The 144179-nt window shown below is 46.1% G+C and overlaps 2 protein-coding genes and 1 long non-coding RNA gene across 4 annotated transcripts in view; all 3 read right to left on the bottom strand.

Annotated features, from left to right (window-relative positions):
• Positions 1-7316: 7316 nt before the first annotated feature.
• On the bottom strand, positions 7317-21579 carry LOC121063023. Its single transcript, XR_005815788.1, has 5 exons — positions 21435-21579; positions 19921-20008; positions 11592-11713; positions 10129-10260; positions 7317-7514 (listed from the first exon to the last, which is right to left on the bottom strand). It is a non-coding gene; the product is annotated as an uncharacterized LOC121063023 (long non-coding RNA).
• Positions 21580-46895: 25316 nt separating this feature from the next.
• LOC121063015 (ubiquitin-associated protein 1-like) lies at positions 46896-117102 on the bottom strand. 2 transcript variants are annotated; one of them, XM_040543322.1, is made up of 9 exons: positions 117011-117102; positions 116939-116960; positions 77179-77219; positions 72936-73060; positions 70103-71032; positions 57342-57377; positions 56672-56869; positions 54623-54724; positions 46896-47643 (listed from the first exon to the last, which is right to left on the bottom strand). In XM_040543322.1, the coding sequence occupies exons 3-9, from the start codon at positions 77210-77212 to the stop codon at positions 47503-47505; spliced, it is 1566 nt and encodes a 521-aa protein (XP_040399256.1). In that variant the 5' UTR covers positions 77213-77219; positions 116939-116960; positions 117011-117102; the 3' UTR covers positions 46896-47502. The 2 variants fall into 2 exon arrangements, with proteins under 2 accessions (XP_040399256.1, XP_040399257.1); XM_040543323.1 differs by lacking the exons at positions 116939-116960; positions 117011-117102 and adding an exon at positions 78334-78352.
• Positions 117103-125287: 8185 nt separating this feature from the next.
• Positions 125288-144179, bottom strand: part of LOC121063021 (CUGBP Elav-like family member 4) — a 1483068-nt gene continuing 1464176 nt past the window's right edge. Inside the window, exon 13 of the mRNA XM_040543331.1 lies at positions 125288-125471. The gene's annotated coding sequence lies outside the window, so the exon portion shown is untranslated. The remainder of the gene's footprint in view (positions 125472-144179) is intronic.

Here is a 144179-nt window from a genome sequence, read left to right as displayed (position 1 = left end):
CCAGCGGAACCCTTTTGGGTCCTTGAAATATCCTCTTCTAAGATAGTCTATGCCAAGGATGCACGGAGCGTCCGGGCCAGTCACAATACGGTGCTTTTGCCACTCATTTCCGGTTAGACTCACTTCAGCTTCCAATACAGTTAACTGCTGGGATCCCCCTGTCACGCCATAAATACAGATGGGCTCTGGCCCTTTACAGCTTGATGGCATTAGAGTACATTGTGCACCGGTGTCTACTAGAGCCTTATACTTCTGTGCGTCAGACGTGCCAGGCCATCGAATCCACACAGTCCAATAAACTCGATTGTCCCTTTCCTCCCCCTGGCTGGAGGCAGGGCCCCTCTAGTCCTGGTCAGAATCTTCGTTTCTGTGTTTAAAGGACTGCCTGCTGGAAGTTGGAGCAGCAAACTTTTCAGAGAACCCCTTTCTCCCGATTGTTTTCTTTTGCAACTCACGTACCCGTGCCTCTAGGGTCTCAGTAGATTTTCCGTCCCATTTTCTTATGTCCTCTCCATGGTCACGTAGGTAAAACCACAGGGTGGCGCGGGGTGTGTACCCACCATATTGTCTTCTTTGCACGGATGCATGTTTACCCCTAATAGCCGAGACACTGGTTTGTACAGGTGGGGAAGAAAATACACTCTCTTTAAGTTGGTGGACCTCTTCAAAAAGTTTCTCCAAAGTATTCTCTTTTAGTTGGTGGCCACTGGTTCGTTCAGGTGGGGGGGAACATAAATTCTCTTTAAGTTGGTGGACCTCTTCAGAGAGTTTCTCCACAGCCGAGACGCAGGCCTGTAGGGAAGAGGAGAGATTTCCTTCGTACTCCCGGAGTTGTTTAGCCATGTCACCCACTGTGGGATCTTCACCGTCTTTCCAGGTTATTATTGTCAATGTGCTGGCCCATGTTGATGGTGCATTCCGTACAAACTTCCGCCACATGGGTCGAGTACACTGGACTTCATCTGGATCTGTGGATGTTTGTGCGTCGTCTAGGTCCTTATAAATTAGTTCCCGTACGGCTAATTCCCTCAGGTACTGAATTCTCTTCTCCATGGTGGTCCACTTGACTGGTAGACATACAAGTTCTTCCTTGTAGGGATACCTACGGCTGCGGGAGCTGGAGCCGGGACGGCTGCGGGAGCTGGAGCTGGAACGGCTGCGGGAGCTGGAACGGCTGCGGGAGCTGGAGCTGGAACGGCTGCAGGAGCTGGAGCTGGAACGGCTGCAGGAGCTGGAGCCGGGACGGCTGTGGGAGCTGGAGCTGGAACGGCTGCGGGAGCTGGAGCTGGAACGGCTGCGGGAGCTGGAACGGCTGCGGGAGCTGGAGCTGGAATGGCTGCAGGAGCCGGGACTGGAACGGCCGCAGGGTCTGTCACTAGGTTGATAGTAGCATCAATTGCAGCTCGATAGGCACAAGCCAGACCCCAGCACGCCACAGTGATTTGTGTCTCTTTGGAACTGCCAGAGTCATGACACCTTTTTTTCAAGCATTCTACCAGTTTTTTAGGATTTTGCAGTTGTTCAGGGGTGAATGTCCAAAACACTGGAGGTGCCCACTGCCCTAGAAACCTGCCCATATCCTCCCACACTCCCTGCCACTCGCAAATATCCCGCCTCAAGACAGATCTCCAGATGAGATTCCTAAGTAGTTGTTTAACCTTAAACAAAACCTGAAGCGCATTCAGGAGACATAACAACAAGAACATGCTGGTCTGAGTATCCCAAGGATATTCAACATCTTGGAGAGCTACCGTAACTAGCTCGGGGGATAAGAGGGTGGTGAAGGAGGAAGGGAGAGTGAACAGGTAGGAAAAAATATCTTCCCCTGTCCCCTCCACAGATTGACTCCCTGATGAAAAAAGGCAATAGGTGTAATTGCTAATAGTTTCTGAGATATGGTTTCCGAAGTATGGAGTTGACGACAGTGCTGAGTAGAAATACCAGGTTAGAGTCATGACCAGAAATCTCATCATTTCATAAGCCATCGTTACACCACACAGTACCATAACAATCTTAAACCAGGGCCCGGAAAGGATAAACAGCACGACAGGGAGCACATACAGAAAGTAACGTGCTATAAAACTCAATTTGGGAAACAGGCACAGCAGACTTGAGATTAAGGCAATCAACATTGTGACTAGCAACTATTAAGCAGGTCGAATACTTATACCAATTTTAGTTTAACACACTCTGGTCAAATCTGTCGATATCTCAACCCTTCGAGCCCCACGTTGGGCGCCAAAATGGACTGTTGTGGTTTAGCCCGGCTGGCAGTCAAACACCACACAGCCGTTCGCTCACCCTCCCCCCTCCCTCTCCGGGATGGGGGAGAGAAACGGGAAAGTGAAGTCTGTGAGTTGAGATAAAGACAGTTTATTAAGACAGGGAAAAGAATAACAACAATAATAATAATAATAATAGTATTAATAGTAATAATGTGTACGAAATAAGTGATGCACAATGCAATTGCTCACCACCCGTTGACCGATGCCCAGCCTATCCCCGAGCAGCCGGCCCCCCCTCCACCCCGGCTAGCCACCCCTATATATTGTTCAGCATGACGTCAGATGGTATGGAATACCCCTTTGGCTAGTTTGGGTCAGCTGTCCTGGGTCTGTCCCCTCCCAGCTCCTGCTGCATCCCTAGCCTGCTCGCTAGCAGGACAGAGAGAGGCTGAAAAGTCCTTGGCTTGGTGTAAGCACTGCTCTACAACAATTAAAACATCAGCATGTTATCAGCGCTCTTCTCATTCTAATCCAAAACATAGCACCCTGCCAGCTACTAGGAGGAAAATTAACTCTGTCCTAACTGAAACCAGGACACCCCTGGTGGGGAAGGATGACCCCCTCCCACAGCCCATGGTGTACCACAGCGGAGCACATCTCCACGCTGCAGCCCGCGGAGAGGAGCCCATTCAGGAGCAGGTGATCGGGGCGGGGGGGTGGACCCCGGGGGTTCCCAAGCCGGACCAACCCACTCCTGACAAATAGACCCCACGGCACAGACCCACACCTGGAGCAGCTCCCAAAGAGCCCGTTTCCCACTGCCCATGGATAAACTCACACAGGACCAGCCCAGGAAGGTCGGCACCCCACAAGAGGGACCCCACACCAGAGCAGGCGGGAGAGCGACCGTGACGGAGCAGTGGAAACGAAGCACCATGGGCCGACTGCAGCCCCCACTCCCGGCCCCCTGCGCCACTCAGGGCAGGGAAGAGGTGGAAGAGAGTGGATGGGGGAAGGTGCCCCCAGCTTGTTTCTCTGTTTCTCACCGCTCCAGCCTGTCAGCAATAGGTAAGAAATTTTATTAATCTTCCTATGCTAAGTCTATTTTGCCCACAATGATAATTGTAGAGTAATCCCCATTAACATGCTTAATACCAGAGCTAACCTGGTTTATCGTTTTAGATCTGAAGGATCTAAAAATTATTAGAAAATTATTAGAACTAAAAACCAGAAAATACTTAAGAAATATTGAGCTGAACGAGGATTTAGACAATGCTTAGAAAAATAAGGGTAATAGCAGACCTCGAAAGATCATCAGGTCCAACCCCCCTGCCAAAGCAGGTTCCTTAGAGCAGGCTGCCCAGGTAGGCGTCCAGACGGGCCTTGAATATCTCCAAAGAAGGAGACTCCACAACCTCCCTGGGCAGCCTGTTCCAGTGCTCCGTCACCCTCGCCATGAAGAAGTTCTTTCGCATGTTGGTGCGGAACTTCCTGTGCTCCATCTTGTGGCCATTACCCCTTGTCCTGTCCCCACAAACCACTGAAAAGAGGTTGGCCAAATCCCTCTGTCTCCCACACCTCAGGTATTTATACACATTGATGAGATCCCCTCTCAGTCTTCTTTTCTCCAGGCTGAACAGACCCAGGTCTCTCAGCCTTTCCTCATAGGGAAGATGCTCCAGGCCCCGTATCATCTTTGTGGCCCTCCGCTGGACTCTTTCCAGGAGATCCCTGTCTTTTTTGTACCGGGGAGCCCAGAACTGGACACAGTACTCCAGGTGAGGCCTGACCAGGGCAGAGTAGAGGGGGAGGATCACCTCCCTTGACCTGCTGGCCACGCTCCTTTTAATGCATGCCAGGATCCCATTGGCCCGCTTGGCCACCAGGGCACACTGCTGGCTCATGGTCAACCTGTCGTCCACCAGGACCCCCAGGTCCTTCTCCTCAGAGCTCCTCTCCAGCAGGTCATCCCCCAGCCTGTACTGATATGTCCGGTCGTTCCTTCCCAGGTGCAGGACTCTACACTTGCTCTTATTAAACCTCATTTGGTTTCTTCCTGCCCATCTCTCCAGACGGTCCAGGTCTCGCTGAATGGCAGCACAGCCTTCTGGCATGTCGGCCACTCCTCCCAGCTTTGTGTCATCGGCGTACTTGCTGAGGGCAGACACTATTCCCTCGTCAAGGTCGTCGATGAAGATGTTGAACAAGACCGGACCCAGCACCGACCCCTGGGGAACACCGCTAGTCACAGGCCTCCAGCCGGACTCTGCGCCGCCGATCACCACCCTCTGAGCTCGGCCAGTCAGCCAGTTCTCAACCCACCTTACTGTCCACTCCTCTATCCCACACTTTCTCAGCTTTGCTAGCAGGATGTCGTGGGAGACAGTATCGAAAGCCTTGCTAAAGTCAAGGTAGATGACATCCACTGCTCTCCCCCCATCTACCCAGCTGGTGATGCCATCATAGAAGGCAACGAAGTTGGTCGAGCACGACTGCCCCTTGGTGAATCCATGCTGACTATTCCTCATAACCTTCTTCTCTTCCAATTGCTTGGAGATGGCATCCAGAACAAGCTGTTCCAACACCTTTCCAGGGACAGAGGTGAGACTGACTGACCTGTAGTTTCCCGGATCCTCCTTCTTGCCCTTCTTGAAGACCGGAGTGACATTGGCTATCCTCCAGTCTTCAGGCACCTCTCCTGTTCTCCAGGACCTTTCAAAGATGATAAAGAGCGGTTTGGCGATCACCTCTGCCAACTCCCTTAGCACGCGTGGATGCATCCCATTGGGACCCATGGATTTGTGTGCGTTGAGCCCACTCAGACGCTCCCAAACCACTCTCTCGTCAAACAGGGGAGAGCCCTCCATTTCCCAGACCCTTTCTCCTCCCTCCAGGGTCGAGGAGTCCCAGGGGGGGGGTCCTTGAAGCAAAGACTGAAGCAAAGAAAGCATTCAGTATCTCCGCCTTCTCAGCGTCTCCTGTTACCAGGACACCCCCCTCGTTCAGCAAGGGACCCACATTATCCCTAGTCTTCCTTTTACTGTTTACATACTTAAAAAAACCCTTCTTATTATCCTTTATCTCTTTTGCAAGCCTCATCTCTAGGTGGGCTTTAGCCTTCCTCGTCGCGTCCCTGCAGGCCCTGACAACACTCCTATACTCCTCCCAAGAGGACAGGCCCTTTTCCCACATTTCATAGACCTTTCTCTTCCTTTTGATCTTGTCGATGAGCTCCTTGCTCATCCATGCAGGTTTCCTGCCCCCCTTCCCCGATTTCCTATTCTTGGGGATGCACCGATACTGAGCTTGGAAGAAGTGCTGTTCAAATGTTGCCCAGCTCTCACAAGCACTCTTGCCTTCTAGCAACCTAGCCCACGAGATACCCTCAAGCAGGTCCCGGAAGAGGTCGAAGTTGGCTCTCCGAAAGTCCAGGGTAGCAATCCTGCTTTTAGCCTTACTTCTTCCACCAAGTTCCATCTTGAACTCCACCATCTCATGGTCGCTGCATCCCAAGCTGCCCCCAACCTTCACATCCCTAACAAGCCCATCCCTGTTGGTAAGGACAAGGTCCAGAAGCACCCCCTGCCTCGTCAGCTCCTCCACCACCTGCGTCAGAAAATTATCTTCAACGCATTGTAGGAACCGTTTGGACTGCGTGTGCCTGGCCGAGTTGCTTACCCAACAGATGTCTGGATTATTGAAGTCCCCCATGAGAACCAGCGCCCAGGATCATGAGGCTACTACCAGCTGCTTGTAGAAGGCCTCATTGACCTCCTCCTCCTGATCTGGTGACCTGTAGTACACCCCCACAACAGTGTCCCCCATACCAGCCCACCCCTTAATTCTCACCCACAAGCTCTCCACTTGTCCTTCACCTTCCCCCAGGTGGAGCTGGGTACACTCTAATTGTGATATGTTTACTATAATGCGCTCCTAATTGGCAGGACGCCTGCCATTGCAATCGCAAATAAAATAACTTCACAGAAGATCCTGTCTGAAGGAAACTGAGATTTTTCTCACAAATTTAAAATCACTATGAGTGTTAATCAGCACTCTGAACAAGACAGGCATCACAAGGGTGCCCATATGCTTTACTCCTCAAAACATATGTTACAACTGCAGCGAAGAAATGTTTATCAAAACTCCCGTGACCATTACTGCACATAAGATGGAAGACTGGTTACAGAGTGGGTGGAAATGGATGTAACTCTGAAAGAGTCTGTTTCTGGAGTTATACACAATATGAATATCCAATTATGACTAGTTCATTGGGCTCTTCATATAAAAATTCACACAGAACAACGAAGATTCAATCCCAGAATTTGAAAGTTAGGGCACTTTTGGGGAAGCCAGGTTTCTGTTTGTTTGCTTGCTTGTTTGTTTTAAACTACTGTGCTAGTCCCCAGGATAGACTGGGTGAGCTGGCAGTTGGCCTCAACCCTGTGATTAACATTATTTTCTGGAAGGGTGTTGTGGTTTAGCCCGGCTGGCAGCCAAACACCACACAGCCGTTCGCCCACCCTCCCCCCTCCCTCTCCGGGATGGGGGAGAGAAACGGGAAAGTGAAGCCTGTGAGTTGAGATAAAGACAGTTTATTAAGACAGGAAAATAATAATAATAATAATAATGATAATAATGATGATGATAATAATAATAATAATAGTATTAATAGTATTAATAGTAATAATGTGTACGAAATAAGTGATGCACAATGCAATTGCTCACCACCCGTTGACCGATGCCCAGCCTATCCCCGAGCAGCCGGGCCCCCCTCCACCCCGGCTAGCCACCCCTATATATTGTTCAGCATGACGTCAGATGGTATGGAATACCCTTTTGGCCAGTTTGGGTCAGCTGTCCTGGGTCTGTCCCCTCCCAGCTCCTGCTGCATCCCTAGCCTGCTCGCTAGCAGGACAGAGCGAGAAGCTGAAAAGTCCTTGGCTTGGTGTAAGCACTGCTCTACAACAATTAAAACATCAGCATGTTATCAGCGCTCTTCTCATTCTAATCCAAAACATAGCACCCTGCCAGCTACTAGGAGGAAAATGAACTCTGTCCTAACTGAAACCAGGACAAAGACTTATGCATTTCTCTCTCCTTTTTTTTTTTTTTTTCCCCAAGGGTTTAATAATAGTTACTGAATCATGAGGTTTTTTAATTTTCATTTTGTCCTCACCAGTGGAGTATCTACTACCGTTGCCTTTCTGCTCCTTTTACCTGAGTTAATTTGCTTTGCCGGAAAGGTGTATGCGCGTGATCCTGATCCAAGGCCCAAATGCATTCCTTTAGCTATAAAAGAAAAGAAAAAACAGAGGGGGGGAAATATTTCAGTGAAACACTGACAATAACACTTAAATGAATTGCATCAAATCTAACCTATGAATTTACTATTTCCCTCATGCACTTTAATTCCTACAGTGTCCCTCGCAAGCGGAGTCCGTTGCTGCCACAGCAATGAATGGCCAACTTCAGCTAGTTCAGGCATCGGCAGCAGTTTAGCTGCATTCAGAGAGCAAAACTGCAGCACAGAGCATCCCTAGCCCAGCCTGCCGGTTCTGTGGGCTATATAAAACATGTCCAAAAGTCTGGGTAAATACACTAATGTTCAGCACACACAGAGCTCCACGCTACTGTGGACCTGCTGCTGCCTGCACCATAGCTACCTAGTTTTTAGTCAGATCAGGTGTACAACAGACTATTCTGCAGCTTGCATGGCAGGTGTACACTGGATTCATAGCCCTGTAACATCCTAAGAACAGAGCTTTCTGAGCTTTATCTCTTATAAATTCCTTTCTTCTAAAAGAAATTCTCTCCCTTCTGAAAATGTAACAAAATACTGCTGTTTAGATAACAGCAGTGCAAATTTCTTATGCCACTGACAATATTTAATATTTTCATACCAGAGCTTTTTCATATGAGCTAAACAAAGGCATATTCCTCCCCATACTCATTCTAATCTGCAGTCTAGATATTCCACCCATGCACACTGTAAGTGTGGGTACGCTGGACTCTGTTAGAAGGCAGATGATCTCTTTCCTCCTCACACCGGTGCAAAGCCCCACACCCCACCAGCGGGGAGAGCACGAACCAGCACCAGTTAGCTGTGGGGGGAGCTGGGTTCAAGCCCAGTTTAAGGCCATGCTCAGAAGGCAGTACAGATGCAGCCTGTCTGTCTGCATAAATGCTTCAACGTGGCCTTTGAGAGGCTAATAAATAAGAACTATACACAGAACTTTTAAAACCAGCAGAACATGTGCAGCTAGCTACACCTATGCCTTTCACAAAACACATCAGATGTTCTCCTTGCTAGCAACCATCAACAGAGGTAGCCAGTAGTCCTGAAGAAACATCTCTTGATTTATTACCAGCCTTGGATAAGATGTCATTTTCAAACAGAGGTTTACACTTTTTTCCCCACGTTTCCACTGGAATAAGCAGAATAGCATCACACTGCATATCAAGCCTGGATGCTCTCTAAAACCAGCAGAAGTGGACTGTATAGCCACGAGACAAGTCATTTATAAGATTTATCACAGGAAAAATAAGCAGATGACAGTATTGTCATGGTGATACTGATACTAGCATGAAGCAGCCTTCCTACATTTAAAGGAACAACACCCACTTGAAATTACACCTATTTCTTTCTTTTACCACATTTTATTAAAAAATCACACCTCTAGCAAGATCGAACTATACTGCTTCTCATAATTGCAGTATCTGAGTATCCTACCTGAAATCACCACAAATATTTAAACTAGTAGCAAACTACAAACTTTATGTATTTTAAGGCTAGAAGAGAACAGTATGATCATGAAAGACAGGGCCAGGTTTTACAGGCTGCAGGCTTACCAACAATGCCTTTTATAGTTAATTCAATCACTACTTCTAGACTGCCTAGGTACTTACTCTGTAAAAATGCACACACTGATTTTAAAGTTCCTTTTAAAACAGTCTCACAAACCTACATTAAACCTCAGTCCTCAGGAATCACTTCTGTTCAAGTCCCGATTCCCCACGACTCTGTTATTCGTCGGCAAGTACTCAAGAAATCACGAAGTATGCAAACATTCACTTTACAAGCTATCTCCCAGTATGAGTGCTAATATTCCGCAGCAGGAAAGTCTTTGTGCAAGAAAAGCATTCTCCATTCTCAAAACAGAGGGAGCCACCTATTTACTGCATGCTAAGAGCGTCTACAAGGTATGGCTGTGTACAGCAACTTCTGCACTGCTGACTCATACTCACTGATTGCAAATCACCTTCATCTCACTTAGAGAAGCCCTCAGTCATCAGTGAGCTTTGTTCCTTTTAATTCGAAGGAGGTGCAAAGTCTTCTGCACAATTTCTACTTAGAGGTGCTTCTGCGGTATATTAAATAGCATTTTTCTGCTCCTTGTCCCTCTTAACATAACTGCGTACATTTATATGAGAAGATGGTTTGCGTTAAGAATGCATTTCTTCCTGTTCCTTTTTCTCCCACATGTGCATGCTAGTTCCTGGTCTCTTGAGTATTTAAGCCCTTTGCTCCTGATTTGACAGAGAAGTCTGAGTTCAAGTGGTGAAATACGCAAAAGGAACAGATGTGCTTTTATGAAACATATATGTTAATCCCAAGCCAATATTCTCTGAAAGTAAAAGGGACAAACTTTCTACATAAAATATGAGACACTTGGCATGCTATAAGTAACATTTTCTATACTGTGTTTACCCAACTGGCTGTAAGAATCGATCAAAAAGACTTTATTTTCATCACAAAATCTTTCCCCTCTTAAATTGTCTTTCAGGCATGAGACAAATTAAACTGAAAAAACTTAGTACTCTGGATATTTTTTGCCCTCCATTGAATCCATATACATATTATTCCATAGTTCATTTTTATCCAAAAATCAATTAATTACAAAACCTTCCTCAGACATGCTAGTAGCTTACTGCTAAAAGACCTTGGTTTATTTCTGCTCTTTCCATTTTTGTTTGTCGATCTGAGTATCTGGCATCAGCTGCCCTTTTACTGCCAGCCAAGTCAATGAATGATATCCTAGAAAAAAAAAACAAAGTTGCATTTATCTTAGGGGCTTCTTTTTTTTCTATTTCCTTTTTTTTTTTTCCTTTTTTTTTCTTTTCCCTTTTTTAAACCACAGAGAAGCAACACTTGAAATCAGAAGAATGATTAGCAATAACTACCTTTGAACAAAGAGAAACACCTGATGGAAATATCTGAAGCATCAAAATAAGCGTAGCAGCAGAGCAGCGTCAGAGCATTCTGGCACTAGCACAATCATAACAGAAAGTACAATTGCATGTGATGAACTGACTGTTGCACCATATCTTCATCTTTGTCCAGCTATTTCTGGAAGAGCTCTGACTTCTCTTATGGACATATTTTGAGATCCTTTCCCCACTCCAGTTCCACCTCATTTTCAGTACCAGAAGAAAAAAAAAAAAAAAAAGCACACATGCCACACCTACATAACCACATACACTTCTATTTCTAAACTGCCTGTTATGCCTTTTCCTCTCTTCACTATTTGTGGCTCTTCCATTTTGCCTTGTATTTAAAATAAGATCCTGGGAAGCTAGACTGCATTGTAGTTGCTGTAGGGGTGTGCCAACACATTTTTTGACACTCAGCAGTAACGTTGATACTTAGACCTCTATCCTCAGACCTATTTCTTGGGGATGTTTAGTCTGGAAAAAAGATGACTGAGACACAATTGCAGTCTTAATGGCTGCTACAAAAGGAAGTAAGCTGCTCTTTTTGTCCGGTGCAAATGGCATCAGAGTCACATTCTCAAATTATCAGAGGGTTAGATGAGGTACTAGTATTCCTCTGACCAAAGGTAAACATCTGTAATGGAATCATCTCCACCTGGGCTAGTCACCCCAGGCTCCCTTTGTAGTCAATTACAGGAGAGAAGTGCTTTTATGTCAGATGGATTTGCCTCTGTTTTTGGTGACTATGCAGAATGGGATGAACTGGATCCCAGAAATGACTTTCTTTACACTGACTTCAAAGGTGATGAGCTCACATGTGGATGTGTCCATTGCAGACATCTACCTTTGGGCAGATTAACGCCCCAGACAGGAAAAGCTTTTTAACACTGAAGATGAAGGGATAGATTTGATTGACAAATTTCTTCACTGGAAATTTTTACAAGCAAGTTTGACAATCCTCTCACAGATGTGAATTAAGCACGACCCCTTGGAGCAGAGAAAGGACTATGAAACTTCTTAAATTCCCTTTGAATTGTATCTTCCGATTTAACTCACAGATGCCCACAAACTCAATACCTCCTCTTAGGCTGCCTCCCTGATGTCCCTGAGGTCAATCTCCTCATCAGTCCTGAACAGTCCCAGTTCTAGTCTTACCTTCCAAATGTCCTGTTGGTTGTATCTTTAATTTGGATTTGGATGATAGCATGAGATCGAGAGGAATCCGAATTGACTCCAGTAGCTCCTGTGCTACGTTCTTTCCCCCCCTTCAAAATCACCTGCAAAATAAGGGGGACAAAATCCAATAAAAACACAGTCTCTCAGAGATTTTGCCCTCATAAAATGAAGTTATATCAGGAGCAATGCTTCATTACAGCCTTGAAATTCTGGTGCAAGACAGATGTTAAGTTAGACTGGATCCCTTCCAATGTTTCTGTCAGAACTTTGGATATGGATTTGTTTGCAGTGACACTACGGAGCTTAGAGAGTATAATGCAGACAAGAAGTTGCTGCATTGCACATTTACCCCGGTTTGCAAAATATCTGGACTATAAAATCAAAAACAAACGTATGGAAAAAAAGAAAAAGATTGCAGAGAGAATCTAAGAGATTTGTGGGATTGACAAGTTTTTTCACCCCATTTTCTCATATAACAGATTGTGGTGGTTTTACCGTGCTAGGCGGCTGAACTCCACCACAACCACTCTCTCACTCCCCCCCTCCTCAGAAGAGGAGGGGAAGAAGTAAAGGAAAGAACAACTCACGGGTTGAGATAAGGATAATTTAATTAAAGGGAAAAAATAATTATTAAGGAAAGATTATTATTAATTAAACAATTTAACTAAAGGGAAAAAAGGGAAAGGGGAAAGGGAGGCGGAAAGGGAAAAAACAAAACAAAACAAGTAAAGGCTGTGTGGAAGTGCAGAGGAAAGAAATTACTCTCTACTTCCCACAAATGAGCGATGCTTGACCACGTCCTTGAAGCAGGGCCTCAACACATGTAGCCTGAGCACCAGCTTAGCTCACGTCACTGTTGCACTTGCCTGGTTCCTTGCAAAGTTGACCTGTCGTTGATCGTGCAGTGTCTTCCTACAACATATAACTTAGATTACAGATTAGTTTTCTCCCAAGGTTAAATCTCCTTGAGGCACTCACCTGATATCCTCATCCTTTTGCATGACCCACCAGGTATACCCTGGTCCTTGGGCGAAGACAATCCCACGAGTGGGTTTGCCTTTTCCCATGGCAGGAGCAACCCACACCGCCTTCCCCATCCACTTCCCTACATGCACTACAGGGACTTTAGATTCTCCCACAGTGTGTAGGGGTTTTGTTTCAGCAGGACCAGGACGGCTGTCAGACCCCCTGTTGTTAACTAGCCAAGTGGCTTCTGGTAGATTTATGTCCCATTGTTTCCACGTCCCAGCACCCAATGCTCGTAACATAGTCTTTAACAGTCCATTGTACCTCTCGACCTTCCCAGAGGCTTGTGGGTGATAAGGGATGTGATACACCCACTCAATGCCATGCCTCTTGGCCCAGGAGGTGACAAGATTGTTTCCAATGACTCCCACTGTCAGACTCAATTCTCTCTGGCATACCATGACGCCACAGCACTTGTCTTTCCAGGCCCAAGATAGTGTTTTGGGCCATGGCATGGTTTACGGGGTATGTTTCCAGCCACCCAGTAGTTGCTTCTACCATGGTGAGTATGTACCGTTTGCCTTGGCGGGTTTGTGGGAGTGGTCCGATGTAGTCAATCTGCCAGGCCTCACCATATTGAAACCCTAGACACCTTCCCCTATTCCAGGGAGATTTTACTTTCATGGCTCTCTTGATTGCAGCACAGGTCTCACACTCATGGGTGACCTGTGTGATGGCCTCAATGGTCAGGTCCACCCCTCGATCACGAGCCCATCTGTATGTGGCATCCCTCCCCAGATGTCCTGATGTTTCATGGGCCCATCGAGCTACAGACAGCTCACCCTTACGTCCCCAGTCCAGGTCCACCTGAGCCACTTCAATTTTTGAAGCTCGATCCACCTCTTCGTTGTTCTGATGTTCTTCAATAGCACGACTCTTGGGCATGTGGGCATCTACATGATGTACTTTTACAGCCAGGTTTTCTACCCGGGCAGCAACATCTTGCCACAGGGTAGCAGCCCAGACAGGTTTACCTCTACGCTGCCAGTTGCTCTGTTTCCATTGCTGCAGCCACCCCCCACAGAGCATTTGCCACCATCCATGAGTCAGTGTAGAGATACAGTACTGGCCATTTTTCTCTTTCGGCAATCTCTAGGGCTAGTTGTATGGCTTTCACTTCTGCATACTGACTCGACTCGCCTTCCCCTTCCATGGCCTCCACAACTCGTCGTGTGGGACTCCACACAGCAGCTTTCCATTTCCGATGGCCCCCTACCACACGGCAGGATCCGTCAGTGAACAACACATACTGCTTTCTGTCTTCTGGCAACTCATTGTATGGTGGTGCCTCTTCAGCACGGGTTACCTCTTCTGTCGGTACTCTGAAATCTGCCCTCTGGCCAGTCCATGATCTCTTCCAGGATTCCTGGGCGGTTGGGTTTCCCCATTCGAGCCCGCTGTGTAATTAACGCTATCCACTTACTCCACGTAGCGTCGGTTGCATGGTGTGTAGTGGGGATTTTCCCTTTGAACATCCAATGTAACACAGGTAGCCGTGGGGCCAAGAGGAGCTGTGCTTCTGTACCAACAACTTCTGAAGCAGCTCGAACACCCTCACATGCCGTGAGTATCTCTTTTTCAGTTGGGGTGTAATTGTCTTCTGGTCCTCGATAGTCCCGGCTCCAGAACCCCAGAGGTCAACCTCAAGTTTCTCCTGGGGTCTTCTGCCAGAGGCTCCAGGTGAGCCCATGCTCCCCAGCTTCAGTGTAAAGTACATTTTGCACAGCTGGTCCGGTACAGACAGGCCCAAGGGCTACGTCACGAGCTATTTCTTGTTTGATTTGTTCAAAGGTCTATTGTTGCTCGGGGCCCCACTCGAAATAGTTTCTCTTTCGAGTCATTAGATATAGAGGACTCACAAGCTGACTATAGCCTGGAACATGCATTCTCCAGAATCCCACAAGGCCTAGGAAAGCTTGCGTTTCTTTTTTGCTAGTTGGCGGAGACATTGCCGTTATTTTGTTGATCACATCCATCGGAATATGGCGACGTCCATCCTGCCATTTTACCCCCAAGAACTGGATTTCCTGTGCGGGTCCCTTGACCTTACTCTGTTTAATGGCAAAACCAGCTTTCAGGAGACTTTGGATTACTTTCTTCCCTTTCTCAAAAACTTCCTCTGCTGTGTCACCCCACACGAGGATGTCATCAATGTACTGCAGGTGTTCAGGAGCTCCCTCTTGTTCCAGTGCAGACTGGATCAGTCCATGGCAAATGGTAGGGCTGTGTTTCCACCCCTGGGGCAGTCGATTCCAGGTGTATTGGACACCCCTCCAAGTGAAAGCAAACTGCGGTCTGCATGCTGCTGCCAAAGGGATGGAGAAAAATGCATTAGCGATATCAATTGTGGTGTACCACTTGGCTGCCTTTGATTCCAGTTCGTACTGGAGTTCTAGCATGTCCGGCACTGCAGCACTCAGCAGTGGTGTGACTTCGTTCAGGCTGCGATAGTCCACCGTTAGCCTCCACTCTCCATTAGACTTTCGCACTGGCCATACGGGACTATTAAAGGGTGAGCGAGTCTTGCTGATCACTCCTTGGCTCTCCAGATGATGAACCAACTCATGGATGGGGATCAGGGAGTCTCGGTTGGTGCGATATTGCCGTCGGTGCACTGTTGTGGTAGCGATTGGTACTTGCTGTTCTTCAACCTTCAGCAATCCTACAACGGAAGGGTCTTCTGAAAGGCCAGGCAGGGTAGACAGCTGCCTAATCTTCTCTGTGCTCAAAGCAGCTATGCCAAAAGCCCACCGGTACCCTTTTGGATCCTTGAAGTACCCTCTCTTGAGGTAGTCTATGCCAAGGATGCATGGAGCCTCGGGGCCAGTCATGATGGGATGCTTTTGCCACTCATTCCCAGTTAGACTCACTTCAGCTTCCAATACAGTTAGCTGTTGGGATCCCCCCTGCCACTCCAGAGATACAGATGAGTTCTGTCCCTTGGTAACCTGATGGCATTAAGGTACATTGTGCGCCAGTGTCCACTAGAGCTTTGTATTCCTGTGGTTCCAATGTGCCAGGCCATCGGATCCACACAGTCCAATAAATCCGGTTATCCCTTTCCTCTACCTGGCCAGAGGCAGGGCCCCTCTAGTCCTGGTTGGAGTGTCTGCCACTTAATTCTTGCAAATGAGAAGCAGAGGTCCCTTCATCAGGGTCAAGAATAACATCAGCCCTTCTACTGCCTCTGGGGAACTGCCCAACAGAAACCAGAGCAGCATTTTTCTTAGGAGCCCCTCTTCTTGCTGCTGTATTTCCTTGCAGTTCACGTACCCGGGCAGCTAGGGTTAAAGTAGGTTCACCATCCCACTTCCTCATATCTTCCCGTGGTCACGCAGATAAAACCACAAGGTGCCACGTGGTGTGCGTCTTGGGTACTCTCTCCCTCGAGCAAGAAAATACTGATTCTTAGTGGCTGAAATATCACTCCGTCTGGATGAGGAGGGATATGCTCGTTCTACGAGGTGGTCAAGCCTTTGGGACAGTTTCTCCACAGCCGAGACGCTGGCCCGTAGCGGAACAGAGAGGTTGTCTTCATATTTTTGAAGCTGGCAGGACAGAGTATACACTGTTGGTCCCATCCCCTCATCCCAATTAAATACTGCCAGCGTACTGGCATGTGATGATGGTGCACTCCGCACCAATTTACGCCACATGGATGCTGTGCACTGGACTTCATTGGGATCTTTAGGTGTCTGAGTGTTGTCCAAATCACTATAAACCATCTCCAGCACAGCTAATTCCCGCAGATGCTGGAGACCTTTATCCATAGTGGCCCACTTGCCTATTTGATATACGATATCTTCCTTGTGGGGATACCTTTCTTTCACAGCTGCCAGGAATCGCCTCCAGAGGCTGAGATCCTGTGCCTCTCTCCCAATTCCTTTGTCAGTTACCATTTTTCTAGAGAGGGATCCCAGCTGCTTGGCTTCATTGCCTTCTAATCGTTGGCTATTGGCCCCAGTGTCCCAGCATCGAAGCAGCCAGGTGAGGATGTGTTCACCTGGGTGTCAACCATAATCCTTTCATATTTCTCGCAACTCACTCAGGGATAGGGATCGGGTGGTTTCTGATTCATTTATGATTGCCGTCTCTTCTTCCTGCTGTTTTTGTGATGGCTCTGCTTTAGAGCTGCCTGCCTTTTCCCCTTCTCCCTCCTTCTTAGGAGGAGCTTCTTCCCTTACTAAATGAGCTGACTTCTGTTTCCATTGTTTCGACTTGACTATGGGGGCGACTGATACCATAGTCGGTTGGTCCTCTGGGTCAGCCACAGCGTGTGTTATCTGGTCATCAGATTCAGAGACCTCCTCCCTCCCTTGAGGGTGCTGGACGGCATTAAATAGTGTTTGATAGGCATAAGCCAGGACCCAGCACAGTGCTGAAAGCTGTCGTTCTCCAGCACTGTCAGGGTCAGGGCATATGACTCTCAAACATTCTATCAGGTTTTTAGGATTTTGCACTTGTTCAGGGGTGAAGGTCAAAACTATTGGAGGAGACACCCGTGACAGGTACCTGCCTATATCCTCCCACACACCTTGCCACCCACCACCAGACTGTTTCGGGACAAATTCCCGGGTAAGCTTTCTAAACAATCGATTAACCTTAGAGAGAAGAGGAAACCCATTATTCAGAATTAGAAATAGCAATATATGGGTTATACATGGATATTCAAAATACTCAAAAACTGTTGTAATTAGCCCACTGATTGGAGGGGGTACCATTCATAAACTGACTTCCAGATGAAGAAAGGAAGGCAGTGTAATTCTGAATATTCTCTAAAAGATAGTTTCCATGAGACCCAAATGATAACAGTGCAGAGCCTGAATGCCAGATTAAATTCAAGGCCAGTGCTTGGCAGCACAGCGAATTTAAAAAAAAACACGAACACAGATTGTAGCACACTCTCGGATCGGATATAGAGGAGAAAGGAGAACATGACACGGATTACATGACACATGATCAAACAAGCAAATATTAACAGGACATTGAACATGGTGACTAGCAAGTAAGTGTGTTAGTTGTAAGAGTTTTAATCAATTCTATTGTTATCTCAACCCTTCGAGCCCCACACTGGGCGCCAAAAAGGACTGTGGTGGTTTTACCGTGCTAGGCAGCTGAACTCCACCACAACCGCTCTCTCACTCCCCCCCTCCTTAGAAGAGGAGGGGAAGAAGTAAAGGAAAGAACAACTCACGGGCTGAGATAAGGATAATTTAACTAAAGGGAAAAAATAATTATTAAGGAAAGATCATTATTAATTAAACAATTTAACTAAAGGGAAAAAAGGGAAAGGGGAAAAGGGAGGGGGAAAGGGAAAAAACAAAACAAAACAAGTAAAGGCTGTGTGGAAGTGCAGAGGAAAGAAATTACTGTCTACTTCCCACAGATGAGCGATGCTTGACCCCGTCCTTGAAGCAGGGCCTCAACACATGTAGCCGGTGTTCGGGAGGACAGACGTTTTCGCAACGAGAGCCCACCCCTCCCCTCTTCCTCCTTTTTCCACCTTTTATTGCTGAGTGTGACATCATATGGTATGGAATATCCCTTTGGTTGGTTTAGGTCAGCTGCCCTGGTGATGTTCCTTTCTCACTTTTTTGCCCACCCCCTAGGAGGGTTAGAGAGAGTCCTGATGCTGTGCCAGCACTGCTCAGCAGCAGACATAACACTGGTGTGATACCAGTGCTGTTCTAGCTACAAGTGCAGAGCACAGCACTGTATGGGCTGCTGCAGGGAAAGTTAACATCCCAGCCAGACCCAGTATACAGATGGGTACTGTTATCCAGAAAATTATACACAAAACACCAAAACCTTTCTCCATCTCAATAACTAAAAGAAATTATACCAGAGGAGTAAGGAACAAAGTTAAAAGATCAAAAGCAAAAGAGCAAAGGCTCCTTCAAGACATAACTCTGGATAATCCACTTCTGCAAACTTTTAAGGACTATTGCTAGAAGTCTATCAGCAACTGCAGGAGGACATTCATAAAACAGAGTCATTAATTTTGATTCTGGTTTTAAGAACAAATTTAAATATTATCTACCAAAATCAATACGTTCTCATTTGACAGATGTGCATTATTCATGCCTTTCAGTGGCCAGTTCTCAACCAGTAACCTAACCAACTGCTGCAGCTCCCAAGCATTACGTTAGTGCTAAATGCAGCTAATTTCTGAACCAAGGCCAAAATCAATGAATGTTTAATAACTTGGGATGTATTCAAGACTCTTCCCATATATCTGTTGCAGACTATTCAGAAGCTCTGAGTCAAGCTAGTGACATTTCTGTGTTCAAAAGGGCCTGTGGACAATATAAAATTAGTTTTTTGCCGAGATACCTGTGAGAATAAAGTCATTTAATAGCTCTTCTCTGTGTGCAATGTGATAATACAGAGGAATGTGTTAATCAACCTCATAGCAGATTTACACTCTAATTTACAGAAACATCACCAGCATGTCCCGAAGCTTGGAGTTAATGAGGATAAAGAACAAAGTTAAATGGAATATAAGTGAGAACGCCAATTTTAATGAGTCAATTACACTATCAGGTGCTTGTAATTTACAGTTCCTTTCTGAGAAAGGAGTTAAGCTATTCAAAGTTAAGCTAAACAGAAGACAGATTTAAACAGCTTTCTTGCTGCAGGACAGTGCAGGAAATTTCCCATCGCTCTTGCTGGGCTCAGCCAGGCAGGGAAGGAAAACCGAAGCTTTGCTCGTGCTGAATGTCAGCTACTGTTTAAAGATCCTAATTTCACACGGCTGCTATTACCCATAATTTTCTAAGCAATGTCTAAATCCTCGTTCAGCTCAATATTTCTTAAGTATTTTCTGGTTTTTAGTTCTAATAATTTTCAAATTTATATCTTTTGTCCCACTCCCATTTATTTTTTATACAGAAATGTTCATAGAAGCCAAAGAAGTCACACTAGGAGAAATACACAGATCCACCTTCCCTTGCTGGAACGCTATTTAATTTCTGGAATAGTGACAGCAGTCTGTTTCTTGGCAAAGATCTTTCCATAAGGAGTGGCAGCAGAAGCAACAGCTGCAGATCAACAGCTTGTGTGTCTCTAATACAAGCCACACTGACCCACCACGCTTACTTATTAAGGAACTATTAACAGTGCTCCTCCGTGTTCTGCTTGAGGTTACTAACTTCAGAACCTTAAAAAGAAGCATCCACATGTATGACACAACAATGTTAATTGTCTTCTCTGCAAATGACTTATCTCACAAATCCATAAATCAGGCTGTAGAAGACAAAATAATGACAAATATTGAGGTTACCTCCAACAGTAGGTCTACAGAGTCCACCTGGACCTCCCGGAGTCCAACTATTTGAACAACATGTTTGCTATCTTCTCTTGCAAAAAGTCTGAAAATGAAACATCACAGAAACAAGATTTCTGAACTCTCAAATAGCAGCAATGAAAACACCCTTCAGTGCTATGACACTATGTGAACAAGCAATCAAGACTACCGATTAGAGGAGAGGTACCACAGTCATTCATTTAATTTCAGACCTAAAGAGCTATTTCATTTTTAATATGTACCACTGAAACTTCACTGTTAAACAGACACTAGCACTGCATTTCTGCTAGTTCAGGAATATAAAAAAGCAGAGGAGTAAATTACCATGTCTACATTTTAGAGTTCCTGTCTCTCATTGAACTGCATCTCAGACCTTCTGTAGGAAGTTCAGACTGTATAAGTTATGCTCTGTTCAAGTTCTCAAGATTTTTGCACAGGAATTTGAAGCAGCTCCCATAGCCATAGAGTCAGAGTCCAGAGCAACTCTGCTGTGAATCACACAGAAGTGGTACAGTATACTGGAAGGATACAGGCACGAGGCTCATGGAAGGAAGCTTAATCTCCTCTTTCAATGACATGTAGTATAGCTAGCTTACTCTGACTCTGTGGAGCTGCTTTAAAATCCTGTGCAAAAATCTTGAGAACTTGAACAGATGCTCACTCCCTGAGGCAGAAAGCCTCCCTCTTGAGCCTGCCAGTGTGCTCTGAAGATAGCGCTTTCAAGGATGCTAAAGGCCTTCAGCTGACAGGGAATGTTCCTTCAAGACCACTCTGAAAAGATTTCACTGCAAAAACCTTAATTGACTGTTGTTGTATTTAGAGATTTCAGCCCACAGTGCTTTTTTTATACTGAGCATGTAGTGAGTTATCCTGGTTTCCATTCCAGATGAAGCTCCTCTAAGGGAGTACACATCTATCCGAACAAGTCTAGGGCTGAGGTGCTACTGCTGAGGGTGGTGGCAGCATCACCTGCAAAGGTGCACTCAGTAAAGGAGCTCAGTAAAGGACTCTGCAGTGTCAAGCACAAGTGGGACATCAACAGCATCTTCCGAGACGGCAGTGGCTGGAACTGCAGCCCCACTGGCACAGCAGGAGGGACAGGCCGAGGTTATGTTTGAACAGGGAGAGACAGGGACTCTACAATGGTTGGCATCAGAACTTCTGGTCACAAGAAGGCTCTTTCTCTGCCTACGGGATGTTCAGCTATTATATTACTGTAGTGTAAGCAAAACCATATGAGCTCATACCTCAGTCATAGGTCCTTATTCTTACTTATTTTTGCCCCAAAGCAATATAAACCAGGCGTCCTGTCAATGCAACAGTATTTAGTGCCAGATTCTGCCTTCCTGTAAGTATTTCCTAAGAACAACCCTAATTAAATACATAACAATTTATTATACATGGTAATATGCTAAAGATAATTGCATGAAACAGTAACAAACTGATTCATAACCCTAGGTTTATAGCAATACATCTTTTTATTTCAATACCTCTTCCTTCCATTTAGCAGGTCATAAAGCTGTCCAGGCTAGGTTTCATAAAAGCTGATCAAAACAAGTAGATCCTTCCTTGACTGTGATGCTTCCTGGTGTCTGAAGATGGCCTTGGCAGCCAAGGCATAGAGTCCCGGGTTCCGGTGAGTACCTATCATAGTGGAAGTCTTGCCAGCACCAGTCTGCCCATATGCAAAGCAGGTTGCGTTGCCTCTGTAAAGATAACCTACATTTTTAGTGCCACATCTGATTTATTCATGTCTATTAAAAGAAATTCTGCAAAGTCAATCTCTCTATATAGCTAGCTCTTATCAAGGAGGTTTGGTTTGCTTCCCCACCTGGGAAACTGCAAAAACACTCAACAGCGATTCCCAAGCATGTCCTATGGAGAGCTGGCATGTCACAGAGTGCTGGCTCTCTTCCTTTTTTTCCCGATGCCAAAATACATTTAAGGAAGCCAAGAATTCAATATTATTCTTCCAGCTGTTTAGATGCTGCAGAAATATTGTAGGATTATGAATGGGAATCCTACTGCTTATGAATCACAGAGAAAAAGGGCTGTGACATGAGGTGCAAATCAGCCACAAGTCAGGTTTTGTGTCAACACACATTGTACTTGATGAAGATTAGATCTCATCAATGTGTATAAATACCTGAGGTGTGGGAGACAGAGGGATTTGGCCAACCTCTTTTCAGTGGTTTGTGGGGACAGGACAAGGGGTAATGGCCACAAGATGGAGCACAGGAAGTTCCGCACCAACATGCGAAAGAACTTCTTCATGGCGAGGGTGACGGAGCACTGGAACAGGCTGCCCAGGGAGGTTGTGGAGTCTCCTTCTTTGGAGATATTCAAGGCCCGTCTGGACGCCTACCTGGGCAGCCTGCTCTAAGGAACCTGCTTTGGCAGGGGGGTTGGACCCGATGATCTTTCGAGGTCTGCTATTACCCTTATTTTTCTAAGCATTGTCTAAATCCTCGTTCAGCTCAATATTTCTTAAGTATTTTCTGGTTTTTAGTTCTAATAATTTTCTAATAATTTTTAGATCCTTCAGATCTAAAACGATAAACCAGGTTAGCTCTGGTGTTAAGCATGTTAATAAAGTATATGGGTTTGCCACCACAGGGTAATCGGGGGCGATCGGCTCCAGGGCAGACGCGTTCTGCAGCGGAGCGGGGGATCGGGACAGGCAGGGCTTTTTTTTCCGGCATCGAGGCCACTCGAGGGAGCCGCCAGGACCCGGCAGCCCTCGCGAGGGAGGCTGACGAGGCGTAGGCGGAGCCAGCAGCGCCCCCTCCCCGGCCGTTCAAAAGCAGCCCCTAGGGAGCGCGAGGAACAGGGCAGGCGAACACGGCGTGGCGCGTCAGAAGGGTGGGGCGCGGCAGTTTGCGCAGGCAGGGCGGAGAGGGCAGAACGGTACCCCCCCGCCCATAGGGACAACTCCTCTAACGGCACTCTCCCGTCAGCTGGGCTGCAATGGTCTACACCAGGCAGAGTGCTCTCTCTAGAAAGTCTGTAACCACCCAGACTGACTGCCTGATCAAAAATGCGACAGTTCAGGTCTCTGGATGCAGGGAGTGTCTGAGCCTGTTGCTGCCATCTGAGGGAGGCAGAGGGACTGTGTGTGTGAGGTGCGAGGTGGATGACCTGGTCCGCCTGGTGTCAGAGCTCAGGGAGGAGGTGGAGAGGTTGAGGGCTATCAGGGAGTGTGAGCGGGAGATAGACTGGTGGAGCAACTCCCTGCAGGGCCTGAAGGAGAGGTACCGGGGTGAGGCACCCCAAAAGGGGGTGGACCCCCTGCCCTGTTGGGCAGAGGGTAGGGGACCTAGGAGTTGAGGAGGAATGGAGGCAGGTCCCTGCTTGACCTCGCAGGTGATGCCCCCCCCCCCCCCCCCCCCCACACACACACACACACCGGCCCCACCTTCCCAGGTGCCCTTACATAACAGATTTGAGGCCCTGGAGCTTGAGAGACTGGTGGGTGAAGATGAGGTAGAAAGTCTACCCAGGAGGATACCTAGGGCGAGGAGGTCGACTCCATGCCTCAAGACTGCCTCCACCAAGAAAGATAGAAGGGTAATTGTTGTAGGCGACTCCCTTCTCAGGGGGACAGAGGGCCCTATTTGTCAGCCTGACCCTACCCATAGGGAAGTCTGCTGCCTCCCTGGGGCCAGGGTCAGGGATGTTGCCAGAAAGCTTCCCAACCTGCTTCGCCCCTCTGACTACTATCTGCTTTTGATAGTCCAGGCTGGCAGTGATAATATTGAAGAGAAAAGCCTGGAGGCTATCAAAAGGGACTTTAGGGGACTGGGATGGTTAGTGGATGGAGCGGGGAGTACAGGTGGTGTTTTCATCCATCCCTACAGTAGCAGGGAGGGGTACAGGGTGGACACGGAAAGCCCACCTGATTAACACGTGGCTCAGAGGCTGGTGCCAACACAGAAATTTTGGTTTTTTTGACCATGGGGCGCTTTACTTGGCGCCCGGCCTGATGGCCGCCGACGGGTCCCTATCTCTAAGGGGAAAATGGATCCTAGCCCAGGAGCTGGCAGGGCTCATTGAGAGGGCTTTAAACTAGGTAAGAAGGGGGACGGGGCTGAAATAAGGCCTGTTGGAGCTGTGCCAGGGGGAACAATGGCAAGGCTGGGGGAGAAGGCAATTGCCCAGATGAAGGGCATCTACACTAATGCATGCAGCATGGGTAACAAACAAGAGGAACTGGAAGCCATTGTGCAGCAGGCAGGCTATGACTTGGTTGCCATCACGGAAACGTGGTGGGACCACTCTCATGACTGGAGTGCTGCAATGCCTGGCTATAGGCTCTTCAGAAGGGACAGGCAGCACAGAAGGGGTGGTGGTGTGGCTGTCTACATTAGAGAGTGTTTTGATGTTGAGGAACTTGAGGCTGGGACTGATAAGGTTGAGTCTCTGTGGGTTAGGATCAGCGGGAAGGCCAACAAGGCAAGCATCCTGGTGGGGGTCTGTTATAGACTGCCGAACCAGGATGAGGAGACGGATGAGGAGTTCTACAGGCAGCTGGCAGAAGTTGCGAAATCGTCAGCGCTTGTTCTCGTGGGGGACTTCAACTTCCCAGACATATCCTGGAAGCACAACACAGCACAGAGACAGCAGTCTAGGAGGTTTCTGGAGAGCGTGGAAGATAGCTTCCTGACGCAGCTGGTTGGAGAGCCTACCAGGGGAGGTGCCCTGCTAGACCTTCTGTTCACAAACAGTGACGGACTGGTGGGAGATGTGGTGGTTGGGAGCTGTCTTGGGCAGAGTGACCACGAAATGGTAGAGTTCTCTATTCTTGGCGAAGCCAGGAAGGGGACCAGTAAAACCGCTGTCTTGGACTTCCGGAGGGCTGACTTTGAGCTGTTCAGGACACTGGTTGGCAGAGTCCCTTGGGAGGAGGTTCTGGAGGGCAGAGGAGTCCAGGAAGGCTGGGCACTCTTCAAGAAGGAAATCTTAATGGCTCAGGAGCAGTCTGTACCCACGTGCCCCAAGACAAGTTGGCATGGAAGAAGACCGGCCTGGCTGAACAGAGAGTTGTGGTTCGAGCTTAGGAGAAAAAAGAGGGTTTACAATCTTTGGAAAAGAGGGCGGGCCACTCAGGAGGACTATAAGGCTGTTGCGAGGCTGTGCAGGGACAAAATTAGAAGGGCCAAAGCTCATCTGGAGCTCAATCTGGCTACTGCGGTTAAAGATAACAGAAAATGTTTTTACAAATACATCAACACCAAAAGGAGGACTAAGGAGAATCTCCATCCTTTACTGGATGCGGGGGGAAACTTAGTTACACGGGATGAGGAAAAGGCTGAGGTACTCAATGCCTTCTTTGCCTCAGTCTTTAGCGGCAAAACCAGTTGTTCTCTGGATACCCAGTACCCTGAGCTGGTGGAAGGGGATGGGGAGCAGGATGTGGCCCTCACTATCCACGAGGAAATGGTTGGCAACCTGCTACAGCACTTGGATGTATGCAAGTCGATGGGGCCGGATGGGATCCACCCGAGGGTACTGAGAGAACTGGCGGAGGAGCTGGCCAAGCCGCTTTCCATCATTTATCGGCAGCCCTGGCTATCGGGGGAGGTCCCAGTTGACTGGCGGCTAGCAAATGTGACGCCCATCTACAAGAAGGGCCGGAGGGTAGACCCGGGGAACTATAGGCCTGTTAGTTTGACCTCAGTGCCAGGGAAGCTCATGGAGCAGATTATCTTGAGTGTCATCACGCGGCACTTGCAGGGCAACCAGGCGATCAGGCCCAGTCAGCATGGGTTTATGAAAGGCAGGTCCCGCTTGACGAACCTGATCTCCTTCTATGACAAAGTGACGCGCTTAGTGGATGAGGGGAAGGCTGTGGATGTGGTCTACCTTGACTTCAGTAAGGCTTTTGACACCATTTCCCACAACATTCTCCTCAAAAAAAATGGCTGCTCGTGGCTTGGACTGGCGTACGCTTCGTTGGGTTAAAAACTGGCTGGATAGCCGGGCCCAAAGAGTTGTGGTGAATGGAGTCAAATCTGGTTGGAGGCCGGTCACTAGTGGAGTCCCCCAGGGCTCAGTACTGGGGCCAGTTCTCTTTAACATCTTTATCGATGATCTGGATGAGGGGATCGAGTGCACCCTCAGTAAGTTTGCAGACGACACCAAGTTAGGTGCGTGTGTTGATCTGCTCGAGGGTAGGAAGGCTCTGCAGGAGGATCTGGATAGGCTGGACCGATGGGCTGAGGCCAACTGCATGAAGTTCAACAAGGCCAAGTGCCGGGTCCTGCACCTGGGGCGTAAGAACCCCAAGCAGCGCTACAGGCTGGGAGATGAGTGGCTGGAAAGCTGCCTGGCAGAGAATGACCTGGGAGTACTGGTTGATAGTCGGCTGAATATGAGCCAGTCGTGTGCTCAGGTGGCCAAGAAGGCCAACAGCATCCTGGCTTGTATCAGAAGCAGCGTGGCCAGCAGGACTAGGGAAGTGATTGTCCCCCTGTACTCGGCTCTGGTGAGGCCGCACCTCGAGTACTGTGTTCAGTTTTGGGCCCCTCGCTACAAGAAGGACGTCGAGGTGCTCGAGAGAGTCCAGAGAAGGGCGACCAAGCTGGTGAGGGGTCTGGAGAACAAGTCTTACGAGGAGCGGCTGAGGGAGCTGGGCTTGTTCAGCCTGGAGAAGAGGAGGCTCAGGGGCGACCTTATTGCTCTCTACAGGTACCTTAAAGGAGGCTGTAGCGAGGTGGGGGTTGGTCTGTTCTCCCACATGCCTGGTGACAGGACGAGGGGGAATGGGCTAAAGTTGCGCCAGGGGAGGTTTAGGTTGGATATTAGGAAGAACTTCTTTACTGAAAGGGTTGTTAGGCATTGGAATGGGCTGCCCAGGGAAGTGGTTGAGTCACCATCCCTGGAGGTCTTTAAGAGACGTTTAGATGTTGAGCTTAGTGATATGGTTTAGTGGAGGACTTGTTAGTATTAGGTAAGAGGTTGGACTGGGTGATCTTGGAGTTCTCTTCCAACCTAGACGATTCTGTGATTCTGGGTAAGATTAACAGCTCATAGATCCTGTACGACCCGATATGATCCATCAGGTTTTCGAACAGGTAAAATGAGAGTGTTGAAGTCAGACTGGCACTCTTTTAGCAACCCTAATTGTAAGAAATTTTCAAGTATCGGGCTAATTCCTTCTTCACTAATTTCCGTTTTAGTTTCAGTAGCCGTCATCATCAAACTCAACACTTCCACATACCTTTGATCATTTAGCTCCAGAATAATCTCCCCATTTTTAAATGAAATGGTTGCTTGTAATTTTTCCAATAAATCTTTCTCTAGGAGTGACTCCGGAGAGCTGGGCATGTATAGGAACTTATGAATGCCCCACTGTTTCCCATATTTATATTTCAATGGTTTGCAGAAATATGCTATTTCAGATTGGCCAGTTGCCCCCTTCATTACAATGTAATCATTCCCCACTGGTACTAATGCTTTATTTAAAACTGAATATGTTGCCCCCGTATCCACCATAAGCTCCACCTCTTTTCCCTCCTTCCCCAGCTTCATTTTTTATAACCAGCGGATCTGCTGGGGTAGATTTCTCCGGTCTTCCCCAGTCATCTTTTGCATGCGCGACCACCACCTCCCTTCCCCGGTTCCCTTTTCCATTTCTTTTCTGTTCGTCTGGGCATTCATTTTTCCAATGCCCAAATTTCTTACATAAGGCACATTGATCCTTGCCTAGCTGGGGCTGTTCCTGTCTAGGCCTCCTTTTTCCTTCTTCCCTAATAACGGCTATCAGCCTCTTCTGCATGTTTAATTGAGGAAGATAAAAGTCCTCTCTCCTTCCAAATTGCCCCGTATGCACGCACCACACCAAAGGCATATTTCAAATCTGTCCAAATGTTTGCCAGCTCAAAAGCTCTTATGCCTGTGTGGGTTTCTCCATGGGCAGTGAAAAACAGGCTCTTTGGGAGCTGTTCCAGGCGTGGGTCTGAGCTACAGGGTCTATTCGTCAGGAGCGGGTTCGTCCGGCTTGGGACCCCCTGCCCCCCCCCCCCCGAAATCAGCTGCTCCTGCATGGGCTCCTCTCCACGGGCTGCAGCATGGACATCTGCTTTGCCGTGGTACACCATGGGCTGCGGGGGGGGGGGGGCAGCCTGCTCCACCAGGGGCCTCTCTGTGGGCCGCAGGGGGGCTTCGGCTCTGGCACCTGGAGCACCTCTGCACTGCACTCCCCCTCCTCTGCACTGACCTTGGTGTCTGCAGGGAGGTTTCTCACTCCTCACTCTCCCAGCTGCTGTTGTGCAGCATTTTTTTTCCTTTTCTTGGATGTGCTCTCAGAGGCACAAACTGCATTGCTCATGGCTCGGCTCTGGGCAGCGGTGGGCCCCTTTGGAGCCGGCTGAAACTGGCCCTTATCTAACATGGGGCAGCTGCTGGATTCTTCTCACAGGGGCTACCACTGCAGCCCCTCCCCACTACCAGAACCTTGCCATGTGAACCCAATACACTGAGGCAGCTAGGCCATTACTGGCCTGTAAAGTATCAGGGATTAAATTAACTAATGAAACCCTAAAAGTGATGGGGGTAGAAGGGGCTGGGATAACAGTGCCACCTTTGGGGGATACCAAGCTGAGACTAGGGATAAAATGATCTCTGGGCAATTACTGTATGTACCCAAGGCAGGGACTAACTTGTTGGGAAGGGATTTGATGATGAAATTGGGCATTCAAATAGTAAATTGTTAGACTGGAATAACAGTGTTATTAATGGGGTGCTCTCAGGCCCTGAGAGCAAAGATATATTTGCCTTTGAGTGGAAAGACCCTGAAATGGGGCGGAAGCAGCAACACAGATGGACAGTTTTACCTCAGGGGTTTACAGGGCCACCAATTTATTTGGGCAAGTTCTAGAAGAAATTTTGGAGCAATTCCAACCTCCAAAGGAGGTGTTACTGTTACAATATGTGGATGATCTTTTATTGTCAGGACAGGAGAAAACAGTTGTGAAGGAAGCCACTAACAAGCTATTCAACTTTCTGGGAAAACAGGGCTTGGGAGTATTGGAAAATAAATTAAAATTCGTAGAAAGAGAAGTCAAGTATTTAGGGCATCTAGTGTCTGAGGGGGAATGAAGAATAAATCCAGAGAGGATTCAGGGAACTGTTGAGCTACCTCTACCCAAAACTAAATAGAACTAAAAAGTCTTAAGAGAAAGAGGTTTTTAAGGAATTAGGAGTCACAAAGTCCAAAGGAAAACAGATACTCCCTGATGGGAGAGAAATGCTGAATAAAGTGCTAATGAGGCAAATATTAACTGTTTTACATCAAGAGGGTCATTGGGGAATTCGAGCAACGTGTGACACTGTGCTATGGAAATATGTATGTGTAGGAATATATATACTCTGGCTGAACAAGTACGCAGGAGTTGTGTAGCATGTCAAAAGGTAAATAGGAAAATTATCCGCAGTCAGCCCAAAGGGGAGCGAGAACCAGGAATTCAACGCTTCCACAATGTACAGGTAGATTTTACAGAACTCCTTACAGTAGGTAGATTTAAATACTTGTTAGTCTTGGTCGATCAATTGTCAGGGTGGGTGGAAGCTTTCCCTTCAGTATCTGCTACTGTGAACATAGTAACTAAAGTAATTACAAATAATTCCCAGGTATGGAATTGTTGAAAATATTGACTAAGTTCTGGAAACTCAGCTTCCCCAAACAAAGTGCTTACCTTTGTCACTTCTCCGAATTCAAACTGCACCAAGAAAAGATGTGGGAGTTTCACCACATGAAATATTATTTGGATTGCTGTACATGGACAAAGGGAATGAATTACCTCAATTTGAGACAAAAGATGCTTTTCTTAAGAACTATATACTGGGGCTGTCGTCCTCTTTGTCATCTCTCAGGACCTGTGGATCATTAGCTCAAACCCCAGTCTTGGAAGCCCTGATCCATCCATTCCGAGAAGGAGATTGTGTTTTGATGCGAACATGGAGGCAATTGAAACTGCAACCTGAGTGGGACGGACTGTTCCAAGTGCTCCTGACTACTGAGACGACAGTAAGAACGGCTGAGAAAGGGTGGACTCATACCTGGGTAAAAGCATCAGTTAACCCTGATACCTGAGAGACTGCATTAACAAAGACTTCTAAGGTTAAAACTGTTGAAATTATCTATTGTAAGCCTTTAACTTCTCCTTAGAAGAATTCTTAATGAAATAATGAGTAAAAGGGATTGAATTATACGAAATTGGGGTGTTTCCAGGGAACACTCCCTGGAAGTGGGAGAAGGGGGGGTATTTAATCCCCACCAGAGGAATCCTTATTAGTTTGTGATTTTTATTGTTTTTCTTAATTATTATTTCTTAATTATTATAGGGGTGTATATATATATAGAAATGATGTATTTTAAGTTTATCTTGGTAATACCTATTCTCAATGGTTTAGTGATAGGATGGAGGGAAAAATCAGCATTTCCAATTAATCCAGAACATCTCTCGAGTTCTGTCTCGAAATAATTGTTGGATTTGCACCCAGATGCCTAGAAAGACTGAAAAGGCCTTGCCCCTGATTGCTATTTCCAGCAGCAACTGTGTCTGGATTCTCTAGATTTCTAAAAACGACAGATCATAGTCCCGGGAAGGACTAGATTTTGAAGTTGAGCTCCCTACACATAATCCTGGCTACGATATACTGTGTTATCAAAAGTGCCTTTTAAACAACATTGATAGAAACTCAGGGGGCAATAGTACTGCCCCTGGGTGTATTAATATTATCCATGAAGTAGGGAATGATCCATACTGTACCGAATATGGTAGCCACGGGAATGCTAATATACATAATGCACACCAGGTACAACATGAGAATCCTGTAACCGGATGGCCTGTCCCAAATGGCAAGGGGTGGTACTGGCTATTTGGGTTGCCCCTAGGATGGAAGGGAGCTTGCACCCTGGGGGCAATAATTCCAAATGTAACTATTATTGAAGACCCACAAAGCCAAAGCTCCCTTGAGACCACACGCAGAATTAAGCAGACTCTAGATAATCCTCTAGTAAAATCCTCTGGCATTTCATAGTTTTGCAAGGTGTTTTTTACCTTGGTTAGGGGTGAGTGAATTAGAAAACGCCATTGTAAATATCTCAGCTATAATTGAAGAACTAGAAAATAACAGTCTGGATGCAAGAAAAAGGCGATAACAAGTTTGTCAAAAATAGTACTCTGGAATTGAATGGTATTAGATTTATTAATAACCTCACAAGGAGGAGCGTGCACTGTCATTAATGCTAGTTGCTGTATATATGTAGATCAAATGGGACAAATTTGACTGATCTCAAAAATATTTGGGGGGAAAAAAAAAACGAAAAAAAAAGATCCTACGTAGAGTGGCTCAAGATGACACTTCCTGGGGATTTAGAAACATTTGGGAGAAACTAACTTTGTGGTTACCTGAATAGAATTGGCTCAAACAACTATTTGTTGGTATTGTAATAATAATGGCATTGTATATCTATCATCCCCCGTGACATCCAAAGAAAAATATTGCACCTTAATGTTGGAAAAACTCAAGAGTGCGGTATGTGAAGAGGTACAAAAACAACAATAGGAGTAAGAAAAGAAGAGGGGGGAATTGTGAGAAACTAAGTTGTGGTTTTGCAGTAGAATATGTTTTTGAAGTAGAGTGTGTTTTTGCAGTAGAAAACTAACCTTCTGTATTCAAAGGTAGTTGCGTAGTCATAACAAGGAGAAATGCTAAGTAGATAAGTGGACAGTAGAAGGCCTCACTGTTCCAAAATAAGGTAGAAGCTTGAGAAAAACAGGATGAGCAGTGTGAGAACAGTAAAACAAAGGTCACAAGTTCTCAAAACATAAGAAAGGAGAAAAAAAAAAAAGGGAAAAAGGAGAAATTAAAGGGTTGATCAAAAATATTGTACATATATAGTATAGAGGGGCGTCGAGTAGCTTGTGAACCTGTAGTACTCAGCCAATGAGGAAATAGGGGAGGTGATCAGGTGTCGGGTAATAGGGAATAAAAGGTTATGATATGTTTACTATAATGCGCTCCTAATTGGCAGGATGCCCGCCATTGCAATCGCGAATAAAATAGCTTCACAGAAGATCCTGTCTGAAGAAAATTATTGAGATTTTTTTTTTTCTAACACAGCTGCACACGCTGTATTGCCAGATAACACACAAGTTCATAAAGCAGCATAAGAGCCATAAGCTGTAGTAGTTTTGTGGCAGAGAATGCAATTATACAAAGCAACCTTTATTATTATTATTATTATTATTTTATTGTATTTGAGAATTTTTTCTTGCTAATTGTTGGTCACACCCTTCCATTATTTGCCCCTTGTAGCAGGCAATCATTTTCTGGCTAGCAGAATTCTGACAATCATGCCAGGCCTCCCAGCAGTGGGTGAATAACTTAAGACTACTGGGTATATTTCACAGCATGACCTTGCTTTGAGCAATGCAATTAGCTTGGACTTCCCATATCAGTTTCTCTCCTCCTGCTTTCAGATGGTTGCAACTTCTCCAGCCATGAAACTGTAGCTGCAGGAGAGATTCCTGCCAAGACCAGCCACACGCTGAACCGCACAGTGTTTAAAGCGCTTAAGAAACATAAGCTAGGGCAGCTGAGCTAGTCTTCATTAGTGCTGATGTCTGTGCAGGACAAAGATACAATGCACAAGATAGCTGGAGTTCTGCCAAATGAGCTTGTGAATGATTCATTTTTCTGTGGTAGCAGTTGCAGCCCCTAGCCCCAAGGATACTGACACTTCCCAACTTCTTAGATACTGACTTGGGAATAAATGCAGCAAGCTCTGCTCTCAGCTGGAGAACAATTATTAATACAAGATCTACTTAAAAATAACTGCATCCATTTCAGTTTTAATCAGAGTTTCAGGTCACATTTTATCCAACAGCATCCCACATCATGATGGAAGGTGAGGTTCCACTTGGCCTGGGCTACACACTGCTGCTGTTTCTCATGTGCAACCTGGCAGACCTGTAGCCAGGCAGCAGTTGGACAAGCCCTATGACCTGATGCAAAATAATCCCTTCCCTCTCGTTTCTCTGTAAAATGGGCTATTATGTCTGATCAATGAGGTGCCCAGCTCACCATTTATTTTCATGACTGTTAAATGCAACACAAGAAGTGTCTGGAACACAGCTCAGTACATTGTAAAACTGTACATCAGATCACCAGTCTCTATACCTAACCCTTAAAAAGCTAACCTGTGTAGAAAGGTGATAGCAGGAACCTTATACATTTTTATTTTCTGAAAGCAGTATATTAGCTGTAATTTCACCAACAGAAGAAAAAAAGAAAAAAAAAAAAAAGGAGAGGACTAAGTTAACCTCAGTATTTAGAGGTATTGAGCTTTGCTGTCTATAAGGGTCAGAGCTTCAAGAAGGAAACACTGATTAAATGTACTGTAGCTTGGAAAACATGTTTTTTTTGCACTGCTGCAGTATATAAAACATGCTGAACGTCTCCAACCTGCTGCTCCTGTTGTTCCCTAAACTTTCCTTTTGCCTTCCTTCCCAGGATTTTCAGAATTTCGTCACCAAGCTAGATGAAATCCTGGTACTGAAGTCGAAATGTATCCAAACCATGCGAGCCCAGCTTCAGCTCTATTTAGCCTCTCCTAGTGCTGACACATCCCTGCAAACACCTCCACCAGTTTAGACCTGCTGTGCTTAAACATGCACAAGAACAGTTTTGGAAACCGCCAGCTAGCGTTTCACCACACTTGGTGCTGCAGAGCGTGGGTGGGAAGGGGCTAGCTTTTGGTTTGATGGTTTGTGATTAGTGCATATTTTAGCTAATGATGGAGAGAATTCTGAGTAAATAAGAGATGATTACTTGGCAACATGAGCTTTGTATTACCTTAATACCAATAAGCCACGTTCTTAAGAATAACAGCTCAGAAGTGCTTAAATATCTCACCAAGCGGCAGGCAGTCCTGTCCACAGTATTCACAGCAGCTTCTCACATGTTAGAGGCACTTCTGTGCTGCTAAGAAAATGAGGGGGAAAGAAAAAAAAAAAAACAACACTTTGAAGTCAGACTCAGGTCTGAACAGAAATGTTCAAAAGCTATCCAGAAAAGCGTTTGCAAACAGAAGTGAAGAAACAGCTTAAGTACACTAACTAGACCAAAAGTAAATGAAAATCAAGGCAGGATAAGATGTTCTGGTGCTTTCAGAAGGATGGCTACTGGAGCATTTGTTCTTTGTGTGGGGCTAACGCTCCAGACCTTCCGAAAAAGATCACTGAAGTCACAAGTAACGAGCGGCTGACTAGGAGGCTTATGTACAAGGGACTTTGTACCACAGGTTCATCTAGCGTGTTAATAAGCATATTGTTTTCACGCCGGTGCCAAGAGTAAGAAGACAAAAGCTCACCTTCTACAAGCCATGTCTGAGCTCTGCTCAGCTGCAGAGTGCTTGTGGTCTGGGTTGACAATTGATTTATCACATCAGAAGAGTGCAGTTATAGGCAGTGGGATTTAAGAAGCTGACAGTGCCGTTACACCAAGCTGGTAGTTGAGTCGAGAACTACAGAATGATCAGCTGGAACCCTGCAAAATCTCTGCTGCTGCATGTACCACAGATGAACCACAAAATAAGGCCACTTGCTGAAGTCACAAGTGACCTTGAAACATGCTTGCCTAAAACAACACTCTGCAAGTGTTTCCACTCCAAAATTAGGGCTGCCACAACATATTCGGCCATCACAGTGTTTCCTCAGTAATGGCTGTAGTAGCTCAATAGCCACAAATGCTAAGGGTAAGGGAACGCTGCTGTCTGACCAGCTGCAAATTTCACCACCTGCTTCTACAGCTACCCCCAGGAGCCAGGTTTGGCAGCAGCAGCACAGCGGTCGCAGTTACACAGCTCTCTTGGTTGTGTATTTGATGCAAGGAACATCACACAGCATAGCCCTGGGGAACAGGAGTGTAAGGGAAGGAGTGACAATTGTACCTGAGGAAGAAAGTCCTACATCAGGGCCCTGATCTTTGAGGGGGGGTATTTAGTTCTTCTTGCTCCTGAGATGTAACCAGGCTCTGCGTTTAGAGACCTCAAGATGGTTCCTGTGTCCCGGCTCCAGGCCACCAGCAAGTCACAGCTGAAGCAAGGCCTCCCAGTAACATTTTAAGAAGCCTCCCTTGCTTAGAGAAATGAGGCATTCAGGAGCAAGACTCCTCAGCCTCAGTGCCCCTTCTCCTGGAGACGGGGACAGCTTTCCCATGCATAAGGTGAGGAGAACACATGGCAGCTGGTTAGTCCTCATACCTTCTGAAAGCACAAATAGATGTGAGCACTTGCAGTAGTTCCAACAGCCCTTGCTCAGTGAGCACACAGAAGTGAGGCAATCACAGAGCTGCTGAGCACTTTCAAAAATTAGCTTGGAGCTGAGGAAAAGGTGGGACTGCAGGATGTATGCACAGGTCACGAGAAAGTGAGAGGTCCTGCCAGCAACGCAGTGCTAGTTGGGTGGAAGGAGATTAATTTTAGCATGGCTTTCCTATGCAGACCAGGATCAGTCCCTGTACTTAGATGGAAAATTCTTTCCCCTCAAAAGAAAGGCCATGATATTTGAAATAAGATGCTTCATAATTTAGCGTGATATCAGTGGGCATCAGATGTTGTCCATCAAAGGATCAGAGGCTCTGAAGTTTAATTCTCATGTCACCAGAGGCTGGACTTGGTGATCTCCAGAAAGAGCTGTGTTGTTTTTCTTTTCCTAAGAGCATGAAGGAGAACAGACTGATTGCAGGATTTGGAGAAAAGAAACCATGAAGGCTTGGAGGTTCTGTTTATGAGAGGAGAGGCATAGATTCTTTCTATGAGGCACCTTTAATTGACTATATTTTGTATGGGAACAGAATGCATTTTAATTTTATATGATGAACCTGAAGTTTAGATTTGCTATTAACCTTTCTTAATAACATTGTTATAAAATACAATTTCTTCTTTATTATTATTAGAAAAAACAATCTCAAAACAGATCATTAGAAACCAGATTAAACAATAGGTCAGAAGAACCACTGTGTCCTGTCTGCTACTGTCAAAATCGAGTCATTTGTTGTGGGCAAGTGGAAAATATATTTAAACATATTATAAGAGCTCTTAATCTTTCTGTAATCTAACATCATGCCACTGTTTTCCAGTGTTTCTTATAGATGAGACTAGACTAGCCTTCACAGTGGGCAAATCACAAGGTGACATGGGAATGGATTCAGTGAAGGAGTTGGGCACTTGCAAAACAGGAATCAGAAACCCAGATGTCAGCAGAGTGGCCCCAGGCCTGGAATGCAGAACATGCAGTCTGTGGTCAAAAGAGGAGAAGGAACTCAGGCGTGTCAGGAGCAGGATGCAGAAAGCCCATGAGATGAGCCATAACACTGGGCAGAGAAGAATGTGCTTAGGAAAAAAGAGAACAAGGGAAGAAAGTGAGAACAATGGAGAACATGGCTCTATCACAGGATTCAAGATCTTGAACTCCTCTAGCTGAACCATGAGGTTATATTTCATCACTTTTTACTTTCCAGCACCATGAATCCTGCCTTCTTTGTTCACCTTGGCTCAGCTTCCAGAGGAGACAGAGAACGCACTAAGATGCCAATACATTTAGGAGGTTAGCACCCTCCTCTGGAAGGTGGGAATGGTAGGAATTCTTTCCAGCAAAGGGGAGTTATAACCTGTGAGATGAAAAATCTGGGTTTAAGCATTCTCTCTAACCATTGTGCCACCTCAGTACTTTTCTGCTGTGGTGACAGCATCTCTCTCTCTGCACAAACCGCTGCACAAAGTTATCATTTCAAACCATGCCACAACAGCATGGCAATAAGCTAGATTCTGGTGGTATGGCTGCAGGGAGCTATGTGCTTCTGCCTGCTGAACCAGGATCTTCAGGAGGCTCACTGCAGAAACAGCTAGTGCCTGGATCCCAGCCAACTTCCAAACAGAAGCCTGATGGTGCTCTGACATAGTGGTATATCCCTAGACGTCTAAATAACCAATCCTGGGAGACGCCTACTGAGTTTGGATGTTTTTGGATGTAGTGATAGCTGATTTGAGCCTTTTTAGGTGGCAGTTTTTCACTCAGGCAATCAGTTTACACAGTGCTTATCTGCACTCTGCCTAGTACAAGCCAATAAAAGTTACTCTGTGCTTTAGATTTACCAGGGGTTCAGACAACTGTAGCCCCTCCGTTACCAAACACTGGAAAATGCATGAATGCTACCAATCCTGTGCTCATGGAGCAGCTGCAAGGCATCCCTCTCCCCATGTCTGTATCTCATCCCAGTTATACTCGTTGGTTCTTTTTAAAACTCCAGTTCAGAAATTTCTTTATAAACAATGATAGTTCACAGCATGCATCATTTTTACTGGAAAAAACTTGACGAACTTACCAAGAAGCAACACATTATTTTGAAAAAATAATGTTTTGCAAAATAGTCTTAAGGAAAGAAAAAGAGAGAAAGACTGGCCAAAGCACCAAGAAAACAAAGCCTTATATCCTGAAAGAAAAGACTATTCTTAGACAATCTTGGTGAGTAGCAGCTGGTGAATTCAACTGATTCCTTCTACCAGACTTGGAGAGTTGCAAGCGCTTATTAATATCTCTCTATAAGATTTTGTATTGCTCTGTACAGCTTTTGTAGTGGTAGTATTGCTTGTTTGGAAGCCATGAAGACAGATTCTCATCCTCAGAAAAGAAAGAATTAATTCTGACTAGCTTGAAATATAGTAAAATAAAGGTAACTGATTATTACCTGATACAGGCATGAGGTATTCCGTAATTCTACCCTGAAATATGAGTTACTGTCTGGATGATGGGAGTTTCAGAATCCCCCAGGAGAGGAGCAATATCATCAGAAACTGTTGTACACTTCAGTTCGCTTTTTTGTGCACGTTCCAGGAGTATTTACATCTCTTCTGGTTAATCTGATCAGCTCTGAATCATATGGCTGAGCGTGTCCCAACAGCTCCACAAGACTGTTCTCCTCACTGGCACTGAAATCAGATGGACCATATGATTCTGGCTCAGAGTCTTTAACTGTTCCATTATTTTCCTCAAAGAAGGACTCAAAACACAGCTGTCTACAGGGACCCGATCTGGTCACCTGAGGCTGAATGAAAAGGCTACTTGGTTGGAAATCTTGCTTGCTCAAGTCTCTTAAGGTTTCCTCTTCTTGCATAATTTTGATTATTCTGATGAGCTGAAAGAGTCGTTTGCGGTCATTCATGTCGTGTACCCCCAGTTTGGTATAATCTTTCATGGAAACCTTGGCAAGCTCATCAGTCTTCTGAAGGCCAAAGGCAGCAAAATGGGGATAAATTTTCAAGAACTTTTTCAAGTTCTGTCTCACAAATGCATTCCTAAAGGCATGATGCCATCTGCAAGCTAAAGTCTACAAGAAATCAAACAAGACAAATATTTGAGTTATATGAAACACCTTGAGGGACCAAGATACTAATGAAGAAACTACATGTTTCCCCAGATGCCATCACCTGCAGTTAGAAGATTGTTATACTCCAAGTTACAATACACTGGAATGCCAAACACTGTAGAATATAGCAATAATAAACTAAATATGAAGCAAATATTTTATCTATGAAACTATTTTAAAATCATACACAATAGACAATAACGGGTAAGAAATGCACGCTGCAGTGTTACTTACTGCTGCAGAGCTCCTACACGCCTGATGTCTACTCGATGAATGCCGCAGCTACTGAAACCCTGTCCTCAAACTTACAGAATGTAAAATGCCTAATTTTAGATACCCAATTTAATATTAGAGCACGTGGTCTAATGTGGTTCAGCTACCCCTGGTTAACTAACCAAAGGAGAAGAAACTGCATTTGTTATCACCTCATGTTGAAAAATGAGGATTATTCATTTTACAGATGAACTACCACAAAGTTGTAGTTTTGTTGTGTAACTTTCTTTTGTATTTCATGAATCTTGTGAGCATTTCTAGGTGTTCTTGAACATTAGCTGAAACATTATGTGAAATCTGAAACACAGAATTTCTCTAAATTTATATATATGCTACTGGAACACCATACGTGCATTCTTGGGAAACCCAAAAAAGCAACATGCATCACTGAAAGGTATGCCAAAAAACCCTCAGCTCCTTAACTCATGTCTCCCAAGCAATACATTGTGCAGCTGTCTCTATCCAGATGGATTAATATCTGCAGATATTTTTATTTGTTCCATAAAATGGGAAAAGCCATTTTAGGGATAGCCCCTCAAGTATCTGTTGCCCACTGCCTTCTTATGGCTTTGTTTAGTCTAGAATCAAAAACAAAACCAATTTGTTTAAGACTAAATATATTTCCCCTGTAATTCAAGGGAAGTTCTTTGGAAGGATTTACAAGCATTTCTACAATAACAGACACAGACACACAGACACAGATTTCTAGGTTGGAAGAGACCTCAAGATCATCGAGTCCAACCTCCGACCTAACACTAAGTACTCCACTAAACCATATCGCTAAGCTCTACATCTAAACATCTTTTAAAGACCTCCAGGGATGGTGACTCCACCACCTCCCTGGGCAGCCCGTTCCAATGCTTAATAACCCTTTCGGTAAAGAAGTACTTCCTAACATCCAACCTAAAACTCCCCTGGCGCAACTTTAGCCCATTCCCCCTCGTCCTGTCACCAGGCATGTGGGAGAACAGACCAACCCCCACCTCGCTACAGCCTCCTTTAAGGTAACTGTAGAGAGTGATGAGGTCGCCCCTGAGCCTCCTCTTCTCCAGGCTAAACAACCCCAGCTCCCTCAGCCGCTCCTCGTAAGACTTGTTCTCCAGACCCCTCACCAGCTTCATCGCCCTTCTCTGGACTCGCTCGAGCACGTCCATGTCCTTCTTGTAGCGAGGGGCCCAAAACTGAACACAGTACTCGAGGTGCGGCCTCACCAGAGCCGAGTACAGGGGGACAATCACTTCCCTAGACCTGCTGGCCACACTGCTTCTTATACAGGCCAGGATGCTGTTGGCCTTCTTGGCCACCTGAGCACACTGCTGGCTCATATTCAGCCGACTATCAACCAGTACTCCCAGGTCCTTCTCTGCCAGGCAGCTTTCCAGCCACTCATCTCCCAGCCTGTAGCTCTGCTTGGGGTTGTTGCGCCCCAGGTGCAGGACCCAGCACTTGGCCTTGTTGAACTTCATACAGTTGGCCTCATCAGCCCATCGGTCCAGCCTATCCAGATCCTCCTGCAGAGCCTTCCTGCCCTCGAGCAGATCGACACACGCACTTAGCTTGGTGTCATCTGCAAACTTACTGAGGGTGCACTGGACGCCCTCGTCCAGGTCATCGATAAAGATATTGAAGAGGACCGGCCCCAGTACCGAGCCCTGGGGGACTCCACTAGTGACCGGCCTCCAACCAGATTTGACTCCATTCACCACAACTCTCTGGGCCCGGCTATCCAGCCAGTTTCTAACCCAGCGAAGCGTACGCCAGTCCAAGCCCAGAGCAGCCAGTTTCTTGAGGAGAATGTTGTGGGGAACGGTGTCAAAAGCCTTACTGAGGTCAAGGTAGACCACATCCACAGCCTTCCCCTCATCCACCAAGCACGTCACTTTGTCATAGAAGGAGATCAGGTTCGTCAAGCAGGACCTGCCTTTCATAAACCCATGCTGACTGGGCCTGATCGCCTGGTTGCCCTGCAAGTGCCACGTGATGACCCTCAAGATAATCTGCTCCATGAGCTTTCCTGGCACTGAGGTCAAACTGACAGGCCTATAGTTCCCCGGGTCTGCCCTTCAGCCCTTCTTGTAGATGGGCGTCACATTGGCTAGCCGCCAGTCAACTGGGACCTCCCCCGATAGCCAGGACTGCCAAAATACACAAAGATACAATGCACAAAGATACAATGACAAAGATACAATGACAAAGATACAATGCACAAGATAGCTGGAGTTCTGCCAAATGAGCTTGTGAATGATTCATTTTTCTGTGGTAGCAGTTGCAGCCCCTAGCCCCAAGGATACTGACACTTCCCAACTTCTTAGATACTGACTTGGGAATAAATGCAGCAAGCTCTGCTCTCAGCTGGAGAACAATTATTAATACAAGATCTACTTAAAAATAACTGCATCCATTTCAGTTTTAATCAGAGTTTCAGGTCACATTTTATCCAACAGCATCCCACATCATGATGGAAGGTGAGGTTCCACTTGGCCTGGGCTACACACTGCTGCTGTTTCTCATGTGCAACCTGGCAGACCTGTAGCCAGGCAGCAGTTGGACAAGCCCTATGACCTGATGCAAAATAATCCCTTCCCTCTCGTTTCTCTGTAAAATGGGCTATTATGTCTGATCAATGAGGTGCCCAGCTCACCATTTATTTTCATGACTGTTAAATGCAACACAAGAAGTGTCTGGAACACAGCTCAGTACATTGTAAAACTGTACATCAGATCACCAGTCTCTATACCTAACCCTTAAAAAGCTAACCTGTGTAGAAAGGTGATAGCAGGAACCTTATACATTTTTATTTTCTGAAAGCAGTATATTAGCTGTAATTTCACCAACAGAAGAAAAAAAGAAAAAAAAAAAAAGGAGAGGACTAAGTTAACCTCAGTATTTAGAGGTATTGAGCTTTGCTGTCTATAAGGGTCAGAGCTTCAAGAAGGAAACACTGATTAAATGTACTGTAGCTTGGAAAACATGTTTTTTTGCACTGCTGCAGTATATAAAACATGCTGAACGTCTCCAACCTGCTGCTCCTGTTGTTCCCTAAACTTTCCTTTTGCCTTCCTTCCCAGGATTTTCAGAATTTCGTCACCAAGCTAGATGAAATCCTGGTACTGAAGTCGAAATGTATCCAAACCATGCGAGCCCAGCTTCAGCTCTATTTAGCCTCTCCTAGTGCTGACACATCCCTGCAAACACCTCCACCAGTTTAGACCTGCTGTGCTTAAACATGCACAAGAACAGTTTTGGAAACCGCCAGCTAGCGTTTCACCACACTTGGTGCTGCAGAGCGTGGGTGGGAAGGGGCTAGCTTTTGGTTTGATGGTTTGTGATTAGTGCATATTTTAGCTAATGATGGAGAGAATTCTGAGTAAATAAGAGATGATTACTTGGCAACATGAGCTTTGTATTACCTTAATACCAATAAGCCACGTTCTTAAGAATAACAGCTCAGAAGTGCTTAAATATCTCACCAAGCGGCAGGCAGTCCTGTCCACAGTATTCACAGCAGCTTCTCACATGTTAGAGGCACTTCTGTGCTGCTAAGAAAATGAGGGGGAAAGAAAAAAAAAAAAACAACACTTTGAAGTCAGACTCAGGTCTGAACAGAAATGTTCAAAAGCTATCCAGAAAAGCGTTTGCAAACAGAAGTGAAGAAACAGCTTAAGTACACTAACTAGACCAAAAGTAAATGAAAATCAAGGCAGGATAAGATGTTCTGGTGCTTTCAGAAGGATGGCTACTGGAGCATTTGTTCTTTGTGTGGGGCTAACGCTCCAGACCTTCCGAAAAAGATCACTGAAGTCACAAGTAACGAGCGGCTGACTAGGAGGCTTATGTACAAGGGACTTTGTACCACAGGTTCATCTAGCGTGTTAATAAGCATATTGTTTTCACGCCGGTGCCAAGAGTAAGAAGACAAAAGCTCACCTTCTACAAGCCATGTCTGAGCTCTGCTCAGCTGCAGAGTGCTTGTGGTCTGGGTTGACAATTGATTTATCACATCAGAAGAGTGCAGTTATAGGCAGTGGGATTTAAGAAGCTGACAGTGCCGTTACACCAAGCTGGTAGTTGAGTCGAGAACTACAGAATGATCAGCTGGAACCCTGCAAAATCTCTGCTGCTGCATGTACCACAGATGAACCACAAAATAAGGCCACTTGCTGAAGTCACAAGTGACCTTGAAACATGCTTGCCTAAAACAACACTCTGCAAGTGTTTCCACTCCAAAATTAGGGCTGCCACAACATATTCGGCCATCACAGTGTTTCCTCAGTAATGGCTGTAGTAGCTCAATAGCCACAAATGCTAAGGGTAAGGGAACGCTGCTGTCTGACCAGCTGCAAATTTCACCACCTGCTTCTACAGCTACCCCCAGGAGCCAGGTTTGGCAGCAGCAGCACAGCGGTCGCAGTTACACAGCTCTCTTGGTTGTGTATTTGATGCAAGGAACATCACACAGCATAGCCCTGGGGAACAGGAGTGTAAGGGAAGGAGTGACAATTGTACCTGAGGAAGAAAGTCCTACATCAGGGCCCTGATCTTTGAGGGGGGGTATTTAGTTCTTCTTGCTCCTGAGATGTAACCAGGCTCTGCGTTTAGAGACCTCAAGATGGTTCCTGTGTCCCGGCTCCAGGCCACCAGCAAGTCACAGCTGAAGCAAGGCCTCCCAGTAACATTTTAAGAAGCCTCCCTTGCTTAGAGAAATGAGGCATTCAGGAGCAAGACTCCTCAGCCTCAGTGCCCCTTCTCCTGGAGACGGGGACAGCTTTCCCATGCATAAGGTGAGGAGAACACATGGCAGCTGGTTAGTCCTCATACCTTCTGAAAGCACAAATAGATGTGAGCACTTGCAGTAGTTCCAACAGCCCTTGCTCAGTGAGCACACAGAAGTGAGGCAATCACAGAGCTGCTGAGCACTTTCAAAAATTAGCTTGGAGCTGAGGAAAAGGTGGGACTGCAGGATGTATGCACAGGTCACGAGAAAGTGAGAGGTCCTGCCAGCAACGCAGTGCTAGTTGGGTGGAAAGAGAGGGAAAACCTTCCCTGCATGTACATTTGACATTGACATTTGGGACAGGGGGAGTGATTCTACTTTAACCCAGTAGAGGACTTATTTAAAGAGGAGCTCAGCAAAAGTACGTTCAGTCTTTACCCATCTCTTACCCAAGCCAGTCATCTCTAAAGCAGCACACACGGGAGAACTGTTCACACAACACCATGGTGCCATGTCCTAACCTCAGTGTTTTCAGAGGAGCTGTAACAAAACAGATGAGCGACCAAAAATTTCCATCAGCAGAGGAAATCTGAGTTAACCCAGCTACCAACCTGGAGCCACCTGTGCAGTTCCTGTCTTGTCTGCCCTGAAAAACATGAGCAAGCCTGGCAAATCTGAGCCCCAGCACAAGTCCCCAGAAACTGCTTGGTCCCTCACAGAATGGCTAGGAACACTGGAAAACATCAATTTGAAACAACAACAAGAAGTCTTTTTAAAACTGGAGCCATCCAGGTAACGCATGAGGTTGTACCTTGTTTGATACAAGATTTTATTATCAGTCTGTTCTCAGAATACTGCATTCCCTGCTGCATGTGAGGCTCTGCTAAAATAAAAGCAGCTCTGGCTGTGAAAATTCACCTATCCTTAGCAGTAACAGGGCTACTGACACCATTGAACTGCTGCATGCCCAGGAGATACTAAAACTGGGCTCACAGCATGCAACAGAAACTACCAGCGCTGTTATTGAAAGCGGTACCATTTTTCTCTCCACTCTTAGGGTTATTACCTAGACGCTGCTTAAACTCATGTGAAGGTGTGCTAACAGTGTTTCGAAGTGTCATCTCCTCCCAGCTGTTTGCACTGACACCTGAAACAAATGGTTTTCTTTTCAACGTGAAGAATGTATGTGAATTTTGTTTGTGTTGCTGTTACAGCAGTCTTTTCAGAAGATTTTTGAGGGACTGGCCTCATACAATCAAATACAGAAGTAAAATGGATTCACTTTTGTATGCAAGTGCAACAAAGACTATTAATGTTCATGGCAGAAGCTTGATATTTTATTTGAATAGTTTACATTATTTAAAATAAAATTCAATTTACTACAGAACTCTGGCAAAATCTGTTCTGAAGTAAATGTGATCAAAATGACTAAAAAATGTTTGATTGTAAAAGATCAGCTAGGGTTGGGAATTCGCACGAGATGCCCATGGCCCCTGGCCTGTTGTTCCACGTTTCAGCAGCTCGCCCTTCAGCACTCAGGTGCACGGGGTCTGGCAGAGCCCAGCAGGCACCATCGGGCAGCACAGTTTGGGCTTTGCCTCTACACTTCTCATCCTGACACCCAGATCTCGGCATTCAGCAGCAGCTAGCACAGAGGCAGAACAGCCTCTGACAAAGCTAAGACACCTGAGTGCCATTCACTAGGTACGTAAATCAATCTGCTGATTTGGGAACCTAAGGGAAAGCAAAGGTCTCAAGACTGACCAGGAAAAGTCGTCTTCTCACCACCTAGAAGCAGAGGAGAACCCCAGCCTCATCCCCCACCACTTCCAGACTGAGCTTTGTTCATGCCTTGACATGAAACAATAGTAGCAGAGTAACTAACAGCATGTGGTGCCTAAAACATCCAACACTCATCACATTTTGCTACCACACTTGGTTAATCCCCACTCCCTGTCACTACTGCACAGATTCATGTCTCTGCTCTCACTTCTAAAACAACCTCTGTAAGCAAAGTGGTTATTGTAGTGTGGTCCCAGTGACTGTGAAAAAAAAAATAACACACATTAACCAAAGAGATGATTTTATTCAGAGGTTTGGTCTAAGTAGTTTTGTTTCTTCGCTGGCAAGACTTCTTGCCTGTTCAGGACTGCCTAGTACCAGACAGGAACCCGTTTGGATATTAACTCTGAGAAACCAGAAACAAGCAACACAACCAAATGCTCACAGCAGTAACAGTAAAGCAGGTTTATTGTTGTTTTCCAGCTTTTCTGACTGATCAGAACTCCATTTCCTTGTTTCAAACTGTCACATTTCTCACCTGGGAAGGAAAGCTGGGCACCTGATTAACCTGAACCCCCAGAGGCAGCCCAAACTAGACATTAATTGCTGACCATCAGCTGGTGAATGTCCTTCTTGGACAAGCTCTTCTCAGCCCCAGCACTGGAAGATGTTGAAGCTCAGTGCTACAGGATACAACACAAGGAAGTCTGCCCTGGTCCTGCTCATCATTCATCTCCAGATCTCTTAGATACTTACAGCTACATCTCTCCTCAACATCATTTTGTTTTAACTAAAGGTATGTAATTAACGTTGTTGTGCTCCTCACAGAATTCCTGGAGTTAACACCGGCCCCAGAGGAGATGTTCTGGCTGTACGAAGTTAATAGCATAATGGAGACTGATGCCATCTCCTTCAGGGTCCCGATGAACTACAAAACCTCCTACTGAAAATCTGAACCAAGGCAAGGAGCTGAGCTGTTTTCCCCTCCCAAAGTCCGATGCTCCCAACTCCATGCTCTGATATGAGTTTGGATCCCTAGGCTTGTTTGTTTGTTTTGTTTTGTTTTGTTTTTTTTTAATAAAAAACAAGAATAAGCCACAGGAAAAAAAAAAAGCAGCACCTTCCACCACTGCAGCCACCTGCCTGGAGACCTCTGGTAGCTCTGCCCAACACAGACCATGTTCGTGCGTGCCCACAGGAGCAGGCAGCACCTAGGCTTGCAGGATCTAGCAAGTTCTTCATGTGTTGAAGCCAAAGAGCATGAGAGATGGGAACCATGCCACTGGGAGCTACATTTGAGGGGTTTATTAGTTGTTCTTCTGCAGAATCAAAATATTTAGCAAATTACTTTAAAGATTCCTCAAGACTGATGATATTTTATGTATTTAGAACTTGAACAATGTACAACATAATACTCGGTACTATCAAAAACAACCCAAAACCTGATTTCTAGTACTAGATGTTATTATGTAATTCTACAGCAGTGTGGAAAATGGAACTAATGCAGTGAGTATATTTGTTTTAAAGAAAGTGCTTGAAAGAAACCTCCTGCATCACACTGAGTATTATTTAAAACAAAAGATGATTGATTTCCTAGCAGAACATTTTCTTAAATATCCTACAAACCTGGGGGATTAAGAATACTGAGCCCCAGCTCTCTGCCTTCGGGTTCAAGAACCAACAGAAGTTGCAGGTCCAGGTCGAGTTCACAGCTTACCTGTTCCAAGTGAACAGGTAACAGCTTACCTGTTCCAAGCTCCACCGCTCAGCATTGGACACTCGTGTCTGGCAGAAGTGTTGGATGCATGGGTTAAAAAAAATCACAAGAGGAACAGCTTCTCTTTATGCATAGCGACAGTTTCTGATCCAGTGTTTTTACTAAGTTATAGGCTAACTTTCAACCAAAAAATTAAATTCCATTGCACTAAAGGTCAAATTTAACCAGTTAATTTGGACTGTGACACAGTCAAGTAATTCAGTACAAGCAGACACCATGAAAGCAGCTTCAAAGAACCAAAGTATCCTAGGTTTCAGAACCAACTTCGTATTCCAACTCCACTGCAACAGTGGGAGGAACCACTCCGGTCTCTGCCTATGTACAATTCCAGTAGCGGCTGGGCAGTTTAAACTCTCCGTGGCCAAGCTGGAAAAAAAGGAAACTTAGGAAAGGACACTTTAAAAATTAAATTTAAGAAAGAAAGTTGTCTCCCAGTGGAAAGAGAAATGCTGGAGTGATGCACGCAGGTAGGCTTGCTCAGTCACTCTCCCATGTGTGTGAAAAGCTGGACTCCTTCCTGCCGAGAGCAAGTCACATTGGATGTGAAGTTGGCATGGGAGATCCCAGGAATGTGTTTTCAGCTGGCTCCTGCACGGGCCATTAGATCTTCCAAAGCATTGTCTTGGTCATTGTTATGTAATAATAAGACCTCCTCAATGTCTTTTGGTTCAAAGCCCATTTCTTTAAACTGACTCATTAGTTGGAGAAGTTCTGTGATCTGAAAGAGACAGATGATTATTTGCAAGAGAAAAGAAGATCAGGGCTCAGTCTTACTCAGAGCTGGGGTTTAGCACAAAGACGGTCTTCAGTGACTGGGCACCCCATGGGGACAATCCCACTCCCATGCACAGTCCATACACACTCAGTTTGAAGCAAATCCACTCCAACAAGAGTCGGCAGGGCTCTGCATGCAGCAGCCCTCTGGGCCCCACTTTCAGTTCCCAGCATTTGCAGTCCTGCATCTCCCAAACCCTCTTCAGTAAACACACCAAAGCCTAGTCTGGGGTAGTCTCTCTCAGTAGAAATTAATCAGCCTGGCCCAATTCAAACTCCCAGAAAGGTTGATTAATATCACTTTGCTCCCCCATCCAGCAGCTCCAGCTGCATATGAAGATTTTTCAAGTTACTTTGACTTTGGGAACAGTACAACAGCCCTCACTATAAAATGACTCTTCAGATCTAGGGCAAAATGGGGCTATTATGAAAAATCCTACTGGACACTTGTACTGGGTCTGGCTGGGATGGAGTTAACTTTCCCTGCAGCAGCCCACACAGTGCTGTGCTCTGCACTTGTAGCTAGAACAGCATTGGTATCACACCAGTGTTGTGTCTATTGCTGCACAATACTGGCACTGCATCAGGACTTCCTCCAAGGCCCCCAGAGCCAGCAGGCTGGGGGTGGGCAAGAGGTGGGGAGGGGACATCACATAGCTGATCTAAACCAACCAAAGGGATATTCTATAGCATGTGATGTCACGCAGCAATAAAAGCTGGGAAAGGGGAAGGATAGTTTCTTCTCCCCCTCTTCTTTTGAGGAAGGCGAGTAAGAGTGCTGTTGTGGTGGAGTTCAGCTGCCCAGCGGGGTAAAGCCACCACAACACCATGTGCTATACTACCAACACCAAACAAATCCTTCCCAAGCACTTAAAACAGTGACAACTAGTAAATCAACTCAAATTTTTATGAACCCTCTGCTACTTACAGTGCCTCCACTCCAGAGGGGAAAACCAGGTTAAAACAGACAACCAGGAGAGCAGTCATTTCCAATTTGGGGGTGTCCTGGTTTCAGTTAGGACAGAGTTAATTTTCCTCCTAGTAGCTGGCAGGGTGCTATGTTTTGGATTAGGATGAGAAGAGCGCTGATAACATGCTGATGTTTTAATTGCTGTAGAGCAGTGCTTACACCAAGCCAAGGACTTTTCAGCCTCTCTCTGTCCTGCTAGCGAGCAGGCTAGGGATGCAGCAGGAGCTGGGAGGGGACAGACCCAGGACAGCTGACCCAAACTGGCCAAAGGGGTATTCCATACCATCTGACGTCATGCTGAACAATATATAGGGGTGGCTAGCCGGGGTGGAGGGGGGGGCCGGCTGCTCGGGGATAGGCTGGGCATCGGTCAACGGGTGGTGAGCAATTGCATTGTGCATCACTTATTTCGTACACATTATTACTATTAATACTATTATTATTATTATTATTGTTGTTATTCTTTTCCCTGTCTTAGTAAACTGTCTTTATCTCAACTCACAGACTTCACTTTCCCGTTTCTCTCCCCCATCCCGGAGAGGGAGGGGGGAGGGTGAGCGAACGGCTGTGTGGTGTTTGACTGCCAGCCGGGCTAAACCACAACAGGGGGTTAAGCCACTAGCAAATGTGTTTCCCAAACACTGTCACTTCCCTTATCTTCACACTGTTGTTCCTCTGTTTGCAAGCTCATCAGTAGCTGTATGTGTATGTCCATGTGGGAATAATAATGTTGTTTTTGCAGAGTTACATTGTTTAAAGGTAAGGAATGGGGTATTGAGATATGCTTGCAGTGATAAGAAAACTTAGCAGGCGACCTTGTAAAATGCAGACAACCAGACTCCTTAGAACAATTAGGTGAAAATCATGGTGCCAAGTCAAGTCAGATAAGTGAAGAAACATTACCACTTCAAACAGTAAAAAAGTCAAAAGAAATTTGAAATTTAACAGGCCGGCAACTGAAGGCCATGCATTGTCTGTGAAGCATCAGATAGATTGTGAACCTGGATTACCCACTCAGTGGGGAAACAGGGGAGGGCCCTGTCATCAAAAAGTATATAAACTGTGTTTTGGAACCAGTAGGTGCGCTCCTGCTTGTGGGACGCCCGCCATTGCAATCGCGAATAAATTACTACTTCACTGAGATCCTCGCCTGAGCCTAAGTTATTGGCTATGGAGTGTTTCTCACAATTTGGGGGCTCGTCCGGGAGCCAGTCACCTACCGGGGAGCCCCACCACCGCAGCAGCAGGAAGGCATGCCCCGCTGATTTCAGCAGTCCTGTGCATCGACGGTGGCGGTTCTGCGGAGAGCTGACAGAGGGCCCGAGACTGATTAAAGAGGCAGGATCCATGAAGTACTGGGGAAGGGAAGAAGGTAGGCACTCCGGGGTTAAGAATTGATCCGGTAACTCTGTGCACAGACCAAGGTAAGAAATATTAAGTATTGCCTTGGGGGTCGGGTGAGACTCTGTGTGACGTGTGATTGAAACGTACTTTTGTACGAAGCGAGTGTGGAGTCCTGATCCGCGGTTCCGTAGCTCCACGAGGGGCGCAGCCAGAGACGGATGAAGCATGAGAAAAGAGAGAGAAAGGAAGAGTCTCGGGAAATTTGGTGTACGGTAAGCCCTTGCACAGGGAAGTGCTTGGAAGTACACCAGGGAATCTGGTAAACTCATAGGTGTGCGGTAGCCCTTGCACAGGGAAGTGCTTGGCAGTACACCCCCATTTTCCAGAATCGGAACGTTAGTGTGTGGTACCCTGCAGGAGGGAAATTTCTGTAGCAGCACACTGACAAGGGCTAGGAAAAATGGGAAATATGAGTTCCAGGGGACAGGGAGATATCCCTGGGGGAGTGCCTACCGACAGTTCTTCCTGAAGAATGATAAGAAATTGGAAAAATAATCTCAAAATTAGAGGAGATGATAAAAGGAAAAAAAAATGGTTAAATATTGTGTATTAGTCTGGACAAAAGAACCAATTAAGGAAACAGCAGTATTTTGGCCAAAATACGGGCCTGATGAAAATTCAGGCTTTAAATTTATGTGTAAACAATAAGATTCCTTTTTCGGAGAAGGAGCCAAGTTATGCTCCCTATAATCCTAATATTGCACCGGTGGCAGCAGCAGTCGCTCCAGGAAGGGAGACAGGGACTGCAATTAACACTGTCCCTAGAGAAGGAGCGTACTCTAGGCTCTGGCAAGAATTAGAACAAGGTAGAAGAGAGATTGAGAATTTTGCCTTCCCTGATACTAACAGTACTAACGCTAACTGTGTGTCCTCTTAGGTGAACTCCCCCCTCTCCTTACCAGCAGAGAGGTGTTAGGGGTTTTAAGAAGAAGATGAAGTCTTTAATTGAGGACCCCATCAGGCTATTAGACCAGTTCCTACGACTTAAATTATACTCTTGGGGGGGAATTATGTATATAAATATGTTGTTTACAGGGAAAGAAATGGGAATGATCAGGAGGAGAGCTGCTATACAAAAATGGGAAAGAGCTCATCCTCCAGGACCAGGGGTAATACCGGCAGGGCAGAAATACCCACTTGCCGATCCTGGCTGGAATAATAATAGTGTGCAACACAGAAATCATATGAGAGACTTGGGGTCAGAATGAGAAAGTACTTGGGGATGAATCCTGAAGACCCGGTATCCCAAGGGCTCTTGAAAGTTCATTTTGTGATTAAAGCCTGGCCAGATACACAGAAAATGCTCCAGAAGGTGGGGGGATGTAGTGAACAGTCACTGGGGGGCCCTCCTGCGGGAGGCCCTGAAGGTGTGTGTCAGGAGGGGAGATGAGAAGGAAAAGCAGAGAGCGAAACTAATGGTATTGACAGTGTAGCAGGTAGTCAGGCAGAGGGTTGGAGAAAGAGGAAGAAAATCTTCATGGGGAGTCAGGGCCAGGATGGAAAGGAGAGGAAGAGAGATGAAGGAATGGCAGGCAAGGAAAGCTACCCGTGTTGCGGCCTGAATCCTAGCAGGGACAGGCTTTGATGGGATGTTTTAAGTGTGGCCAGGCTGGCCACTTCAGGTAGGAATATCCGGAGTGGAAGAAGGAGGAGAGAAGGAAAATGGGATGAAATATGGTATACTGATATGTTGTTTCAGCATCCTGGAGGAAGAAAGGTATGGAATTATGTTGGCCCCTGACAGAGCATTTGGTGAAAGTACAGGCTGGAGAAAGATAAAAAGAAGTGTTAAAAAGGGTTATTGAAGGTGTTAAAGGTGTGGTATGTAATGCTTGACAGAGCTGTTTTTTGAATGAGTTGGGAAAGTTGAATGAGCAGGGAAAGAGGATGTAGGCATTATCTAAGTAACAGTCTAGAAGTTTTGGTATATTGGCTGTGGTGTTTGGTCAGTTTCCCAAGTATCGAGAAGGGGGGGGACGGGGGGTCAGCCTGCTCCACCAGGGGCCTCTCCACAGGCCGCAGGGGGCTTCGGCTCCGGCGCCTGGAGCGCCTCCACCCCCTCCTTCTGTGCTGACTTTGGTGTCTGCGGGGAGGTTTCTCACTCCTTGCTCTCCCAGCTGCTGTTGAGCAGCAGGTTTTTGTTTGTTTGTTTGTTAGTTTTCTTGGATGTGCTCTCACAGAGGCAGGGACTGTGTTGCTCATGGCTTGGCTCTGGGCAGCAGTGGGCCCCTTTGGGGCTGGATGAAATTGTCCCTTATCTGCCATGGGGAGGCTTCTGGATTCTCCTCGCGGGGGATGCCACTGCAGCCCCCCCAGAACCTTACCATCAAACCCAATACACTGGGGCAGCTAGGTCATTACTGGCCTATAAAGTATCAGGGATTAAATTAACTAATGAAACCCTAAAAGTGATGGGGGTAGAAGGGGCTGGGATAACAGTGCCACCTTTGGGGGATACCAAGCTGAGACTAGGGGATAAAATGATCTCTGGGCAATTACTGTATGTACCCAAGGCAGGGACTAACTTGTTGGGAAGGGATTTGATGATGAAATGTGGCATTCAAATAGTAAATTGTTAGACTGGAATAACAGTGTTATTAATGGGGTGCTCTCAGGCCCTGAGAGCAAAGATATATTCACCTCTGACTGGAAAGACTCTGAAGTGTGGGCGGAAGCAACAATACAGATGGACAGTTTTACCTCAGGGGTTTACAGGGCCACCGATTTATTTGGGAAAGTTCTAGAACAGATTTTGGACCAATTACAACCTCCCAAGGAGGTATTACTGTTACAAATAAGTGGATGCAGGACAGGAGAAAACAGTTGTGAAGGAAGATACTGTGAGAAACACTCCATAGCCAATAACTTAGGCTCAGGCGAGGATCTCAGTGAAGTAGCAATTTATTCGCGATTGCAGTGGCGGGCGTCCCACAAGCAGGAGCGCACCTACTGGTTCCAAAACACAGTTTATATACTTTTTGATGACAGGACCCTCCCCTGTTTCCCCACTGAGTGGGTAATCCAGGTTCACAATCTATCTGATGCTTCACAGACAATGCATGGCCTTCAGTTGCCGGCCTGTTAAATTTCAAATTTCTTTTGACTTTTTTTACTGTTTGAAGTGGTAATGTTTCTTCACTTATCTGACTTGACTTGACACCGTGATTTTCACCTAATTGTTCTAAGGAGTCTGGTTGTCTGCATTTTACAAGGTCGCCTGCTAAGTTTTCTTATCACTGCAAGCATATCTCAATACCCCATTCCTTACCTTTAAACAATGTAACTCTGTGCAAAAACAACATCTTTATTCCCACAGTTCCCCCCTTTTCTTTTTTTCTTGAGGGGTGCTCTCAGGCCCTGAGAGCAAAGATATATTCACCTCTGACTGGAAAGACCCTGAAATGGGGCGGAAGCAACAATACAGATGGACAGTTTTACCTCAGGGGTTTACAGGGCCACCGATTTATTTGGGCAAAGTTCTAGAACAGATTTTGGAGCAATTCCAACCTCCCGAGGAGGAATTACTGTTACAAAATGTGGATGATATTTATTAGTTACATTGAGTTACATTGTTTAAAGGTAAGGAATGGGGTATTGAGATATGCTTGCAGTGATAAGAAAACTTAGCAGGCGACCTTGTAAAATGCAGACAACCAGACTCCTTAGAACAATTAGGTGAAAATCACGGTGTCAAGTCAAGTCAGATAAGTGAAGAAACATTACCACTTCAAACAGTAAAAAAAGTCAAAAGAAATTTGAAATTTAACAGGCCGGCAACTGAAGGCCATGCATTGTCTGTGAAGCATCAGATAGATTGTGAACCTGGATTACCCACTCAGTGGGGAAACAGGGGAGGGTCCTGTCATCAAAAAGTATATAAACTGTGTTTTGGAACCAGTAGGTGCGCTCCTGCTTGTGGGACACCCGCCACTGCAATCGCGAATAAATTGCTACTTCACTGAGATCCTCGCCTGAGCCTAAGTTATTGGCTATGGAGTGTTTCTCACACTGGCATACACTAAAAAGCAGTTCTGCTGTCCTCTGTTCCTGCCTCTGTACCTTTGGTGCTGGCAAAGCAGCCAAACCATAAACCACAAAAGCTGTTTTTTCCAGCTTCTTTCAGACAGAGCCCTAACCCAATTTGGCAGGCAGATGTATTTGTACAGTGGAGAAAATTTACAGCCAGGGCAAGCTGGAAGAGTTTTGATGATAATTTGCTGCTTCTGAAGTTAACTCTCTCTGTACCGAGCACCTTGCTCAAAAGACAACACTGTGGTTAGAACGTTGCCATCAAAATAAGCAGGGTCTTTAAAAAGAGTTTGTCCCCATAAAAATGCATGCGAGTAAGGGTAATAAACCAATAAACCAATGCAGAAGAAATCTAATATTTTAACATATTCCCTTCATCACCACAAGAATGTTCTTTGGCATCCAGTTTTGACAACAAGGCAGCATTACCATGGAGATAGAATTACACCAACCACTTCATAGTGCTGGAATTCCCCTTCGTGGTGCATTCTCACTATTGCGGAGCACACGGCGCTCTCACCTTCTCCTCTGAACACTGATGCATTTCCAAAGCTGCTTCAACAAGAAGTGGATCAAAGCCCTTCTCACAAAGCTGTCCATGTGCAAACAGGTAATCCAAAACCTGCAGGGAACAAAACAAAGAAGCTTGCAGAGCTGCATTCACAGCACAGAGTCGTGCACCTCAGTACATGCAGAGGAACTGAGCACAACTCTGTCCCAGGCTTCACCAGGAACCGAGACAAAGCTCTTCCTACTCTATCTTGAGACGCTCTTTGTGCAAGAGCTTGTTCAAAAAAACAGCAAACAAGTCCTTCTGTCTTTGTGCTCTCCCATCAGCTTCATCTTTCACTCCAGTCAAACAGCCTTCCTTCTCTAGCCTTCCATTCTGAATCACTCAGGAGGCAGAAATTTAAGATTAACAGTGCTTTTTATACTGTGAATTTTTAAGGTGGTACCGTAGGCCAGCAATCAAGCTACATCAGCTTTTAGTTTCCTCTCAGCCAGAAGAGCTAACGCAATCTGAAAGCAGTCAGCTTCTTAAGATCACCTCAGCATACTGCTGAGCAAGCTGCAGATCCCAGCTCACATGCCCAGAAACTACTGCCACATTTCTTATTCATTCTCAGCTTTGAGAGGTAGAGGTGAAAGTCTGACATGTAGGAGAAAGGTAGTGCTAGGAATGAGATAGAAAGCAGCATGCAAATACTGCAGGATTTGAAACTGCCCTCCGAAGGGACATTCCTTCTGTTTGGCACTACAGCTCCTCACACAGCTTAAAGTGCTCTTGATTTATAGGCAGCGGGCAAGCAGAGCAGCTCTACCAGCAGCCAAATCCTACACAGCACAGGAGCTACCAGAATGCTCCTCCTGCCAAGGCAACGCTCTGTGCAGCGCACAGGGAGCACGGGGCCAGCACAGAAAGCCTGGCCACGCTCCTCTGGCTTCAAAACGTTGCTTTGTTTGAAGCTGATCCAAGACCCAGAGCCACACTTCACCCCGCCACGCTTTATGCTCCGTGACATGGTTTTAGCAAGCGTTTGAGGCAACACATGGCAGGAAGCACCACAGTCAGAGCACACAAAAAGTCAGTCACTGGTGCCTCACGAGCCTTTCATGGCTGTAGTAAGCCTGCAGGGGCCCATCTCTCTACAGGGAGAGGCATCATCAGAGTAACCCCTTGTGCTCAGAAAAGGGAAGGTGCTTTGCTTTTTGGTCACGCAGCACTAAAGGCATGGATCCATACCAAGCTTCCCAAGGATTGTTCTGTGACTCCTAGGAAGACTGTGCTGACTGCAGCAGTGTCCTGGTTTCAGTTAGGACAGAGTTAATTTTCCTCCTAGTAGCTGGCAGGGTGCTATGTTTTGGATTAGGATGAGAAGAGCGCTGATAACATGCTGATGTTTTAATTGTTGTAGAGCAGTGCTTACACCAAGCCAAGGACTTTTCAGCCTCTCTCTGTCCTGCTAGCGAGCAGGCTAGGGATGCAGCAGGAGCTGGGAGAGGACAGACCCAGGACAGCTGACCCAAACTGGCCAAAGGGGTATTCCATACCATCTGACATCATGCTGAACAATGTATAGGGGTGGCTAGCCGGGGTGGGGGGGGCCGGCTGCTCGGGGATAGGCTGGGCATCGGTCAACGGGTGGTGAGCAATTGCATTGTGCATCACTTATTTCGTACACATTATTACTATTAATACTATTATTATTATTATTATTATTATTGTTATTATTTTTCCTGTCTTAATAAACTGTCTTTATCTCAACTCACAGGCTTCACTTTCCCGTTTCTCTCCCCCATCCCGGAGAGGGAGGGGGGAGGGTGAGCGAATGGCTGTGTGGTGTTTGGCTGCCAGCCGGGCTAAACCACAACAAGCAGATTAACAGAAATTTATGCAGATGTTCCTTGGTTTGGGAAGCCTTTTCTGCCAGGTGAAAACTTCTGGGGCAGTTCTGCAATCCACTGTTAGAATAAAGTGCCCTCCCCCTCCATTTTGCAAAGCTAAGGCTGTTTCTCAGCAGAATCAGCACCCACTCAAAGGTTTCTCTCTTCCTGGAAAAGCTCTTACCTGGTCTATGTTCTGTCCCTTCTTCTTCATGGCTTTCAGGACGTTCTCAGGCGAGTACCCCATGTTGACGACGGTGTCTACGCACTGCCTCTCGCTAGCGGAGAGGGCCTGTTGTATGTCAGGAGCAGGGCCACCTGACCGCTTTGCGCAGCTGGTGTTATTGGGCACTTGAGACGCTGGGAAGTTTTGGTGCATTACCTACAAGGGAAAACCCAGAGGCTTAGGTGATGGTCATCTTTTGCATCCATGTCCCCATTCCTGGCGACTGCAGGACTAGGACACACCACAAAATTAGGTAACTGGAGACTTGCAAGGCTGTGCTGGGGAAGTTGCTCACTGGTAGGATGAAACCAAGCACTTTATGTAGTCTGACTCCTACCACACCCTTTTTACCCTCAAAAAGACATTTGATTACCCAGATTTCTTGTTACATACCCTCTCTTACTGGCAGGACTGAAACTTTCTCACACCCAACCTTTCCAACAGTAAAGGTCCTTATGATATGGGAAAGCCCTTTACCCTGGAAGAAGCAAGGGATTGCTTCCCTCACCCTGCAGTTCACTCATCACCTATGATTTTCTGTACTCAGAGGAATGTTACCTCTGGAAACACCCCAGCAGCATTTTACAAATACCACGCAATACAAGCACACAGCAAGGTGGGAACATACCATAGGCATTTCTGTTTCCTTGTTGTCTGGCTGTACCTGCTGGACAACACATGAACAAGGTGATGAACATTACACACAAGCAGAGTTTGCTACAGCTGGAGAAAAAGGTTTCAGGGAAGAGACTGGGGACTGTGTCTACTGTACTGGAGAGACCTGTGGCCTGATCAGTAATCCACATGAGATGCAGAGGTTATGCAGTTGTGTGTAGTTATAACATAATCATAAGGATTGTTTGTTCTGCTCTCAAAGCACTGCATTTCACGTGCTCTATATGAGCAAAACGGCACAATGGCTAAACGCACGTGGTTTCCCACCAGCATCCAATACTGTCCCATCCCCAGCATAGGGCTAACAACACCTATCTCTGACAATAAAAACTTGTCATGGTTTCAGCTAGGATAGAGTTAATTTTCCTCCTAGTAGCTGGCAGGGTGCTATGTTTTGGATTAGAATGAGAAGAGCGCTGATAACATGCTGATGTTTTAATTGTTGTAGAGCAGTGCTTACACCAAGCCAAGGACTTTTCAGCTTCTCGCTCTGTCCTGCCAGCGAGCAGGCTAGGGGTGCAGCAGGAGCTGGGAGGGGACAGACCCAGGACAGCTGACCCAAACTGGCCAAAGGGGTATTCCATACCATCTGACGTCATGCTGAACAATATATAGGGGTGGCTGGCCGGGGTGGGGGGGCCGGCTGCTCAGGGACAGGCTGGGTATTGGTTAGCGGGTGGTGAGCAATTGCATTGTGCATCACTTGTTTGTACACATTGTTAGTAGTAGTACTATTACCATTATTATTATTTTCCTTTCTTTTCTGTCCTAATAAACTGTCTCTATCTCAACCCACAGGCTTCACTTTCCCGTTTCTCTCCCCCATCCCAGAGAGGGAGGGGGGAGGGTGAGCGAACGGCTGTGTGGTGCTTAGCTGCTGGCCAGGTTAAACCACAACAGTCCTTTTGGCACCCAATGTGGGGCACGAAGGGTTGAGATAACAACAGATCTGACTAGAGCATGTTAAAACAAGATTCTTATAAGCATTACATCAGTTTAACAGTTGCTAATCACAATGCCGATTTTTGTGATCTCAAGTCTGCTGTACCTGCTTTCCGAACTGAGTTATATAGCACATTACGTAATGTATGTGTTCCCTGTCGTGTTGCTTATCACTTCTGGGGGTCGGTATAGGGTTATTATTTTGCTGTGCTGTGTAACGCTGGCTCACGATATGATAAAATTACCGGCCATGAGACTAATCCGGTATTTGTACTCAGCATTGCCGTCAACTCCATACTTTGGGAACCCTACCTCAGAAACTATTAATAATTACACCTTTCATGCTTTTTCTTCAGGGAGCCAATCATAGAATCATAGAATTGCCTGGGTTGAAAAGGACCTTAAAGATCATCTAGTTTCAACCCCCCTGCTCTGGGCAGGGTTGCCAACCACTAGAGCACGCTGCCCAGAGCCGCATCCAGCCTGGCCTTGAATGCCTCCAGAGATGGGGCATCCACAACCTCTCTGGGCAACCTGTTCCAGTGCCTCACCACCCTCTGAGTGAAAAACTTCCTCCTAATATCTAACCTAAATCTCCCCTGTCTTAGTTTAAAACCATTCCCCTTGTCCTATCACTACCAACACATGTAAACAGGCGTTCCCCCTCCTGTTTATACACTCCCTTCAAGTACTGGAAGGCCGCAATGAGGTCTCCCCGGAGCCTTCTCTTCTCCAAGCTAAACAAGCCCAGTTCCCTCAACCTTTCTGCATGGGAGAGGTGCTCCAGCCCTCTGATCATCTTAGTGGCCCTCCTCTGGACCGTTCCAAGAGCTCCACATCCTTCTTGTGCTGGGGGCCCCAGGCCTGCATGCAGTATCCCAGGTGGGGTCTCGCAAGAGCAGAGTAGAGGGGGACAATCACCTCCCTCTCCCTGCTGGCCACCCCTTTTTTGATGCAGCCCAGGACATAGTTGGCCTTCCGGGCTGCAAGCGCGCGCTGCCGGCTCATGTCCAGCTTCTCGTCCAGCAGGACCCCCAAGTCCTTCTCCGCAGGGCTGCTCTCAAGTTCTTCTTCGCCCAGTCTATATAAATACCTGGGATTGCCCCAGCCCAAGTGCAACACCTTGCACTTGGCCTTGCTGAACCTCATTAGGTTCGCATGGGCCCACCTCTCCAGCCTGTCCAGGTCCCTCTGGATGGCATCCCTTCCCTCTATTGTATCGACTGCACTGCTCAGCTTGGTGTCATCTGCAAACTTGCTGAGGGTGCACTCGATTCCATCTATGTCATTGATAAAGATGTTGAAGAGCACCGGTCCCAAGACCGACCCCTGAGGGACACCGCTTGTGACCGGCCTCCACCCAGACATAGAACTGTTGACCACAACCCTTTGGCTGCGACCAGCCAACCAATTCTTTATCCACCTAACAGTCCATCCTTCAAATCCATACCTCTCCAATTTAGAGAGAAGATTGTGGTGAGGGACAGTATCAAAGGCTTTGCTCAAGTCCAGGTAGATGATATCCATCGCCCTTCCTTTGTCCATCGATGCCGTCACTCCATCATAGAAGGCCACCAGATTGGTTAGGCAAGATCTGCCTTTGGTGAAGCCGTGCTGGCTGTCTCGGATCACCTCTTTATCTCGTGCATGCCTTAACATGTCTTCCAGGAGGATCTGCTCCATGATTTTCCCAGGCACAGAGGTGAGGCTCACTAGCCTGTAGTTCCCCGGGTCTTCCTTTCTCCCTTTCTTAAAAATGAGAGTAATGTTTCCCTTTTTCCAGTCACCGGGGACTTCACCCGACAGCCATGATTTTTCAAATATGATGGAGAGCGGCTCAGCAACCACATCAGCCATCTCTCTCAGCACCCTGGGATATATACCATCTGGCCCCATGGACTTATACACATCCAATTTCCTTATGTGGTCCCGGACTTGTTCCACTGTCACAGTGGGATGGAATCCGCTCCTCTCACCCTCTCCTCGACATTCAGGGTCCTGACAGACATAGGAAACATGACCACCAGTGAAGACTGAGACAAAGCACTTTTTGAGTACCTCAGCTTTTTCTGTGTCTGAGGAAGCCAGTTCTCCCGTCTCGTTTATCAGAGGAGGAACACTCTCCTTGGCCTGTCTCCTCCTGCCTATTTATCTGTAGAACCCCTTCTTGTTATTCTTCACATCCCTTGCCAAGTTCAGCTCCATCTGTGCCTTGGCTTTCCTGATCCCATCTCTACACATCCGGACGACACCCCTGTATTCCTCCCAGGCTACACAACCCCGCTTCCACTTCCTGTACATTTCCCTCTTTTCCCTCAGTTTAAGCTGCACGTCCTTGCTCAGCCATGCCGGTCGCCTGCCTCCTCTGCTTGATTTCTTCTGCTGGGGGATGGAGAGCTCTTGCGCTCTCAGAAGGGTGTCCTGAAAGAGCTGCCAGCTCTGTTCCGTTCCTATGCCCTCAAGGACAGTTTCCTAGGGGATCCCAGCCAGTAATTCCTTGAGCAGCCGGAAGTTTGCTCTCCTCAAGGTCAGGGTCCTGACTCTGCTTTTTGCCAGACCCATATTCCTCAAGATCACAAACTCCACCAGGGCATGGTTGCTACAGCCCAGACAGCCTCCAATCTTAACCTCTCTAATGCTCTCTTCCACGTTGGTGAGCACCAGGTCTAGTAAGGCTTCACCTCGGGTCGGTCCGTCTATTACCTGGACCAGGAAGTTATCCTCAACAGACTCCAGGAATCTCCTGGATTGCCTGGAACCCACTGTGCCGCTACCCCAGCAGATACCCGGGTGGTTGAAATCCCCCATCAGGACAAGAGCTTGTGAGTGCGACAGTTCTTGCAGCTGAAGCAAGAAGGCCTCGTCAACAGACTCCCCCTGATCAGGTGGCCTGTAGCAGACCCCAACCACTAGATGTCCTTTACTGGACCGATCCTTGATTTTCACCCACAGGCTCTCGACCTGGTCATGGCTGTTTCTCAGGCACAGCTCTTCACAAGCTATCCACTTCCTAACATAGAGGGCAACTCCACCTCCCCTCCTTCCTCGCCTATCCCTTCTGAACAGTTTGTAGCCATCAACGGCCACACTCCAGTCATGGGAATCATCCCACCAGGTTTCCATGATGGCAACTACATCATAGTTTCCTACTAGCATGGTGGCCTCCAGCTCCTCCTGTTTGTTGCCCATACTGCATGCATTAGTGTAAATGCACCTCAGCTGGGTCACCTTTTGGGAAGGAGAAGCCCTAATACCCTCCTGACCATACTCAGGTGTTTCCATAGTTACCAACCTCTCACCAACCCTTGTGTCCTTCCTGCAAAATGTTCTGTCATCCTCATCCTTCACCAAGACACAAGACTGCGAGGTCTTGCTAGCACATTGCTCACCCAGAAGAACTGGCATGTCACATTCAGGCTCCTTTCTAGTGTCCCTGGTTCCACCCCCACCCCCCTTCATAAATAAATCTATGGAGGGGTCAGGGGAAGATGTTTTTTCCCATTTGTTCACTCTCCCTTTCTTCTCCTCCAGGCGAGTTATGGTAGCTTACCAAAACTTTGAATATCCTTGGGATGTTCAGACCAGCATGTTCTTATTGTTATGTCTCCTGAATGCACTTCAGGTTTTGTCTAAGGTTAAACAAATACTTAAGAGTGTCATCCAGAGATCTGTCCTGAGGCAGGATAGTTATGAGTGGCAGGGAGAGTGGGGGATATGGGCAAGCATCTAGAGCAGCATGCACCTTCAAGTGCTTTGGAAATTTACCCCCAAACAACTGCAAAATCCTAAAAAACTGGTAGAGTACTTGAAAAAGGTGTGTCATCGCCCTGGCAGTACCAGACATCCACAAATCACTGCAACGTGCTGGGGCTTGGCCTATGCTTACCGAGCTGCATTCAATGCCAATATAACCCCAGTGACAGACCGTGCGGCCACTTCAACCCCCTGAGACAGGCCCAGCGGCCACTCCAAGCCCTACATTGGGCCCCAAGGGTGAGCCAGGGAAACAAACTGTACCAGTGCCAGTTGCACCCGTAACCAAGGTGAAAAAATGGTTTAGAGAATCAGATTGTTTAGAACACAGAGAAACTCCTGCTAAGACTAAGCATGGAGAAGACGAGGCCGGGCCATCAGAGGAACAGGAGGATGAAGATGAAGATGTCGCAAAAACAACAGTAACTACCCGAACCCTATACCAGCGTGAGCTAAGAGATGTGCGAAAAGATTTTGGTCGCTGTATAGGTGAGCAGCTTGTCACCTGGCTGCTCCGCTGCTGGGACACTGGAGCCAATTGTGTGGAATTAGAGGGCAGGGAAGCCAGGCGGCTGGGATCCCTTGCTAGAGATGCAGGCATTCACAAAACAATTGGAGATGGAGCACCAGGCTACAGCCTCTGGAGGCGTCTCCTGTCAGCTGTGAAGGAAAGGTATCCCTTCAAGGAAGAACTTGTATGTCTACCAGGCAAGTGGACCACCATGGAGAAGGGAATCCAGTACCTGAGGGAATTAGCCATACGGGAGGTGATTTATAGGGACCTAGACAATGGACAAATATCCACAGATCCAGATAAAGTCAATTGTACACGACCCATGTGGTGGAAGTTTGTACGGAGTGCACCATCATCATATGCCAGCTCATTGGCAGTAATGGCCTGGAAAGAGGACGAGGAACCCACAGTGGATGAAGTGGTTAAACAACTCCGGCAGTATGAAGAAAGTCTCTCCTCTTCCCTACAGGCCTGCGTTTTGGCTGTGGAGAAACTTTCAGAAGAGGTCCACCAACTTAAAGAGAATTTATCTTCCTCCCCACCTGAATGAACCACTGTCTCAGCTATCAGGGGTAAGCGTCCTTCTGTGCAAGGAAGACGATATGGTGGGTACACACCCCATGCCACCCTGTGGTTTTACCTATGTAACCATGGAGAGGACATGAGAAAATGGGATGGAAAATCTACCTTGACCCTAGAGGCACGGGTATGTGGGTTACAAGGTAAAACAGTCACAAAATGGGGGGGTTCTCTGAGAAACTTGCTACTCCTATTTCCAGGCAGGGGGAAGAAAGGGACAATCGAGTTTATTGGACTGTGTGGATTCGATGGCCTGGCGCATCAGACGCGCAGAAATATAAGGCTCTAGTAGACACCGGTGCACAATGTACTCTAATGCCATCAAGCTGTAAAGGGCCAGAACCCATCTGTATTTATGGGGTGACGGGGGGATCCCAGTAGTTAACTGTATTGGAGGCTGAAGCGAGTCTAACTGGGAACGAGTGGCAAAAGCACCGTATTGTGACTGGCCCGGATGCTCCGTGCATCCTTGGCATAGATTATCTTAGAAGAGGATATTTCAAGGACCCAAAAGGGTTCCGCTGGGCTTTTGGCATAGCTGCCTTAGAGACAGAGGACATTAAACAGTTGTCTACCTTGCCCGGTCTCTCAGAGGACCCTTCTGTTGTGGGGTTGCTGAGGGTTGAAGAACAGCAAGTGCCAATCGCTACCACAACTGTGCACCGGCGGCAATATCGCACCAACCGAGACTCCCTGATTCCCATCCACGAGCTAATTCGTCAACTGGAGAGCCAAGGAGTGATCAGCAAGACCCATTCACCTTTTAATAGTCCCATATGGCCAGTGCGAAAGTCTAATGGTGAGTGGACACTAACAGTGGACTATCGTGGCCTGAACGAAGTCACGCCACCACTGAGTGCTGCAGTGCCGGACATGCTAGAACTCCAGTACGAACTGGAATCAAAGGCAGCCAAGTGGTATGCCACAATTGATATCGCTAATGCATTTTTCTCCATCCCTCTAGCAGCAGAGTGCAGGCCACAGTTTGCTTTTACTTGGAGGGGAGTCGAATACACCTGGAATCGGCTGCCCCAGGGGTGGAAACATAGCCCTACCATTTGCCATGGACTGATCCAGTCTGCACTGGAGCAGGGGGAAGCTCCTGAACACCTGCAGTACATCGATGACATCATTGTGTGGGGTGACACAGCAGAGGAAGTTTTTGAGAAAGGGAAGAAAATAGTCCAAATCCTTCTGAAGGCCGGTTTTGCCATAAAACAAAATAAAGTTAAAGGACCTGCACGAGAGATCCAGTTTTTAGGAATAAAATGGCAAGATGGACGTCGTCAAATCCCAATGGATGTGATCAACAAAATAACAGCTATGTCTCCACCAACTAGCAACAAGGAAACAAACTTTCCTAGGTGTCGTGGGGTTTTGGAGAATGCATATTCCAAATTACAGTCTGATTGTAAACCCGCTCTACCAAGTAACCCGTAAGAAGAATGCTTTTGAATGGGGCCCTGAGCAACGACAAGCCTTTGAACAAATTAAGCAGGAAATAGTTCATGCAGTAGCCCTTGGGCCAGTCCGAGCAGGACCAGATGTAAAGAATGTGCTCTACACCGCAGCCGGGGAGAATGGCCCCACCTGGAGCCTCTGGCAGAAAGAACCTGGGGAAACTCGAGGTCGACCCCTGGGGTTTTGGAGTCGGGGATACAGAGGATCTGAGGCCCGCTACACTCCAACCGAAAAGGAGATATTGGCAGCATATGAGGGAGTTCGATCTGCTTCGGAAGTGGTCAGTACTGAAGCAGAGCTCCTCCTGGCACCCCGACTGCCGGTACTAGGCTGGATGTTCAAAGGAAGGGTCCCCTCTACACATCATGCAACTGATGCTACATGGAGCAAGTGGGTTGCACTGATTACTCAGCAGGTTCAAATAGGAAACCCCAATCATCCAGGAATCTTGGAAGTGATTATGGACTGGCCAGAAAGCAAATATTTTTGGATATCACCAGAGGAGGAGGTGCTCCGTGCTGAAGAAGCCCCACTGTACAACAAGCTACCAGAAAATGAGAAGAAATATGCCCTGTTCACTGATAGGTCCTGTCGTATTGTGGGAAAGCATCGGAGATGGAAAGCTGCTGTATGGAGTCCTACACGACGAGTTGCAGAAGCTGCTGAGGGAGAAGGTGAATCGAGTCAGTTTGCAGAAGTGAAAGCCATTCAGCTGGCCTTAGATATTGCTGAACGAGAAAATTGGCCAGTTCTCTATCTCTATACTGATTCATGGATGGTAGCAAATGCCCTGTGGGGGTGGTTACAGCAATGGAAGCAGAACAACTGGGAGCGCAGGGGCAAACCCATCTGGGCTGCTGCATTGTGGCAAGATATTGCTGCCCGGGTAGAGAACCTGGTTGTAAAAGTATGCCATGTAGATGCTCATGTGCCCAAGAATCGGGCTACTGAAGAACAGAGAAACAACCAGCAGGTGGATCAGGCTGCTAAGATTGAAGTGGCTCAGGTGGACCTGGACTGGCAACAGAAGGGTGAATTATTTATAGCGCAATGGGCCCATGACACCTCAGGCCATCAAGGCCTGATGCAACATACAGATGGGCTCGTGATCGAGGGGTGGACCTGACCATGGCCACTATAGCACAGGTTATTCATCATTGTGAAACATGTGCTGCAATCAAGCAAGCCAAGCAGTCAAAGCCTCTTTGGTATGGAGGACAATGGCTGAAATACAAATATGGAGAGGCCTGGCAGATTGATTACATCACACTCCCCCAAACCCGCAACGGCAAGCGCCACGTACTTACAATGGTGGAAGCAACCACCGGATGGCTGGAAACATATCCTGTGCCCCATGCCACCGCCCGGAACATTATCCTGGGCCTTGAAAACCAAGTCCTATGGCGACGCGGCACCCCAGAAAGAATTGAGTCAGACAACGGGACTCATTTCCAAAACAACCTTATAGACACTCGGGCCAAAGAACACGGTATTGAGTGGGTGTATCACATCCCCTATCATGCACCAGCCTCCGGGAAAATCGAGTGATACAATGGACTGTTAAAGACTACACTGAAAGCAATGGGTGCTGGGACATTCAAAAATTGGGATACGCATTTGGCAAAGGCCACCTGGTTAGTCTGCCAACTGAGCTGGACCTGCCCAATCAAACCTGTTACGCACTGTAGAAGGGGATAAAGTTCCTGTAGTGCACGTAAGAAACATGCTGGGGAAGACAGTCTGGGCTACTCCTGCCTCAGGAAAAGGCAAACCCATTCGTGGGATTGCTTTTGCCCAGGGACCTGGATGCACTTGGTGGGTAATGCAAAAGAATGGGGAGGTCCGGTGTGTACCTCAAGGGGATTTAATACTGGGTGAGAATAGCCCATGAGTTGAATTGTATTATGTTAATTATTATCTAATACTGTATGTCATCACGATTGTGATTGCTATATGTCAATGTCCCGTTAATGGTATCACAGTAACAGCCACGCAGATAATGATGAATGAATTTTGATAGAATTGGACAAGCACAGCGGTGAGATGGAACGAGAACGGGCTTCAGCATGCAACGATCCAACATCACACACCATCTCTTCTGCCCGTAAAGACTGCTGTTACAGATCGAGCTCGAAGTCAGTCATGGACTACACAAACTCTGTGGACATTGTATATACATATCATTATTATTATTATTTTCCTTTCTTTTCTGTCCTAATAAACTGTCTCTATCTCAACTCACAGGCTTCATTTTCCTGATTCTCTCCCCCATCCCAGAGAGGGAGGGGGGAGGGTGAGCAAACAGCTGTGTGGTGCTTAGCTGCTGGCCGGTTTAAACCACATTTCCCTTAGTAAACTTTTTGCTGGGTTGAAAAGGAGCTAAGTGCTCTTACTTCAAGAGGAACCTTAAAGTAGCCACCTCAAAGGGCTGTTTCACATCACTCATATCAAACTTCTCATATCCAACTTGGGCTGTTAATTGTTAATTAAACAGCTGGCAGAAGAAAAATAAGCAATTGGGAGCTTCTTTGAAAAGTTCCAGCCAGACAGCACAGAAATTACCCATTTTCAGTAGCACATCTAGTTCAGAGAGGCCTCCTCTGTCCTGCCTGTTCAGTTTCCAAAACAGCCTGGCAAGGAAACCCACCTGTGTCAGGGCTGTACACCTGCTCCATTTCTGCAGAACTGGTCTGCCAAGGGGCACAACCAACCAACAGCTCTATTTTACTTTGCCCAAGGTCTGCACATTTAAAATGCAGGAAGACTTAAATAGAATCGAATAAATAGAATTAGAAGAAGCTGCAAGAAATCACTTCGCCAAAACCCTCAGTATATGGCCTTTCTTAATATTTTTCAGCCAACATCAATTGCTTGAAAACTTGCCCACTTCTTTCAGAAAGTCCTTCTTTGGGCCCCAAGAAGGACTGGGGGAGGCGCGGGGGTTTGTTCTACATTGCCACTCAATTTCTCTTCCAGGAGACAAAGCACGAGAAATCACATGCAGTTTGATAGACTAGTTTACCCAAGAACCTGGTCCTGATGGTCGTAAGAGGGGTTTGAAAGCTCTTCAAATTACACCCTTCTCCAGACTCTTTTGGCAGAGCATAAAGCACTAGAATATGGGATACAGTGAAATAGGGATCTGGAATAGCCCTAAAATCAGCTGGTTATCAAATACTCCAAATGAACGATGCTCTGTTATTAATGCAACAGCGAGAAGAACCCAAACTGTTTCTGACACCAGGGATTCAAGTCATGGAAAAGCAGCTCCTTGATCTACTTGAGCTTGATAACCTGTGCTCATGATCAAAGGACTTCCAGTGGAGGACAGAATCACCTAAAGGAACTGCAGGAGACAAAGCCAGAGCTGGCCACTCAGAAGCTGTGCTCCCTTAAGACTCAAGCCTGCATTTCAGTGCCTTTCAAGAAGGCATGCAGTGCTTTCAGCCCATGCTTGCACACTGTTCCTACTTTTAGGGACTTTGTACACTATCTGGGAGTGTGTCCATTCTGAATGGTCCATCGGGAGTGTCCATCCTCCCATAACCAAATATTTCCACAAATAAGACATTCCATACAAATTCAGGTCTCTAAACAATTGTTTAATTTCAACTGGTTGTCTTCGCTAGTCATTTCTTCCTCTGCCAAAGTTGCAAAAAGTAAACCTGTGAGCTTCAAGAAATACCGCGAGGAAAAAGGGAACCACCCAGGCCAGAATCAGTGCAGCAGAGAAATCACAAGTTTATTTGCATCCAAAAAACCCTTAGATCCAATTTACTGGTAAAACATGCTCCAGTGGTAACTCCAAATCCAAAAGTTATGATTTCTGAACTTGTGAGGGAAAAAACATGTATGTAAACAGCACTGTGCAACACACTGGGACAGAAGTATATTGAAGCTTTATAAAATCACTAGGCTTCTTCTTGTGCAATCTTGCAGTAGGAGGATTGTGTCCTCCTTCTGTCAGCCACATGGGTTACTCTGATTTCCTTCTCTATCCTTTTCATACTCCGAGGATTTTTGTTATGGTCCTTGCCTATACTTCAACTTCTTGCAACTCTGCTGTCCTTTCCCAGCCACTGGGACCTTATTGTGGAAATAGGAAACAAGCATATTCAGAAGCCTTGGAAATTCAATGGAAAGAACTAGTTCTGTCAACATACCTATTTCTTGGCTTGCTACTTACAAAACACACAGTTTCAAGTGATGATTTTTATTACGTCTCCTAGTAAGTCTATTTGTTAATTCCTTTTTTAGTTTTTAAAACCTTTTGTACCTTCCCTTACAGCATTGTTGAGAACACACCTCCCCTCTCGGTCTTCACTAGGATTTAATCTAGCACAGAGATTTAAGTACTTGCAGTGAGAATTTGGTTATCTTAAGGCCCATCTACCTAGTGGTAAGTGATCTTTCATGTTAATCCCTAGAGACGTCATGCTCCAAGGCTTCACCTCTGAGCCTCATACAATGAGGCAATATCCCCTCAAACCTGTGATTTGTAGCAGCAAGCACTTGCTCAGCACACCGCTGCTCCTGCCAAAGCTTACAGCACTGAATTTGCTCTAGTGATCCATAAGCACCTGTTCTGCTATGCTCTGAGGGATATGCTAGTTGCCAGAATACTGCATTTCTCAAATAATACTGCATTTACTTAAGCCTGAAGAGAGATGAAAGAACAGTGGGAAGAGAAGGACCATCACCAGTTTTAGAGCACATGGTGTCACAAAAACCTACAGTACACCAGCAAGAACGCAAAACCACTGTGCACAGGACAGAAGAAGCCTTCCAAATCTCACATTTTAGAGCTAATTAGAAGATTTGGCTATACAGTTTCCATTAGAATTCATAAGTATTGGTGTCCAGATCTTAGGTTCTTTGGAAAAAAGTGCCCAAGTTCACTCAAATCTGGACTCCCACTCACAAAGCCACAACAGATGGCATCAAGTTAGGTGTCCCCAAAGTACTCTCAGAACTTGCTATAAGTTAGAAGCAACAAAGCTTCAAACTCCTGTCTCAGAGCTGTACAGCAACCAAAATCTGTAAATCTGAGATGGTCTTCAAAACTGCTTTTGGTATCCAAAAAGCAATCCTCCCATCCTCACAGGTAAGAAACCATGGAAGAAATCTTACAGTTAGCTCAAAAGGCATGCAGCTATGTATAACTATGAACAACAAGAGCTGAGAAGCTGAAAAAAGTCACCAGAATTGGTTTCAAATTCAGAGATGGGAGGGGAGCAGGGAGAAGCCTGTGAGCAGTAGCCTGAGGTTCACAACCGTCAGCATGAAGACCTGTTGGGCTGATGATTTTGCCACATAAAAGAATTACTGTACATGACCTGTCCTATCTACACACCACACATTAAATGAAACTAAATACAAAGCCACGGGACATTTTAGAATCAACATTTGCCTCCACACCTCCACATCTCCCCCACAAACTCAGTTTTAATCCACTGCGTGTTTACCGTGGTCACTGTGCTTTGAGACGACTCTTCTTCCGTACAAACTGTTGACACAGCCAGGGAAGGCAGCCTGGTTGAAGAGGATAACGTTGATGTCTCCATGCCACTGTCCTCGTTTAAAGCAGAAAGACCAACCACATGGTGTCCGTTCAGTTCGCTAGCTTTAGTCTGAGCACAGGCCTGCAAAGAGCTGAGAAAAGTGCCGTTGTGGAGACAGGTAGTGCTGTGAAAAGTGCTCATGAGCTTTGGTGATTTTTGATCACTCTCATCAGAGTCGAGTTTAGGAAAGGATAGGGATTTGATATTGCTCACTGAAGTGATGGGGGACAGGGACACTTTGGAAGATAAGGACATCTTTTCACAGTTTCCCAACTGCGGCAAAGTGATAAAGCCATTGGGTTTGTGAAGGGGCTTGAAGTCCAACGTGGCCCTTTCTATGGATGCCAGAACCTCCTGATCTTGCAACACAGACTCAGACCCTCCTTTGGGCAAACTGCTATCTAACAGCTGGGCAACAACCGGCCCAGTAGTACCGACATGGATTTCCAGAATGTTTTTTAACTCCTCCTTATCATCGATAGTTTTTAATTCCAGTTTGTCAAATGGGTCTTCTTCACTTTCAAAATCAGCTGGGTTGAAGTCTGCTTTGGGGCGAGGTGGACTAAGAACTTTTTGCTTCACAGCACTGCTGTCAGCTGGCGTGGGAGTAAGAATGTTATTGTGCTGCAGACCAGCAAGGATGGGGTTAATAGGAGGAGGTATGGCCTCAGGGCAAGGTCCCTCTGAGAACCCCATTCTGTTGCTGTCCTCTGGGGCTGCTTTTGAGTTTGCTATTGCTTCTTCTGCCTTGCGTTCAGCTTCTTTCTGGGCAGCTTGAATTTTTTTGATATCTTCAGCCCACTCGATTGTTTTCTTTTCCAGGGAGAAGTCATACTGACCAGTGGTAGAGAGGGAAAGAGGGAAAAAATAAAGACAAGTTATAAGAATCACAGCTACTACTTTACAGCAGAAGTAACACAAGTAACACAGAGCAAGAACTACATGAATCATCACAGACAGACAATTTTTCCCCAGCATCTCTCATAACCTACAGAATGGCAAAACTAGGAGACACCAGCAGTAGTTCATTTTACCTCTTGCAGCAAAATCTGGCTATAGTCTGGATCAGAATCTCATATTTTGTGTCCATCCTACATTTAGTTTTGTTTAGAGCTACTGATGATCACAAGATCAGTTTCACAACTCTCTCCCCCTCTTCCAACAAGAAAATAGATGCAGTCAGTGGAAGCCTGAAGTGTCAGTGACAGCGATGTCACACATGATAGACAGTCACACCCAGATCTGGCACCACTGAACAAGGCATTCAATACTACAGAAGAGTAATTTTTGCATCCAAAGAGCAATAAGGTATTTATCAGTTCCCCCTAAAAGATTCCTAAGGGACCTGACACTAGTTTTAGACCCACTGGTTGGAGAAGTATCAGCATTCTTATATCTGTGCTAAGGACTCATCAGCCAAAGGGGATATGCTGGCTACTCTGACAACAACTTCCTGTAGTAGCAGATTTTGCCACTGTTCTTGGCATGACTGGATCCCACAAACTTTTCTCATTTGACATCAGCTCCTTCAGGGTTGGGTTAGCACATAAGACATTTAGATAAGCTACTCACTACCAGCACACAGGCCACTGTGGTAGCCTGACTGAGAGGACAAAATTCTGAACACACTAAATATATGTGAAGCTTTAATATCTTACAGAGACCAAACGCACTTAGCGCCCTCCGTATCATGACAAAACATTCAGAGAACACAGCCTACAAAGCTAAGTCCAGGGTGTAACCTACCTGTGACTCACAAGAATTACAGCCTGCTTGCCAGGATGATGTCACATAACCAAATGGGTAATAAGACATCCTAGCTCTGAAGGGCAACAAGTCAGGAAGGTTTGCTACGCCTCCGCTGGGCTTTTCTGGGACTCACACTGTGCCATCCATCCCATAGCAGGCTCCAGAGAGAACCTGGAGACCTATCTCAACTCTATACTAAGTAGTTTTCCCTTCCTTTAGCTCTAAGAGATGGGACATATAATTTATCAACAAGGTGATTTTGAAACACAACTCACTGGCAGAAGTGCTGGGCACTATTCATTCCACATTTTGCCATCTGAGCAGAGCTACCATAGCTGTATACATACAAACACACGTTTAGACACATGAAATACTAAGTACATGGCTTTGGTCAATTTAGCCTCAATGCACTTTTACTACTTTGAATAGCTCCCACCAGAACTGTAAAAAAGCCAAGTAGTTCTGTGCAAGGCATAGCCTACATGATCACATCATTTTATTTGAGGCGTTGCAATCCAACCAGGCGTACTGTATTTGAACCCCAGCTTGGCTGGAAAAGAGAGAGAGCACAGAATATGGTCATACTTGTAGAACCCTGTTTGAGGGTATGCCATAGCATGGGTGTTTCAATTATTACCACCTTTCCTCTTAAAAATACAACTTAGTTTAGCAATGTCAGGGTAGCATTTAAACCCTTACCTGTTACACAAAAACACTGTGGGTTTTTTGGAGTAGATACACTAAAATAAATGCCATCAGACTTTTTAATAGTGACAAGTAGTACAAACTTTTTGCATGGCTTACAATATTATCTTCCTCTACATTCTAGCAGACTGTGAAATAACAGTATAGCACAGTGAAGATATATATATATATATATATATATATATATATATATATATATATATAAAAAATATAGTTCTCAGCATTGCATGTTGAAGACCTAGGGTCACAGAGGAAAGAGCAGAAGTGCACAAACCATCCTTACCTGGGCTTCTCTGACAAGCTGAGAAGAATCAGGCAGGCAGAAACCAATGGGTAATCCAACCTTCGAAGGGGTTTTAAATCTGTCTCCTATCTTAAATGGGACGTCATCGAGATAACTGAAAGGCCCTAAGATCACAAGAAGAAATTGTATCAAAAACCTTACGAATTTGATGCATTCAGTTAAGTCTCATGTTTCTGTATTTGGCAGCTACTCTTTCTCTGCTACCCCAACCACACAATGTGACTCAATACAAAGGAAGTTGCATGATAAGAAACACACTGAATATGCCTGGACTTCATTGCTTCAGTTTTGTTCTTTTTAAAAGAATATTCTAGTCCATAACTATATTTTACAACACTCCAATCGCTGAGCAGATTTTGAAGTTAATATTCCAGCATCTTAGCTTCCCTCATGACAACACTATGCCTACACAACCAGAAATTGAAGCTCTCCTGAATGTTGCGTTCTGTTATGCCTCTATAGAAGGAGCCATCAGTTTTTGTTATATTCAAAGCAAGTTTTAAAATGACCCAGCTGTAGAGCAGCTAAGAAAAAAAAAAAGTTTTGACATACAAGTGGAAAGTAACATTTGGACAGAAGGGGTCACAAGGACAAAGTGGCCCCAAGTCCAGGAGATCCGCTTTAAACAAAACACGGTGAAATAGCTCAAGAACATTCAGTGTAGCAATTCTGACTTTCCAAACAAGGCAATCTAACTGGATCCAGTCTGATTTGTGATCACTCCAGTGAGAGGCCACAGACTTATTCCATGGTCCTCCATCTGTGCTTTACATCTGTCACTTACGTGTAGTATTTATAGTGTTTTAGGACAAAAACTTTTCAAGCACCCTGCAAACTCACTAGGCAGAATCACCAACAACTCAAGTTCCTCCAAGAAGCCAGACTAAAGTTTTTTTTTTTTTTTTTCCATGAGCTGCTGTGAAGAAGTGCAAGAAAACCCGTAACATAAATTGTAGTCAGTTTCTAGATTAACTGGTCTAACCTTTTGGAATTATGTGCAAGGTTTTTGACTGTATATTACTAGACAAACACTTCAAATTTTTGTTATCATTTGTAACTTTGCTCTGAATGCTACAGATTCGACAAGACATTAGTGGCAATGTGAGATGTTTGGTGACTAACCTCTTGCTCAGTGAGCTGTAACTTGCCATTTTTATGTGACCCATTTTCATACTTGGATGACAGTTTAAGTACTATTTGTGCTCCTTCACTGTTGACTCATCTACAACAACACAGCCACAAGCTCCAAGAGGACAAGCAGCTTTTGAGAACAGGAATATCCTGTTAATTTGGAATCAAATGTTTATGTGCTGTCATCAGTTGACCTCTCGTGCTATAAACTGCATTGGCTGGTCCCAGAGCCCTGTTGGGACACAGAGGGCATTTCCTCTAGCCCTGACACCCTCAGGCTGAACAACCTACATGGCACCCATACTACCAAAACAAAAGAGCGCTCCAGGCAGAATATAATAGTATTTTCACTGGTCCTTACTGAGAAGCAGTACACAGCACAGCATTCAAACTGCACCTCGCTGGCCACCAACACCACGACACCCAAACAGTATTTGAGCTGGCAGTGTGAGAACTTGGATACAACAGTGCGTGTTTATGCAGAAGTAGCAATTGTGGCAGCCTTTGTGCTTACACTTACATCATGGCCAGGTCAGAGACAGCCTTATCTCCTCCTAAACGCTCAGAGTCAAGCTTGCCTGCTGCTACCATGCCCTGGTTAGTCCCGCTGCTACAAGTCCTGCTCTAACTGGGATGATCCAAGCACACAAGCCAAGCACAATTACCTCTTTGCACCAATCTCACAGCCCAAATTGCTCAGTATGCAAATACTTGTCTTATTAGACCTATTGACACAGTAAGTGGGAGACACCTCCCCTTCCACAGCCTTCTTGTTTGCCTGAAATACACACTAGCCATAGAGCACACACTGTGGTATTTACAGAGCAACATCCCTTGTTTTGGGACAGTAAAAAACCTAAGTGCACCCAGACTAGATGAGCTGAACTGACGGCTGTCAGTTTAACCTCAGCACCTAGACTAAGGAATAAAAACTTTCTTGTTTCTTCCCAGTATGTTAATTTTCTAATACACTGCTATAACCTTCTCTTGAATACAATCCTGCTACAAAAACATCAAGCATGTGCTAAGAGACACCAACTGTTTTAGGACAGTTAATAGAAAAAAAAAAGCATTTTTGAAGCAAAACACTGATGCTCATAGCATTCAGCCCAATCACAACAGTACTAGTCTAGGAAAACTTGAAAACTGACCCAGAAAGTAAAGAATCCTTCACTTTTTTTTTTAAATAGATGACCTTACTACCTGAATACTCAAATAGATAAAGACTCAATTTGTCTTCTAACAGTAAATTCAATACAAAAAGTAAAACCAACATATACAAAGTAACACCCAAGCCACTGTTTTGATGGTAACATGTGGTGGTTTTACTCAGGTGGGCGGCTGAGCTCCACCTCAGCCACTCTCTCACTCCCCCTTCCTCTTTGAGGAGGGGGAGAAAATACCATGAAAAGGGCTCGAGGGTTGAGATAAGGACAGGGAGATCGCTCAACAATTATCGTGAGGGGCAAAACAGACTCAGAGTAGGGAGACAGTAAGATTTATTGCCTATTACTAACAAGCTAGAGAAGTGAGGAACAAAGGAAAGAAACCAAAAATGCCTTCCCCCCATCCGCCCTCTTCCACCTCCTCCCCCCGAGCAGCGCAGGGGAACGGGGGAATGGGGGTTGTGGTCAGTCTATAGAGTGGTGGAGATGAAGCGCTGTCTCGGTCACTCTCTTCCCCTGCTCCACATGGGGTCCCTCCCATGGGATGCTGTCCTTCCCAAACTGATCCTGCGTGGGCTTCCCACAGGCAGCAGCTCTTCAAGAACTGCTCCAGATATGGGTCTGTACCACGGGGTCCATCCCTCAGGAGCAAACTGCTCCAACCTGGGTCCCCCACGGGCAGCACCTCCTGCCAGGTCACCTGCTCCTGCGTGGTCTCCTCTCCACAGGCTACAGGTCCGTCCCGGAATCTGCTCCGGCGAGGGTCCTCCACAGGCCGCAGCCTCCGTCGGTGCAGGTCCACCTGCTCCACCGTGGTCTCCTCCACGGGCTGCAGCATGGAACCCTGCTCCATCATGGTACTCCATGGGCTGCAGGGGGACAGCCTGCTTCACCATGGTCCTCACCACAGGCCGCAGGGGACTTCTGCTCCGGCGCCTGGAGCACCTCTCCCCCTCCTTCTTCACTGACCTTGGCGCCTGCAAGGCTGTTTCTCACTCCTCTCACTCTCCCAGCTGCTGTGTAGCAGCGTGTTTTTTTTTTTTCCCTGTCTTAAATATGCTCTCACAGAGGCGCAAACACCATCGCTTATTGGCTCAGCTCTGGTCAGCAGCGGGGCCCTTACCTAACATGGGGCAGCTTCTAGATTCTTCTCACAGAAGCCACCCCTATGGCCCCCTGCTACAAAAACCTTGCCACGTAAACCCACTACATTAAGCAAAGCAATTAAAGGATTTCTAACTGTTATTTAATAGGCTGATTTTTAGAAATTTCATTTGAACCACCCAGCATAGCTTTAATTGATTACTCATTTTAATAATCTATGTTACACACACAAAAAATGAGCTTCAGGGAAATGAGTCCTCTCAAATTGATACCCCATTTTCTAAAAGAAACACACATTGCAGCACAAAATTCTTATGACACCAATCATCTGCATGACCTTACACATCTCAGATGTAGGAGAGATCACTCACTCAACTGCAGGCTACTAAGCCAGATGAGTCCAGTTTAGGAATAAATTAATTGCTGAGCAAAAAGCAACCCAATGATATATTAAAAGCTTGACTTGCGATCCAGCTTCTCACTTGACTTTCATAGTAAGAGGCTGCAGATCTAGCATCTGCTTCAGCAAGCATCACATGAGCACCAAAACTGCAGTTCAGCTTTGATTTTGAAGGGGTATTATTCTGCCATAAGAGAGGGGCAGGGATGATGGGGGATAGTCATAGGCTGAACTTCAGTTTAACCAGAGAACGGGCACAGCGTTAGCAAGCAGATATGCAAGAAGGAAGCCAAGGCACTTCATTCCTAACAAAAAAGCCAGTCAGGGGCTGAACAGATTAGTCTCGATGGCCAGGACATTACTCAGCAGCAACAGTAAGATTCATCCTACTGATAGGACGAGGATACCAAATTCCACTTACCATGAGAGTCAGACCCCAACTTCTTAGAAGCCATTTAGAACCTGAAAAACATTTTAAAATTGATTTAGCAACTTAATACATATAGCATTGCGTAAGCCTACAGTCTTATGGGACACGCTGCTGACACTTGCTATGTTAGACAGCAAAATGGATTTTATAGTGCCAAGAATTGACCAAGTGAATACATAACTTTGCTCAGAGTCTGACAATCCAAATAGCCAAGAAGCAGCCAGGTTGATTAGGAAAGCCATGCTGTAGATCACAGCACTCCGAGACTGCTCCTTCCCAGCCCCACTGAGCACATCCTGCCTCCTCTGGCATTAATAGCCCTTCCCACTGGAAATACCACACTGATCCTCTTCAGTTTAATCCCTGTTGCTCTAAAAAGGGATACTATGATATTGGGTATGCACAGCCAGCATGGCACTTGTCTAGATGTGCTGGGTAGTACACCGATAACAATACACAATGCTGGTACACAGTAACTGGTAGGAAGACCTCAAGTTTTTGGATATGCACAAGGAAACAATGCTAACCAGAGTCTTCATCCAGCAACCACAGAATTTAATCAACAACTTCTTTGTGTGTGTGTGTGTTTTTTTGTTTGTTTGTTTGTTTAATTTGAGAAGTCAATGCAAATCCTACATGGCTAAGATGTTAAATGCATGATTATTCAGGCAGCTTTTAACACAGAGGGCCTTCTCAGGGCTATCCTGAGAAGAGAGCTGTTTTGAAACTAGAGCGAGCTGGAGAATATTTGTTGATCGGTCAGCTAAAACCCCACTACAGGATGCTTGTGGCGCACTCAATAACCTAGTCTAGCAGCTAAAGCAGGTACAAGAGCATCACAAGATCTTCCTTAGAACACCACAGCCTATTTCCCTGAATAACTCCATCTGTAAGCCCCCCTTTGACGTTATGCATAACAAAGACTCAGAGTTGCCCTTTGTTTCTGGAGCCCTCCAGCTGATAGACTGCCCTGCCCAACAGGCAATCTTCACACTCATGAAATTATCTGCTACACACCCACCAGCAGCAGTCAGTGCTCAAAGCACAATTTGGAGCCAATCTAACTTTCAAACCCATCACTCCCCAAATGAGGTCTTATTCTTCAGCCTTGGTGTTTCCACTGTGGATTCCAGATGCAAATGTTACCTTCAAGGAAGGGTGTCCAGAGCCTAGGACTACATAGACAGCTTCGCTGTCCTTCCTGGCAGCAGCTGACATGGTGGGGATCAGGAAGAGAGTTTCAAGTACTTTTGGAAACTACCTTTTGCTGGGCAAAGGTCGTTTTCACCATTACATCAGAGTCAATAGCTCAATCAACACCAATGGCTAATGGGAATTAACACAGCCAAAGCTGCAAGATTTACCCAGATGCAGCCCAACTTCCTGAGGCAAAGCAAGCAGGCACTAGGCTGTGGGGAAGTGAGTCATGCTGGGCAACTCTGGACACACCTGTGAGAAACACTCTGTAGCCAATAACATAGGCTGAGGCGACGATCTCAGTGAAGTAGCATTTTTATTCGCGATTGCAATGGTGGGTGTCCTACAAGCGCACCTACTAGTCACACAGTACAGTTTATATACTTTATTGCTCGATGACCGGGACCCTCCCCTGTTTCCCCACTGACTGGGTAATCCAGGTTCACAACCTATCCGATGCTTCACAGATAATACATGGCTTTCAGTTGCCAGCCTGTTACTCTTCAAATTTCTTTTGACTTTTTTACTCTTTGAGGTGGTAACTTTGAGGTAACTTTTGGTAACTTTGAGGTGGTTTCTTTCCTTATCTGACTCAACACTGTGATTTTCGCCTAATTGCTCTAAGGAGTCTGGTTGTCTGCATTTTACAAGGTCATCTGTTAAGCTTTCTTATCACTGCAAACATCTCAATACCACATTCCTTCCCTCTAAACAATGTAACTCTGTGCAAAAACAACATTTTTGTTCCCACACACCTTACACAGAAGAGCTGCACATCACTCTGCTTGGTGTTTGTCGGGTTCCTCGCTGCATGTCTCACCCTCTCTCTCGGCATTGGACGTATGCCCCAAAGCGCTCCTCTCAGCCACTGAGCCGGCTTTGGCACCAGCCGACAGCTGCTTCTCAGAAGGAAACAATACATGGAGCCTTCAAAGAGGGAAGGAGATGGAACAGTGCTGAACTTGCCTCTCAGAGGGCATTCGGGAAGGCTGAGGGCAAAGCCACAAGACCAGACAGTACAGTTGTACGTGAACTACTGGAGTTGAAAGGGCTTTACTGGTCACAGCACCACAGAGGAGGAGATCAGACTGCAGAGCATGAAGCCAGCTGCACCTTTCGGGCCCGGATCACAGGGTCAGACAAGCTGCTGCTTTGCTAGATCTATGTGGGAGTAGCAATTAAGATGTCAACTTGATCTGCTGTTATTGAGACAGCCAGGCCACCTGTGAAGTCACACAGTTTTCACATACTGCAAGCATGTGCTGCGGCCACTTGTCCACGATGAACTGGGGCAGGGTCTCTATGCACTTCCTTGCATTTCTCTCAACTCTGCTTTATTCTAGCTACTACCTCAGACTGAAAGCCAAGTGCTCCTCTCCTAAAGGATTTTAAAACTTGTGATGCACAGAGAAGTAGCTTCCTCACTCAGTTATCTGAGGGCAATACAGTTTATGCTGCCTGCCTCATTTATCAGAAGCAACTTACTCCAGACTGTACCAGTATAAGGAATAACGAAATGAAAATCCAAAGGGATCATTTTTAAAGTGATAATTGATATCCCCTCTTCAGCAGGCTGCTGCAAGGACATACTAAGTTTCCCACACACTGATCTTAGCTAACTGAACACCAGGTTAGCGCGATGTTATCAGTTCACTCCAGGGACATGAACAGCAGCATGTACAAGTCCCGCAGAACCAAAGATGTGTATCTCTAGCATCCAGGGAGTTTCACAGTCATATCAGGCTGGGGCCTGATATAAAGCCTTGGATGTGCCCTGGATGCAAAAATACCCACATAAGCACTAAGTATTTTTCTTTTGTTGCCAACCCTGTAGTAAGATCCAAGAGGAGGCCAAGCACCTGGCATTAGTTTTGAAATGCAGGAGGAAAAACAATTCCTCTGCCATATGCAACACCTTATTTTTAAGCTACAGCAATCTATCATGAAACTGTGCTATTCACAGAGATACAGTCACACTTTAGATTCAAGTAGCATTCCAGTTTAAATCTCACTAGCTCTTCCTAATGCACCGTGAGCAAACACTTAGCAAGAGGCCATTCCCCGAGCCTGCAACATCAGCAAACAGCATTGTGGAGCACTGAACGCAGGAATGCTGGCACAGGCTGCCAGCCACATTTCGTCACCTCCTTTCTAAAGGGGGCTTAATTAAACCAGTGTCTTCTGAGTAATGAGATTTGATAGGCTATTCAGGCTTGGTCAAAGCTGTTACAGTAGACAGTAAGGGCTTGCTCACCTTTAGGGCTGATCTTTTGGAGATTTGAAGGGTTTGCTCCCAAAGCCATCCTCCAAACCAGCTATAAGGGCTTTTGCCTGCAGCCCTTGGATTTCCAGACACCAGAACAAGATGCTAAAGGGCATTTGTGGTTTGACGCTTCACTGTGCATTTTAAACTGACAGAAAGCCTACTCTACTGTACGTAGAGTTTTTCAGCACCCTTCCTGGGCTAGTGAAACAAGTTGGTTCCATATTTCTAGGTCTTCTTACAGCCACCTCCAAGCTTTCTTCTATAATCGTAGACCTCCTTAGCCCCATCCCCTAATTCTTGGTTCTGGCTAACCCTTTGGAAAGGGGATCAGGGCTACAGGTGCCTGAAAGTTCTAAGTAATTTTAACATCAGCAGCCTAGTATGAACATACAGAGAGGACAGGAAAAGCCCACCTTTTACTTAATTACCCTGAGACAACAGTCTTAAAGCCATGCAGCCAGAGAGACACAGTGTAGTAGAGCCCAGAGACTGAGGGACAGAAGGGGAAATAAGAGAGAAAAAGATGCAGAAGCAAAGAAGTGCCAAAACAAAACTGATGACAAAAGCAACCAGCACAAAGAGATGGTGCCGAGCTGAATAGACTTGAAGGGACAGCACTGAGATGCTTTGAAGAACAAGATGAAAGAAAAGGCACAGCTAGCCCTGGAACATTTGGAGGTGATGATACCAAGAGGCTCCATGCATCACGTCAGACCCAGACCTGGTATTAAGAGCCAATAAACACAAGCTCAGCCTCTGAAGTTACGTGCACCTGAACCATCTTCACAACTGCTCTGAGGTATTGATATTACCCAAGTTAGGCCAATCCACCCGCTACCATTTGCATCTGACCACAATCAGGACATGGTCAGTTTTTGAAGAAGAAAAACTACAAAAAGACAAAACAAAAAATCAAAAAGATCACTTGTATTCTGCATAGATCACATTGATGAGCTCAGCAGTGATTTTACACTGAGAAAGCAAAAAGTAGTTTGATTCAAGTGACTGGCATATCGATGTTACGTAAGACACCGGTTTTAGACAACATTTTAAAAGTTGTACTGCACCTACTAATTTCAGCACAAGGGAAAGGCTAGGACCAACGTCAGGACTCTCTATACAGCCGTCCACAGCACATACAGATGGAGGCAGTGCCTGTTGCCAGGACAAAACAAGATCTGGGTATCAGAGTAAAACCTGACCCCAGAAGTTCAGCACAGCACACAACAGGTCCAGTTTTCAAGCACTACAGTCTCCAAAGAGATGACATCACCCCCAAATCCACAGCACATGCTTTTGCTTTGCCCCCTAACACCTCTGCAACCAACGAGCCCACCAAGCTGCAGAGAGGTGCTCCCCTTTTATGAAGTACAAGGGCATCAAGCTGCTAGTGACAGCTCTTTGGATAAAGTCACTGTAAAACTGGATTTGACATATTGCAACCACATCCTCTACAGTTAAAGAAAAAAAAAGCATCACTTTCACTAGTCTTAATGGAACGAAAATGTGAATTACTCAGGTCCTGCACCTGGGACGGGGCAACCCTGGCTATACGTACAGACTGGGCGACGAGATGCTGGAGAGCAGCCCCGCAGAGAGGGATCTGGGGTTGTGGTTGACAACAAGTTGAATATGAGCCAGCAGTGTGCCCTGGCAGCCAGGAGGGCCAACCGTATCCTGGGATGCATCAAGCACGGCATCGCTAGTCAGTCGAGGGAAGTGACTGTCCCGCTCTACTCTGCGCTGGTGCGGCCTCACCTCGAGTACTGTGTGCAGTTCTGGGCACCACAGTACAAAAAGGACATTAAACTGTTGGAGAGTGTCCAGAGGAGGGTGACGAAGATGGTGAAGGGCCTAGAGGGGAAGACACATGAGGAGCGGCTGAGGTCACTGGGCCTGTTCAGCCTGGAGAAGAGGAGGCTGAGGGGGGACCTCATCGCAGTCTACAACTTCCTCGCGAGGGGAAGTGGAGAGGCAGGTGACCTATTCTCCTTAATCACCAGTGATAGGACCTGTGGGAACGGTGTGAAGCTGAGGCAGGGGAGGTTTAGGCTGGACATCAGGACGAGGTTCTTCACCGAGAGGGTGGTCGCACACTGGAACAGGCTCCCCAGGGAAGTAGTCACTGCACCAAGCCTGTCTGAATTTAAGAAGCGATTGGACTGTGCACTTAGTCACATGGTCTAAACTTTTGGGTAGACCTGTGTGGTGCCAGGAGTTGGACTTGATGATCCTTATGGGTCCCTTCCAACTCGGGATATTCTATGATTCTATGATTACTCCAAGTGCTACTTGAAGCCAGGAGATCAGGTACATTATGGTTCTTGTTCTATTTTAAGATCATGAGCACAAACCAGACCCTCCTTGAAGCAAATGCAAACTCCATCCTGGTGTTTGATTTTCAATGGCCACTAGTTAAAACAAAGCTAATGACTCGTCTTCATCTTGTTGGATACAAGTGGCCATCCTGCATCTAACGAAAGGCAGAGCAGGGATTGCAATGACTGCAGTAGGAGGTGTAGGGAGGCAGGGATGAGACAACTATGCTGTGTACACACCCCACATTTCAACAACCAAGCACTCTGAAGAGAGACCTACGTTTTGAAAGACAGCCCATAACATCAAATTAATTTCGTTTGCTATTTTTCAGTGCAGTGATTGAGGGGCAGAGGGACAGGAACCAATAGGGCAGTGCTTTCAAAAAACATTTCCCATTAATGGGAAGGACAGGGAGAAAAGAGCCCCCGAGGAGCATGCCTATCTGCACATTGCATCACCGAATTACCAGACAACGCTCTTTAGCAATGGCAATAACATCCATTAAGGGGCTCCACATACAGCTGTGGAACGATATCTTCCTAGCAGGGACAGACATTAGGAGAAATTGATTCTTCAAGCTGTGCACTTGTTTAATGTGACAGAGCATGCAATTAGACCTTCTGCTTCAGCATGCATCAGTCAACGGGAAGTTAAAGCGGAAGACAATTGTGTGATTTCCACACGCTGCAGCTCCCATTTGTTGCCCCATATGGATTCGTTGCATTAATGTCAGACAGCTGTAGTTACATGGCTCTCCTCATGGAGTGCCCCACTTGGCTCGTTAAACACACCCCACTCAATAGAAGCGCATACTGTTTGAACTGGTTAAGGATTTAATGCTCTTACCTGATAACAGACAGTCCTACTCCTCTGTTAACATCCTGATCTTACTTAGCTATACTTCAACCTGCCCTAAATTTCACCTAGAAATAAGGGAAAACCCTACAATGGCTGAGAAGATGCAGTACACTGATGCACTAGTTTTTCCTATCACTGAATTGCTTATCAGCCACACAAGTTTCCAGCCAAGTTGAGGCTTATAAACCCCACAAGTTTCTAAAATTGCAGGTTTCATGAGCAAGAGCATAAGAAAACTGAAAATGCCTTATGTACAAGCCCTGTGGTGGAAGCAGATCAGCACAAGCTTTTCCTTTGGCCAGAGTGTCTTGCCAAAGAAGTATATGGGAAATGCACCAATTCTAAGTTCATATTTAACTACACAAACAAGGAGGTGACCTTTTTAAAATGGACTCTTTCCCAAAGAGTCTGCCACAAGAGAAAGCCATCTGCAAACAACAGGCAGGTCTGACTACCAACCCGGGCAGTAAGGGGACAGTTCAGGTTCCATCTAGGCCGAGAGCAGATGTGAATTTCTGAGCGCAGCTCCTACTTCTGACTTGAAGATCAGCTAAACAGTAAAGCAGAGAAAAAAAGGGGTTATTTTTGTTATTGTTGGTTCTTTAGAAGGTCAGCTTCACTAACCTGGAGAGGCTGCAATATCACCAGCAAAAAGGCAGTAGACTAGAAATAGCAGGGCCATCTTCCCCTCCTCAAGACACAACAGAACCAAGGCTAACATTTGCAGGTATGTGCCTGCAGCCCAGAAAGCCAACCATGTCCTGGACTGCACCAGAAGCAGCATGGCCAGCAGGGGAGGGAAGGGATTGCCCCCCTCTGCTCTGCTCTCGTGAGACCCCACCTGGAGTCACCCAGCTCTGGAATCCCAGCACAAGGAAACAGAGCTGTTGGAGCAAATACAGAGGAGGCCATGAGGCCATGAGGATGCTCAGAGGGCTGGAGCACCTCTGCTATGGAGACAGGCTGAGGGAGCTGGGGGTGTTCAGCCTGGAGAAGAGAAGGCTCCAGGGAGACCTTATAGCAGCCTGCCAGTACCTACAGGACAGCTGGGGAGGGACTCTTTGTCAGGGGGTGGAGTGATAGGACACAGGGGAACGTCTTTAAACTAAAAGAGGGGAGATTTAGATTAGATATTAGGAAGACCTTCTTCACTCAGAGGGTGGTGAGGCCCTGGCACAGGCTGCCCAGAGAAGCTGTGGATGCCCCATCCCTGGCAGTGCTCAAGGCCAGGCTAGATGGAGCTTTGGGCAACCTGGGCTGGTGGGAGGTGTCCTGTCCATGGCTGGGGGGTGGGACTGGGTGAACTTTAAGGTCCCTTCCAACCCAAACCATCCTGGGATTCTATGATGTATCTCAAGTTTTGGACAGCAACTACCTACCACTTTTGAGAGCCTGAAAGCTAATTAATTTAGAAATTTCAGGTTAGTTAGCACAAGACTTGATACCACTTACGAACAAACAAAATCCTTAACAGTAATCTCAGTACTAGCTAGAGCAAAGTACAGGTATTAACTTTTGTAGCTAACTCACTTCAGAAGAAAGCAAATATTTTGATATAATCAGTCCAAGTTGAGAAGAGTAACTAGAAAGCAAGCTACCAGCTTCAACAAAATGCCCCACTTTTTCTGTTCCTTTGGTAAAGATGCATGGAAAAAAATCTGGAGCATCCTGCGTGTTTAAAATGTACGTCTGGAACCCAGAGCAACTTAAGCTAATTAAAATGCTGCTGTCCTTGTAGCAATGAGATTTCAATATGCAACAAGCCAACTATGAAGTACTTGAGTATTATTAATACTGCAGACTCTTCCCAGTTATGAAGAGAGCTAGACAAACATTGCCAACATGCTGCCAACACCACAGAGCAAAGCAGCTTTTATCATTAAACAGAAGTCCATTTTTAATCAAAAAAGTGCAGTTTCAAGCTTTCTTCTTATGCTCTTTGATCAAGAGAGGTATAAAGTAGTTGGTCTTATATCAACTAAAAAGAGTTCAACACTGTGGACAATACCAGGACCTACTCTGAACACTGACACAAGAATTCTGCCCAATTATTTCACTGCAGAAGTAATTTGTGTTCTTTTGATCAACATAAACTAGGACTTAATACATTTTTACCACTACAGCAATCAAATGACTACTTAAAAATCTATTCCAAAGCAAGCTATATAACTGTTACCTTTTCCTTGTTAAACCATTTTTCTTCTGAGCTTTAATTTATTGCTAGTTATGGTCCTGGTTAATTTGGTGAAACATGAATTCTTATGGAATTACTTAAAGCAGACAAAAAAATCCAGCAAGAAATCAAGTTGGACAAAAGCTTTAAAACCAAAACCTGCAATCTGCTAGCAGGTCAAACAGCAGTTGCCATTTCATATATTCAAACAGAGCCAAGATACACATGTATTGTGCTATACAAGAATAATGGGAACACTGTTAGGCTACTAGAGAGTTATCAATTTTAATCCTTACGCTCAAGTCACATGCACTACCCACCCGCACCACACACTTTGCTTTCTGTCAGTACCATACTGAGTTTTGTTGGGAAGATGCTGTCTGTTAAATGAACCATCCCCACCTACAAACAACTCTGCCTGCCCCCTTGCTAAAACCTTGGATTTGGTGTGGGACTTGCTGCTTCAAATCCTGACTGCACCCTCAGCCTGAGCAGTTTCAACACACATCAGGCCACCAGAAGCCTTCTCCCACTCCCTATAGGATCTCTCCCATGATATGTGTAACACTGCTGAACGTTCCCATCCACCTGACACCCCTCACTTCTCTCAGCTAGAAGTGTCACATCCTGAGGACACAAATTCCCTGTAATTTAGAAGCCACCATTCAAAGATGCCACCAAGTTCTGTGCTGTCTGTTTCTGAACAAACACCTGTACTCACCACTGGGACACAAGTTTCTCTTTCACCAAACATGCACTTGAAAATGCACAAGTGCAAAAGTTCAGTAATAGGAAACTTTCAGAAGCACCTAAGATCTTGTCACGGGGTACCTGGAAGAGCATGCTTACCAAAACACTCTTCTGCAAGTGACTGCACAGAACTGACATCATCCCAAACCTGCCTGATTTTCAAAACACACCTTATTAGACACCAGCAAGCTAAGCTTACGAGAGAAATGTGAACTCCATCTTCAGTACTACAGATGTGACATTCTTTACACAGTGACTTGACTTTTTTGGGTTTTCGTCACTTCTTCTACCAAATCAGCATGTCACTGGCACAGCTTCAGCTCTCAGCTCATTTTCTCGTTAGCCCATAGGTACCTGTCTTCATATCCATATTCATATCCTTCATGTCCAAATAGGGCTGAATGACAGTTTAAAAAAATGGTCCAGAAGGTAAATATCATCAGTAGTCAACACTGAATTAAGTTCTGCTCCCAAGAGTCATCTTTTAAAGAAGTTCCACTAGTTTCAATAAAAAATGGAATAGGTGCATAACTGAGCATACCAAACAGGAAATAATTTTGAAGTGAGCACTTACACCTTAATTGTTTCTTGAAAAGACTTGTTAACTTCAGGGAAGACTGAAATTCATAGTGAACATTCAGTCTTGCTCTTTAAAAACCCACAGGGACAGAAGTATTGTCACCTGATATCAAGAATAAACACTCTTGACATATGAAAACAGCAACAGACACCAGAACAGGCTCAGCAAAGTGGTGGTGCCCACACTTCTGGAATTGAATTAACTGGGAACAGACCACAGGAAGTTGTCTTTCGCGAGCTTGTCTAGCATAGAGAAGTAGAAATCTAGCTTTACGCAGCCAAACTGAGCTTGCCCTCAGCGATAGCAGTTGATTTATCACAAAAATAGAATATGACAAGTCAAAGGGCTGCTTGCTGTGTATTAGAAAACTTCATTGGCCTAAGCTCCCTGAAGGCATCGTGCTCCAGTCCTGAAACAGAAACTTCTTCCTTGCAGTCTCCTGATTTGGAGTTCCCAAACAGCAAAGGCCACTCTATTTAGGGCTGCTTAAATGGCAATAAGGCTTAGCCTGTAGTCCAACAGTGGACTACAGAGCTCAGGAAAGGAAGCCACGAGCAAGAGGCAAAGAGTGAGTACATGTGTTAAACAAGGTTCCCTCTATGTGTGCGACTGCCACAGCTGAGCTTGCTCACAGCTAAGACATAAACACATGCAAACAGCCCTCAGCCTCTGAGAAAAAGCAGAGCAACTACCTAAACCCCCAGACATTTTTCAGTGATGCTCCAGTCACTGAACTCACCTACACAAGTTGCTTCAGAAAGCCTTTCCATACCACAGGTGTAATCCCTCCCCCTCTGCTGCACAGAAGTCAGCTACATTCAGGAAAAAATACCCAGCACATCCTTAAGCATCATAAAATAACCTGTATCCACATGACACTCATCTAATATGGAAACAACTAGACTTAAGGCAAGATTTACATTCCCTCGCTTAAAAAACAACGACCTGGAAAGGTCTGCTTTCTCTCTAAGACAATAATTCAATTTGCCCTCTCAGCACTGCAGACTGACACTAGGAACAGATGAGTTTAACACTTACTGTAGGCTGGAAGCCCGCACCTCACTGCAAACACACATTCACCCTTCAGTCATAAATACACAGAACAAAATCCATAAACTCATGAGGAACTGGGAGTGACAGATGTGCAACTACAAGCCTCCCAATGATAAGAGCACATGAAGACGGAACAAGAATTTCATACTCAGGTGGAATGAGAAATGGAGAGGAACCCATAATCCCAGAAATACGCTGCTTTCAGGCAAAGCCTAAAGGGCTCTGAGGCATTCACACCACCACAAACTGAATACACTTTTTAAAAAATTTCTCATTCACAACTTTTACCCTGAGCAGAAAGCCATTTTGCCAAAACTCCCTTAAACCATCAACACCACCTAGTTCATGCATGACACTTCAAAACAGTTTTCAAGGCACTTACCAAGGAGCAAAATTCATCCTACTTTTGCGGGTGTAAGGAACAGGGCACAAAGATGAAACTGTATGCCCACAGTCATCTAGCTCAGCCAACAACAAAGCCAGAGCAAAACTTGTATTTCCTGATTCCCAAACCCACAGCTATTCCAAGAATATCACTGTGTTCTCTCTGTTTGGTCCAATATCTCTGATCCACAATTTTCTGTATCAAATCTCTCCTATTCAGTTTTCCACCTTACTACAAAAGCCTTAAGGATATTCTTCTGGATTGTTATCATGAAACGGGATTTAGCCCAAACTTTGTCGAAGTTGCTATTTCCAACACATTTAAGTTCACAGTTTGGTTACACATCATCTCCAGTCTTCCTCAGTGGTATAAACTTTTTTTCCAGCCTATTAGACATTTCTTCAGAAGCACTGCTAATGAGCACAAACCCTGAAACACTTAAAGCAAGGAATAACTAAACAGAAATTATAAACAGGATTTTGGGGGATACCAAGCTGAGACTAGGGGATAAAATGATCTCTGGGCAATTATTGTATGTACCCAAGTGTTGTGGTTTAGCCCGGCTGGCAGCCAAACACCACACAGCCGTTCGCTCACCCTCCCCCCTCCCTCTCCGGGATGGGGGAGAGAAACGGGAAAGTGAAGCCTGTGAGTTGAGATAAAGACAGTTTATTAAGACAGGGAAAAGAATAACAATAATAATAATAATAATAATAGTATTAATAGTAATAATGTGTACGAAATAAGTGATGCACAATGCAATTGCTCACCACCCGTTGACCGATGCCCAGCCTATCCCCGAGCAGCCGGCCCCCCCCTCCACCCCGGCTAGCCACCCCTATATATTGTTCAGCATGACGTCAGATGGTATGGAATACCCCTTTGGCCAGTTCGGGTCAGCTGTCCTGGGTCTGTCCCCTCCCAGCTCCTGCTGCACCCCTAGCCTGCTCGCTAGCAGGACAGAGAGAGGCTGAAAAGTCCTTGGCTTGGTGTAAGCACTGCTCTACAACAATTAAAACATCAGCATGTTATCAGCGCTCTTCTCATTCTAATCCAAAACATAGCACCCTGCCAGCTACTAGGAGGAAAATTAACTCTGTCCTAACTGAAACCAGGACAGATATCCACCCCTTATTCCATACCATTTATGTCATGCTCAGGTTACACTCTTTCCAATACCTTCTAATTAATCACCATTTTCATCTATGATATATAGCAATCATGGTAGTGATGACATACAGTGTTATATGATAATTAACATACTACAATTCAACTCATGGGCTATTCTCACCCAGTATTAGGTCCCCTTGAGGTACACACCGGACCTCCCCATTCTTTTGCATTACCCACCAAGTGCATCCAGGTCCCTGGGCAAAAGCAATCCCACGAATGGGCTTGCCTTTTCCTGAGGCAGGAGTAGCCCAGACTGTCTTAACCAGCATGTTTCTTACGTGCACTACAGGAACTTTATCCCCTTCTACAGTGCGTAACAGGTTTGATTGGGCAGGTCCAGCTCGGTTGGCAGATCCCCTAGTATTGACTAACCAGGTGGCCTTTGCCAAATGTGTATCCCAATTTTTGAATGTCCCAGCACCCATTGCTTTCAGTGTAGTCTTTAACAGTCCATTGTATCGTTCAACTTTCCCGGAGGCTGGTGCATGATAAGGGATGTGATACACCCACTCAATACCATGTTCTATGGCCCAAGTGTCTATAAGGTTGTTTCGGAAATGAGTCCCATTGTCTGACTCAATTCTTTCTGGGGTGCCATGTCGCCATAGGACTTGCTTTTCAAGGCCCAGGATAGTGTTCCGGGCGGTGGCATGGGGCACAGGATATGTTTCCAGCCATCCGGTGGTTGCTTCCACCATTGTAAGTACGTGGCGCTTGCCGTTGCGGGTTTGGGGGAGTGTGATGTAATCAATCTGCCAGGCCTCTCCATATTCGTATTTCAGCCATTGTCCTCCATCCCAGAGAGGCTTTGACCGTTTGGCTTGTTTAATTGCAGCACATGTTTCACAATCATGAATAACCTGTGCTATAGTGTCCATGGTCAGGTCCACCCCTCGGTCACGAGCCCATCTGTATGTTGCATCTCTACCTTGATGGCCTGAGGTGTCATGGGCCCATCGGGCTATAAATAATTCACCTTTATGTTGCCAGTCCAGGTCCACCTGAGCCACTTCAATCTTAGCAGCCTGATCCACCTGCTGGTTGTTTTGATGTTCTTCAGTAGCCTGATTCTTGGGCACATGAGCATCTACATGGCGTACCTTTACAACCAGGTTCTCTACCCGGGCAGCAATATCTTGCCACAATGCAGCAGCCCAGATGGGTTTGCCCCTGCGCTGCCAGTTGTTCTGCTTCCATTGCTGTAGCCACCCCCACAGGGCATTTGCTACCATCCATGAATCAGTATAGAGATAGAGAACTGGCCACCTTTCTCGTTCAGCAATATCTAAGGCCAGCTGAACGGCTTTCACTTCTGCAAACTGACTCGATTCACCTTCTCCCTCAGCAGCTTCTGCAACTCGTCGTGTAGGACTCCATACAGCAGCTTTCCATCTCCGATGCTTTCCCACAATACGACAGGACCCATCAGTGAACAGGGCACATTTCTTCTCATTTTCTGGTAGCTTGTTGTACAGTGGGGCTTCTTCAGCACGGACCACCTCTTCCTCTGATGATATCCTGAAGTACTTGCCTTCTGGCCAGTCCATAATCACTTCCAAGATTCCTGGGCGACTGGGGTTTCCTATTCGAGCCCGCTGAGTAATCAGTGCAACCCACTTGCTCCATGTAGCATCAGTTGCATGATGTGTAGAGGGGACCCTTCCTTTGAACATCCAACCCGGTACCGGCAGTCGGGGTGCCAGGAGGAGCTGCGCTTCAGTACCGACCACTTGCGAAGCAGATCGAACTCCCTCATATGCTGCCAATATCTCCTTTTCGGTTGGAGTATAGCGGGCCTCAGATCCTCTGTATCCCCGACTCCAAAACCCCAGGGGTCGAGCCTCGAGTTTCCCCAGGTTCTTTCTGCCAGAGGCTCCAGGTGGGACCATTCTCCCCGGCTGCGGTGTAGAGCACATTCTTTACATCTGGTCCTGTTCGGACTGGCCCAAGGGCTACTGCATGAACTATTTCCTGTTTAATTTGTTCAAAGGCTTGTCGTTGCTCAGGGCCCCATTCAAAAGCATTCTTCTTACGGGTTACTTGGTAGAGCGGGTTTACAATCAGACTGTAATTTGGAATATGCATTCTCCAAAACCCCATGACACCTAGGAAAGTTTGTGTTTCCTTCTTGCTAGTTGGTGGAGACATAGCTGTTATTTTGTTGATCACATCCATTGGGATTTGACGACGTCCATCTTGCCATTTTATTCCTAAAAACTGGATCTCTCGTGCAGGTCCTTTAACTTTATTTTGTTTTATGGCAAAACCGGCCTTCAGAAGGATTTGGACTATTTTCTTCCCTTTCTCGAAAACTTCCTCTGCAGTGTCACCCCACACAATGATGTCATCGATGTACTGCAGGTGTTCAGGAGCCTCCCCCTGCTCCAGCGCAGACTGGATCAGTCCATGGCAAATGGTAGGGCTGTGTTTCCACCCCTGGGGCAGCCGATTCCAGGTGTATTCGACTCCCCTCCAAGTAAAAGCAAACTGTGGCCTGCACTCTGCTGCTAGAGGGATGGAGAAAAATGCATTAGCGATATCAATTGTGGCATACCACTTGGCTGCCTTTGATTCCAGTTCGTACTGGAGTTCTAGCATGTCCGGCACTGCAGCACTCAGTGGTGGCGTGACTTCGTTCAGGCCACGATAGTCCACTGTTAGTGTCCACTCACCATTAGACTTTCGCACTGGCCATATGGGACTATTAAAAGGTGAATGGGTCTTGCTGATCACTCCTTGGCTCTCCAGTTGACGAATTAGCTCGTGGATGGGAATCAGGGAGTCTCGGTTGGTGCGATATTGCCGCCGGTGCACAGTTGTGGTGGCGATTGGCACTTGCTGTTCTTCAACCCTCAGCAACCCCACAACAGAAGGGTCCTCTGAGAGACCGGGCAAGGTAGACAACTGTTTAATGTCCTCTGTCTCTATGGCAGCTATGCCAAAAGCCCAGCGGAACCCTTTTGGGTCCTTGAAATATCCTCTTCTAAGATAATCTATGCCAAGGATGCACGGAGCATCCGGGCCAGTCACAATACGGTGCTTTTGCCACTCATTTCCGGTTAGACTCACTTCAGCTTCCAATGCAGTTAACTGCTGGGATCCCCCTGTCATGCCATAAATACAGATGGGCTCTGGCCCTTTACAGCTTGATGGCATTAGAGTACATTGTGCACCGGTGTCTACTAGAGCCTTATACTTCTGTGCGTCAGACGTGCCAGGCCATCGAATCCACACAGTCCAATAAACTCGATTGTCCCTTTCCTCCCCCTGGCGGGAGGCAGGGCCCCTCTAGTCCTGGTCAGAATGTTCATTTCTGTGTTTAAAAGACTGCCTGCTAGAAGTTGGAGCAGCAAACTTTTCAGAGAATCCCTTTCTCCCAGTTGTTTTCTTTCGCAACTCACGTACCCGTGCCTCTAGGGTCTCAGTAGATTTTCCATCCCATTTTCTCATGTCCTCTCCATGGTCACGTAGGTAAAACCACAGGGTGGTGCGGGGTGTGTACCCACCATATTGTCTTCTTTGCACGGATGCACGTTTACCCCTAATAGCCGAGACGCTGGTTTGTACAGGTGGGGAAGAAAATACACTCTCTTTAAGTTGGTGGACCTCTTCAAAAAGTTTCTCCAAAGTATTCTCTTTTAGTTGGTGGCCACTGGTTCGTTCAGGTGGGGGGGAACATAAATTCTCTTTAAGTTGGTGGACCTCTTCAAAAAGGTTCTCCAAAGTATTCTCTTTTAGTTGGTGGACACTGGTTTGTTCAGGTGGGGGGGAAGATAAATTCTCTTTAAGTTGGTGGAACTCTTCAGAGAGTTTCTCCACAGCCGAGACGCAGGCCTGTAGGGAAGAGGAGAGATTTCCTTCGTACTCCCGGAGTTGTTTAGCCATGTCACCCACTGTGGGATCTTCACCGTCTTTCCAGGTTATTATTGCCAATGTGCTGGCCCATGTTGATGGTGCATTCCGTACAAACTTCCGCCATATGGGTCGAGTACACTGGACTTCATCTGGATCTGTGAATGTTTGTGCATCGTCTAGGTCCTTAGAAATTACTTCCCGTACGGCTAATTCCCTCAGGTACTGAATTCCCTTCTCCATGGTGGTCCACTTGACTGGTAGACATACAAGTTCTTCCTTGTAGGGGTACCTTTCCTTCACAGCTGACAGGAGACGCCTCCAGAGGCTGTGAGATCGTGCTCCATCTCCAATTGCTTTGTCAATGCTTGCATCTCTAGCAAGGGATCCCAACCGCCTGGCTTCCCTGCCCTCTAATTTCACACCATTGGCTCCAGTGTCCCAGCACCGGAGCAGCCAGGTGACAAGCTGTTCACCTATACAGCGACCAAAATCTTTTCGCACATCTCGTAGCTCACGCTGGTATAGGGTTCGGGTAGTTACTGTTGACTTACTGACATCCTCATCCTCATCTTCATCCTCCTGCACACTTGATGGCCCAGCCTCGTCTTCTCCACACCCAGACTTAGCAGAAGACTTTCTGCGTTCTAAACGACCTGAGTCTCTATACCATTTTTTCACCTTTTCTACAGGGGCAACTTGCACTGCTACAGCTCGCCTCTCCGACCCAGCCACAGGGTCTGCCACAGGGGTTGGAATACCCTCTGCAGGGGCAACTTGCACTGCTACAGTTCGTTTCTCTGACCCAGCCACAGGAGTGGGAACGGCTGCGGGAGCTGGAACGGCTGCGGGAGCCGGAACGGCTGCGGGAGCTGGAACGGCTGCGGGAGCTGGAGCCGGGACGGCTGCGGGAGCTGGGACGGCTGCGGGAGCTGGAATGGCTGCGGGAGCCGGGACTGGAACGGCCGCAGGGTCTGTCACTAGGTTGATAGTAGCATCAATTGCAGCTCGATAGGCACAAGCCAGACCCCAGCACGCCACAGTGATTTGTGTCTCTTTGGAACTGCCAGAGTCATGACACCTTTTTTTCAAGCATTCTACCAGTTTTTTAGGATTTTGCAGTTGTTCAGGGGTGAATGTCCAAAACACTGGAGGTGCCCACTGCTCTAGAAACCTGCCCATATCCTCCCACACTCCCTGCCACTCGCAACTATCCCGCCTCAAGACAGATCTCCGGATGAGATTCCTAAGTAGTTGTTTAACCTTAAACAAAACCTGAAGCGCATTCAGGAGACATAACAACAAGAACATGCAGGTCTGAGTATCCCAAGGATATTCAACATCTTGGAGAGCTACCGTAACTAGCTCGGGGGATAGGAGGGTGGTGAAGGAGGAAGGGAGAGTGAACAGGTAGGAAAAAATATCTTCCCCTGTCCCCTCCACAGATTGACTCCCTGATGAAAAAAGGCAATAGGTGTAATTGCTAATAGTTTCTGAGATATGGTTTCCGAAGTATAGAGTCGACGACAGTGCTGAGTACAAATACCAGGTTAGAGTCATGACCAGATACCTCATCATTTCATAAGCCATCGTTACACCACACAGTACCATAACAATCTTAAACCAGGGCCCGGAAAGGATAAACAGCATGACAGGGAGCACATACAGAAAGTAACTTGCTATAAAACTCAATTTGGGAAACAGGCACAGCAGACTTGAGATTAAGGCAATCAACATTGTGACTAGCAACTATTAAGCAGGTCAAATACTTATACCAATTTCAGTTTAACACACTCTGGTCAAATCTGTCGATATCTCAACCCTTCGAGCCCCACATTGGGCGCCAAATGGACTGTTGTGGTTTAGCCCGGCTGGCAGTCAAACACCACACAGCCGTTCGCTCACCCTCCCCCCTCCCTCTCCGGGATGGGGGAGAGAAACGGGAAAGTGAAGCCTGTGAGTTGAGATAAAGACAGTTTACTAAGACAGGGAAAAGAATAACAACAACAATAATAATAATAATAGTATTAATAGTAATAATGTGTACGAAATAAGTGATGCACAATGCAATTGCTCACCACCCGTTGACCGATGCCCAGCCTATCCCCGAGCAGCCGGCCCCCCCCTCCACCCCGGCTAGCCACCCCTATATATTGTTCAGCATGACGTCAGATGGTATGGAATACCCCTTTGGCCAGTTTGGGTCAGCTGTCCTGGGTCTGTCCCCTCCCAGCTCCTGCTGCATCCCTAGCCTGCTCGCTAGCAGGACAGAGCGAGAAGCTGAAAAGTCCTTGGCTTGGTGTAAGCACTGCTCTGCAACAATTAAAACATCAGCATGTTATCAGCGCTCTTCTCATTCTAATCCAAAACATAGCACCCTGCCAGCTACTAGGAGGAAAATGAACTCTGTCCTAACTGAAACCAGGACAAACCAGGACACCAAGGCAGGGACTAACTTGTTGGGAAGGGATTTGATGATGAAATTGGGCATTCAAATAGTAAATTGTTAGACTGGAATAACAGTGTTACTAATGGGGTGCTCTCAGGCCCTGAGAGCAAAGATATATTCACCTCTGACTGGAAAGACTCTGAAGTGTGGGCGGAAGCAACAATACAGATGGACAGTTTTACCTCAGGGGTTTACAGGGCCACCGATTTATTTGGGAAAGTTCTAGAACAGATTTTGGACCAATTACAACCTCCCAAGGAGGTATTACTGTTACAAATAAGTGGATGCAGGACAGGAGAAAACAGTTGTGAAGGAAGCTACTGTGAGAAACACTCCATAGCCAATAACTTAGGCTCAGGCGAGGATCTCAGTGAAGTAGTAATTTATTCGCGATTGCAATGGCAGGCATCCCACAAGCAGGAGCACACCTACTGGTTCCAAAACACAGTTTATATACTTTTTGATGACAGGACCCTCCCTTGTTTCTCCACTGAGTGGGTAATCCAGGTTCACAATCTATCTGATGCTTCACAGACAATGCATGGCCTTCAGTTGCAGGCCTGTTAAATTTCAAATTTCTTTTGACTTTTTTACTGTTTGAAGTGGTAATGTTTCTTCACTTATCTGACTTGACACTGTGATTTTCACCTAATTGTTCTAAGGAGTCTGGTTGTCTGCATTTTACAAGGTCGCCTGCTAAGTTTTCTTATCACTGCAAGCATATCTCAATACCCCATTCCTTACCTTTAAACAATGTAACTCTGTGCAAAAACAACATTTTTATTCCCACAGTTCCCCCCTTTTCTTTTTTTATAAATAGTTGATTTTTGCAAAACTTTTCTGTAAGGTGTAATTTGGTAGATATCTTCCTCTTCTTCACTTTCTTTGCTTTCCATCTCCTCTAATATCATCACCTTATCTGAGTAAGGTGGTGGCTCCATGGTCATTTGTTTCAATAGTGCAGTTTCAATTAACCGCTGTACTAGTCCTCTTACACAGGGGATAATGCAACAACCAATGGCTGTCAGAACTCCTGCTACTACGATCAAGGATGTAAATATGCCTAAGTTTTCTGCCAATTCACTGGCAAGGGTGGTAAACCCTTGCAATGCTCTAGTTACTGTGCTATCCGGGGCAGCATTGTTGGGTATAAAAGTGCAACAATGGTTGCTCAGTATCACACACACACACACCTCCTTTCTCTGCAAACATCATCTCTAATGCTATTCTGTTTTCCCAAGCCATTTTGCTGGTGGCATCTAGTTGTTCAGCGATTCCTCTTATCGCATCCCTTGTGTAATTTATGAATCTCTGCTGATTATAGTAAATATAATTAATCCACATTCTTATTGATTGTTACCCACCAGAACAGGGACTCAAACCCTGCAGCAATTTGATTCCTGGCTTCCTGTTCATCGGGAACTCCTCTAGGCACCCCAATAGAATCTATGTACGCTCCATCATCAAATGATACTCCTAAGCTGCTTTTACTTCTTCTGGGTATTTGTGATGTTTCTCTTCCAAATGCCAGGGTGAAGGGTATAGCTAATTGAACAAGTGCACAAGTGCCTCCCCAGTTAGATGGTAGGGTGGACCGTAAGATCTTCCCTCCACAGTACCACCAGAGATCTGCCCTGGGGATCTCAAGTCTTGAGCAGTTTCCCATCAAGTCCTTGGTAGCATTCAAGGTCCTCGTGCACAAGGCAAATTCTCCCAGATGCCGGGTAGCACTCACACCCTGCCGTGAGAGGCAAGCTGTATGGTTACCTATAGCTGTAGAGAATGCAGGGGGAACCCTGATATTGCTATCACGCAAGGAAGGGAACAGCAAAGAGAGAGACTTACAGGCCTCATTTCCCCAGGCAGACTTTTCTTGGTGCAATGCAATCATACATCGCATCCCCTGGGAATCCTTGGTCCACCCCAATGGGCAGGGCACTATCTGGTCATCCCGAGGCACAAGCATAGCAATTGCTATGGTTGAGACCCTGGACAGTATATTTGACCCATTCTGTCCAGGCATTCACATCCCCATACCCTGTTTCAATCTCAAATGTTTGAACTGCTGCATTTCAAAAAGGGCCTCCTGTTTTCTCCTTGAGTTTCTCCCTTTCTCTGGTGGAAATAGAGGATCGTTTCCATACAGCTATTCTCAATCTGGCTGTTGGGTCTCTCCCAGTTATTTGTTCTCTCTGCTCAATTGTCGTTGGGCATTTAAATCTCCACAAGCTAACACCTCACAAGCATCAAACATGACAGGTTGTGGTACATAACCCTCTGTCACATTCACCCATATTTTTACGGGGTATCCCGTCTTACTCTTATCTGGTCATGCCTTTTCCAAGTTGCCAATTGACCAAGGCTTTCTCTGAGGCCTACAATCACTAAAAACAAAACTAAGTTGATTTTTCCCTATCATTATTTTTAAACCTTAGGTTTCCAAATAATTATCAATACAAAGAATAAGACGTACACTACTACTATAACAAACCCCCCTTGGGAGCACTGATTCACTATAGGTCTGTCCTTTCTCTCAATCACAAGTCACACTCATTAGTTACCTGTGAAAATAAAAGGTTAGCTTACAATTGTAAGCTTTTATCCTGCTCAGAGGCTTTTTGCTATGAGATTTTTCTTTTTGATTTTAACTTTCAACAAGTCTTCTGTAGGAACAACTTCCCAGGTACTAGGGTCGACGGGTGCTTTCACTCGAGTATAGTGAGTCCAACCTTTTTCCGCAGTTGTTACGGCTATTTCAGTTGTTAGTAGTACTTGGAATGGTCCTTCCCATTCAGGCCGGAGTGGATCCTTTCCAGGTCTGAATCAGGACCCAGTTTCCCACGGGTCCTGAGAAATGACAAAGAAGAAGAGGACAACCCCAGAATACTGTTCTTAAGAAAACTCTCGTTTCGAATTGTGGTATCTCGTCCCTTCTGCCCAGATAGGGCAATCCGAACAGCATCTCATACGGTGAAATTCCTATATCCTTTCTTGGTGCTGTTTGAACCTGTAGGAGTGCTAAAGGTAAGCATTTTACCCAAGGAAGTTGGGTTTCTAACACTAATTTAGTTAATTGCTTCTTTAATGTCTGGTTCATTCGGTCCACCTTCCCAGAAGAGGAGGGGTGCCAGGGGGTGTGAAAATCCCACTCAATCTCTAAGGCCTGCATTAACCCTTGCAGTACTTGTGAAGTGAAATGACTTCCTTGATCTGAATCAATGTTTTCAGCTATCCCATATCTAGGGACTATTTGCTCCAGTGATACCTTAGCCACCGTGTTCGCAGTGGCAGATACCGAGGGGAAAGCTTACACCCATCCAGTCACGTGGTCAATTAGGACAAACAAGTACTTAAGTCTCCCTGCTTTAGGTAACTCAGTAAAGTCTACCTGTATACTTTGGAAAGGTCAAATCCCTGGCTCCCATCCCCCTCTAGGTGGGTTACGGATGACCTTTTTATTTGCCTTTTGACATATGGTACATCCTCTGCATATTTGCTTCACTAAAGTGTATATTCCTACACAGACATACTTTCTTAGCACAACATCACACATTGCTTGCAGCTCCCAATGACTCTCTTGATGTAAAACGATTAATATTTGCCTCATTGGTGCTTTATTCAGCATTTCTCTCCCATCAGGGAGTATCCATTTTCCCTCAGACTTCGTGGCTCCTGATTCCTTAAAAAAAAAATTCCTTTCTACATACTGTAATTTATTTTTCAATACTCCCAAGCCCTGTTTTCCCAGAAAGTTGAATAGCTTGTTCGTGGCTTCCTTCACAACTGTTTTCTCCTGTCCTGACAATAAAAGATCATCCACATATTTGTAACAATAATTCCTCCTTGGGAGGTTGGAATTGCTCCAAAATCTGTTCTAGAACTTTGCCCGAATAAATCGGTGGCCCTGTAAACCCCTGAGGTAAAACTGTCCATCTGTATTGTTGCTTCCGCCCACACTTCAGAGTCTTTCCAGTCTCTTCCAGAGTCTTTCCAGAGCCTCTTGCCGAGGCGATCGGCTCTGGGGCAGACGCGTTCTGCAGCGGAGCGGGGGATCGGGACAGGCAGGGCTTTTTTTCCGGCATCGAGGCCACCCGAGGGAGCCGCCAGGACCCGGCAGCCCTCGCGAGGGAGGCTGACGAGGCGTAGGCAGAGCCAGCAGCGCCCCCTCCCCGGCCGTTCAAAAGCAGCCCCTAGGGAGCGCGGCGCGGCAGTTTGCGCAAGCAGGGCGAGCAGGGAGGGCGGAGAGGGCAGAGTTTCCCCCCCGCCCATAAGAACAACACCTTTAACGGCTGTCGACTACTAACTAGGCTGCAATGGTCTACACCAGGCAGAGTGCTCTCTCTAGAAAGTCTGTAACCACCCAGACTGACTGCCTGATCAAAAATGCGACAGTTCAGGTCTCTGGATGCAGGGAGTGTCTGAGCCTGTTGCTGCCATCTGAGGGAGGCAGAGGGACTGTGTGTGTGAGGTGCTAGCAGGTGGATGACCTGGTCTGCCTGGTGGCAGAGCTCAGGGAGGAGGTGGAGAGGTTGAGGGCTATCAGGGAGTGTGAGCGGGAGATAGACTGGTGGAGCAACTCCCTACAGGGCCTGAAGGAGAGGTACCGGGGTGAGGCACCCCAAAAGGGGGTGGACACCCTGCCCTGTCACTGTCGGGCAGAGGGAGGGGACCTAGGAGTTGAGGAGGAATGGAGACAGGTCCCTGCTTGACCTTGCAGGCAACGCCCCCCCCCCCCCCGGCCCCTCCTTCCCAGGTGCCCTTACATAACAGATTTGAGGCCCTGGAGCTTGAGAGACTGGTGGGTGAAGATGAGGTAGAAAGTCTACCCAGGAGGATGCCTAGGGCGAGGAGGTCGACTCCATGCCTCAAGACTGCCTCCACCAAGAAAGATAGAAGGGTAATTGTTGTAGGCGACTCCCTTCTCAGGGGGACAGAGGGCCCTATTTGTCAGCCTGACCCTACCCATAGGGAAGTCTACTGCCTCCCTAGGGCCAGGGTCAGGGATGTTGCCAGAAAGCTTCCCAACCTGCTTCGCCCCTCTGACTACTACCCTCTTTTGATAGTCCAGGCTGGCAGTGATAATATTGAAGAGAGAAGCGTGAAGGCTATCAAACAGGACTTTAGGGGACTGGGACGGTTAGTGGATGGAGCGGGAGTACAGGTGGTGTTTTCATCCATCCCTGCAGTGGCAGGGAGGGGTACCGAGAGGACACGGAAAGCCCACCTGATTAACACGTGGCTCAGAGGCTGGTGCCAACACAGAAATTTTGTTTTTTTTGACCATGGGGCGCTTTACTCCGCACCCGGCCTGGTGACCGCAGATGGGTCCCTATCTCTAAGGGGAAAATGGATCCTAGCCCAGGAGCTGGCAGGGCTCATTGAGAGGGCTTTAAACTAGGTAAGAAGGGGGATGGGGCTGAAATAAGGCCTGTTGGAGCTGTGCCAGGGGGAACAATGGCAAGGCTGGGGGAGAAGGCAATTGCCCAGATGAAGGGCATCTACACTAATGCATGCAGCATGGGTAACAAACAAGAGGAACTGGAAGCCATTGTGCAGCAGGCAGGCTATGACTTGGTTGCCATCACGGAAACGTGGTGGGACCACTCATGACTGGAGTGTTGCAATGCCTGGCTATCGGCTCTTCAGGAGGGACAGGCAGCACAGAAGGGGTGGTGGTGTGGCTGTCTACATTAGAGAGTGTTTTGATGTTGAGGAACTTGAGGCTGGGACTGATAAGGTTGAGTCTCTGTGGGTTAGGATCAGCGGGAAGGCCAACAAGGCAAGCATCCTGGTGGGGGTCTGTTATAGACTGCCGAACCAGGATGAGGAGACGGATGAGGAGTTCTACAGGCAGCTGGCAGAAGTTGCGAAATCGTCAGCGCTTGTTCTCGTGGGGGACTTCAACTTCCCAGACATATCCTGGAAGCACAACACAGCACAGAGACAGCAGTCTAGGAGGTTTCTGGAGAGCGTGGAAGATAGCTTCCTGACGCAGCTGGTTGGAGAGCCTACCAGGGGAGGTGCCCTGCTAGACCTTCTGTTCACAAACAGTGACGGACTGGTGGGAGATGTGGTGGTTGGGAGCTGTCTTGGGCAGAGTGACCACGAAATGGTAGAGTTCTCTATTCTTGGCGAAGCCAGGAAGGGGACCAGTAAAACCGCTGTCTTGGACTTCCGGAGGGCTGACTTTGAGCTGTTCAGGACACTGGTTGGCAGAGTCCCTTGGGAGGAGGTTCTGGAGGGCAGAGGAGTCCAGGAAGGCTGGGCACTCTTCAAGAAGGAAATCTTAATGGCTCAGGAGCAGTCTGTACCCACGTGCCCCAAGACAAGTTGGCATGGAAGAAGACCGGCCTGGCTGAACAGAGAGTTGTGGTTCGAGCTTAGGAGAAAAAAGAGGGTTTACAATCTTTGGAAAAGAGGGCGGGCCACTCAGGAGGACTATAAGGCTGTTGCGAGGCTGTGCAGGGACAAAATTAGAAGGGCCAAAGCTCATCTGGAGCTCAATCTGGCTACTGCGGTTAAAGATAACAGAAAATGTTTTTACAAATACATCAACACCAAAAGGAGGACTAAGGAGAATCTCCATCCTTTACTGGATGCGGGGGGAAACTTAGTTACACGGGATGAGGAAAAGGCTGAGGTACTCAATGCCTTCTTTGCCTCAGTCTTTAGTGGCAAGACCAGTTGTTCTCTGGATACCCAGTGCCCTGAGCTGGTGGAAGGGGATGGGGAGCAGGATGTGGCCCTCACTATCCACGAGGAAATGGTTGGCGACCTGCTACAGCACTTGGATGTATGCAAGTCGATGGGGCCGGATGGGATCCACCCGAGGGTACTGAGGGAACTGGCGGAGGAGCTGGCCAAGCCGCTTACTCGACTGGCGGCTAGCAAATGTGACGCCCATCTACAAGAAGGGCCGGAAGGTAGACCTGGGGAACTATAGGCCTGTTAGTTTGACCTCAGTGCCAGGAAAGCTCATGGAGCAGATTATCTTGAGTGTCATCACGCGGCACTTGCAGGGCAACCAGGCGATCAGGCCCAGTCAGCATGGGTTTATGAAAGGCAGGTCCCGCTTGACGAACCTGATCTCCTTCTATGACAAAGTGACGCGCTTAGTGGATGAGGGGAAGGCTGTGGATGTGATCTACCTTGACTTCAGTAAGGCTTTTGACACCGTTTCCCACAGCATTCTCCTGAAGAAGCTGGCTGCTCATGGCTTGGACTGGCATACACTTCGTTGGGTTAAAAACTGGCTGGATGGCTGGGCCCAAAGAGTTGTGGTGAATGGAGTCAAATCCAGTTGGAGGCCGGTCACTAGTGGAGTCCCCCAGGGCTCAGTACTGGGGCCAGTCCTCTTCAATATCTTTATCGATGATCTGGATGAGGGGATCGAGTGCACCCTCAGTAAGTTTGCAGATGACACCAAGTTAGGTGCGTGTGTTGATCTGCTCTGGAGTAGGAAGGCTCTGCAGGAGGATCTGGATAGGCTGGACCGATGGGCTGAGGCCAACTGTATGAAGTTCAACAAGGCCAAGTGCCAGGTCCTGCACCTGGGGCGCAACAACCCCAAGCAGCTCCACAGGCTGGGAGATGAGTGGCTGGAAAGCTGCCTGGCAGAGAAGGACCTGGGAGTACTGGTTGATAGGCAGCTGAATATGAGCCAGCAGTGTGCTCAGGTGGCCAAGAAGGCCAACAGCATCCTGGCTTGTATAAGCAGCAGTGTGGCCAGCAGGTCTAGGGAAGTGATTGTCCCCCTGTACTCGGCTCTGGTGAGGCCGCACCTCGAGTACTGTGTTCAGTTTTGGGCCCCTCGCTACAGGAAGGACATGGAGGTGCTCGAGAGAGTCCAGAGAAGGGCAACGAGGCTGGTGTGGGGTCTGGAGAACAAGTCTTACGAGGAGCGGCTGAGGGAGCTGGGGTTGTTTAGCCTGGAGAAGAGGAGGCTCAGGGGCGACCTTATTGCTCTCTACAGGTACCTTAAAGGAGGCTGTATTGAGGTGGGGGTTGGTCTATTCTCCCACGTGCCTGGTGACAGGATGAGGGGGAATGGGCTAAAGTTGCGCCAGGGGAGGTTTAGGTTGGATATTAGGAAGAACTTCTTTACTGAAAGGGTTGTTAGGCATTGGAATGGACTGCCCAGGGAAGTGGTTGAGTCGCCATCCCTGGAGGTCTTTCAAAGACGTTTAGACTTAGATCTTAGCGATATGGTTTAGTGGAGGTCTTGTTAGTGTTAGGACTAGATGATCTTGGAGGTCTCTTCCAACCTAGACGATTCTGTGATTCTGTGAGTGAGAAACCTCCCCGCAGACACCAAAGTCAGCACAGAAGGAGGGGGAGGAGGCACTCCAGGTGCCAGAGCTGAAGCCCCCCTGCGGCCTGTGGAGAGGCCCCTGGTGGAGCAGGCTGTCCTCCCCCCTCCTTCCCGATACTTGGGAAACTGACCAAACACCACAGCCAATACACCAAAACTTCTAGACTGTTACTTAGATAATGCCTACATCCTCTTTCCCTGCTCATTCAACTTTCCCAACTCATTCAAAAAACAGCTCTGTCAAACATTACATACCACACCTTTAACACCTTCAATAACCCTTTTTAACACTTCTTTTTATCTTTCTCCAGCCTGTACTTCCCCATTCTCCTTCTCTCCTCCTATTCCTATTTGAAGTGGCCAGCCGGGCCACACTTCAAAGCCTGTCCCTGAGCTTTCCTTGCCTGCCATTCCTTCATCTCTCTTCCTCTCCTTTCCATCCTGGCCCTGACTACCTGCTACACTGTCAATACCATTAGTTTCGCTCTCTGCTTTTCCTTCTCATCTCCCCTCCTGACACACACCTTCAGGACCTCCTGCAGGAGGGCCCCCCCAGTGACTGTTCACTACATCCCCCCACCTTCTGGAGCTTTTTCTGTGTATCTGGCCAGGCTTTAATCACAAAATGAACTTTCAAGAGCCCTTGGGATACCGGGTCCTGAGGATTCATCCTCGAGTACTTTCTCATTCTGACCCCAAGTCTCTCATATGATTTCTGTGTTGCGCATTATTATTATTCCAGCCAGGATCGGCAAGTGGGTATTTCTGCCCTGCCGGTATTACCCCTGGTCCTGGAGGATGAGCTCTTTCCCATTTTTGTATAGCAGCTCTCCTCCTGATCATTCCCATTTCTTTCCCTGTAAACAACATACTTATAGGCATAATTCCTCCCCAAGAGTATAAGTTAGGTCCTAGGAACTGGTCTAATACTTCGGCTAGCCTGATGGGGTCCTCAATTAAAGACTTCATCTCCTTCTTAAAACTCCTAACCTCTCTGCTGGTAAGGAGAGGGGGGAGTTCACCTAAAAGGACACACAGTTAGTGTTAGTACTGTTAGTATCAGGGAAGGCGAAACTCTCAGTATCTCTTCTACCTTGTTCTAATTCTTGCCAGAGCCTAGAGTACGCTCCTTCTCTAGGGACAGTGTTAATAGCAGTCCCTGTCTCCCTTCCTGGAGCGACTGCTGCTGCCACCGGTGCAATATTAGGATTATAGGGAGCATAACTTGGCTCCTTCTCCGAAAAAGGAATCTTATTGTTTACACACAAAATTAAAGCCTGAATTTTCATCAGACCCCTATTTTGGCCAAAATACTGCTGTTTCCTTAATTGGTTCTTTTGTCCAGACTAATACACAATATTTAACCATTTTTTTTTTCTCTTATCATCTCCTCTAATTTTGAGATTATTTTTCCAATTTCTTATCATTCTTCAGGAAGAACTGTCGGTAGGCACTCCCCCAGGGATATCTCCCTGTCCCCTGGAACCCCTATTTTCCCCAGCCCTTGTCAGTGTGCTGCTACAGAAATTTCCCTCCTGCAGGGTACCACACACTAACGTTCCGATTCTGGAAAATGGGGGTGTACTTCCAAGCACTTCCCTGTGCAAGGGCTTACCGTACACCAAATTTCCCGAGACTCTTCCTTTCTCTCTCTTTTCTCATGCTTCATCCGTCTCTGGCTGCGCCCCTCGTGGAGCTACGGAACCGCGGATCAGGACTCCACACTCGCTTCGTACAAAAGTACGTTTCAATCACACGTCACACAGAGTCTCACCCGACCCCCAAGGCAATACTTAATATTTCTTACCTTGGTCTGTGCACAGAGTTACCGGATCAATTCTTAACCCCGGAGTGCCTACCTTCTTCCCTTCCCCAGTACTTCATGGATCCTGCCTCTTTAATCAGTCTCGGGCCCTCTGTCAGCTCTCCGCAGAACCGCCACCGTCGATGCACAGGACTGCTGAAATCAGCGGGGCATGCCTTCCTGCTGCTGCGGTGGTGGGGCTCCCCGGTAGGTGACTGGCTCCCGGACGAGCCCCCAAATTGTGAGAAACACTCCATAGCCAATAACTTAGGCTCAGGCGAGGATCTCAGTGAAGTAGTAATTTATTCGCGATTGCAATGGCAGGCGTCCCACAAGCAGGAGCGCACCTACTGGTTCTAAAACACAGTTTATATACTTTTTGATGACAGGACCCTCCCCTGTTTCTCCACTGAGTGGGTAATCCAGGTTCACAATCTATCTGATGCTTCACAGACAATGCATGGCCTTCAGTTGCAGGCCTGTTAAAAAAAAAGTCAAAAGAACTATGAAATTTAACTGCTTGAAGTGGTAATGTTTCTTCACTTATCTGACTTGACACTGTGATTTTCACCTAATTGTTCTAAGGAGTCTGGTTGTCTGCATTTTACAAGGTCGCCTGCTAAGTTTTCTTATCACTGCAAGCATATCTCAATACCCCATTCCTTACCTTTAAACAATGTAACTCTGTGCAAAAACAACATTTTTATTCCCACACTACTAACAACAAGCTATTCAACTTTCTGGGAAAGCAGGGCTTGGGAGTATTGAAAAATAAATTACTGTATGTAGAAAGGGAAGTCAGGTATTTAAGGCATCTAATGTCTGAGGGAAAACGGAGAATAAATCCAGAGAGGATTCAGGGAATTGTTGAAAACTAAGAAAGAACTAAAAAGTTTTAAGAGAAAGATTTTTTCTAGGAACCAGGAGCCACGAAGTCTGAGGGAAAATGGATACTCCCTGATGGGAGAGAAATGCTGAATAAAGCACCAATGAGGCAAATATTAATCGTTTTACATCAAGAGAGTCATTGGGAGCTGCAAGCAATGTGTGATGTTGTGCTAAGAAAGTATGTCTGTGTAGGAATATACACTTTAGTGAAGCAAATATGCAGAGGATGTACCATATGTCAAAAGGCAAATAAAAAGGTCATCCGTAACCCACCTAGAGGGGGATGGGAGCCAGGGATTTGACCTTTCCAAAGTATACAGGTAGACTTTACTGAGTTACCTAAAGCAGGGAGACTTAAGTACTTGTTTGTCCTAATTGACCACGTGACTGGATGGGTGTAAGCTTTCCCCTCGGTATCTGCCACTGCGAACACGGTGGCTAAGGTATCACTGGAGCAAATAGTCCCTAGATATGGGATAGCTGAAAACATTGATTCAGATCAAGGAAGTCATTTCACTTCACAAGTACTGCAAGGGTTAATGCAGGCCTTAGAGATTGAGTGGGATTTTCACACCCCCTGGCACCCCTCCTCTTCTGGGAAGGTGGACCGAATGAACCAGACATTAAAGAAGCAATTAACTAAATTAGTGTTAGAAACCCAACTTCCTTGGGTAAAATGCTTACCTTTAGCACTCCTACAGGTTCAAACAGCACCAAGAAAGGATATAGGAATTTCACCGTATGAGATGCTGTTCGGATTGCCCTATCTGGGCAGAAGGGACGAGATACCACAATTCGAAACGAGAGTTTTCTTAAGAACAGTATTCTGGGGTTGTCCTCTTCTTCTTTGTCATTTCTCAGGACCCGTGGGAAACTGGGTCCTGATTCAGACCTGGAAAGGATCCACTCCGGCCTGAATGGGAAGGACCATTCCAAGTACTACTAACAACTGAAATAGCCGTAACAACTGCGGAAAAAGGTTGGACTCACTATACTCGAGTGAAAGCACCCGTCGACCCTAGTACCTGGGAAGTTGTTCCTACAGAAGACTTGTTGAAAGTTAAAATCAAAAAGAAAAATCTCATAGCAAAAAGCCTCTGAGCAGGATAAAAGCTTACAATTGTAAGCTAACCTTTTATTTTCACAGGTAACTAATGAGTGTGACTTGTGATTGAGAGAAAGGACAGACCTATAGTGAATCAGTGCTCCCAAGGGGGGTTTGTTATAGTAGTAGTGTACGTCTTATTCTTTGTATTGATAATTATTTGGAAACCTAAGGTTTAAAAATAATGATAGGGAAAAATCAACTTAGTTTTGTTTTTAGTGATTGTAGGCCTCAGAGAAAGCCTTGGTCAATTGGCAACTTGGAAAAGGCATGACCAGATAAGAGTAAGACGGGATACCCCGTAAAAATATGGGTGAATGTGACAGAGGGTTATGTACCACAACCTGTCATGTTTGATGCTTGTGAGGTGTTAGCTTGTGGAGATTTAAATGCCCAACGACAATTGAGCAGAGAGAACAAATAACTGGGAGAGACCCAACAGCCAGATTGAGAATAGCTGTATGGAAACGATCCTCTATTTCCACCAGAGAAAGGGAGAAACTCAAGGAGAAAACAGGAGGCCCTTTTTGAAATGCAGCAGTTCAAACATTTGAGATTGAAACAGGGTATGGGGATGTGAATGCCTGGACAGAATGGGTCAAATATACTGTCCAGGGTCTCAACCATAGCAATTGCTATGCTTGTGCCTCGGGATGACCAGATAGTGCCCTGCCCATTGGGGTGGACCAAGGATTCCCAGGGGATGCGATGTATGATTGCATTGCACCAAGAAAAGTCTGCCTGGGGAAATGAGGCCTGTAAGTCTCTCTCTTTGCTGTTCCCTTCCTTGCGTGATAGCAATATCAGGGTTCCCCCTGCATTCTCTACAGCTATAGGTAACCATACAGCTTGCCTCTCACGGCAGGGTGTGAGTGCTACCCGGCATCTGGGAGAATTTGCCTTGTGCACGAGGACCTTGAATGCTACCAAGGACTTGATGGGAAACTGCTCAAGACTTGAGATCCCCAGGGCAGATCTCTGGTGGTACTGTGGAGGGAAGATCTTACGGTCCACCCTACCATCTAACTGGGGAGGCACTTGTGCACTTGTTCAATTAGCTATACCCTTCACCCTGGCATTTGGAAGAGAAACATCACAAATACCCAGAAGAAGTAAAAGCAGCTTAGGAGTATCATTTGATGATGGAGCGTACATAGATTCTATTGGGGTGCCTAGAGGAGTTCCCGATGAACAGGAAGCCAGGAATCAAATTGCTGCAGGGTTTGAGTCCCTGTTCTGGTGGGTAACAATCAATAAGAATGTGGATTAATTATATTTACTATAATCAGCAGAGATTCATAAATTACACAAGGGATGCGATAAGAGGAATCGCTGAACAACTAGATGCCACCAGCAAAATGGCTTGGGAAAACAGAATAGCATTAGAGATGATGTTTGCAGAGAAAGGAGGTGTGTGTGTGTGTGATACTGAGCAACCATTGTTGCACTTTTATACCCAACAATGCTGCCCCGGATAGCACAGTAACTAGAGCATTGCAAGGGTTTACCACCCTTGCCAGTGAATTGGCAGAAAACTTAGGCATATTTACATCCTTGATCGTAGTAGCAGGAGTTCTGACAGCCATTGGTTGTTGCATTATCCCCTGTGTAAGAGGACTAGTACAGCGGTTAATTGAAACTGCACTATTGAAACAAATGACCATGGAGCCACCACCTTACTCAGATAAGGTGATGATATTAGAGGAGATGGAAAGCAAAGAAGGTGAAGAAGAGGAAGATATCTACCAAATTACACCTTACAGAAAAGTTTTGCAAAAATCAACTATTTATGAAAAAAGAAAAGGGGGGAACTGTGGGAATAAAAATGTTGTTTTTGCAGAGTTACATTGTTTAAAGGTAAGGAACGGGGTATTGAGATATGCTTGCAGTGATAAGAAAACTTAGCAGGCGACCTTGTAAAATGCAGACAACCAGACTCCTTAGAACAATTAGGCCAAAATCACTGTGTAAGAAACATTACCATCTCACAGAGTAAAGTCAAAAGAAATTTGAAAAATAACAGGAAGGCCACTGAAAGCCATGTACTGTCTATGAAGCAGGGGACAGATTGTGAACCTGGATTACCCAGTCGATGGGGAAACAGGGGAGGGTCCCAGTCACTGAGGAAAATATAGAGTATATAAACTATGCTATGTATCTTGTAGGCACGCTCCTGCTTGTGGGACGCCCGCCACTGCAATTGCGAATAAAATTACTACTTCACTGAGATCCTCGCCTGAGCCTATGTTATTGACTACAGAGTGTTTCTCACACACATGCAATGTGCGCATTCAGGTATGGAAAGGATGGTGTTAGCACATTACACGAGTAGATGTGGCACAGCCACTGCATCACCCAAAGGTACATTTCTGGAGTCCATACCCAGCTCCAAAAGCAGCTTAGACCACACAGCTACTCGTGACACCATCAGCTTCTTCACCTTTGTCTTCATTTACCTTATATCATCATATACTTGTGGGTTCTTTAAGCTACAGTTAAGACTTTTCCAATTGAAGATCATCATTTTGAAAAGATTATGGAACACAGTATTGCTTTTGTGTCCACACTTGAATTTGTTAGCTTTCCCTTGGCTTATAAAGAGATACTGAGCAATGTTACATAAAAGCAACAAGCTTTTTACCCTTTCTATTTGCACTTGCTTTGCAAAAATGTACATCGATAAGCCCAGGCATTCATCAGTCTAGAAATACATTATGGGCATTTATGGGCTTTTTACGGGCTTTTTACCAGCTATCCAAAGAACTCCAGGCAAATTACAGCAATTATGCATTCAACTCCTTTCTACAAAAAAGAAGGTACAGACAAGAAGGAAGCCTCTAACTGCAGATACTGAGAGCTGCCCTCTGTCAAGACACCAACTAGCATCTAGCAGCTGCTCTTTTAGAGACTATTCACTGGTGTAAAGTAATCACATTTTGCATCCCACCATCTCTTAGCACTTCTGAGCCAGCCATTTTTGCTAGCTTTGCTGTGGCACGAGACTCTGTTAGTTGTAGGAGTCCTGAAACGAATCTCCCCTCACTCCGAAGTCTGATAGTTACTCATATTAAAATGTCTATTTAAAACTTGATAAATTTTCTTCCCCAAACATTTTCTTAATATTAATCCTCAGGATATTATCTAGAGGATGACACTTCAAATATTTAAGTGCTTAGTTGCAAAATTAATTGCAGGTATAGAGCCCTAACAGCCCATGACCACTGACAGAATTACAGCTTAATAACTGATCTTGTTTATGAAATCGGTGAGTTCCTAATAAACCATATAATAAATACAGAAATCTGCTCCCCAAAATATTTATGACTCATTACTCCTCCCAAAGTGCAGTGTTAGTTTGAATTACTTTTCCATCCATTTTTGTTCATAAAACTCCAACCTGACTTGGGGTATATCAACTTATTCCCTCTCTTCCCAATAAAGGACCTTAAGGTACTTTCTGAAAATCACATTTTAAAAAATATACACTATTATGAACACAGTAAGCAAAATGAAAGTCGCTTTTTTCTTTTTTTAAGAGAAGTCAAACAGACTGGCAGCAAACTGCTTGTGGTGACCTAATAATTATGAGATTAAGAACACATGCTTTTCTCGGACTGTGTTACAGCATAAAGCTTTTCTATCCTTTTTCACCACAAAGTTTTATTCCTTATAACTAAGTTATTTTATTCATATAAATACCTTCCCCTACTACAAGTACCTCCTATATTTCTATTTCGAAGTATTATAGAATACTGTGCAAGGACACCACATGACAGTATTAGTCACTAGGGTGGAACCCAGGATAGCTTTGCTGTATTAGATAAGGAAATACATATCCTTTAACAACTACTTCACAGATCATTTACAAACAAAGAACCTCATTTTATTTTAGAGTCCAAAGCTGATGAAGCAAATCAAATTGAACATACAAGCACATCTGGATGTCTAGATTAAGCACAGCACTTACACTTGACACAGCACAACTGGCAACACGCAGACTTAGGAATCCAACCTCCAAAGCTCAGGGAATAAATCTCACTAGTCATGACTTCATCTGCTGCTACCCTAGAGATGTCAAACCATGGAAGCACAAATACAAACATTAGGAAAGGGCTTAAGTCAACTCTTTCACATGACCTAGTAGATAGCCATGACGAACGTTGACCTCCAGCAACACAGACCAGACTAACTGGGAGCTCACAACTCTCACAACTAGCAAAATCATTTACTCTGTTACTAGTTTCCATAATATCAACCACCATTGGCTAAGTAGCCTAAGTAATCCTTAAGGGTAGCTTAAGTACATTCACATTGAGACCATCTTCCAGCCAAAGAATGGACTGCTTCTTGAATAGGACTCCTGCTCTGTGATTTCCCCAGGTAAAATGTTACGTCCGTGTCAGTGTTTCTGACAAAATGCAGCTGAGAGAACACAGGCTAAGAATTTCCAATTTGAACTCTGTTGGTTAGATAGAAACTGTAAGGTTCAAAATAGCACGTTGCCTCAGTAAACATATCTTCTTTCCCTTCTAGAGAAGACTGAAACCTAAATCAGAGCAATGGTATGCTGTTCCTCCTTTGATACACTTCTGGGTTTCAAGTGAACACACTGCAAGCTTAAAGGAAGCTGGAAAGAACTTTTAACCTTTTGAATACAAAACACAACTAAGTCTGGACATAGATGATGTTCTTTCAAAATTCTCAAGTACAGGAAAGAATATTTCTTAACATTTAAGAGAATGCTTTGCTCATGCAAGCAAAGATTTGGAATAACTGGAATAAACTGAAAGAGATTAAGAGTGAAAAACAGCATTGCTCAGATTCTTTTAGAAGACCTCAATCAAGACTACACTGGCTGCAAAAGGTCATTAGGGACACAAACCGAGGGTATTCAAACCAAGTCAGAAGGTCAACACTTTAAGTAATGCACTAGCATACCAGAGAGGATTACCCACCTAGGCAGTTAACACAAAAAAATACAACTGTGAGCTCAGGCTTGTATCAACCAACTGCAATCCCAGTGATTGATCGTAGAGTGGTACACACTACAAGATCATTAGCAATGCCTTCCTTGTTATCATAGCAAGCAGACAACACAGGGAGGACAGCTCAACCTAGCAGACCTACTTTTTCAAACAAGAATAGTATTTATAGTTTGTAAACAATCCTTTCCTCTAAACAAGAATTTTCAGAAACATCTTCCAGAATTTTTCAGTTACAGCTCCACTAAACCTTATTCACACCGTCGTTGATTTGCGTTACAGCAATCAGTTTTATATAGACAGTAATGCCTTTCGGTAAAGATCCTTTAGGGAAAGATTCCGTAGCTTCAGTGCTGGAATTTATGGCAGAAAAGAAAAAAATCATAGAATATCCCGAGTCGGAAGGGACCCATAAGGAGCATCAAGTCCAACTCCTGGCACCACACAGGTCTACCCAAAAGTTTAGACCATGTGACTAAGTGCACAGTCCAATCGCTTCTTAAATTCAGACAGGCTTGGTGCAGTGACTACTTCCCTGGGGAGCCTGTTCCAGTGTGCGACCACCCTCTCGGTGAAGAGCCTCGTCCTGATGTCCAGCCTAAACCTCCCCTGCCTCAGCTTCACACCATTCCCACAGGTCCTATCACTGGTGATTAAGGAGAATAGGTCACCTGCCTCTCCACTCCCCCTCGCGAGGAAGTTGTAGACTGCGATGAGGTCCCCCCTCAGCCTCCTCTTCTCCAGGCTGAACAGGCCCAGTGACCTCAGCCGCTCCTCATGTGTCTTCCCCTCTAGGCCCTTCACCATCTTCGTCACCCTCCTCTGGACACTCTCCAACAGTTTTACATCCTTTTTGTACTGTGGTGCCCAGAACTGCACACAGTACTCGAGGTGAGGCCGCACCAGCGCAGAGTAGAGCGGGACAGTCACTTCCCTCGACCGACTAGCAATGCCGTGCTTGATGCACCCCAGGATACGGTTGGCCCTCCTGGCTGCCAGGGCACACTGCTGGCTCATATTCAACTTGTTGTCAACCACAACCCCAGATCCCTCTCTGCGGGGCTGCTCTCCAGCGTCTCGTCGCCCAGTCTGTACGTATAGCCAGGGAGCTTTATAGCCATAAACATAATACCAGAAAAGGCTGGATAGAAGTTCCTGTCTAATAAGTACAACTAATTTTCTCACACATCAGTTTAACAGAACATTCAAAAAACACGAACAAGGCGATGACAAACGCTTATGATATAGTGACTGGATAATCAATCCCTGAAGTTTATAGGAGCAACATGACACCACACGCTTATAGAATTAAAACCAGGAGTACAAGTGAGGTGATGCCTGCTGTGGCATTATAACACTTTGCACCAGCAAAACAGCTCTGGCTACCAGTGTGACAGCATTAGATGAGATGGTCTGCTGGACTGGTCCAGAAACCTAACTCCTGTTCTCCTAATTAGAAGTTTTTGTCTCTAGGATAAGAGCACCAAGACACCATGCGAACCATGGAGGTGGAGCTCTTCCGCATGTTTTTGATAATTTTTAAGGATTAAGATTTTGGCTAGCCATCAATATAAACTAAAAAAGTAAAAATCTCCCAACTGATCAGCTGGTCAATATACTCTCTAAAATATTCTGAAAATTGAAGTTCAGTTCATTAGAGAGAAACTCACATTTATTCATTAATCATTTGTATATCTTATACCTAAGATTTCTTTGTTTTCGTTTCAAAGTTCCAGGTAACTTCATTTCAGCTTTCACGTGACTTATCTTTAATCTCTGCTCCTAGAAGAAGGAACTTCTTTCCTGATTCCTTTCCTCCACTGTGAGCTCACGGGGGGGAGTACCAAGCTTGCAGTACAGATCCAGCAAATTACAGGAGAAAGATGCAATCACTTCCATTTTTGTTTGAGAACAAAAGCATGAGCCAGCAAAAACAAAGTTGAAAGATTACATGCTTTCTCACCCCTACCCTCAGAATCAAAATTTTGCCTAAAAGATTTAAGACACCTGATTGCAACGGTGACCTAAAGTACCACTGGCACTTGCAAATCACACCTCCTTGTACAGAAAACTGAAGTCATTAAGCATCAGCACCACCACTGTTCTGCGGAGCACAGATACTCACCTAACGCCGTACTGCATATGGCCTGGCATACATCAGCCCAACTCTACTGAGCAGCTACCACACATACTTTTCCAGCCCTGTTCCCTTCCCTGTAACAGCGCTATGCAAGTAGCTCTGTTCCGTAGGGAGAAAAGAGAAGATACAGCCAAAAATGTCCTTCCCCCCGAAAAAAAAATGTTGTTGCAACTCAGAGATGCCAGAACTCTGCAGGGTCAGCCCTAGGAAGCGAGCTGCTGCAGGAGTGCCAACACTAGGACAGAGAGTCCCACACTTCAAGGATGACCAGGGAAGGAAGGAGAGAAAGAGGTCTGATTGACTGCAGAACCACCTCTTCTTTTTCCTTAACAGTCTTGATCACAAGTTGGAGTAAGATTCTAAACTCCCACAAAAGCCTCCTGACCACTTAACTGTTTCCGAGATGCTGACGCTTTCTGTTGTTAGCATAGACAACAAAGTTATATCACCAGTCACAACTGAGCTGTTCCATAACTTGACAATAATTATTATTTAGAAATATCCACCTCAAAGTACTTATACTTGACATTAATACATTTTTACTGAGTCCCAGACAACAGCTATGTTAGTTGCACAGCCAAGAGCCAGAGTCCACCTACGTAAATATGCTCTAATGAGACAGTAACAGCATCATAAGAATTGTGTAAGACTTCATTTTTCTTTAAATTTTGTCTTGACTTTTTAAATAACATGAAGAATAAAAACACTTGATAAAGCAATGACTTATTTCTACTCATAATTTCTTTTACTTCTTTTAAAAAAATCCTAACTTCCCCTTAAAATGGCAGATTTGGGGCTATCAAAAATCAGAAAGACAGCCCTTGAATTATATTAATTACCTCCGTAAAAGCATTAACTATTTCAGTCCCAGCGAGCACTAAGCAACCAGAACACAAGACACGAGACGTTAAAAGCTACAAAACCATTCTTATACCAGGATATGCATCCATGGCACGTCTGCATCTCAAAAGCAGAAAATGTGATCCTCTTCCTAATTTGAAAGCAGAACAGTTAAGTAGAAAAGATCTAGAAATAAGCGATAAGCATAAAGAGATGTGGAGGACTACCATCTATAGAGTAAAGAAGACTTTGACTCTTCAGCACATAAATATTCAAGATAATACAGTGGAAATATAAAATCAGGAGCGGCACACGGAAGAGGAAGCCAAACACCTGACCCCCAAACCCCCAAAACACAAGCTAGGGGCTCCCCAGCAAGGATTTCAGTACTGGAGGAAAGAAGATTGCTTCTGTTCACCTGGATTTCAGAGCTTCCGAAAAGGCGAACTCCCCAGGGGCTGAGCACACGCACTGCCTCGCCCCAGGCCGGACACCACCGCCGCCACGCTCCCCTCCACCACAGCTTCCCTAGAGCCCCCCCCAGGCGAGCAACCGGCACCCCCCCGAGCCCATAACGGCGACAGATCCCCCCCAACCCTCCCCCTTCCCTCAACCTTAACCGTTACCTTACGGCCCCCAGACGGCGACGGCGACCGCGGCCGCTGGCCCCTAGGCTCGCCGCTGGCCCCTAGGCTCGCCGCTGGCCCCTAGGCTCGCCGCGCTCCGCTGCCGCTGCCGGCCCCACCACCAGGCGCCGTCATCTTGCCTGCCTGACCACCTCCTCCTCACCGCCCCAGTGACGCGCTGACGTCACGCTGCCAGGTCACCTGGCCCCACGGCCGCCCAATCGGGGAGGGGAACGCTCGCCGGTGACGTCACCAGGCGGGGTGGGAGGAGGGATGGCGGCGGTGAAATAGCGGCGGGGGGTGGTGGTGGGGTTTTCTCGCTAGAGGCACGCACGCTAAAAGCACACATAAGAAAAAGTACAGCCACCTCGGTTTTAATAAAGGAATGAGTAAACGTAAATACCTCCATCTGCCATTTGGTTGTCCTGAAATGAGGAAGTTTGGTGACACAACAGGGCACCTGCAAGCACCTTGTCCCCGAGGCCACGTAGTCAGAGCCTCGAACATGCTCAGGGACTGCCAGTGGTGAGAGAGGGAGTTAAGAAGAGAATCTTATCAAGTAGAGATAGAGCGCTGATGGCATTAAACTAGGATGCTACTTAGTGTCTTTGCTAACTATGGTGCATTGTGCAAATTAACTAAAGCAAGAAGCCTTGGACCCATTACCAAGGTCAGTCTCCTAATAAGAGTGTGAGCCTATCTTAAAAAACTGGTAGAAGCTGGTCTTGCGGATGGACAGGAGCCAAGGAGCAACTGAGTCTGCGCAAAGACAAGAGGTCAACTAGCGGTGATGAGGAAGAGTCATCAATCTTCATCCCCACGACCCCTGACGACCACCACCAGGATACACTGCACAAGCACAGATGGGAGGAGTTTATGGAAATGACTTCTTGGAACTAATTTTGATATGAAGCGGGGACAGGTTATGAATATGTATAGGCGCATTGTGAAACTTCATGCATGTGTAACTCTTTGCTGCATATAACCATGGCAAATTGCCGCGTCAGGTGCGCACGACTTTGGTGGGACTACCCCCCGTGCTGCCCAGCGCTGAATAAACATACCTACTTTACAATCTTATTGATTGTGGAGTCTGTTTTCCCCAAGTTAGTTGGATCAGCTAAGCCGCCTGCCAAGTAAAAGGGTCTCACTAAGTGGATCGTGGGCCAGAGTTGCAAAGCTCAGCTGATGGCAGATGTGAGCCCCCTCAGGCTCGCAATGGCACGTTTGATGCTTGTGCGCCGTTCCAGTGCCTCACCACCCTCTGAAATTCTTCACAGAGAGAGAAGGTTTGGTGAGGCACTGTAACAGGTTGCCCAGAGAGGTTGTGGATGCTCCATCCCTGGAGGTGTTCAAGGCCAGATTGGATGAGTCCTTGGGCAACCTGATCTAGTGGGTGGCATCCCTGCCCATGGTAGGGAGGTTGGAACTAGATGATCTTTAAGGTCCCTTCCAACCCAAACCATCCTGTGATTCTATGATTTTCCCACAGGAGAGACTTCAGTATAAATTTTGCTTGTTACAGTCACCAGTAATGCTCTCACAGGCTGACTCCAAAGGGATGCATGTGGATCTGAAACCAAACCCATCTATCCTGCTGCTTCAAGCTACCAGAGCACCCTTCCCACATCCCTCCAGCACTGTGGGGTCAACCTGCTCCTCTCACTCACCCTCAGGACTGGGATATAAAGGCTACCTTATGTGTCACACCAGCAGCACAGGCATGGGCTGCCAGAAGGATTCCCGTCCCTGCCCTCTAGGTATTGCCCAGCAAGTCACAGTTGCTCAAAAATAAAGAAAACAGTTATCCCGTGCCTCTCCTGTGCTTAAATTAACACATTTGTATTATAGCGTATCCATTCCTGTTTTGTACCATATCCGTTCCACACAAAATAAAAATGTCTCTTTAGGATTTTTGTTAGATTTATCAGAACTTCAAAGATGTACTAAATCTGTACCAGAAAGCAGATTGTTCTTTCCACTTCTTGGAACAGATACACTAACAAGTTCCTCCAGCTTAGTCTTGTATTAGAAGCAAAAGCCGAAAGTGAAGAAAAACACACACAAACAAAAAGACACTGGGTTGTTGGATAAAGAGCAATAGCTATCTTTATTTATAGGATCCCAAAGGACAAATATATGAGATTGTAAATATCTGACCATCTTCCCTTTCGATGCATATGTAATTTGTCTTTGAGCTCTAGTCTTGAACAGATGGATGGAGATGCCACTGAAGTTAGACAACTTACTACACAAATCCGTGTTTTACTTCTCATCTCTGTGACTGTCACATCTCAGCGTGTTAAGGCATTTGAAGTCTACAGCAAGAAAGCATGTTTTGGTATTGTGAGAAACACTCTGTGGCCAATAACATAGGCTCTGAGGTAAACCCCTGAGGTAAAATTGTCCATCTGCATTGCTGCTTCTGCCCCATTACAGGGTCTTTCCAGTCAGAGGTGAATATATCTTTGCTCTCGGGGCCTGAGAGCACCCCATTAATAACACCATTATTCCAGTCTAACAATTTACTATTTGAATGCCCAATTTCATCATCAAATCCCTTCCCAACAAGTTAGTCCCTGCCTTGGGTACATACAATAATTGCCCAGAGATCATTTTATCCCCTAGTCTCAGCTTGGTATCCCCCCAAAGTGGCACTGTTATCCCAGCCCCTTCTACCCCCATCACATTTAGGGTTTCATTAGTTAATTTAAGCCTCAATACTTTACAGGCCAGTAATGACCTAGCTGCCCCAGTGTATTGGGTTCACATGGCAGGGTTCTGGTAGTGAGGGGCTGCAGTGGCAGCTCCTGTGAGAAGAATCCAGCAGCTGCCCCGTGGCAGAAAAGAGCCAGTTTCAGCCAGCTCCAAAGGGGCCCACCACTGCCCAGAGCCAAGCCCTGAGCAATGCAGTTTGTGCCTCTGAGAGCACATCCAAGAAAAGGAAAAAAACCTTCTGCACAACAGCAGCTGGGAGAGCGAGGAGTGAGAAACCTCCCTGCAGACATCCCAGAGTACTTTCTCATTCTGACCCCAAGTCTCTCATATGATTTCTTTGTTGCGCATTATTATTATTCCAGCCGGGATTGGCAAGTGGGTATTTCATGGATCCTGCCTTTTTAATCAGTCTCGGGCCCTCTGTCAGCTCTCTGCAGAACCGCCACCGTCGATGCACAGGACCGCTGAAATCAGCAGGGCATGCCTTCCTGGTGCTGCGGCAGTGGGGCTCCCCAGTAGGTGACTGGCTCCCGGACGAGCTCCCAAATTGTGAGAAACACTCCATAGCCAATAACTTAGGCTCAGGCGAGGATCTCAGTGAAGTAGTAATTTATTCGCGATTGCAATGGCAGGCGTCCCACAAGCAGGAGCGCACCTACTAGTCACATAGTACAGTTTATATACTTTATTTCTCGATGGCCGGGACCCTCCCCTGTTTCCCCACTGAGTGGGTAATCCAGGTTCACAACCTATCCAGTGCTTCACAGACAATACATGGCCTTCAGTTGCCGGCCTGTTATTTTTCAAGTTTCTTTTGACTTTTTTTTTTACTCTGTGAGGTGGTAATGTTTCTTCCCTTATCTGACTTGACTTGATACCGTGAATTTCACCTAATTTGCACTAAGGAATCTGGTTGTTGTCTGCATTTTACAAGGTTGTCTGTTAAGCTTTCTTATCACTGCAAGCATATCTCAATACCACATTCCTTCCCTCTAAACAATATAACTCTAACCAATGTAACACCTCTAGAAAAAAAAACTCTTTCTTAAGTGGTCACATGCATCCAGTAAATGCTTTTCTGTTGAATATCAATTTACTACTTGTCTTTCTCCCCCTTCCCCCCCCTACATTGGACATTCCTAAGAAGCAGCATGTCTAGTACTTCCTGTGCTTATGTTACCAATGCTGGTGTAAAAACATTTTTGTTCCCACAATTCCCCCCTTCTCTTCTTTATAAATTGTTGATTTTTGCAAAACTTTTCTGTAAGGTGTAATTTGGTAGATATCTTCCTCTTCTTCACTTTCTTTGCTTTCCATCTCCTCTAATGTCATCCTCTTATCTGAGTAAGGTGGTGGCTCCATGGTCATTTGTTTCAATAGTGCAGTTTCAATTAACTGCTGTACTAGTCCTCTTACACAGGGGATAATGCAACAACCGATGGCTGTCAGAACCCCTGCTACTACGATAAAGGATATAAATATGGACATTACCATCCGTTTCCATTTAACAAACTGTAAGAAAGAGTGTTTTTGTGTTTTTGCAAAGAGATGTTACATTGTTTAGAGTTATATTGTTTAGAGGGAAAGAATGTGGTATTGAGATATGTGTGCAGTGATAAGAAAGCTTACCAGAAAAACTTGTAAAATGCAGACAACCAAACTCCTTAGTGCAATTAGGCGAAAAGCATGGTGTCAAGTCAAGTCATATAAGGGAGTAAAAAAAGTCAAAAGAAACTTGAAAAATAACAGGCTGGCAACTGAAAGCCATGTATTATCTGTGAAGCGTGGGATAGGATGTGACATATGATTGAGTGACTGTGTGACGTGTGATGTGTGCCGTAAGATTGAGTGACATGTGACGTGTTATAGAGAGGTACTTTTGTACAAAGCAAGTGTGGAGTCCTGATCCGCAGTTCCATAGCTCTGTGAGGGGCGCAGCCAGAGATGGATGAAGCGTGAGATAAGGGAGAAAGGAAGAGTCTCGGGAAATTTGGTGTACAGTAGATGCATTAGCTTTGATTCCTCAGGACATTTTGACAGATTTGAATCAGCTCCAGCAATCTAGCTTCACTTCTACATAACTAGATTGGAGTAGGTTGCTGGATGAGATTGCCACAGGACCATCCAACAAAAGTGCCCACAGCTTTTCTTCTCCAAACAGACTAACAGATCAGCAACAATATGGGACTGCTAACAACGCCTGATCTATCACATTGGACCATCATTACCACTACAAAAGAGCAAGATTTTCTTTAAAAAAAAAAAAAGTGGAAAGACTTCGGGTAGACCATTCCTCTACTGAGATGTTAATTTCCTCCCATCATCTGAGAATCATCCCCAGCCTCTTTTATAACCCTTGTCTGATTCAACACAGCTTTAAAAGATAAATCTAGTGTTGCCTAATGAAAGAACAGAAGCATCATGCTCACATTCCTGCGGTAACATCAAATTACAGGAGAAATGTGCCTTGAAGAAGGCTTGTAATAAAACAGATAGACAAGCTCTCTCCCAACTTGCAGGAAAAGAGAGAAGACCTTTACATTACTAGGTGCAGTCACTTTATACGGAGTACAGCCAAGTCCCTGCACTAAATACTCCCTGTTTCAAGCATTTGTTTCCTTGAAGGAGTAGGCAGAAACAGAATTTCTTCCTCAGTCCAATACCATAAGACACAAAGAATACCTGTGAGAAACACTCCGTAGCCAATAACTTAGGCTCAGGCGAGGATCTCAGTGAAGTAGTAATTTATTCGCGATTGCAGTGGCGGGCGTCCCACAAGCAGGAGCGCACCAATAACATATAACCGCCCTTACTCTAGTCGCGTTCAATGAGAACTATCATGGCTAGGAACAATGCAATCAAGTGCAATTTACTACAGCAACAGGTACACAGGTTCTTTGGATTGCTGGCGATAGTTACTGTCTGCAAAAGCAAGCTAGCATGCATGAAATACACAGGTGCGCAGCCTGGAAATTAACGCATTAAAAGGCACAAAGACTCTATAGAGATTTCTAAGTTTCCGCGGAGACACACAGTATAACCAAGTGTTCAAATCTCACCCAAAGGTGTCCCAATTTGGGGGGGGGGGGAAGAGAGGCTCAGCCCGTCGACTGATCCCAGGAGTCAGGAGGTCCTTGGGATGGTGTATTCCCTCGTGATGGTATCTCCCCTGAGGGTGGTATCTTCCTTAACGATAGTATCTTCTCCCACATCCCCTCTCTCTTAGGCCAATTTATATTATTTTCTATCTTTTAGGTGGAGCTTGAGTGACTCTAGTCAAGCATATCTTAGTTATGATTGGTGAAAAGTTTTCCCGTCTCTGGTTAAAGGTATAGGCTCCGAGAAATTCAGAGCGCGTGCTCAGTGAGGGGTGGTCGCACCTTGGAGGCGGGTAGCTTTTGGGATGGAGGTGTGTTTTGGTATTATAAGGATATTATAATGAGCAAAAGTACACTAGAGTACAGCATTTGTCAAAACATGACAGGTCGTTGGCTCAGGGTAGCAAAAAGTGCGGCTTATCGGTCTCGGTGTGCACAAGAACAATCGAGTCCCCACCTGATTACAGAGCCTAGCCGTGGTGTCTCCACTCCACTCTGTGCTCCGTACTGTTCCTTAGAGCCAGCACACCAGGTTCCCCCACTGTGATAGCATCTAAGGTTGGAAGCCTAGGGAACGCTCAGGTAATGCGGCTGCACCCTACCCTGAAAGCCTCTTCAGTGATGTACGTTTTCTTTAAAATGTGAATGTTAGTTTTATTTTCCTAGTTACTTTAGGCAATTGCACCACATAATCCACCCCGTGACTATAGTCACTCAAGCTTCACGACATTTGGAATATGTCGGGGATATCACATACATTCTCGGGACGAGGTTTATCGAGTGTATGTAGATTGTGTAGGGATGCTAAATGTTTCATCATAATCCAGAGTTTAACATACAAACTAATTGTCAGTATAAAGCATAATACAGTGAGTATTAACAGAACAACAACAGGGTGAAGCATCTTGTTGAAGATTCCTGTGGCAGCTGGTGACCATCCAAAGTGTCTCACCAACGGTGTTTTTCATCTCTCTTTACTCTTTCCATCACTCGATGTATTTCTTGTGCATCATGATGGACAGTAATCAGAGTCTTTCGTCCATTTTCTCGAACTTGTTTCATCAGCCGCTTCAAGTCTTCATGTAACAGCAATTTCTTCACCAAGGTAAGGTTCATTCCAATAGGAGTAGGCAGCAGATGAAGCAGAATATAATGGGGCGCAATAAGTTGACAAGAGGTTACAGGAGCTGAGTAACTAAAATCACATCCTAGAATTTTGGTAGAATTACAAACACAAACATTAGAGTGATTACTGGTATCTACAATAGTATTATCTATAACTATAGCATCACAATGGGTTCTCATGCAAACACAGCCGTTCCCAATATATACAAGCACAGTTTCAAGGGTTTCATTAGGATGTATCTCAAAGTGGCAAATATTTTGTTCAGTGTCAAGACAAATGTCTTGGGCTTCGAGCGTGTTACTCTCACAGATGAAGCCTTTTTGTTCACGCACAATACATGCATTCACATCAATTGTTTGCCACTTTCCTCCCTTTTGATGGGCCCATACTTTATGCTCCTTAGGATAAAGTACAGTTCCATTATGATTGAGTCCTAATGCAATGATTGGATATACATTGTATACAGTGGAATTACTTATGGTAAGTATAAAGGCAACAATTTTATCATTTTCTGCATAGTAGGTAAAGTTGACTAATTGCCACCATGCTTGAAACTCCTTTTCAAATTCTGAAGCGTTATCCCAAGTCAATTCTCGAATTTCAGTGGGCAAAGTGCCTCCTTCTCCCTCTCTAATAATAGCTGCTGCTGCTACAGATTGTATTCATAACCGTGCTTGGATGCAGCTCAAGGCAAGGGAGGTATTGCCCTGAGTTTTTCCAAGGGCATTTACAATTAATTGATGATCATTTTCTTCAATTTGTTTTCAGTGGGGTAAAATGCCTGATAGAAGCCATTGACTTGCTCCTAAGGCCAATAAGGATGATTTTATTGGTCGTTCCAATTTCCTTAGGTCATCTGTAGTAACAGTTATTTAATATACCTAATCCTGTTCCCGATAACCCAGTTGCATCTACCCTTTTTAGAGACCAGCTAGGGTTAAAGAGAACTTGTTGTTGTCCCACATTTTTAATTATGTAAGGACCAGGGTTGAAGGTGGAAGGAGTTAGTTAGACCAATGGGAGGCCGAGTTGGTTCATTTTCAAATATCTGCGGGGGCAGAGGCTTCTAATCCTTTGCAGTCACATAAATTCAAATAGTAATTCTGTGCCTCTGTAACCCCAAAGACAGTACACAATTATACGTTTGGTGAAAGTAAAATTGTACTATAATTTTGTGGTCTGGTAGAATCAGCATAAACTGTCTTAATTTCAGTCGGCCTATTGTAAGTAGATCCATTAGTTATTCGGCAACCGATTTGTATTGTCTGGCCAGATGTGGCTTGAAGTTCAGCCATTCTTAGAGAATCGTTCCAACTCCATTCATCTTTTGAAAATATTTTATTCCCATGTAAAACTAAAGTAGAGATATTTAGATCCTTTTTGTTCCAAAGTGTTCCAATGATTGCGCTATACTGTGACAATGCATGGTTAGATGTCACGGTGAAACACCTCAGCTCCATGCACAACCACAGTAGCTAAGTTTCCTTTAAGGTCTGTAATTGCATCAAGGTCAGGGTAAAGCATAGCATTATTAATTCAAACTGTTGGTTTGCGATTCTCCAGCAGTCCACATGCAGTTCACTCAGGATTCCTGTGAACACAAAAGAAAATAAAATATGCTTGGTTGTATTCAACCGGCAGGGTTAGAAAGAGGGTGAAAGAGCAATCTTTGACTTCCCATGTGTAGGGATATTTGGGAGTAGTTAGCACCATTGCTACTGTTAGATGCACAGAAGGCTTTCACTATCTCTGCCATGTTTGGAACCGCGGCAGTCAAAGGTGTAGTGTTAGCATTTAACTGTCTGTAGTCCACTGTAAAATGCCATTGCCTGGTTGGTTTCTTTACCGGCCACACCGGTGAATTGTAAGGTGAATGAGTCCTTTTAATAATGCCTCTTTCTTCCAATTCTGTTACCACCCCCTCAATTCCCATAAGTGCTGCTGCTGGCAACAAATATTGCCGAACATCAGTGATTTTAGTGGGGGGTAAGGGTATGGATGTTTGTAACAGACTCAGTCTCACTGTGCCTGAATCCCTTTGATGTATCACGAAACTCCACACAGTTTCCATCAGGGAGTTTCCACATACGGCCACGCAGTATGTCAAATCCTAAAATATTAGTATATGCAGCACTGACTAATACTTCTACCCTGGTTAATTTTTGTTCCTCTGGCAACCAGAGTGAAATTTTTGCGGTGAGGCATTGTTTTTCCACACCATCAATTCCCGTGAATTTAATCCTCCGTCGACCAGGTGTTATGCTCAGGGTTTGTGCTGTCTCATGTGTAATTACTGACATTTGGGCCCCGGTGTCAATAAGAAAATTTACCAATATTTTGGGGGGTTCAACGGGAATGGCAATGATAGGGTCAGAGTGTTCATAAGAGAGCCATTGAATTGCTAATACCCACCGAGCAGGGTGGCTCACTGCCCTCCCCGGGGACAGGAGGTTTTTTGCTGAGCTTCTGCCTCCTCAATTGGGCTCAGTGCAGAAGTTGCAGTTTCCTTATGGGTTGGGGGTTTTCCGGTTAGGCAATTCTCCCCAGCTAGTATGTGATCCTGGGTATTTGCTACATACATCTTAAGACAATCAGGGAGTCCACAGATGAGAGGGGTTAATCGAGCTGGGTCAATAGGAGCTAACATCAGGGATTTCCTGAATTCATCTCTTTCATATATCGCCTGAATTCAGGCTGATTTCTGTACTGCTACAGCCAGGTCAGAATAGCTTGTGGCTCTAATTTCCAGTGGTTCCCCTCTCTCCTGGGGATCTACACCACCTGCCCAGTATGCAGCCCGTGCAGTTATAGAGTAATTATGGTCTCCTGGTGTGGTGGTTAAAAATACTCCAGGTCCCCAAAAGCCTCCTGCCTCTTCCTCACTCAACATAATTCGATCTCCTCCTTCAAGAGGAACTTGCCACACATAATCAACTTCCAATTCCCCTGACCGCCTTGAGAACTTTTCCTGTATTTTAACCAACTCTGCTGGTGACCATGGAATCGTTCGCACAGTAGTGCAGATTTCATCATCATCACCAACAGTAGTATCAGTCTTAACCAAAGGTCTCAAGGAAATCGACTGAGGTTCAGAATCAGCAATCTCTTTGACATCATCATCGCTGTCAAACCAAAAATCACCATCCCAGCTTTCAGGGTCTGCACTATGCATCAGTCTATGAACCTGCTTAACCGGAGCAGAAGGCTGTACTTTATTTAACAGATGACTAAACCTCTCCAGCAATTGTTTAAGATGATTATTCTCACTCACAAGTTTATAATTTTCAGTCACAAGTTTGTTATTCTCGTTCAAAAGTTTATCATTTTCATTCAAAAGTTTATCCATTCTGATTCCTAATGTTTTTCCCGTCTCCCTTTCAAAGGCCAATGATGACTTCAACACCTCATTCTCTGATTTCAAAGCTGTATATTCAACATAAGAAATCAGTTTGGGAGCAGGAGTTTCCTTAGCTTCTTGTTGAGCACAAGACAAACAGGCATCTAACAGCACAAATCACACCTTTACCCTTTCTTTGACCGATCTTTCGTGAAGCCTGACACTGCTCAATGCGCTCTACCACTTTCTCCTCATCTTTCCAAAACTTTTCGGCCCACTCCTTCCCCACCTTGGAAGGGGCACATTTGTATTTTTTCAGCAGTTTATCCATAGCAATCCTGCTGACTACGCCAATTTCTCTGTCGCGTTAAGAGGTGTAGCCGATTAACCGTTACGGGTCTGGTCGGATTCAGGACACTGAACTATCACAATCGCAATCACAGATTCACCAACCACATATAACCAACCTTAGCACTGAACTACACGGTCACGGATTCACCAATAACGTATAACCGCCCTTACTCTAGTCGCGTTCAATGAGAACTATCATGGCTAGGAACAATGCAATCAAGTGCAATTTATTACAGCAACAGGTACACAGGTTCTTTGGATTGCTGGCGATAGTTACTGTCTGCAAAAGCAAGCTAGCATGCATGAAATACACAGGTGCGCAGCCTGGAAATTAACGCATTAAAAGGCACAAAGACTCTATAGAGATTTCTAAGTTTCCGCGGAGACACACAGTATAACCAAGTGTTCAAATCTCACCCAAAGGTGTCCCAATTTGGGGGGGGGGGGAAGAGAGGCTCAGCCCGTCGACTGATCCCAGGAGTCAGGAGGTCCTCGGGATGGTGTATTCCCTCGTGATGGTATCTCCCCTGAGGGTGGTATCTTCCTTAACGATAGTATCTTCTCCCACATCCCCTCTCTCTTAGGCCAATTTATATTATTTTCTATCTTTTAGGTGGAGCTTGAGTGACTCTAGTCAAGCATATCTTAGTTATGATTGGTGAAAAGTTTTCCCGTCTCTGGTTAAAGGTATAGACTCCGAGAAATTCAGAGCGCGTGCTCAGTGAGGGGTGGTCGCACCTTGGAGGCAGGTAGCTTTTGGGATGGAGGTGTGTTTTGGTATTATAAGGATATTATAATGAGCAAAAGTACACTAGAGTACAGCATTTGTCAAAACATGACAGGTCGTTGGCTCAGGGTAGCAAAAAGTGCGGCTTATCGGTCTCGGTGTGCACAAGAACAATCGAGTCCCCACCTGATTACAGAGCCTAGCCGTGGTGTCTCCACTCCACTCTGTGCTCCGTACTGTTCCTTAGAGCCAGCACACCAGGTTCCCCCACTGTGATAGCATCTAAGGTTGGAAGCCTAGGGAACGCTCAGGTAATGCGGCTTTTTTAAACCTTAGGTTTCCAAATAATTATCAATACAAAGAATGAGACGTACACTACTACTATAACAAACCCCCCTTGGGAGCACTTCAATTCACTATAGGTCTGTCCTTTCTCTCAATCACAAGTCACACTCATTAGTTACCTGTGAAAATAAAAGGTTAGTTTACAATTGTAAGCTTTTATCCAGCTCAGAGTCCATTATGAGGTTTTTCTTTTTGATTTTAACTTCCAACAAGTCTTCTCTAGGAACAACTTCCCAGGCGCTAGGGTCGATGGGTGCTTTCACTCAAGCATAGTGAGTCCAACCTTTTTCTGCAGTTCTTACGACTGTTTCAGTGGTTAGTAGCACTTGGAATGGTCCCTCCCATTCAGGCCAGAGTTGATTATTTCCAAGTCCGAATCAGGACCCAGTTTCCTGGGTGATGGTGGTGAATGGGGAATTCCAAAGGTGGGGTTTGAGCCATCAGTCCACGAACCCTGAGAGATGCTAAGGAAGAAGATAATCCAAATACATAGCTTTTGAGAAAAATATCTTTAGTTTCAAAAGTAGGTATCTCACCGCTTCTACCCAGGTACGGTAGTCCAAACAACATCTCATATGGTGAAACTCCTACATCTTTTCTAGAAGCAGTTAGAATTCTGAGAAGTGCTAAAGGTAAACACTTTGTCCAGGGAAGCTTAGTCTCTAAAACCAGTTTTGACAGATGCTTCTTTAATGTCTGATTCATTCGCTCCACTTTCCCCGAGGAGGAAGGATGCCATGGAGTATGAAACTCCCATTTTATTAAGTAAAATGACTTCCTTGATCTGAGTCTATATTTTCAACAACCCCATATCTAGGGATTATTTGTTCCAGGATTACCTTTATCACCACACTAGCTGTTGCTGATGCTGAAGGAAAAGTTTCTACCCATCCTGACAAATGGTCAGTTAATACTAGCAAGTACTTAAATCTACCTACTTTAGGTAATTCAGTAAAATCTACTTGGATGTTCTGAAAAGGTCGAAGTCCTGGCTCCCGTCCACCCAGAGGTTGTTTCCACAGAGCCTTCTTATTCACTTGTTGGCATGTTATGCAACTATTACACACCTGCTTAGCTATGGTATACATGCCTACACATATATATATTTTCTTAATACAGCATCACACATTGCCTGGACTCCCCAGTGGCTTCATTGATGTAGAACTGCTAAAGTTTCCCTCATTATTTGTTTATTTACCATTTCTCTCCCATCAGGGAGAATCCACCGTCTTTCAGACTCCTTTGCTCCTAACTCCCTGAAGGCTTCTATCTCTTTTTCAGTGAGTATTTGCTTTTCAGGTAGAGGTTTTATTTCAGGTACAAGAAGTAACTTCGCTTCTACTTCTAATTGCAAAGCTGATTCTTTAGCCTTTTCATCTGCAATTCTGTTTCCCCATTCAGCTAGGGAGTTTCCTTTTTGATGTCCTTTCACATGCACCACAGCAATCTCCTCTGGGAGTAACAGATTTTCCAAAATCTAATTAATTCTTCATGGACCAATTCCTTTCCCTTGCTGTTTACTAAGCCCCTTTCTTCCCAAATTTTTCCAAATGTATGTACCACCCCATACGCATATCGTGAGTCAGTATATATAGTTCCCTGTTTCCCTTGTAACACCTTTAATGCTTGATTTAATGCATATAATTCACAAGATTGAGCTGACCAATTACTAGGCAGTTTTCCCATTTCTTCAACATTCCCATCTGTTCCTTCAATGATGGCATAACCATTACATCTCCTCCCTTGTACCAGCTTAGAAGATCCATCTATAAACAATATTTCCCCTTCCTCTAAGGGCACCTCTTGTAAATCTAATCTTATCTTTGTCTGGTAATTTATTAGATCTAAGCAGTTATGTTCCATATTCATTGGATCTTCAATTCCCTTTGCCAAGAAGGAGGCAGGATACAAAACAGGTTCTGTAGTTAAAAAGTCAAATCCCTGGCTCCCATCCCCCTCTAGGTGGGTTACGGATGACCTTTTTATTTACCTTTTGACATATGGTACATCCTCTGCATATTTGCTTCACTAAAGTGTATATTCCTACACAGACATACTTTCTTAGCACAACATCACACATTGCTTGCACCTCCCAATGACTCTCTTGATGTAAAACGATTAATATTTGCCTCATTGGTGCTTTATTCAGCATTTCTCTCCCATCAGGGAGTATCCATTTTCCCTCAGACTTTGTGGCTCCTGATTCCTTAAAAAAAATCTTTCTCTTAAAACTTTTTAGTTCTTTCTTAGTTTTCAAGAATTCCCTGAATCCTCTCTGGATTTATTCTCCATTTTCCCTCAGACATTAGATGCCTTAAATACCTGACTTCTCTTTCTACATACTGTAATTTATTTTCCAATACTCCCAAGGCGTGCTTTCCCAGAAAGTTGAAAGTAGCTTCAGTAGTAGTTGAAAGTTGTTAGTAGCTTCCTTCACAACTGTTTTCTCCTGTCCTGACAATAAAAGATCATCCACATTTTGTAACAGTAATTCCTCCTTGGGAGGTTGGAATTGCCCCAAAATCTGTTCTAGAACTTGCCCGAATAAATCGGTGGCCCTGTAAACCCCTGAGGTAAAACTGTCCATCTGTATTGTTGCTTCCGCCCACACTTCAGAGTCTTTCCAGTCAGAGGTGAATATATCTTTGCTCTCAGGGCCTGAGAGCACCCCTTTAATAACACAGTTATTCCAGTCTAACGATTTACTATTTGAATGCCCAATTTCATCATCAAATCCCTTCCCAACAAGTTAGTCCCTGCCTTGGGTACATACAATAATTGCCCAGAGATCATTTTATCCCTAGTCTCAGCTTGGTATCCCCCCAAAAGTGGCACTGTTATCCCAGCCCCTTCTACCCCCATCACTTTTAGGGTTTCATTAGTTAATTTAATCCCTGATACTTTACAGGCCAGTAATGACCTAGCTGCCCCAGTGTATTGGGTTCAATGGCAAGGTTCAAGGGGGGGCTGCAGTGGCAGCCCCCACGAGGAGAATCCAGAAGCCTCCCCATGGCAGATAAGGGACAATTTCATCCAGCCCCAAAGGGGCCCACCGCTGCCCAGAGCCAAGCCATGAGCAACACAGTCCCTGCCTCTATGAAAGCACATCCACGAAAACAAACAAACAAAAACCTGCTGCTCAACAGCAGCTGGGAGAGCGAGGAGAGAGAAACCTCCCCGCAGACACCAAAGTCAAGCACAGAAGGAGGGGGAGGAGGCGCTCCAGGTGCCGGAGCTGAAGCCTCCCTGCGGCCTGTGGAGAGGCCCCTGGTGGAGCAGGCTGCCCCCCCCGTCCCCCCCCTTCTCGATACTTGGGAAACTGACCAAACACCACAGCAAATACACCAAAACTTCTAGACTGTTACTTAGATAATGCCTACATCCTCTTTCCCTGCTCATCCAACTTTCCCAACTCATTCAGAAAACAGCTCTGTCAAACATTACATACCACACCTTTAACACCTTCAATAACCCTTTTTAACACTTCTTTTTATCTTTCTCCAGCCTGTACTTTCACCAAAGGCTCAGTCAAGGGCAAACTTAATTCCATACCTTTCTCCCTCCAGGATGCTGAAACAGCATATCAGTATACCATATTTCATCCCATTTTCCTTCTCTCCTCCTTCTTCCACTCCGGATATTCCTACCTGAAGTGGCCAGCCTGGCCACACTTAAAACATCCCATCAAAGCCTGTCCCTGCTAGGATTCAGGCCGCAACACAGGTAGCTTTCCTTGCCTGCCATTCCTTCATCTCTCTTCCTCTCCTTTCCATCCTGGCCCTGACTCCCCCTGAACATTTTCTTCCTCTTTCTCCAGCCCTCTGCCTGACTACCTGCTACACTGTCAATACCATTAGTTTCGCTCTCTGCTTTTCCTTCTCATCTCCCCTCCTGACATACACCTTCAGGGCCTCCCTCAGGAGGGCCCCCCAGTGACTGTTCACTGCATCCTCCCACCCTCCGGAGCCCCCCCCTCCTCCGTGTATCTGGCCAGGCTCCAACCACAAAATGAACTTTCAAGAGCCCCCGGGACACCGGGTCCCCGGGACTCACCCCCGAGCACTCCCCCACCCCGACCCCAAGTCTCCCACATGATCCCTGTGCTGCGCACTATCACCACTCCAGCCAGGATCGGCAAGTGGGCACCCCTGCTCTGCCGGTATTACCCCCGGTCCCAGAGGATGAGCTCCTTCCCATTCTTGTATAGCAGCTCTCCTCCTGATCATTCCCATTTCTTACCCTGTAAACAACATACTTAGTATAGACATCATTTCCCCCCAAGAGTATAAGTTAGGTCCTAGGAACTGGTCTAATAGTTCAGCTAGCCTGATGGGGTCCTCAATTAAAGACTTCATCTCCTTCTTAAAATCCCTAACACCTCTCTGCAGGTAAGGAGAGGGGGGAGTTCACCTAAGAGGACACACAGTTAGCGTTAGTACTGTTAGTATCAGGGAAAGCAAAATTCTCAATATCTCTTCTACCTTGTTCTAATTCTTACCAGAGCCTAGAGTACGCTCCTTCTCTAGGGACAGCGTTAGTTGCAGTCCCTGTCTCCCTTCCTGGAGCGACTGCTACTGCCACCGGTGCAATATTGTGAGAAATACTCTGTAGCCAATAACATAGTCTCAGGCGAGGATCTCAGTGAAGTAGCAATTTTATTTGCGATTGCAATGGCGGGTGTCCCATAAGCAGGAGCGCACCCACTTGAAGGCACGCTCGACACGGACTCCTGATGGCTCTTCAACAGCAGGACCTTTATTGCCATTTTTCACCACTACATATACTTTCCCCGTAGCCCCACACGCTGTCCATGCGCCCGAATCTGTCTTACAAAACGGCCCGCCCACGACGGAGGGCCGGGGCACTTGTGTCATCGCGCGGTCCCGCCCCGCGCTCTGCTTCCCGTTTCCCTGCCGCGGTTGTAAAGGTCGTCCCTCTGCATCATGCGTCGAACGGCACTGGCTAGCCCAGTGCCATCCCGTGCCGCACCGTGGGCAAACAGTGGGAGGGGCAGAGTTACCGCGTTCCCCACCCGCTCCTCGCTGTGGGCATTCGGTGGCAAAATGCCCCGTGGCTCGACAGCGAAAACACCGTTTTCGCCCGGTTTTAAGTGCAGTAGCAAAAGCTCCGGCCAAAGCGGCAGTGTGATGTTCTACGGATCCGACTCGATTGCAAGCCTCTATCATTTGTACCAGTGTAGTATTAGCAGGCAGGGCTTGGAGTATTTTCTTACAGTCTGTGTTTGCATTTTCCACTGCCAGTTTTAGTATAAGGGCCTCTTTGGCCTCGCGGTTGTCAATTTGTTTGTCCAAAGCGTCTCGCAATCTATCAATGAATTGCATATAAGGCTCGGTAATTTGTTGCCTAATGCTGGTAAATGATGGCTCGGCTTTTCCAACTTCAGGCAACTTCAACATAGCCTGGAAGGCCAGAGACGCGGACTGCCGCAAGATGGCATCGTCGAGGCTAGCCTGCAATCTCGGATCAAATAACGGCTCAGTCCCCATCAACTGTGTGTTGTGGTTTAGCCCGGCTGGCAGTCAAACACCACACAGCCGTTCGCTCACCCTCCCCCCTCCCTCTCCGGGATGGGGGAGAGAAACGGGAAAGTGAAGTCTGTGAGTTGAGATAAAGACAGTTTATTAAGACAGGGAAAAGAATAACAATAATAATAATAATAATAGTATTAATAGTAATAATGCGTACGAAACAAGTGATGCACAATGCAATTGCTCACCACCCGCTGACTGATGCCCAGCCTATCCCCGAGCAGCCGGCCCCCCCCTCCACCCCGGCTAGCCACCCCTATATATTGTTCAGCATGACGTCAGATGGTATGGAATACCCCTTTGGCCAGTTTGGGTCAGCTGTCCTGGGTCTGTCCCCTCCCAGCTCCTGCTGCATCCCTAGCCTGCTCGCTAGCAGGACAGAGCGAGAAGCTGAAAAGTCCTTGGCTTGGTGTAAGCACTGCTCTGCAACAATTAAAACATCAGCATGTTATCAGCGCTCTTCTCATTCTAATCCAAAACATAGCACCCTGCCAGCTACTAGGAGGAAAATTAACTCTGTCCTAACTGAAACCAGGACACTGTGGGATCCCGGCTCCCAATAGGGGGTCGCCGGGCTGCCGGTCCAGGTTACGCAGGGCGGCCAATTCGCACGCTTCTTTCCATTTTTGCTCCCACAGTGATTTTTGTGTTGGCGTTAAAATCATCGTGGCTATCTGACGGCAATCGTACGGCACCAGCAAGTGACCAGTCATAACGTTTTCTAACAATGACTGAGTAAATGGTGCGTGTAATCCATATGTAGTTACAGTCTTTCTCAACTCTTTAATTAGGTCCCATTGGAAGACATTATATTCATTTTGACCGTTGGGTCGCACCTGCACCGGGAAAGCCATTCCCACTGGGTCCCCGTCTTTTAGCGCTTCCCGGCGCACCGGCTCCCATCGTTCCCGCGGGGCGAAAGCTCGGGCCCCCAGGGAGGCATTATCAGGGGCAGGCAAGGTGGGAGCCGAGGGGGTCAGCGGGGAGGGGTTCTGTGGCGGCAGCGGGGAGGGGCTCTGCGGCGGCGGTCCGCGGCCCTCTTCCTTGTCATCCCCCAGGTCTATCAAATTGCACCGCTCTGGTGACTTTGCAGGCTCTGATCTCAGTTCGGCTGCTGTTGTTGCCTGGGCAGCGGCATTCTGTTCTTTCTTTTCTGCCTGCCACGCTCTTAAAGTCTCTGTCACCAGCCGCCACATAGTCATCACCTCAGCAGCATTAGTATCCCCACTGGACGCTGCTTCCCATATTTTTTCCCCCGCTTGGTCCCAAGTTTTTACATCAAATACTGTGGAAGCCATTGAGGGGAACCCTTGTTTTTGCAAAAATTTCAATAATAGCTTTATCTTAAATGGATCAGATTTTACTCCCCTGTCTATTAGGAGTTGCATTAGTAGTTTCACTATAGCCTCTTCCTCTGCTGAAAGGCTAGCTCCCATGATTAATGCCCAGCCGCTCACCTGTCCTCCAGGTGATGTCCCGGGGTTGAAGCTGCAGTCCAGCTGCGAGCTTGATCCGTTCTGCTGGGTTCCCTTCAGACTCTCGTACAGCGTTGCTCCTTCCTGATCACGTCGGGGTCACCAATTGAAGGCACGCACGACACGGACTCCTGATGGCTCTTCAACAGCAGGACCTTTATTGCCCTTTTTCACCACTACATATACTTTCCCCGTAGCCCCACACGCTGTCCATGCGCCCGAATCTGTCTTACCATTGGTTAGAGACCCTCAGACACGTGCCTCGAGCCAGCCAGCAATTGGCCACTGCCCAAAGCTCATCTTTAACACTGTAGCCAATTTACTTTATCTCGACCTTGCTCAAGTTTTTGGTTCTACCCTTGTTTTCCTCATTATCTCTAACTCAGGGACATGTGAAACAGCACGAAGCCACCTGCGAATTCCTTTCCCACAAAACAGCACAAAGCTCCCTGAGAATTCTTCTCCCACACCTACTAGTTCCATAACACAGTTTATATACTTTTTTCTGGATGACCGGGACCCTCCCCTGTTTCCCCATTGACTGGGTAATCCAGGTTCACAATCTATCCAGTGCTTCACAGACAATACATGGCTTTCAGTTGCCGGCCTGTTATAAGTCAAATTTCTTCTGACTTTTTTACTTTGTAAGGTGGTAATGTTTCTTACACAGTGATTTTGGCCTAATTGCTCTAAGGATTCTGGTTGTCTGCATTTTACAAGGTCGCCTGCTAAATTTTCTTATCACTGCAAGCATATCTCAATACCACATTCCTTCCCTCTAAACAATGTAACTCTGCAAAACCAACATTTTTATTCCCACAATTCCCCCCTTTTCTTCTTTATAAATTGTTGATTTTTGTAAAACTTATCTAAGCTGTAATTTGGTAGATATCTTCCTCTTCACATTCTTTGCTTTCCATCTCCTCTAATATCATCATCTTATCTGAGTAAGGTGGTGGCTCCATGGTCATTTGTTTCAATAATGCAGTTTCATTTAACTGCTGGACTAGTCCTCTTACACAGGGGGTAGTGCAACAACTAATGGCTGTCAAAACTCCTGCTACTACGATCAGGGATGTAAATATGGACACTACCATCCCTTTCCATTTACCAAACCAAGATTCCAACCATCCTGTGATGGAAGTGTCTGTCCCTAAGTTTTCTGCCAATTCATTGGCAAGGGTGGTAAGCCCTTGCAATGCTCTAGTTACTGTGCCATCCGGGGCAGCATTGTTGGGTATAAAAGTGCAACAGTGGTTGCTCAGTATCACACACACCTCCTTTCTCCGCAAGCATCATCTCTAATGCTATTCTGTTTTCCCAAGCCATTTTGCTGGTGGCATCTAGTTGTTCAGCGATTCCTCTTATCGCATCCCTTGTATAATTTATGAATCTCTGCTGATTATAATAAATATAATTAATCCAATCCACATTCTTATTGATTGTTACCCACCAGAACAGTGACTCAAACCCTGCAGCAATTTGATTCCTGGCTTTCTGTTCATCGGGTTCTCCCCTCGGCACCCCAACAGAATCTATGTACACTCTAGTAGCTTCCTTCACAACTGTTTTCTCCTGTCCTGACAATAAAAGATCATCCACATATTTGTAACAGTAACACCTCCTCGGGAGGTTGGAATTGCTTCAAAATCTGTTCTAGAACTTGCCCAAATAAATTGGTAAACCCCTGAGGTAAAACTGTCGAATTGTGGTGTCTCATCCCTTCTGCCCAGATAGGGCAATCCGAACAGCATCTCATATGGTACCTTTCTTGGTGCTGTTTGAACCTGGAGAAGTGTTAAAGGTAATCATTTTATCCAAGGAAGTTGGGTTTCTAACAGTAATTTAGTTAATTGCTTCTTAATTACAGCCGGCCCCAAAGGGCCCCACCCCGCTCAGAGTTTGGGAATAAAAATGTTGTTTTTGCAGAGTTACATTGTTTAGAGGGAAGGAATGTGGTATTGAGATATGCTTGCAGTGATAAGAAAGCTTAACAGCCAACCTTGTAAAATGCAGACAACAATCAGATTCCTTAGTGCAAATTAGGTGAATTTCATGGTATCAAGTCAAGTCAGATAATGGAAGAAACATTACCACTTCAAAGAGTATAGAAGTCAAAAGAAACTTGACTTAGGCCGGCAACTGAAAGCCATGTATTGCCTGTGAAGCACTGGATAGATTGTGAACCTGGATTACCCAGTCAATGGGGAAACAGGGGAGGGTCCCTGTCATCCAGCAATAAAGTATATAAACCATACTGTGTGACTAGTAGGCGTGCTCCTGCTTGTGGGACGCCCGCCATTGTAATCGGGAATAAATTACTACTTCACTGAGATCCTCTCCTGAGCCAAGTTATTGGCTACAGAGTGTTTCTCACAATATTGCACCGGTGGCAGCAGCAGTCGCTCCAGGAAGGGAGACAGGGACTGCAACTAACGCTGTCCCTAGAGAAGGAGCGTACTCTAGGCTCTGGCAAGAATTAGAACAAGGTAGAAGAGAGATTGAGAATTTTGCTTTCCCTGATACTAACAGTACTAACACTAACTGTGTGTCCTCTTAGGTGAACTCCCCCCCTCTCCTTACCCGCAGAGAGGTGTTAGGGATTTTAAGAAGGAGATGAAGTCTTTAATTGAGGACCCCATCAGGCTAGCTGAACTATTAGACCAGTTCCTAGGACCTAACTTATACTCTTGGGGGGAAATGATGTCTATACTAAGTATGTTGTTTACAGGGTAAGAAATGGGAATGATCAGGAGGAGAGCTGCTATACAAGAATGGGAAGGAGCTCATCCTCTGGGACCGGGGGTAATACCGGCAGAGCAGGGGTGCCCACTTGCCGATCCTGGCTGGAGTGGTGATAGTGCGCAGCACAGGGATCATGTGGGAGACTTGGGGTCGGGGTGGGGGAGTGCTCGGGGGTGAGTCCCGGGGACCCGGTGTCCCGGGGGCTCTTGAAAGTTCATTTTGTGGTTGGAGCCTGGCCAGATACACGGAGGAGGGGGGGGCTCCGGAGGGTGGGAGGATGCAGTGAACAGTCACTGGGGGGCCCTCCTGAGGGAGGCCCTGAAGGTGTATGTCAGGAGGGGAGATGAGAAGGAAAAGCAGAGAGCGAAACTAATGGTATTGACAGTGTAGCAGGTAGTCAGGCAGAGGGCTGGAGAAAGAGGAAGAAAATGTTCAGGGGGAGTCAGGGCCAGGATGGAAAGGAGAGGAAGAGAGATGAAGGAATGGCAGGCAAGGAAAGCTACCTGTGTTGCGGCCTGAATCCTAGCAGGGACAGGCTTTGATGGGATGTTTTAAGTGTGGCCAGGCTGGCCACTTCAGGTAGGAATATCCGGAGTAGAAGAAGGAGGAGAGAAGGAAAATGGGATGAAATATGGTATACTGATATGCTGTTTCAGCATCCTGGAGGGAGAAAGGTATGGAATTAAGTTTGCCCTTGACTGAGCCTTTGGTGAAAGTACAGGCTGGAGAAAGATAAAAAGAAGTGTTAAAAAGGGTTATTGAAGGTGCTAAAGGTGTGGTATGTAGTGTTTGACAAAGCTGTTTGAAGTTGAATGAGCAGGGAAAGAGGATGTAGGCATTATCTAAGTAACAGTGCAAGCAATGTGTGATGTAGTGCTAAGAAAGTATGTCTGTGTAGGAATATACACTTTAGTGAAGCAAATATGCAGAGGATGTACCATATGTCAAAAGGTAAATAAAAAGGTCATCCGTAACCCACCTAGAGGGGGATGGGAGCCAGGGATTTGACCTTTCCAAAGTATACAGGTAGACTTTACTGAGTTACCTAAAGCAGGAAGACTTAAGTACTTGTTTGTCCTAATTGACCACGTGACTGGATGGGTGTAAGCTTTCCCCTCGGTATCTGCCACTGCGAACACGGTGGCTAAGGTATCACTGGAGCAAATAGTCCCTAGATATGGGATAGCTGAAAACACTGATTCAGATCAAGGAAGTCATTTCACTTTACAAGTACTGCAAGGGTTAATGCAGGCCTTAGAGACTGAATGGGATTTTCACACCCCCTGGCACCCCTCCTCTTCTGGGAAGGTAGAGTGAATGAACCAGACATTAAAGAAGCAATTTACTAAATTAGTGTTAGAAACCCAACTTCATTGGGTAAAATGCTTACCTTTAGCACTCCTACAGGTTCAAACAGCACCAAGAAAGGATATAGGAATTTCACCATATGAGATGCTGTTTGGATTGCCCTATCTGGGCAGAAGGGACGAGATACCACAATTCGAAACAAGAGAGTTTTCTTAAGAACTGTATTCTGGGGTTGTCCTCTTCTTTGTCATCTCTCAGGACCCGTGGGTTGTTGGCTCAAACCCCACCTTTGGAATTCCCCATTCACCACCATCACCCAGGAAATTGGGTCCTGATTCAGACTTGGAAAGAATCAACTCTGGCCTGAATGGGAGGGACCATTCCAAGTACCACTGAAACAGCTGTAAGAACTTCAGAAAAAGGTTGGACTCACTATACTCGAGTAAAAGCATCCATTGACTCTAGTACCTGGGAAGTCGTTCCTACAGAAGACTTGTTGAAAGTTAAAATCAAAAAGAAAAACCTCATAATAGACTCTGAGCAGGATAAAAGCTTACAATTGTAAACTAACCTTTTATTTTCACAGGTAACTAATGAGTGTGACTTGCGAGTGAAAGGACAGACCTATAGTGAATTGAAGTGCTCCCAAGGGGTTTTTGTTCTAGTAGTAGTGTACATATATCTTATTCTTTGTATTGATAATTATTTGGAAACCTAAGGGTTAAAAATAATGATAGGGAAAAATCAGCTATTAATTTTGTTTCTAGTGACTGTAGGCCTCAGAGAAGGCCTTGGTCAATTGGCAACTTGGAAAAGGCATGACCAGATAAGAGTAAGACGGGATACCCCGTCAAAATATGGGTGAATGTGACAGAGGGTTACGTACCACAACCTGTCATGTTTGATGCTTGTGAGGTGTTAGCTTGTGGAGATTTAAATGCCCAATGACAATTGAGCAGAGAGAACAAATAACTGGGAGAGACCCAACAGCCAGATTGAGAATAGCTGTATGGAAACGATCCTCCATTGCCATCAGAGAAAGGGAGAAACTCAAGGAGAAAACAGGAGAGAAAACAGGAGGCCCTCTTTGAAATGCGGCAGTTCAAACATTTGAGATTGAAACAGGGTATGGGGATGTGAATGCCTGGATAGAATGGGTCAAATATACTGTCCAGGGTCTCAACCATAGCAATTGCTATGCTTGTGCCTCGGGACGACCGATTGCCCAGATAGCGCCTTTCCCATTGGGGTGGACCAAGGATTCCCAGGGGATGCGATGTATGATTGCATTGCACCAAGAAAAGACTGCCTGGGGAAATGAGGCCTGTAAGTCTCTCTCTTTGCTGTTCCCTTCCTTGCGTGATAGCAATATCAGGGTTCCCCCTGAATTCTCTACAGCTATAGGTAACCATACAGCTTGCCTCTCACGGCAGGGTGTGAGTGCTACCCGGCATCTGGGAGAATTTGCCTTGTGCACGAGGACCTTGAATGCTACCAAGGACTTGATGGGAAACTGCTCAAGACTTGAGATCCCCAGGGCAGATCTCTGGTGGTACTGTGGAGGGAAGATCTTACAGTCCACCCTACCATCTAACTGGGGAGGCACTTGTGCACTTGTTCAATTAGCTATACCCTTCACCCTGGCATTTGAAAGAGAAACATCACAAATACCCAGAAGAAGTAAAAGCAGCTTAGGAGTATCATTTGATGATGGAGCGTACATAGATTCTATTGGGGTGCCTAGAGGAGTTCCCGATGAACAGAAAGCCAGGAATCAAATTGCTGCAGGGTTTGAGTCACTGTTCTGGTGGGTAACAATCAATAAGAATGTGGATTGGATTAATTATATTTATTATAATCAGCAGAGATTCATAAATTATACAAGGGATGCGATAAGAGGAATCGCTGAACAACTAGATGCCACCAGCAAAATGGCTTGGGAAAACAGAATAGCATTAGAGATGATGCTCGCGGAGAAAGGAGGCGTGTGTGTGTGTGATACTGAGCAACCATTGTTGCACTTTTATACCCAATAATACTGCCCCGGATGGCACAGTAACTAGAGCATTGCAAGGGCTTACCACCCTTGCCAGTGAATTGGCAGAAAACTTAGGGACAGACACTTCCATCACAGGATGGTTGGAATCTTGGTTTGGTAAATTGAAAGGGATGGCAGTGTAAGTAAAGAAAGTGAAGAAGAGGAAGATATCTACCAAATTACACCTTAGAGAAAAGCTATACAAAAATCAACAACTTATAAAGAGGAAAAGGGGGAAATTGTGGGAATAAAAATGTTGTTTTTGCACAGTTATATTGTTTAGAGGGAAGGACTGAGATATGCTTGCAGTGATAAGAAAACTTAACAGACAACCTTGTAAAATGCAGACAACCAGACTCCTTAGAGCAATTAGGTGAAAATCGCAGTGTCAAGTCAAGTCAGATAAGTGAATCACAGAATCACAGAATCGTCTAGGTTGGAAGAGAGCTCCAAGATCACTGAGTCCAACCTCTGTCCTAACACTAACAAAACCTCCACTAAACCATATCACTAAGGACTACATCTAAACGTCTTTTAAAGACCTCCAGGGATGGCAACTCAACCACTTCCCTGGGCAGCCCATTCCAATGCCTAACAGCCCTTTCAGTGAAGAAGTTCTTCCTAATATCCAACCTAAACCTCCCCTGGCGCAACTTTAGCCCATTCCCTCTCGTCCTGTCACCAGGCACGTGGGAGAATAGACCAACCCCCACCTCAATACAGCCTCCTTTAAGGTACCTGTAGAGAGCGATAAGGTCGCCCCTGAGCCTCCTCTTCTCCAGGCTGAACAATCCCAGCTCCCTCAGCCGCTCCTCGTAAGACTTGTTCTCCAGACCCCACACCAGCCTCGTTGCCCTTCTCTGGACTCTCTCGAGCACCTCCATGTCGTTCTTGTAGCGAGGGGCCCAAAACTGAACACAGTACTCGAGGTGCGGCCTCACCAGAGCCGAGTACAGGGGGACAATCACTTCCCTAGACCTGCTGGCCACACTGCTGCTTATACAAGCCAGGATGCTGTTGGCCTTCTTGGCCACCTGAGCACACTGCTGGCTCATATTCAGCCAACTATCAACCAGTATTCCCAGGTCCTTCTCTGCCAGGCAGCTTTCCAACCACTCATCTCTCAGCCTGTAGCGCTGCTCAGGGTTGTTGCGCACCAGGTGCAGGACCCGGCACTTGGCCTTGTTGAACTTCATACAGTTGACCTCAGCCCATCGGTCCAGCCTATCCAGATCCTCCTGAAAAGCCTTCCTTCCCTGAAGAAACATTACCACTTCAAACAGTAAAAAAGTCAAAAGAAATTTGAAATATAACAGGCTGGCAACTGAAGGCCATGTATTGTCTGTGAAGCACCGGATAGGTTATGAACCTGGATTACCCAGTCAATGGGGAAACAGGGGAGGGTCCCAGTCGTCGAGAAAGAAAGTATATAAACTGTACTGTGTGACTAGTAGGTGCGCTCCTGCTTGTGGGATGCCCGCCATTGCAATCGCGAATAAATTACTACTTCACTGAGATCCTCGCCTGAGCCTAAGTTATTGGCTACGGAGTGTTTCTCACAGGATGGAGCGGCCGCAGGAGATGGAGCAGCTGCAGGAGCCGGAGCGGCTGCGGGAGCTGGAGAGGCTGCAGGGTCCATCGTAGGGGTTGGAGTGGCCATTGGGCCTGTCACAGGACTTGGAGTAGCCACAGGGTCTGTCACTAGGTTGATAGTAGCACCAATTGCAGCTCGATAGGCATAGGCCAGACCCCCAGCACGCCACAGTGATTTGTGTCTCTTTGGAACTGCCAGAGTCATGACATCCCTTTTTCAAGCATTCTACCAGTTTTTTAGGATTTTGCAGTTGTTCAGGGGTGAATGTCCAAAACACTGGAGGTGCCCACTGCTCTAGAAACCTGCCCATATCCTCCCACACTCCCTGCCACTCGCAACTATCCCGCCTCAAGACAGATCTCCGGATGAGATTCCTAAGTAGTTGTTTAACCTTAAACAAAACCTGAAGCGCATTCAGGAGACATAACAACAAGAACATGCTGGTCTGAGTATCCCAAGGATATTCAACATCTTGGAGAGCTACCGTAACTAGCTCGGGGGATAAGAGGGTGGTGAAGGAGAAAGGGAGAGTGAACAAGTAGGGAAAAATATCTTCCCCTGTCCCCTCCACAGATTGACTCCCTGATGAAAAAAGGCAATAGGTGTAATTGCTAATAGTTTCTGAGATATGGTTTCCGAAGTATAGAGTCGATGACAGTGCTGAATACAAATACCAGGTTAGGGTCATGACCAGCAATTTCATCATGTCATAAGCCATTGTTACAACGCACAGTACCATAACAATCTTAAACCAGGGCCCGGAAAGGATAAACAGCGCGACAGGGAGCACATACAGAAAGTAACGTGCTATAAAACTCAATTTGGGAAAC

Source organism: Cygnus olor (assembly GCF_009769625.2).
Source record: "Cygnus olor isolate bCygOlo1 chromosome W unlocalized genomic scaffold, bCygOlo1.pri.v2 SUPER_W7, whole genome shotgun sequence".
Lineage (NCBI taxonomy): Eukaryota > Metazoa > Chordata > Aves > Anseriformes > Anatidae > Cygnus > Cygnus olor.
This window is presented reverse-complemented; position numbering and strand designations above follow the sequence as displayed.

Bases quoted from the DNA above. Each gene is read 5' to 3' on its own strand.
- LOC121063015 (XM_040543322.1), bottom strand. From the start codon at position 77,212: ATGGCTTCTAAGAAGTTGGGGTCTGACTCTCATG. The intron at 71,033-72,935 runs GTAAGGATGGTT...ACCACTGGTCAG, and splicing joins AGCTTGTCAGAGAAGCCCAG to TATGACTTCTCCCTGGAAAA. The intron at 54,725-56,671 runs GTAAGAGCTTTT...TGTTCCCTGCAG, and splicing joins AGGGACAGAACATAGACCAG to GTTTTGGATTACCTGTTTGC.